The sequence below is a fragment of the Nesoenas mayeri genome, assembly GCF_963082525.1.
Source record: "Nesoenas mayeri genome assembly, chromosome: 1".
In the NCBI taxonomy this organism is placed as follows: domain Eukaryota; kingdom Metazoa; phylum Chordata; class Aves; order Columbiformes; family Columbidae; genus Nesoenas; species Nesoenas mayeri.
This window is the reverse complement of record NC_137541.1, coordinates 152,059,233-152,203,411: the sequence shown is the minus strand read 5'-3', so window position 1 is coordinate 152,203,411 and position 144,179 is coordinate 152,059,233. Positions and strand designations below refer to the sequence as shown.

The following is a 144,179-nucleotide window of genomic DNA, read 5'->3' as shown; positions in this document are numbered from 1 at the left end:
TTGCTTCTCAAGTTATTGTTTAATACACTTCCTAATCCTAAATTAGCACAGGTAGTACTGATTTAGTACTGTTTGTAGAAATTGTAGTACTGATGTAGAAATTGCACGTTTTTTTTTCTGACCGACATACATGATAAGAAGCTTTTCATTTCTGAACTGAACAATTATAGGCTTGTTCTGCTGGTGAACTGAATATGCAAATAATTATGAGAAAAATAGGCAATGCTCCCAGGAAAGCCTCTAGTTTCCAAGTCCAGTCCAATTAGTAAAGAAGGAAGCTTTCTTACACAGCTTTTATCATGGACTGTTTCACTGATCAGATAGCGATTATTAATAGAGATGGGACTGAACACTCTCTAGATTGAAAAGTAACTAGGTATAGAGTAAATTATATCAAGTACTGATTAATGTAATGCAGGTTTATAAATATCATCACATCAAGTTATCACATGTAACATGATGAAAATACATAGACATCTGCAGTGCTTTAAAGGTGCCCTAGATAATCCAAGATAAACACTTAAAAACTTACTTTGCTCAATTTAAAAGGAGATTTTATCTTACCTATGCAGTGTCTTTCCTTTTTTTGTGTAACAGATGTATCTGATCAGGAGCTGGCATATGCCTTCTGGAAACTGGCTGAAAGATGGGGCAGCAATAACTGCTGCAGAGCTGTCTTCAGAATATACTTTACATGAATACAGAAACTCTCCATTGGGAGCATAGAAAACATGGACAAAGAAAAAGGAGACAAAAATTTCAGACAATCTTCAACCCTGGGTTCTTATGATGTTTGATAGTCCAGTTCCTGTGTTTAAAAGAAAGAATATCCCATTACTTTGTGGGAAACATGAGGCTTAACACAAGGCCATGGAGTAACAAAAGCCTGACACTCTCCTTACAATGGGCATGTTTATGCGGGGTAATAACTTAAATAATAAAGAAGGATTTCACCTGAAATGTGCCAGGAGATTATGGCATAGGAGGCCAGACCTTATAGATGGTTTGTTTGCATTGAAAGTGATAATTGCTGCAAACAAGACTATAAAAGCTGAGGAAAAATAGGCAAGACTGGGGTTCTTAAGCACTGGGGGCTTGAAAAGAAAACAGGCAGAGGGCTGAGTCAAATAACCACTGCCATAGTCTGTCTCTGTTGAGTGGCTGCAGTTTTGATCAACAAAAGAGAGAACAGCCAGAGGTGCACAGAGATTCTGGGGCAAAATAAAAGATTTCAGCTGCTGCTGTCTTGGTGTATCCTGTCTGACAGGGCAGTAACAGCACTCGTGCAAACCCTTCATTTAGGGAGGTGAAGCTCCAGTAAGTTAGGTAAGCCTTCAGCAGGGCTTGTGCTGTAAGAGTTAATTTAAGTTTCTTTCAAAAGGAGCACTAAGAGAACATCTTACTGCTCACTGACAGTGTCAGAAGTAAATCTGAAGTGAATCGGTGATGATACAAAGGTCTATAACATAAATGGATATAATATAAATATGGGATCATGGGGGCTAGAAGGGTGAAGATGCTAACTGTAAGGCAGATGGTGACGTTTATCGACTGTAACATTTATTGACTGTAATACTTATTGACGGATCATTAAAAGGCTTCTATTGCCTTGGCACTTCAGTACCTACTGCATAGGAAACACAGTGAGTCAACAAATTGTAGAACTAAAAATAAAAGCTCCATCAACTCATGTGGTCTGATGCAAAAATAGTCCGGAGAGCACTTGAAAGCTTGGTCAAGCCGACAGATGTAATGCTCAGCCTTGACGCTTTAGGCCAAGCTTTGCTGCATTAGGCTGAGCCTTGCTGCATGCCAGGCTGGGGCTCTGGCCGGGTGCCAGAGGGAGCAGGTTCCCAGAAGCCTCCCCTGAGCGTGCCTTGCTGTCAGTACTGGCCAGTGCAAACCCCGGACCCAAAAAATAGCAAGGATGGCCCAGCAGATGGTAACACTTGCTGTGTCACAGGGACACGGTGATTTCCCATATGAATGGGGACCAATCCAGTTTTATAGTTTTATCAAATGTAGCCAGTATGTTGACTACTCCTACGACTGTGAATGAGAATCCCCTTGTAAACTTCAACAACCAATAAATCCCACCAAATTACCTGCCCAATCCTCTTCCTCTTTACCTGAGCAAAGTGTGGCCACATCATCATAAATACTCATGGGTACATTTTGCTGCTGCTGCTGCTGCTCAATGCATTGACCAAGAGCCTCTAGCCTCTCTGTGTTCTCCTCTCCCATGCCATGTGCTGCCTTTCCATCCTCCTGTACTTCAGAAATGTCTTGAAAACTGTCTGTCTCCTGCCAAAGACTTTGGAATAACGTGGGGGACAGGCTATTCACACCAGCAGCAGGACTCTACTTCCCTCTGGTAAGCACTGCATGTTTAAAACCAAAATGGGCATAGAGCTCTGGCAAACTTTTATAGGACTGAAAAATATGAATAGAAAAGGACTGTACAAAATACACCCAAGGGTCACTCCGTGTAGCTTCCAGCCCAATGGGTCTGTATCTCAGAGAAAAGGATTTTCTTCTATTAACCTAGTTTACTAAGTGAATTTTCCACAAGGCAGTGAACGAGCATCATTAGCATTCACCCTGAGTGAAAGACTGGCTTTGACTGTGGTTCTGCTTATTTGACTTCTCTCACTAAGCCTTATCCATCATGACGAATGCTTGGCCCACTTTGATTCTGGTAGGCATAAGGCAAAGTCTGCTGAGGAACGAAACCTGGGTGAAGTCCAGTCTCTGCTACTGCAGTCAAGTCATATAATCAGTTTAATGCACTCGTTATATTCCTTTCTAAAAATGGTTGGGTTATTTGCCCCACTATTTCTTAGCAGCATTGGAGATTTTTATGGCTAGAAGAATCAAATATATTTTTCTGATTTCCATCACAAATTTAGTCAGGACCTGTTTATTTCCATTTGTTCATGCGCTAGCATTGTCCTTAAGCTTAAATACCTTTTGCCTGTCTGTCTATGATATTTACCCACTGATGTATTTATAGACAGCCCTCCTGCCCCCTTTCTCAGGCTTTGTTTCACCAGGGCAAACAAGCCAAGCTTCCGTAAGATCACTGCCAGTCTTCCAATGACTCTGTTTCAGTGTGATTTAATTTTTCTGGAACACAAGTATCCAAGTCTCTGTGCTATACTCCAAATGAGGTTTTACTAATGACTCTGTAACACTTTTTACCTTTACTCTGCCCAAAATTCTTCATCAAATACATTCTAGAATCCAATTTGCCCTTTTTTATGAATGGTCATGTCGGCCCTCTGTAATCAGAGCTCATTGCAAAAGTTTTAGAGCTCTCTGTTTAAGAAATGTCACAGATTCATCAGCTTCAAGGGAGCTGTGACAACTTCCACCAGCTGGGGATCTCCATCTGATATTTCAGCTTGCAGGACACAGCTTTCTCTGTGGCTGGCCTGAAATAGTGGAGCTCACTGCCAACTCCCCTCCCCCAAGACCTTCCCCAGGGGAACCACTGATTTGCTTCCACCCGGTCTGCAATGTTGAAAAAGCACTTACTCCATCTCATGCTAACAAAATACAGGGAAAAATTTGGCAAATACTACCCATTCAGTACGCCTGTGTTAAAAAAAAATAAATCTGAAAATCTCAGCTCCTTTTTCTTTTTGTTTAAATTCAAAACATTTTCAATCATTTTAGCCATTTTGATTTCTAGCCATTCAATTCTTGCTCTTCATTTCTTTCTCAGTCCTTATTAAACGTCAAAAAAACTTTTGAAATGGCAATTAAAATAGATTTCTTTCTGTGGAGAAAGCCTATGTAACTGCACTACTGCCTATTGTCCTCCTTAATTTCTTCCTTTCTCAGGTCTATCCTTCATCTTCTATCATCTGTGATTTAGACTAAGTCCTTTGTGGCAAGAACCTTCATTTTATAAACGTCTCTGCCTAAAGCAGAGACATTATTTGTTTCTGAAAGTATAAAGAATGTAGCAGATCAATGCCATTATCCTGAACTGCACTTAGAAGACAAAGGCAGTGTGGTTGTGGAATTGATGCTCTCAGAGCATGGAAGCAGAGCTACATTTTGGGCTACCACAAACTTGTGAGAGGACTCTGTGGATATTTCCATCTAAAGATCATAGCCAGAGTAAAAGCTACAAAAGCACTAATATATAAGGATATATACATATAATAATATATATTAATATAAGGATACAGGATATAATATATATTAATATAAGGCTACAGAGGAGGACCATGAAGTTGGTGAAGGGTTTAGAGCGGATGCCGTATGAGGAGCAGCTAAAGTCACTTGATTTGTTCAGCATGGAGAAGAGGAGACTGAGGGGAGACCTCATGGCGGTTACAGCTTCCTTACAAAGGGAGGAGGAGGTGCAGGCACTGATCTCTTCTCTTTAGGGACCAATGACAGAACCCAAGGGAATGTCAGGAAGATGTGCCAGGGGAGGTTTAGGTTGGACTTTAGGAAAAGGTTCTTCACTCAGAGGGTGGTGGAGCACTGGAACAGGCTCCCCAGGGAAGTGTCACAGCCCCAAGCCTGACAGTGTTCAAGAAGAGACTGGACAACACCCTCAGACACATGGTGTGAACTGTGGGGTTGTCCTGTGCAGGGACAGGAGTTGGACTTGATGATCCTTGTGGGTCCCTTCAGACTCAGGACATTCAGTGATTCAGTCATTACTGTGATAAAGCTTGTAACACACAGAATTGTCTTAGTTGCCCCATCAAATGAAGCAGTTGTTAACAAAAATTTTGACTGCTAAGACTAAGATAGCTAAGGATCTGTCAGCAGCCTGGACTCTGAGCTCAGAGAGCATGGCGTCAATAGGCTGCAATGATTTGAAATAAAGATATGGTGACAGTATTTCAGCTTTTGAATAGACCTTAAAGGCATTTGCCCAGGAAGTAGAAGAGCAACTGGGCTAGAGGCTTGAGAGATTTGGAATCCATATCCAGGGCTAAATAAATCAGGGAGTTGAGCTCTGAGGTATCTCTCTCACAGATAAAAGCCCTAACCATCTCAGCATCCATGTTTTCCCTCAGATCCTGTGACAGGTGCCTGCAGCTCCCATGGAAGAAAAAGGTTTAGAAACACCTTTTTCTTTGCTTTTTCTTTTTAGGACTGGTTTGGACATTTCTGCATTCAGGACACTGCATACTGTGAACCCTGTCTGAGAGGCCCAAGCCTGCCTGGCCAACCAACACAGAATCATTTTGGTTGGAAAAGATCTTTAACATAATCAAGATCAACCATCACACTGCCCTGGAGCTGAGCAGCTTGATTGACAGGCTTCTCAGGACCAGAAATTTTGCATCTGCCTATTAAAAACTTGCAAGATAACGAAATAATTCGTTCTCTGTTGGTGTTTTTTCTCCATTGCCACCTGTGCCAGTACCATGCAGCTCATGGATCTGCCTTCCAGAGTTCAGCAACACCATCTTTGGCGTATAGATTTTAACTGACACCTTCAGCTGACAGGTAGTCAATCAATAGCAAAGAGAACTGGTGATATTGAACTTGTGATAGCTGGTTTCAGTAACTGCAAAAGACTAGCTCCCCTGCAAGCTTCCAGATACTTTTGAAAGGTAGGTTTAACTAGACATGGAAATATATCTCTGAGTTTAATTCAGAAGTGTTGCTTTGTTGGGGTGAGGATTTTTACTCAGAGGGATGTAAACCTCCCTGGGCTAAAACTACAGTGATAGTTACATACAGCACGTGAATCCCAGCACAGTGATTGATCCAGTATGACCCTTACATAGCTAATTACAGACTGTCAAGGCAATTTCTGTTCAAGCCAGACCAATATTTAATTAGCCTCTTCCCCATTGGAATCCTGACCTTGGTTTGGCACCAGGAAAACAAAGAGTCGTGTATCCGGCCAAAGCATCTCGTTGCTGCTCCAGGGGAAGGCAGATGAGATAGTAACAGCTGAAAATGAAAAATGTCAAATGAAAGTCCAAAATGAAGCAGCAGCTTTCTCTACCTCCTATTTCCTTCTTCTCCTGCTCTCCCTCTTCTAAAACCTGTTGCTCAGGCTAAAAGACTAAATAAAACCTGCAGAAGTACAATTGCTATTTAGTGATTTTCAGTTAATTTATGGCATAAAATATAGGAGATATCTCTACTGGCAACTTTTTGGTCAAATTGAAAACTGGCAATTTATTCCTGCTGTTTTGTCTTTCAACTGCTCGCTAATCCATGGCAGAAATTTACCTTCTACCTCATGCCTACCTGGTTTCCTTAGTAACTTCTCATAAGAATATGATAAAAGCTTGGGAAAGGCCGAAGAAGCTGTCAACTGTTTAATATTTATTTACTGAAAACGATGCACTGTTAAATCTACTAGGTCTCTGCCAAAGATGGCTGACATATTTCTTTCTCTCTTGTTCAAAGTAGTGTCCAGATATGATTAAACCAAAAAAAAAAAAAAAAAATCAAAATATAAAAATCTCTTTACTTGCATAAAGAGATTTAAGACCTGGAAGTTACCTGAACATACAAACATGCTCCATATCTATCCTTTATTTATGAGAATCTGTACCAAAGTGACTTTTCCAGCTTTGCATATATTTAAAATGTTTTGCAGAAAAAAGTGGTTAAAATCATGCCTTTTGATGCCTTCAGAAAGAGTTTGGGTTGCTTAAACATTATCATAAAGAGTGCTTAAATAAATATATTATTAGTTTATGATTTAGAAGCAAAAGTGGAAGCAGAGTCAGTACAGAAGAGAATCAGCGCAGTTTAATTGTGAAACAAAGGAGTGCGGATTGGCAATAATCATGTTTCATTGTTTCTCTTGCTTCAAAACTCCCACCATGGCATGGGTTCCTCTTGCTGGATAGTGCAGATGCAAAATATCCGCCTGTCCTGTGAGCTTGTGTTATAAATGGTCAGTACTAAGGCACACAGGAGGAATGGATAAAACAAGGAAGCAGTGCAGAGAGTTTGGATGGTTTGCAGTAAATACATTGCAAGGGAAAGTCTGACAAGGAGGGAAGCCAGGAAGGGACTGGCATACTCCTAAATCTTTTGGGCACTTCCACTTTTTTCCTCTGAAGATTTGAAAATGGTTCCCCCACCTGTGATAAGTGTTTTTCAAAGCTCTCCAGGTAGGTCATCCACATGACTTTCCAATGGCAAAAAACAGCCATGTTTGTGTTCTTTGTAGCTAACCAGCTATTGGGTAGGAAGCTGTTGCTCAAAATATATATGGAAGGGGCAAAAGGAAAGACAAAGTTTCAAATAGCTAATGATAACTAATCTTGGAAGAGGTAGCACACCTCAGGCATCAGAGTTTAAGAAATCTGCTTCTATTATGGATTAGAAGGAGATAAAATGTTGGAGTTACATTATCTCATACCCAAACGGACCTCTGTCTTTCTGAGAAGCATGTGGGTCCAGGAGAGCACTCTGGACCAGGAAAAGAACCCAACAAAGATGCAGCTCTTGGGCTGTGGTGGATGTGGCAAGCTGGGCTGGAAGCAGAAACTGAGAGATGAGCTCAGTGTTGGCAATGACCCCCCTAACACTGCTGAAGGCAGTTTTGCCCCTCAAAGGGGTTTGGTGAGCTACAAGGGGATGGAGGCAGAGTGTGGGCCATGGCAGCATCGCCTCTCCAGCATGTGTGCCGCATCAGAGAGGCTGATGGCGATAGGGGGCCCTGGAAAGCCCACACCAGGTCTTAACAAAAAAACTACAGATTGCACACTGAGTGCAGTCCAAGCCAAGTCTTGAGACATGAGTTTTGCCAGAATAAAAAGCACAGCAATGCTTTCACCACTTTATTTCAGATTAGCCTTCCCCATCCTTTGGAGTATTTACACTGGCTTCACAACTAGTGCCACAGACGGCAGGGGTGGGAGCTGGAGGGAGGAGCACCAGGGAGGCACATGGCAAGCTTCAGGTGTGATGCCCTTGTGGCCAAGAAGGCCAACAGTATGGTGGGGTGAATTAGGAAGAGTGTGACCAGCAGGTCGAGGGACGTTCTCCTCCCCCTCTGCCCTGGTGAGGCCACATCTGGAGAACTGCATCCAGTTCTGGGCTTCCCAGTTCAAGAAGGACACGGAATTACTGGAGAAAGTCCAGCGAAGAGCTGCAAAGATGATTAGGAGTCTGGAGCATCTTTCTTGTAAGAAAAGGCTGAGAGAGCTGGGTCTGTTCAGCCAGGAGAACAGAAGGCTGAGAGGGGATCTCTTCAATGTTTATCAATATCTCAAGGATGGATGTCAAGAGGAAGGGACCAGACTCTTTTCAGTGGTGCCCAACAATAGGATGAGGGGCAACGGGCACAGACTGAAGCACAGGAGTTTCCATCTAAACATGAGGAGAAACTTCTTTACTTTGAGGGTGCCAGAGCACTGGAACAGGCTGCCCTGAGAGGCTGTGGAGTCTCCTTCTCTGGAGACATTCAAAACCTGCCTGGACACATTCCTGTGTGATCTGCTCTGGGTGAACCTGCTTTAGCAGGTGGGTTGGACTAGGTGATCTCCCTTCCAAACCCAACCATTCTGCGATTCTGTGACGGAGCACACCGAGGTGAGCCAGCGATCCGGCCGCCGGGCTGAGGCTCCCTAACGGGCTTGTTAGGGAGCATAACGCAAAAATCGCGTCAGCCGGGCCGAGAACCCGCTGCCGGTGCTCCCAGAGGGAGCCGGTACCACATCGGTCTCCCACAGCCTCGCAGTAAAGGCCCGTGGGGGCTTGTTCCCAGCGCGACGGCGCTGGCCGAGGAGATGAGGGGCCGGCGGATCCGGTAACTTTTCCTCGCCCCTAAGGAAGCCACCGGCTGCTCCTTCCCTGCGGCGCGGCCGCCCCGCTGCGCGCCCGCGGACGCGCCGTCCGCTCGCTAGGGGGCAGCCGCCGCCCGCCCCTCGGGGCGCGGTGGGCGCGGGTCGGCGCGGTTGGGGTGCGGAGCGGTGCGCGCCTCTTCCGCGGGCGCGCTGCCCCCCCTGCGCGGCGGGGCCGCCTGCCGCCGCTGCCAGTGATGTCATGGGGCGGCGGCGGCGGCGGCGGCGGCGGCGCGGGGGCGGGGAGGGGGCGGCACTGCAGCTGCATGTGTCTGTAGCGGCGGCGGCGGGGCCGCGGCGTCGTCATCTGCATTCACATGGGGGCGGCGCCGGCCTCCGCCTGAAGCCCCCGCCCGGGGAGACACAAAACCCACGCGAGGCGCGGGGTGCCGCGACCCCCGCCCCGCCGCTGCCGCCGCCATGAATTCGGCGGAGCAGACCGTTACGTGGCTGATTGCCCTGGGCGTGCTGGAGTCGCCCAAAAAGACCATCTCCGACCCCGAAGGGTTCCTCCAGTCCTCCCTGAAGGACGGGGTGGTGCTCTGCCGCCTGCTCGACCGCCTGCTCCCGGGCACCATAGACAAAGTAAGTGCCCGGGTCCCCCCGCTCCGCCGCCCTTTGTGCAGCCGGGCCCGCCGCCCCCGGACCCGGCCTCGTCTGCCGCCGGTCCCCTCGTGTCGCCTGCGCCCGTGCGGGAGGGAGGGGGTCCCCGCGGCCACGACGGGGTGAAGGGCGCGGTGGGGCGGGGGGAGTCAGCCCCGGTCGGGCGTGCGCCCCGGGGGGGCCGGGAAGAGAGCGGGGAGCGGCAATGGGCAGCCTGGCTGAAAAGGGCTTCCCCATTTAGGGCCAGGATTCTGCAAGAGTGTTTTACAGGAAAAAGAGCAAAATAGTGCCTTACTCTCTCAAGTGCTGGATGTACATTGGAGAAGCTTTTTTTTTTTGGGGGGGGGGGGGGCGCGAGGGGAGCGTGTTATGGACCTTTTCTGGCGTGCTATGAGCCGGCCGCAAACTTGTCTACGCAACTGCTGGAATAGTCGGTGTCTCACCTCGCTTGGGAGGTGATTCAGCTCATCCCTTCCAGCTTCTGAAGGACATCTTAATGTTTGATGCTTAGTTCTCTTGAAAGCTGTTTTAGCGTTATTTGGCGTTTTTAACTGCTTGGTAGCCTGTGGGAAAAAAATCCCGTTCTTTTTGGGTTGAAAAAAAATGTGCTACAGCTCTATTCGGTGTTGCGTTTGAAGAAAATGTACTCTGTCAGGTAACTTTCATGTGTTATGTGTGTGTACGTAATTCCTGTCGTAGTTCAGCTAGAGGGAAGGATTTTGATTTTTGATAGTGTGCCTCAAGACTTGGGACGATGCTGTTGTTTCCACCTGGCGTTCAACAACATCGCGCACGTAGCGACCAGCGTATTGACAAAACTTCCTTGTGAGCTGATACAAGGTGGTGAAGAGAAGATTGATGAAGGTCATTGCTATGCTGGTGGGACAACTCTTTGCTTGAAAGTAACACCATGTTTTTCACGTTTTGCAGTTGTCAGACCACTGCATGCATTGGAGCCTGCTGGTAGTGGGCTTTTGTTACCTTCTGTGGCTCTTTTTCAAGTAGTCCACTGTCGCACAAAGCTGCAAACTGGTACCTTGAGCTCAGTAAGGCACTGGGCTGGGCTGTCTCCCTTCAGTTCTTCAGTTCCCTACTGACTGGGGCTGTTACTGGTTTGTGTGGTGCTGTAGCATGAAGGTTATGCCTCTGCTCTGGAGTTCCTCTCTACTGGATGTAGGTAGTTCCTGCCACCCTGAATTCACAAGCAAAACAGGAGGTAGCGCGGGGCTGTGGAAACCCTACAAAGAGTCCCAGGTGCCATTGATGGGCGATGGAAGCAATGAGGGTGGGGGCAGTGTGTTGGTGGTGGTGTGAGCTTGGGTAAACTTGGGGTCTACCATGGTGTCTGTTGGAGCTAGCTGGCACAGCTGAAGCCACTGCTGCCACCACCAGCTTTCCCTGCCGCTGTTTTGCTAGAAGGGGTAATAGAGCTGAAGAGTCTGTGTCTGCTCCTGGGGCGCTGCGGCTTTGTGGCACTGGTACGTGAGGTGCAAACTGCTGTCCAGTGCACTGGGCTGTAAACAGTGGCTCTGGAGCGGGTGAATGCCCTGCTCCACCGTCCGGGGTGATGCATGTGATGTGGGGCTGAGGGCAGAGACCCCCTCAATGTGAGGATCCCCTGCCTGGCTGCCCATCTTCTCAGGCAGGCTCTGCCTTTGCTTTCTTGCTCCCAGGCTCTCTTGTCTGGTGCCACCAAGCCCAAGGAGGGTTTTGGCAGCCCATCCCACTGTGCCACTCCAGGCACCCCTTCTGAGCACCTCTCCAAAATCTTGGACTTTGGGGCAGAAAAGATCTTTCCCCTTGTGCTGATGTCAGGCTTAGTACTATGGGGTCCTGAATTCGGTTTGAGGAATGGGCTTTACCAAAAGATGAAATAAATAAAAAGACATGACAAAAATAAGTTTTAGAAAAGTGTTTCCCTACTTAACATACTTTCCTGCGTATAGTGTAACTAGGGACAGCTCAGTTAGTGCGAACGAGAGGCTCTCTTTTCACGTCAAAAGGAGCAATACCTCTGATGTCCAGGCAAGGGGTCCCCACACCCAGAGGAGGGTGTGCAGAGGGGCGCAGCTCCCCACAGCCTACCCCACCACCAGCCTGGCACACAAGGAGCTGTCAGGGGGGCTTCTCATGGACATCGTGGTGCGGAGGTGTGGGCTTTGCTGCGGGCTGGGATGGCTGCCAGGGCCGGAAGAGGGCTGGAGGTTTTCAGCATCCCACCTCCCGAGCTTGCCCTGCGTTGAATGTGGTGCTGGGACGGGTGGCTGCTGGAGGTCCCTGCCAACCTCACATGTCTCCTCTGGCTTTGGCTTAGGTAAAGTTTGGGGAGAAACAACATTTTATTTTATTTTTTATTCATTTATTTTTTTAAACTTTTTTTTAAGAGAATCTTTATTTTTGTAAGGAGAACTGCGCTTATTTCTGTGGGCCTTTTATGTTGCACTTTCTAACTCATAGATGCATCTGAGAGACTCATGAACTCATTTCACATCCAACATTGTGAATAGTCGTTTTCTATAGAATCAGAGTATATACTACATACTTCTTTCATGCTCTCAGCTACCATTATAAGTCAGAGCTATTTCCACGATACTTTCTTTTTGTTTGTTTGCTAATAAAAACATGACGTCTTCACTGTATTATGCTATTTTTTTCAATGTCTTTTTTGCTACTATTCATTAAGTAATTTCTTTTTATACCGTGTGCACTTTAAATGAGTCTTTTTATTCCTTGTTTGTCCTGAAAGCCTCCAGTTCAAACTGGACTTTTTTGAAGTCTGAAAGATACAAGATTTGTCCCACAGATGTAGACTGATAGAGTTCTTAAGATCATTTGAGATTATAACTTTCTATAACTATCTGACATCAGCAGACACTTTGAAGACTCACAGAGCTCATTTTCTTGTAAATGCAAAGTAGTAACTAAAACCACAGAGAACATAAAAAAATACAAATTATAAATAAGAAGAAATGTTTATCAGTTTGATTTTTTTAATGTTTTCTAGAAAATAGTACAAATGTATTTCTTTCGAAAAATGTTTAGAAAGGGACTTCAATACGTGCAGGAATGCAATAATAAATTTTGTTTGCATTTGGTGCTTTTTAAAGCCTCTGGGTACCTTCAGAGTAATTAGTGGAAGATTTTTCATAAATAAAGGTTGTGTGACCATGAAAGGAATGAAACACTTGAAGGTCAAAAATCACATTTTTCTGAAGTCAATAAAAGAAATTAGTGGGTTTCAAGGCTGGTTAGAATGTTCTTCCTTTAGATTGCTGTGTATTTGTATACCATCCTTGCACAGAATAACATACAGAGCTGCTTGTCAGGAAGTTTTGGCTAAATTTGTTTACATTACAGTCATTTTCTATCTTGAACATCAGTAAATAGCAAATATTAAATTCATCAGATTCCAAGAACTCTGGATTAAAATATGTTGGAAAGTAATGTTATTATAGACTGTTTCTCTCAATTTTGAGCTCCTATTTAATGTCATTATGATTCCTTTGCATTTTGAGAGAAATCATGACAGGGTAAAACAAAATAGTTGGGTTAGGCAGTGTGATGGGACTGCTCAATAACCTTGTCCTAAACACGAGAAATTAACAAAAAGGGAGAGCAGTTATTTTAAAAACAAAACAAAACACAAATCTGATTAAAAACCACAACAGCTTCCCCCACCCTGACCAAACCCAGCCATGTCTTAATTTTATTTAGGATCAGAGATCTGTATTGAAACACACTGATGGGTTGATCTGCTCTAAAGGACGGGGAATTGCTGAATTCAAGGCTGTTTGAATGAAAAGCCGCGGTTTCAGGTTACAGGATTTCAACCCCGCGCTGTAAAATTGAGTGACTTTGATGGCAGGGGAGAGGGTCCCCGTGGAACATTGCAGTGCGCTTGTCTGCCGCTTAGATGTTTTTCCTCGCAGAGATCATTTTCCAAACAGATTCCTCCATCACAGACCAGTTTGACCCACTTTTGACGTTGTAAACAGAGATCAGAACTGGAGCGGGAATTTTCCTTGTCATATGAGGCTTCGCGCTCCATTAAGTTTTGTTTGTACTTTCATTTTTGGTCAGCTGTTCGACAGAAAGCATCGTTTTGAGGACAGCTTTGTGCCACTCAGGGAAAATAAGGGAAGACACATTGGGGGATGCGACGCAGCAGCCGTTTGGCACTTTGTGGTGTCCCCCCGCCCCGCCTTGTGTCAGGGGCTCCTGAAGGGGATAAGAGCAGCTGGGTCAGCGCTTTCAAGCCAGGGGACGGGGATGCGTGCCGGCTGTACGGCTGGGGCTCCCACGCTTTGCCCCCCCTCCATCAAACAGACCGTCCCCAGCCCTTGCACTGAGCATGGGACTGAAGAGCCGCAGAAGCTGCTCTGCTGGCTGTGGGGGGCTGATCCGAACTGCAGCCGCCGCCTCATGCTGCTCCCGCATTGCCGGGATGTGAGGGGAGCCGGCGTGAGGCCGGCCCTGGGGAAATAAATCAGTTCTCTTTCACTGGCTGAAGCTCAGTGTGTGGCTGGAAGAAAACTTTATTCTCTGTGTGGAGGATTGGGCACCTCGACATTAATTTGGCTGTTGATTGGGATAGTATCAGGACTGATGGCAGCAAAGATAAAGATCTTTCTATAAATACCTTGTATACCAGTATTCTCTTTTTAGTGATGGAGGTCTTTGGCTGAACAAGGCATTCTGAATTGTAGTTTAGGAAGAAATTAACTCTCTGCGACTCACAGGGCAAATGAATTGCTGTGTATGAGCTCAAGCACTGAAGAAGAGTCAGAGTCCCCAAAAGGAGGGTTCAGGCTGCCTCGTGTGACACCTGTCTTGCCAGCCTTGTTGGTGCGATGCCTGTGAGCAACCGTGGCTCTGGCAAAGTGAGATTTATGTTCTGTCCTCTGATTTCACATGGATGTATCAGGGCTAAATACTTTTGTCCTGCTGTGATGAGGTGTGACCTGAATGTGGTGTTTCAAGCATTGCGAAGGGAGAAAAAAGGGAAGGTGTTGGGGAGCCAGAGGTAATAACAAGTGGTGATTTTTATAGCCCAGTATCTTTGTAGAGGGTGCAGTGCTGGCCTTGAGCTGGCTGTGGAGCCCAGGCAGAGCTTGGGAACCGTGGTGAGCTTCCTACCAGTGGTGTGTAGAGGTTGCTGCTAAGGTAGCAGTGGCCAGGTGCTGGTTGCCCCTGAGCAATGTGAATTTGGGATATTCCTCTAGGATGATGGCTCTGCCCCTGCAGCCTCTGTGAGGGGCTGAACCGAAGGACTGTCCTGCCTTTGCTTGCTGAAATCCATTGGGAAGGTATTGCAGATGCTGGTATTACAGCAGCAGCAGAAGGTCATTGTAGGACTAGACCTGGGAGGCAGGAAGCAAAATCTGCATTTTAATGTGCACATGCTCTCTCTCTCTCCCCCCTGGCAATAGCCCTTAGGTAGAGCCTCCCAAGGAGATTATTGTGTTTCTGGCAAGAATAATCCATGCTGGGCAGCTGTGCCTGCCATGGCTGCGTGCTTGGGGAGCGCTGGCGTCTGCGCGGATGCTGTTGCTCCGGGGTGGAAGCACCGCAAGGATGAGCCAAGTGCTGGGGGAAAGTTATCCCAAGCAAAGTTGTTAGTGTGCCTTTTTCCTGAATAGATGCTGCGCTCATAAGTGTTACTGGGAGCTTCTTCATGGCATCGTTTTCTGTTATGGAGTTGTCTTTGGCCAGGTTGCCATTTACCACATTACTCCTATTGCCTTGTGGGAGCAATGGTGCATGCGTGCACTGAAGGAGAACACCCTTGCTTTTTCCATCAATGCGCTGGCTGTGTAATTCTGATGGCAGGGATGTTATCTAGAGAAACATGGTGTGCCTGTGTGTGCTGAGGAAGCAGAGGGCTTGCATCTGTCAGATCCTGTTAATGTGGAAAGGTCTAGACTGAATAAAATAAGGGCATGCCAGACCCTGAGAAGAGGGGGAAATTAAGAAACCGGTTGGTGATTAAATTGTTTCTGTGAGAAAACACAGAAAGATAATGTAGTTTTGCTTGTCTTACTCTCATTAATGTTCTTTCCACAGTTTCTGGATACATTCTTTCTATGTCTGTGCTTAACATGGACAACAAAAAAAGCAATTCTTTAGCCTTCATGTGCCCAGCTCCTACCAAGAGCATTCTCCGAATGCTGTGTTTGTGTGGGGAAAGGAAGAGCTGTGGGGATGCCACCAGCATGTTCCCTCTGGTTACTACTGCATGCTTGTGGCTGAGGGCACCACCTTGTTCAGCTGAAAATGTTTAAGATTATAGTTCAAGCCTTAGAAAAACCGAGAGTCTGGCTTCAGCATTGAAGTTTGCAGATTATGTATGTGTATAAGCATATTTATACAAATACACTTTTAAAATCTGGCTTTGAACCACTGAGGGGAATTCAATACACATCTTTCTTAAATAACAATTTTAATTAGTTGTTACCCAGTGGCTGTGATTTGAAGAGCTGGAACCTTAAAGCATTCCAAGTGTGACAGGTCTTGCAAAAAATACTGTGAGCTGGCAGCGTGGAAGCGATGTCGGTCTTGCACCTTGGTTGGCTGCGCTTTGCTGCCTGATCCTCAGCCAGTGTGACACTCCCGCGCCCTCCTCGGCTTCGTTGCCTGGAGCAAAGCCACCTTCTCTGCACATCTCTCGGGATGATATGGTTGCCACCGTCACCCACCGCTGGCACTGCGGAGTCGAGGAGGGATCACTGGCCTCGCCTGCGAGACACTCCTGTCACTTGGCTGGTCACCGCGGGACCTTTGGCACCCGGTGGGCAGAGTTCCCTGTCCAGCTGCAAAATGCTGCTCTGGTCTAAGAGTGTTTCGTTCAGGTCTCCATTTTCCTGCTCTGCAGTGAGCGCCGTCGAACGATGTTGGCAGCTTGCCCGGGAGAGAGAGTCTCCACGATAGGGCTTTGGTGGTCCTATGGAATATTTTCATACACAGAGAGGGAGGGGGAAAAGCAGTAAAAATTGTGCACCCCCCCTGCCGGTGCAGCTGTGCTGACAGACAAGTGCTTTTGTTGGCTTCCTTAAAGTCATTGGGGGAAGCGGTACCGTTAGACTGGCAGAGGATTTCCCTCTCTGGCATATGTTACATCCACACTGAGGAGCGATGCCAGCATATCTAGCAGCAGAGCTCTCCCAGTGTAAACAAACCCTGAGTGATTGGACTCCTGAAGCCTGAGCTCGTGCCGCATCAAAACAGCGACGCTGTGTGGGAAGCGCTGCAGACTTTATATGGGAAAGGATGCAGAATCCCTACCCACCAGCCTCCCTTCACTGGGGAACCTCCTCAGGTAGGGTCTCCCCAAGTGCTGCCTGCATCTGGAGCAGCACTTCATCAGGCTTTTTCCACTCATTGACTTCAGGGAAGTACACATTTTCCTGCAGGCACTTAATGCTGGTCCCCCTGGAGCTCTGCAGCGTCAGGCTGGTAACACTGCATGGACTTGGTGACAGTGGCATGCTAGCTGATTTCCTCTTTGTCTTTAAAATAGCAAGAAAGTAATCAAAAACATGGGAATTGGGGGTAATACAGGGTGTTTCAAAAGATGGTCTCAATTTCAAAGCAGTGTATTTCACGATGACAACACGTTGCATTTACACAAAAATTTACAAATGGTTTAATGAGTTACCGAGTTTCAGTAACCTTTTTGAAAATGCTCTATGTTCCCTCCACCAATAGTGGAGTGACATCCCTCCAGATGATAGTTGAGTTCACCCCAAACACCTCTCAGAATGTGTTCTTCCACTGAGATCACCGCTGCCATGATTCTGTTCTTGAGGTCATCCAGGTTAGTCACTAATGGTGGCACAAAACCAGAGTCTTTGGTGTATCCCCAGAAGAACAAGTCACAGGGTGCAGAGATACAGTGGTTTCAAATTTGGTCCATATATTTGAAATACTCTGTAGTTCACAGCATTTAGGAAGCACTGGAAAGAAGATTACTCCTGCAGCTACAACTAGTGCTCTCATGCATATATATTAAGTTCTTCATGTGCACTCCTGTGCATGTGTTTCAGTAGGACTCCTGCCTGGTTCAGGTCACAAGTTGGGTGTGCAAGTGGACTGTCATTGCCATTAAAAAGGCAGCTGTCTGTCTTGTTTGCTAAATTTTACATGTTTGGAATTCTCAGTTTCTTAATGCTGTCTAATGTAGGGGTGGTTTTTTTTGGTTTTGTTTTTTTTGTGGGATTTTTTGGTGAAAAATATAAATATATTGGAAACTTGAGAAAACAAAATACCATCTGGAATGTCCCAGCGCCCTTAACTTACCATGTTTGTGTCTTAGGGCTTGGTTGAATACCTGTCTCCTGGGAGTCAGTTTGTAGCCTTTGATGAGAATTTGATCAGTGTCCAAGGGAAATAACAAAAGTACTGTACTTTGACTGCAAAGAGCGGACTGTTTCCTTGAACATTGTGTAATACAGGTGCATATCTGAAAGGATGAGCTGAAACAGCTATATCAGTTTTAGAGTATCATTTTCACGGGGAAGATTAAAGAAAAATGTGGCTGTAATTGTTGTGTAAGACTCAAAGAACCAGTTTATTGAGGCTGCCACAGAGCTGGCTGGCGTTTTAAGCAAAATGCACATTTCCTTTACAAACTTGGCAGAACTTAGTTTTTGAGGGCTATTTCCAATAGGTGACTGAGGCAGCTAAACCAGAACATCAGTGTGTTTGAATGTAGGTCACTGTTAATGAAGGCTGGTCAAGCAGACAAGCATTTCTGAATACATGCAGGCGAAGAACTCGAAGAGCTGGAAGAGTCTTCATTCAAAGTGCTCCTGGTTTGTATTGGGTTTGCATGGCGAGGTTTTGGTAGCGGGAGGCTGCAGAAGTGGCTTCTATGAGAAGGTGCTAGAAGCTTCTCCTGTGTCTGACAGAGTCAATGCCAAGGCCAGAGCTGAGCTCATCAGTGGTGGTGGTAGCACCTCTGGGATAACATATTCAAGAAGGAGAAAAAAAAACCTGCTGTGCAACAGCAGACTGAGAGAGGAGTGAGAAAATGTGAGACACAGCCCTGAAGACACCAATATCAGTGAAGAAGGACAGGAGGTGCTCCAGGCACCGGAGCAGAGATTCCCCTGCAGACTGTGGTGCAGACCATGATGGGACCAGCTGTTCTCCTGCAGCCCATGAATGTCCACAGTGGAGCAGAGATCCACCTACAGCTCATGGAGGACCCCACACAGTAGCAGGTGGATGCCCAAAGGAGGCTGTGACCCTGTGGGAAGCCCAAGCTGGATCAGGCTCCTGGCAGGACCTGTGACTCTGTGGAGAGAGTAGCCCAGGCTGGAGCAGGTTTGCTGGCAGCACTTGTGACCCCATGGGAAACCCATGGTGGAGCGGTCTGTTCCTGAAGGACCTCACCCTATGGAAGGGACCCACGCTGGAGCAGTCAGTGAAGAACTGCAGCCCATGGGAAGGACCCATGCTAGAGAAGTTCATGAAGAACTGTCTTCCATGGGAGAGACCCCACGCTGGAGCAGGGGAAGAGTGTGAGGAGTCCTTCCCCTGAGGAGGAAGGAGCAACAGAGACAACATGTGATGAACTGACTGCAGCCCCCATTCCCCTGTGCCACTGGGAGGGAGGAGGTACAGAAATTAGAAGTAAAGTTAAGCCTGGGAAGAAAGGAGTGGTGGGGGACAGGTGTTTGAAGATTTGGTTTTATTTCTGATGACTCTACTCTTTGATTGGTAATAAATTAATTTAATTTCTCCAACTTGAGTTTGTTTTGCCCACCACAGTAACTGGTGAGTGATCTCTCCCTGTCCTTATCTTGGCCCATGAGCCTTTCATCATATTTTCTCTCCTCTGTCCAGCTGAAAATGGGTAGCGATAATGCAGCTTGGTGGGCACCTGACATCCAGCCAAGGTCAACCCACCACATGGTTCCAGGTGCCATAGCAAGGTGGAAGTCGAAGGAGCATGGAGCTGTGGCTGATGAGTCAGTATGGCCTGTAAGGCAGCAAAGGAAGGGTGGTGGGATAAGGTTGTGTGGTAGAAAAGTAGGTCTAAATGTGGGATTGGAGTTGCTGATTGGGAAGATGATGTTGTGTGGTATGAGGTGGGATAGAAGGAAGGATGGAGTACAGGCGCTGGTGTGGTGAGGTAGGATGTGCACCAGAGGAGTGTCAGATGTGGGTTTAGCTATGCTGATAGCTGTGGAGCAAGGCAGTGGGATCTAAGAGCTGGTGCTGCAGGTGTCATTAATAGTGGTGTCCAAGGCCAAGAGGTTTGGGAATTTCCATGTGAAGTTACTTAATAAGAACTGGACACCTGTCACTTCTCAGAGAGAATGCACTGTTGAGTTCTTCCAGAGGACACTCAAAAGACTCTCCTAAGTCTAGGAGGTGACTGGAGTTTGGGATGCTGAGTAGAGGGAGGCACACTGTGTTAAAGTCCTGGATGGGGCCATGAGCATAGATGCACTTTTGCTTTTGCCTGCTGCATTGTCTTAGCTCTAGGTTAACTTCAAGGCCAGGTATCCTTCTCACTATGTAAGAATTTTAGGGTGTATGTTAAGGTACCTACTTTGCCCTTTGTGTCATGCACAGAGCCTGGGTGAATTCTTGCGTAAACCCTGCGAATTTAAAATTTGGGCACTGTAGTTCATGGCTTGTAAGAGCTTCAGTCTGTTACTGAATCTAGCTCTTACTATCTATGCTGACTGCCTGCTGCTGCATTCTCAGAGCATGGGTTTCCTTATGCCAAAATACATGTATCTAACACACAGTAACTGCTGCGGGGGTTATTATTGAAAAGTTTGTGAGGAGCAGGTTTTATAGATTGGGAAAAGTCAGTACTGAAGAGCTAATGTACCACAGAAACAGTAGCATGGTAAGATCTGGTGTTCCATCAAGGCACCTAATTTTAAAACAAAACTGTGCCTTGCTGAGCATCCTGATCTGTGTTTTTAGTTTAAATATAGCATGCTGCTAATGTCACCTAATGCTGCCAGCAAAATGTGCAATCCATGAAGTGGCTGGCTCAAACTGCAGAGTGCCCCTCACTTGGAGACGTGGAAGATGCAATTCTTTGAAGTGCAGCTGTGGCTCCTGCTGTCCTGGGAGAAGCTCCATGCACAGTCCTCTGAGCCCACCTCTGTTCGCTGATTGCAGAGGGGGCACTGCACCTGTCATCAGCCCGTAGCAATGGATGCTTCCTCAAGAAGCAGATGTTGTCCTCCTGTGTAGCTATGGAGGCTGCCACTGTGATGCTGCTCTCTCTTTTTCATCCCTGCCAGGTGCAGTTTATGATGGCAGGTGCTCTGGGATGGAGGATGGAGTGAGAAACCCGAATGCCTCAAAGGATGGGTCCTGCTGGGTGTGGGTGCAGGAGCAGGCAGGAGGTAACGCAGCTCGAGTGGTGGTGAGGGAAGGAAGCTGCAGGAGTTGCTGGGCAGTGAATCACCCGCAGCTTCACAGTCCAAGTTAGAGTGAAAATGGCCTGACTTCCTGCTCATGGTTTGTTTTTTTTTTTTAATCTCATTTTTTATCCCTGGACACAAACTGTGGCGACAAACCCCAGGCTGCAGTGTCTGTGCAGGAGGTATTGGCCTCTGTGCCACCATGCTCCATCAGAAGATCATTTGCCCTTGATGTTGTTGTGCCTCAGCCACCCAAAGGGGCTGGATGCAAAACACAGCTGCTGTGGGACTGCGTGTGGTCAATAGGACCCTTTCACTAGCTTTGCTGCATTGTTCATTTATAGTATTTTTACTGATCAGAGTGTGGTAATGCTTGGTGTATGCAAGGTGTTTTGAAACATTGAGAGAAAACTCTTTCTGGCTGTGAGGTCGATACACTGTAAAAGACTCCAGGGAGAATAAGCAGGGTGCAGGAAAGATGATCTGGTACATTGTGACAGAGGACAGCACCCTTGTTCACCCTGTCCCTACAACAACTCCCTTTGGGATTGCATCCTTTTGCAATGCTCTTCACAGTGCAGGGCTGCCTCTTTAGGGGGTTTTCCCCTCCTTCAAGGCTGAGTCTTTGTACTGCAGACGCTGGCAGCTGTGCTCCTAAAAGGGACGTATTTTAAGTGTCTCTGGACATGCTTACTAGTTTGCAGTTGCTTTTTATGTTCTCTATTAGTTTCTGCTTTCTAGTAATGGAGATATTCTTCTTACATAGTAAACCATGTTGTACGTATTATATGTCATGCTAGATAAATGATTTTTTTTTTTTTTTTAACTTATGTGTTGTAATTCTACTGTAATTCAGTTTCTTGCTGTTGCCCTCCTGGTAGATTCCAGTTTATATTTAAAGACGTCATACACCTCTCTTCCTTTAACTCATTTTGTCAACTTGTTCAGCAGATAAATGCAAGTGAACAGCTAGTTTCCTGTACATATAGCTGAAGTTGTCTCCTACTTTTTATTGATTTCTTGTGCTTACTCATTGCAATCAAAGTTGTTGTTGTTGTTTCTTTTTTAATTTTATTTTATTTTTCTTTTAAACTCATTATTTTACACATTCTTTGCTTGTTTTCTTCATATACTTTCCCGGTCCAAATGAACTAATGGTAGCCTTTTTCATTTTTTTCTAAGACTATCCCTGTTAAACTTTGATACTGCCTGTCTCTGCATTGCCTTTTTTATGCAGTTGTTTATTAAAATCATAGATTTAAACTGGTCAAAATTAATCTAACATTTAGCTCGGTACCATCTATTTGTGTCGCACATTGTTCTCCGTCTTCTCTGGATGCTGGAAAATGTGCTCTGCTCCTTGATAGCTGCAGTGTATCATGCAAGCGTCCTCATTGAACTAGCTGTGATTTCTAGAACTACTCCCTGAGAGATTAAATCTTAATCAGAACCTGTCCCTGAACTATGAAGAAGTGGTTTAAACTGTTGCCGCTCTGTGTATTACCTTCCACTTGTCTCTTTGGATTCTGCTGTGAAGCCCTGGTCCCTAATTAAGAATCTGTCAGATCCCTCTGGAATCCTTATGTTTTCTAATTACTGTTAACCTTTTTTATTTGTATTACTACAGCACATAGAGGTTCCAGTTGGACATTGAGGCCTCTTTGTAATAGGAGTTGCATAGACATCTAAGAAGCAGACATTTCCTATTTATGAACTAACGGTGTTGGTCTATGAAAGGAAGAGGATGAAGCAAATACTGGAGAGGAAGATACATAACCTCTTTATTTCACTGGCTTTATGTACGTGCAATCTGTTTTTTATTAAGCTAAGTAATTTTGAAGTATGACACTATTTAAATTTTATTTTGTTTATCCTTTCTCTCTGATTGTATTTGCCATTTTTCAGGAAGTCTAGTACTGTGGTCTGCTTGTGTTATGTTGTGTTATATTTTGAATAGTCAGTGAGTCTATGAACGGGACCCATGAGAGAAACATCACCCTCCAGAGCTCCTTTTAACTATGTGTAAAGGATGTCATAGACCATAGGTGTGATTTTCACACTGGCTTGGCCCACGTAATTGAGCTTTAAGATTCTGTCAGAGCTTCCAAGTTTGTTACTCAGGTCACTGTGTTTCGCAACCATCTGTAGGAGAAGGTTACCAGAATCACGTTAAGATTTCCCAGGTAAGTAACTTAATGGGTTTGCTTCTTTTTAAGGGATCGTTAACACTTTACATTTCTAGCAGGATACAAATGCTAAGATATTTTTAGATTTGTTACCCATATGCTTCTGTTTCCTGTTGGATAAAAATGCCACAATAGCCACAGAGCTGAGAAAGCGTAGTCTGCTTCTAGCATTGCTGCTAAAATCTGTTCCCTTTTTTTGTGCAAGAGGATTTCTAAAGATTTACTGTAACTTATATTATTCTTTCGGGGGAAGATGATTTTTAACTGGAAACATGCGTTATAGTGCTGGTAGGGCTGAGGTCTCACCGATTTATACTTGGCATGTAGACTTCCAGACCTGACAGAGGACAGTTTGCAGGGTTTGGTTTTTCTTTGCTTGTTGTTTCTTTAATCTCTAAGTGGAAGCTTTTGCCCTCGTCTAATCAGATGTTCCTTCTTACCTATTTTTTATTGTCTGTTTCCAGGTATAAGGTACATGCAGTCTCTTAGGAGGTAGTAGCAGCTGTGTCTGGGTTTTTTACAATTACTGAGTTATGTGCTTAACATGTGGGAACTTTGGGAATAAGGAGTGTTAACATGGATTATGTTATGAGACAAGTAATTTGCTTCTTTTGAGCGATATCTAGATTTACCGTCATTTCTTGTTAGAGGTTAGTCTTGTTTGGGGAGTAGAAGTCATTTTAAGGTTTCTCAGAATGAAAAGAGGTCTTGATGAAGTAGGAGCAACAAAAAAATCACTGGTGCAAAAAAGAGATGAGGAAGTCTGATCCATAAAGGGAGATCGAATCCGGTTATTATGCAAATAATTTAAAGAAAAAAGTTGCAAGCTGCAACTCTGAAATTATTGTGTAAATATTAGGAATATGGAGATGGGAGCATCCTAGAAGCATCAGCTTTCATGTAAATACTAATGGGATTCTTAGGAACCCTTTGTAACAAGGGATGCTGACATGATTGACTATGCTTGAGATTTCTTACTGAATTAAGAAGTAAATTACTCAGAGTAATCAAAAAGTATAACAAGCAATTAATGTGAAACCAGCAAAAACAATGCAAGAAGGATGAAGCTCTTGGTGTTTCCAGGAGGGTTCTCTCACCACTTGTATTCTTTCTGAATTTGTTGAGATCCTCTTTTGGACTGTTGTACTCATGTAGGACTTCTTTGGTGTTCCCTTTATGGTTTTGTGTAGTAAGAGGGTTTTTCTTAACCCACAGCAGTTTACCAAACTATTTGAGGCGGTTTGGGGGAGTGGGAGGGTGGTGCTTGCTTGAGGAATAGAAAATCGTTCAACCCATATGGCTGCCAAACTCCTTGTATTATGAAATAGTGGCTTTCATTTAAAACTCAATTGAATTTTGTGCTTAGAAAGCTATAGTGACCTGTGTTTAAATTTGTTTGTACCAGGCTCACCCTGTCATGCTGTTGTATTTGTTAATTTTTGTGGTGTCATAGGGACAGAAATAACTTTTATGCTGTATAAACATAGGGAAAGGCACTACACTGTTTTCAGCTTGATACAACTTTTGAACATTATGTGACATTCCCAATGCCATGGAGATGGATTATGCTTGTGAGCTTGTGCAGCCTTCACATCCGTGTGTAGTCAACCAGACTTCCAAGTGTAATGCCAAATCAAAGGACATGACGCCGCCTGTTGCCGCCTCAGCTTCCAGCGACTTGCAATGCACTTGTGTGCTGGGCTGTCCCCTTCCAGCAGAACGAGGTGGCCAGGGCTGCGGGTCTGCTTACCTCTTGGGTTTGGGAAATGCTTTGTTTGTTAAACTACTTCATAGAAATCAATGAGCTTATTGGGAAATGATGCTTGTGTACGCACAGAATTCAAGTTAAGCTTTGTTAAGTTAAGCTGCAACCCCGAAGCCCATGGAGCTGGCTGCTTTTCAGTGGAAGGTCTACACTTGACGGTGGAGGTTGAAGTGAAGGCAGCATGAATGTGGCTGCAGAAAGCTGCGTTGCCAAACGCTCTTTTCACTTCAGTCAAGGTTTCCTCTTTGTGAAGCTGCTTCTTTTCTGGGGTAGGAGGAGACTGCAGCTGTTTAATAAGCTACAGATAAGCGAAGCTCGTTAACATCGGACCCTGCAATGGGTAGATCATTAACTCTGGGTGCCGGTATTTCTCCACCGAGGTCTTTGGGGCATTTCTGATCTATTTCCTTGTTGCAAAACCTGATTCCTAAGGGTGAAGGCAAAACAAGAGGGGCGCTGGCAGCCCCACGAACGACACGGGTGTTTAACCCCGGGCACCGCCGCGGCTCAGTGTCAGCCCGGGCCCGAGGGGCCGCCCCTGCTGCCCAAACCCTTCGCGGCACGGGGGGCAGGGGGTGTGTGTGTGTTATTATCTAAAGAAGAAATAACAAACGCCGAAGCGGCAAGGCCGGGAGCGCTCTCAGCGGAGCTCTCCGCCTTCCCCCCTGCGGCTGCGGGCGGGCCGGGGCGGGGCCGCGCCTCCCTGCCCGCCCTCCCGTCACCGCCCGCCCCGCGGCGGAGCGGAGCGGAGCCGAGCTCAGCCGAGCCGAGCCGCCCAGGGCCGCGCCTGGCCCGGGACACCCCTGCCTGCGCTCCTGCCCGCCGCCCACTGCCCTCGCACGCCATTTCCTGTGCTCCGTGTTTACTTCCCGGTTCAACCCCTTCAGTGGGAGAGATCGGTGCCGCCGCCGCCGTTTGCGGAGGGAGCGGGAGGTGAGGAGAGCAGAGCGGCGGGGGACGGCCGTGCCGTGCCGTGCCGGCCCCCGCGCTGAGCCGTCCGCCTCTTCTCTTGCAGGTGTATCCGGAGCCGCGGACGGAGGGTGAGTGCCTGAGCAACATCCGCGAGTTCCTGCGGGGCTGCGGTGCCTCCCTCCGCCTGGAGGTGAGTCGGGGCGGGGGCGAGCGGGGAGATTTCTGGTTCGATCCCCGGGTGTAGATGGAGGGAGGGTGGGGGGAGTGTTTCTCTGCCCGGTCGGGGACGCGGTGCTGCCCACCCTTTGTGCCCGGGGGCGGCCGGCGGCGGGCGGCTGACAAGATGGTGGCGGCCGCCCCTCCCCTGGCTGCGGGCCCGGGGGGCGGCGGGGGAAGAAGCCGGAGGAGCCGCCGCTGCCCGCACCGGGGCTGCCTCCGCTGGGTCGCGGTGGCGGCTGTGCCACGGCTGGGCCCTCCGTGGCCGCGGGAGGGCTTGGCTGAGGGGCGGTGAAGCGGAAAACGTGCTGTACCGCGGGGAAGGGGCAGGGACGGGCCTCGCTTCTCCTCCGCGGGCGCCGAGGCGGGGGGAGCCCCGTCCTTCTGATGCTGGGAGCGGGGATGTGCTGCCGGGTCTCTGTGTGCCGGTGGGGTTCGTCCGGCTCCATTGCGGGTGAAACCTTTGCTTTGCTGTTAAAACGGCTTCTTGGTTTAGAAAAGAAAAAAAAAAAGGGTATAAATTGTGTCCGATTTATTTGTGGAACTGTTTCTGAGGCGCTGGAGTTGGCTTGTGGAAACGCGGTTGGTAACAGCCGAATGAGATGCTAATTTAGGAAAATGGTAGGTGGTGTTTCTTCTGTTTTAAATTTACGTTACATAAAAGCCCAGCAAACTGCCATATTTTCCAAACATGCGTTCGCAGGGTTGCAAATTAGGTAGTTATATGTTACCAGTATATTTAGCTATAGCAAGTACACGCTGCTGTCGAGTTTACTTGATACGTGTGGGGGAAGGAACCGGTGAGATTACAAACAAGTTGCAACTTCACTGCATTGGAAAGTGAGCGGTATTGTAATTTCAGTTCTTAGAGGCATCTTTTGGGTGGAAGAAATGGTTTCTAGTGCTTCTGAAATAAAATTAATGAAGTCTTGCCTTAAGTAGTTCTCAGTTTCTTACAGTACCTCTGGTCCTGCCTGTGATTTTTTTTCGAGGAAGGAACAGAATATCATTAAAAAGACTCTGATTGCTTTCCTGAGGCCTCTAAACAGTGAAGTATCATTAGTGAAATTAATGATACTTACAGGACTTGCATTTAAGCTGAGGTTTCGTCACAGGGAAAGATGGAAATTAAGACAGCGTTTAGCACTGTTCCTTGTGAAATAAGACCTTGCATTTCTTACCTGCCTTTCTTTACCTCCCTGCCCCCAATTAAGAGACAGTCTTATAAGATTTGTTGGGAGAGAAAAACCAAATTAAGTTCTAAAATTTTCAGAAACCAGCTTCTGGGGCAGACTTTGTATTGACTCAAGCATTCTGTTTTGCCTTAAAGCAGCTGGTTGTCAATTTGTCTTTCTAAGGCTGCATTAAGTTTTTCATATTTTGGACATTCATCTGTGAGAGCTGATTGAAATTCCAAGTAGTAGGCATGCATGAGCTAGAGAGAGTTAGGTTAGGGAGGCACTCCAGATTTCATTTTGGAAATAAACTGAGTATTGCAAATGTTGAAGCAAAAGGGGAAAAAAGAATACTGTTAATATTTCTCCCCCCTTACTTCCTAAACTAGGTCTGTCACTAAGCTTGGGTTTTTTTTCAATTGTGACAGGCTGGGAAGAGTCACAGCATTGCAACTTGGTCTCTCTTTTGTAGTTGTGGGAAGCTTTTGTCAGCTCTTTTCCTTGGAGTGACAAGAAAGTGATGAAAAATGACTAAAAGAAAAGATAAATTTCACCTTTCTCTCAGAGCTTGAATATCTTTGGGCATAGTCAGATTGTTAAACTGGCCTCAGGGGCTTCTCAGCAAGACTGCCGGAAACTCTTTTCTTATGTGGAGGTAACTGGCTGTGTTAGCTTCCAGCTCAGCATGTTGGAACAGGAGTTACTCCCAAGCAACCAGAAGAGTTAAGAGGCTGGCAGGAAAGAGCACAAATGCTCGGGCTTATGGAGCCTCTCTTGTGTGTATATTTACAGCTTGTACGTTGGCTGTTCCCTGTTGTTTTCTCATTAATTTTTCCAACCCCCTGGCTGCGGCCAAAGATGAGAGAGGGATGGCAGTTTGGGTTCAGCCAGTGAGTAGCTGGCAGGAGCCTCTTGGCCATCCGCTGATCCTGGGCTCTTTGTCATGTCTCCTTTAGCAAGGTGTGAGTCAGCCCTCCTGTATCTCCGCCTTCCTCACTGTGGGAACTCACAGCTCCTCTATGTAGCGTCTGTGTAATTCTTCCTTAGTTGCAATCAGGTTTAGAGATTGTGTTGAGCGAAGGGTGCGAAGAGGATCTCTGGAAGAGGTGAAGGGGGTATTTTCAGCGTGGGCAAATTAGCTAATTGAAAGTTAATTGTGAGTATAAATATTTGACAAAGTGGTGGATGTGTACGTGATACCTTACATAGTAGGAACATTTGGATAATAGAGGTATTAGAGGAAGCTCTGGAATGGTGTGGGTAGGTGTAACCTTGTTCTGTGCACTGACACTTTTCCTAACAAGTATTCCGCAATGCGTAGCTTTGCATGGCTCTACAAGGGGTGCGCTTGAGCCTGGCATTGAATCTGAGTTTTATGTAGCTGGATCAGGTGATTGTGTATAATTTTGTGAGTGTGGTGAAAACATGGTACTGGTTTGGTTAGCCTAGGTTCAGCATTGTACAAGCGTGTTTTTTGTTTTATTCCCAGATCTGAACTCATCTTGGAAGCAGTAGGATTGTATTTTTATGAAACTGCATCAGAGCTCCTTGCCTTGCTGGAGCTCTGCACGGTTTCAGCTTTGGAGACTTTGTTATGGCATGTTTGAGAACTTGATAAACTGCTGCAGTTAATGGAAAGCTGTACAGTAGTAGGTAGCTTCTTTGAGGTGCTTTAATCTGTGGCGTCCTCTTATTAGAGGACATGATGACTATTTTCTTCCTACCCTAAAAATAAGGGGTGGAGATGAGAAACTTTGTTGGTTTGGAAATGTTCTGGTGTCTGAAAGGTACTATTCTCTTTTCTTCCTCTTACTTCCCAGTAAGTTTGGGCTGTTAGAAAGATAATAGGATATTCAGGAAGAATATTTCAAATTCTAATGAGAAGGATTGCTATTCCTCAAAGGAAGCCTGTGGCTCCCTTCCCACACCTCCTAGTATTTTTTTGATGTTTAAGTGTTCCAGAGCAAAAAGAGTACTTAATCTGGAGCTTGCAGCAGTCCCTTGTAAGATGAAATATGGGTGGATAAAGGAGAGTGTGTTTGAAGAAATAACCAGAAGAATGTTCTGCAAGTATTGCTTTTTTATTTGTATGCAGATACAAAGAACTGAGACCTATTAATGAAATAAAAATGTTCTTAAGACCTCAACCGAGGACTGAATTTGCAATTCTATGTTATTTTTCCCTTCTGGAAATGGTTAGTGTTTGCTTAGAATAATTGTAGTGTTGAGCAGCTTATTCTGCTTCGAAGCTTTGCTGTCTTTGAGTGTAGATAGAAGGGACTGTGGAATAGTGATCCACATTGTCACTTCACAACTTACTGTGCACTTTTTTTCCTTAGGCAGAGGATTTTTGCTATATACTGCCCTTGCCATTTTTGCTTTAAAGGCTGTTTTCCCCTCCAGTTTTTATTTGGGGTGGGAAGACATTTAAGTGTACTCCCTTCTGAGAAGAATGACCCACTTTTCAGAATAAAGTCCTAGACAGTTGTTGCACATGCTGGATTCTCTTCTAGAAGAATATGGGTTGATATGTATAGTTGATATGGAACTCACTGCAGGTATGCAGTGTCTTCCACAGAAATCTGGCAGAAGAGGCAAAAATGAAAAGGTGGGGGTCACAGAGCATTTGTTCCTATCTGAGCCCTAATAAGTTTTACTGTAGTTATTATCTTGTACCTGTGTTGTGTTACTACAGTTTGGTTCCCTTTCAAATGAGTTTCAGCTTCCTGAATATAACAGTCTTTCCTCTTTTTTCGACCAGAGCTGCTTGACAGCTTGCAGGGCTGAAAAGAGGCCCTGGAGAAATCACTGAAAGCAGAGAGGTTTGCTTGGGGAGCAGTTAAATGTAGAATAATAAGCAAAAATAGTTTAATAGAAAACCGTGTTAGTGTATGTTGTTTAAAAGGCAGAATGCTTGATACATCCTGTGAACAATACAAAGCTCTATGTGATCAAATTTCATGATTAGTGTCTTGCAGCATTTTTCTGTTGGCTTTCATCAAATGAAAGATTAATGCCTGCTTATCTGCAAGTATCTAGTGTTAACAGGTTTCTTAAGCTCAAAAATGATTTGTATTTCTGACTTTTATACTGATGGGAATGATGGAAACTGGCAAATGGAAAAAAGGTAGACAAGCCATGGATCTGAGAGACTTTTCTGTACCTGTCAAGAGACATTCTTGCCTTTGGGATTCAGAATGGTCATTTTATTACAGAGGCAGCGTTGCCAAAACCAGGATTTTGTTTCTACAGTAAACCAACCAAAGAAGAAATAAAGCAAACCTGGCAGTATCATACAGTCTAAGAAAATCCTTTGTTAGTTTATTATTAAATCTCTTGTATAAGAAGGATTTGCCCTTAAGGTTCAGAACACGGCATGCAAATTTGGGATATTAAAGCTCGTGAGCTATGAATTATACCAAGATATACAAATGCCTGTAAATGTCTGTAATACAGCTCTAGCCCTGGGGGGAAGTTTGCAAAGGGTGCCAATGTCATTCTGTTATAGACAAACTCATCTTTTGGGAGCAAGCTCGCAAGCTCACACCCACCATAGCAGTTCATCCCTCAGGTGATGCTCATTTTCTGAGCATAGTTCTTTAGATCTTATGGTAACAGTTCTACTGCCATTGTGGCCTTTAAAAGGCATTCTGCTAGTTGGCTTTCAGAGACCTATAAGGAAGGTGTAGAGCTAAGCTGCTAGCATGGCACCTCTATTAGTGAATTAGGAATGACTAGGATTCTAGTACTGAAGAGCATTAGGCCAGTCTTATGATGAAGATCTAGAAATTCAATGACCCACCTACTCCTTTCAGTCCTTGTTTAGGCTGTCTTTTATTTTTTTTTTTTTTTGTCAAGAACAATATTTTCTTTAGAATTTATCTTCGTTTTATTCCAACAGAATGTCTTTCTGACCCAGAAGGTGTGCTGCCAAATGCCTTCATGATTCTTTGTTATAAACATTTCCAGAATTTTGATCTTTTGAAGTTACCATTCTGTGCCTACAGACCACACATTTGAAAGTTTTATTTGGAGGCTGACGTCTTACTGGTAGATTTTTTTCAAAAGGGAAAAATAGTACATATAAATTGTATCTCTTATTACCGATATGTCTACTGTATTCCCTCTCTTCCCCCACTATTTTTAATAATTCACAAAACTACTCTGAACAGATCTACACTAGTTAATACTTACGAAGTGCCGTGTGTCACTGCAACTCACTTTGTACATATTGACCTCCAAGACGCAACTGCTGCTTCCCTGATTTCTATCCTTTTTCCCATGTGTTAATATGACAATTCTGAAAAATCAGTATTTCACAATGTTTGTCCTCACATGTTTTCTTTTTGGTCTGTTTCGTCCATCACTTATAATAGAGAAGCACAGGCTGACTTGCATGATTAGAAGGCCATGTTAGTACATCCCAAGATGTGCTCAGACAAGAAGATACTGTTAATTGGCTATTTATGTTACTTTTATAGAATGACTTCTTTTTATGATGTGAGTGTTTCTTATGATGCACAAAGAAGTAGTCTGGGACTGTGACCATGTTTCATGTGTTTACCAAATCTTTGTATTCCCGTTGAGGAGAAGGCTTTGAATACTACTTTTAGGGTGTCTTACAGATTAATGTTGGAAAAATAGCCTTCTTTTTTTTAAGGTCAAACCAGTTCCTCATCATCCACTGTAGCTGAGGAGGTGACACAGAGGCAGGAACATATGAGGTTGAACAGGGAGGAACGGTAGTATCAGCAGCTGTTACAGTTTTATCCAGTAAAACACAGTCTAAAACATGAATGTGCATGGTAGCCTTTCGGATCCTCACACTGTTCCCTGCTCACTTAAACCTTCCTTCTCTTCCCATGAGAATTTATTTCTTGTAGCTCTGCCAAGCTTGTTGCATCATCACGAGTGTGGTATCGTGCTATCGCTTCTTGACTAAAGTGACTCCAATGGCTTTCATTAAATAGGAAGAATGCCTCTCCTTATTGGAGTATGACATTTTGAATTGGCCTATAAATACGTTCATTCCTGCCACTTCTTTTGCACACTGGCATGATACTTTGAATGCAAAATTATAAGTGACTGTGCATGTAGAGAGTCTGTGTGACACGATGGATCTGCCATGGGTGCAGATCCATTTGTCTTCACTGCATGGACGATACATGAGGATGAGTCTGGCCTGTCAAAATACATCCACAATGTTTCCATCATATCTTGGAGGTCAGTACATACAAGGCAAGTTGCAGTGACACACTGTTTTGCTGTAAATGTTATCTAGTGTAGATCTGTTTGGAGCAGTTTTGCAAATGAGTTACTCTGTGGTTTGACAGAGGCTTCTGTGTAACTCCTTCATTTATGGCATTCATTTGGATCTTAAAAATAAAATGAGCCTTCATCTGGCAATTAAAATGTATTGCACTATTAATCTAGAATGCACAGATGATTTAATCATTCTATTCTTATGCTTTAATATAACAAACTGTTTTCACAAAAGGGTTTCAGTGCTGCTTTGATAGAAGAGGAGTTAATAATATGAGGGCAAAGCGTGGAAATAGGAAAACTGGGAGAAAACAGTGGGTAGAGAGGGTTGGAGGGGAGGAGGGTTTTGGGCAGAGCTTCTGAGTCCCTGAGGGGGAAAAAAGGGAGAAGCTGCTTGCTGGCTTACCCTGTTCTCCTGACTTGTCAGAGGAGTTCTTGCTCTGATTTGTTTAGCCCTTTCCTGCCTTCCAGCTCTTTGGTGTGAAGTGCGGCGAGGAAGGGCTCATCTGCTGGCTTTCTGAAGTGTGAGAGCTGCTGGAGGAGGGACTTCTGATGAGCCCTGAGCAAGAAGCAAGCTGTGCAGTGGTGAGGATGCCAGGTGTGAAGGCAGCTCTTGGGAGGGGAGTAGGTGAGCTGCTCCGTCCTTCCCAGCAAGGGAGCGACAGCAGGTACAGCAGGTTGGGTGGTGAGAAAGGAGAATGGAGGTGGCATCAGGGCAGCGTTTCCATCTGCTGTGAGGTGAGTGCTGAGCAGTGAAGTGTGTTTCAGAAGGCAGGTCTGTGTACATGTCAGGGCCTGCCTGCCTTTCTCCTTCACAGAGGATGGCTATGGTTTTGTTAGTTGCTGTTGTGTTTTTTATGAATGACTTGTGAAGTTGGATGTCAGAAGTCTCGGGCTCCCTCCCCACACACATGCTTCTCTTGACTAGTTTGAAGACTTGTAAGAGATTTTTTTTTTTTTTTTAATCTGGCAAGCATACTGAAAATACAAATATAGATAAAACTTGGACTCTGCAACCACACTTGTGTATACTCAACGCAATTACCTTGTTATTAAGTGGCAGCTGAATTTCTCAGGCCTGTGTGTGACAGAGGGAGAACAAAAGATTTACCTCTATACATAATGTGGTATAGGTGGTGATATTCTGTGTGAAGAAAACGTGAGTACCTGTAGATCAAATGATGTAGCATTTTATGTTTTTAACCTATGCTTTTGAACTAAAAGTGTCCTTGTAGCTGAAGTGCATCTTGCAATATGGGAGATGGCAGTGCTTGGTCTCTGCAGGAACTTGGAAAACTCCCTCTTCCTGTGACAATGACCATGTTGCATCTCTTTGGCAAGGGAGGAATTCTAGCAGAAGGGTTGCTTTGAAGATTACCCAAGATGAGCACTATGCAGAAGACAGTCCAGCTCTGCAAAACAGGCTGCTGCTTTTCTTTACTGTGACCTCTGCAGAATCTTCTTTTGATTTTACTTGGTACTTAAGAGTCAACATAAATCATTTCACCTATGTGAAAATGATGCAGTATCAAATCTAGCTCTTCTGTGACTTGCTTTGATTTATTAAATGCTTCCAGCTTTGCAGTTGTTTCTGACTTCTGCTTGCATATAGATGTCTTGGCATGTGTGGGAAAGGGTGATATGTGCTCTGCTGTGGAGAGGAGGTTTCACAGGCTTGATTTTGCAAGATTTGTGTTGATGAGAGAAGAAAAGTGTCTTGCTCACTTCCTCTAATTGAAAGGAAAAGGCATATTTTAATATGGTGATTTTTCCTTTTCCTTAAGGGGAATTAATCTTATCTTACTGTGTTCAGCTGAATATCCAGACAGGTCTAGCTCTCGCATGTTTCAGCTTGAACTCTCTATTTTGCTGTAGTTAACTGTGTTCAGGTGTTTCATCAGATGCTGGGCTGGTCCTGTCAGTATTACTGAGAGCTGGAGTCTGCCTGTGTAGGAAGAATCATGTTTTTTTTGATGCTGCTTACTTTTTCCAGGTATTTACATTTGCAGGAAATACTGAAAAATCCAAGGTAAAAGAGAAAATTGTAGTGCTGAGAAGCTCAGACTTGTTACTGAAAATAAGCTGTCTTCAGCTGTGCTGCCTCAGTTCATTGCCTACCTGTCTGATGGAGCCAGCAGGATCTGTTGTATCTGGGTGGGTAATGGAAGGGCAGGTGGGGAGGGAAAGCCAGCTGTGTGGGAAGCCGATGTGATGGTTTCAGTAGGTGACAGTCCTTCTCTGTGTCCGTCTGTCCGGAGCCAGTGGAGGGAGCAAAGCCTTTCTGTCAGTGCCATCTTGTGGGCCAAGCACAAACACACGAGCCTGAGCACTGGTGGCTTGGCAAGAACAGGGGTGTCCCTTGTGGCATAGGGTGGACTGCCTTGGTGGTGTCTGGAGGTGGCTCGGGCAGCCTTTGCTTGGGGGAGCCTGTGTGGGCAGCGCGGCAGCTGCTGGCTTCACCTTTGGGGCCAGTGGGGAAGGGGGTGAGGTGTTCTCAGAGCACCCTGTGCTTCCTGAAGGGCTGCGGATAGAGGCTCATATTTAGCAGATTAAATATCCTGATTGCTGCTTCTCCCCCCTAAACTTCAGTTGAAGTCAAAAGACTCATAACTTTCTTTTTTTTTTTTTGACTGGCGTGTATTTTGCACAGTGTAGAGTGTTGCTCTGTTTCATCATCCAGTTGGCTGCATTTCTTTGAATGAAGTATTTAGAAACTATTAAGTAGCAGTTGCTTTTGAGTCCAATTTAGAAACAAAACATTAAAAACTGAGCCAAGCCCCTGCTCCAGTACAAATCCTCAATGCTACTTGCTTCACCAGCCTGATGAAACCTAGAGTTTAGTAGTGCAATTGCCTTAGGTGGTGAACTAATAAAGGAAAAAACAGATGGTGGGAAGGGAAAACCAGCAACAAATGTATGCCATTACTAGCCTTCTTGATTGTGAAGGACACTTTCACAGGTCCCCTCCTGGTAGTGCTGAATAATTTTAAATACATATACAAAGTTTTATTCCTCTGCCCGTCACTGTCTTATTTTCTACTCCCTACCCCTGACTTGTTTTCCTTAAAGAGGAGAGTGTTAGAGTGGTTATCAGAGAAGGGACTAGTGATGGTTAGTAAGAATGTGGTGATGACATGCTTCATAGCTTTTTCTGGAGATATTTGTATTTGCTAGATATCTTGTGAAATTCCTGCCTGATCAAGTCTTCTCCCTATGATGTCCACTCTTGCTTCACAAGAACTCCTAGGATGTTTTGCATGATGATTTCGGGGGCTTATTAGCTGGAGGTGCCAGCAAAAACAGTAGCTCTTGTCCTCTTAGATTGATACTGCTGACAAACGAACCACTGCCTTAGCTTTAATTAAATTGTTCAAATTATCCCTCCCTTTTTTCTTCTCCCATGTCGCCAAAAAGGGGCCTTAACTGGTTTGGTTCCTTCACGCAGATCACTCAGCAGATGAATGGAAGCGGGGTGTGTGAGGAGCATTTTTGTTTTAATGGCATTTGCACTATTGGAACAAATTAAATAGTCCTCCATTTTTTAGGGTGACTTGAGTGTGTTGCTATTTGTCTAAATAGGGCTCTGGTCTCCGTGCTGAAAGCACTTTGTTCTTTTTTTTTTTTTTTTTTGTATTGAGTTTCCTTCTGAAAAATTTTAAGAATGGGGACTCTGGGTGTCCCAGGGCAGGATGTGAGTGCTGGTTAAAATGCTTTCCCCTTGCCCACCTGCCCAGCAGCGACTGAGCAGAACTTGTGATGAGTGGCTCTGTGCATTGCTGTGCTGTGGGCTCCTTTCTCTGAAGCCAGGGGAATGAAGTGGAATTGAAATAGCACAAAGGTATTTGATGGTGGAATTGTTGGTGGTTCAGTGTGACAGTAACTGGTGGTGGAATTTATGTGTAACAACAGGAACCAATTTAACTGGTCCCTGCTGCCAAAAAAGGGGGGTCTGCTGCCCGCGTTTGTCTTCTCTTGCCCTCTGTGCCATGGCCATTTCATCTTATGCTGGTTCTCACATGTGCCAGCTGCCTTCAGGAGCCACCTGGCTAAGTAAATCTGTAAAAATCCAACCTTCCTCTCCCTACTCCCCAAAGAAGAAACCCCACCAACCCAAGAGCAACAGGAAATGGTGCTTTCCCCAGTGCCTTTGCTGATGGGGTGGTGATCCAGGCTGCCTCAGTGTGGGGTCCCAGTGCCTTGCTTGGTGCAAGGGTGGCATTAGGGACACCTGTGAGGAGCCAGACTGTGTCTTTCAGCAGATGTCTGGGTGGAATTTGAAATCCTGCTCTCGTTTTCAAACAAAATAAGTAATCTTTTTGAGAATCCCGTTGATGGGCAATTGCTCAAGCATCTGTCTGTGTAGAGGGCAGGGGATGATTTGATTGGTTGGGGAGTGGGATGGAGTGTTGGGCTGTTTAGATTAATGTGAGCTGCAGTGGAAACACCCCTAGCCAGGCATCCACCAATTCTGCGTTTGGCTTTCCTTACAACTCTGGCAGCAAGCACATACTGCCCGAGTATTATTTTACTTCATCTGGATGGGTTCATGCTGTGTTTCATGTTTATTTCTAGTGAAATATGAGCAGAAACACCCCTTGCTTTATTTTTAGATGAAGTGCCAGATTCCCAGTTGATTTTTGCTTCCCTGAGGGTCTCTGGTGGGTTTGAATTTTTCCTTTTTTTTTCTTTTGTTCTGCCAGTGTAACTGCCCACCCTGAACTGGATCAGAGTGGATCAGTTGAGTGACTGTGGCACAAAGGACACAGCGGAGAAAGGAGGGGACTGACCTCTTCTTTGGGCAGCAGCAACCCAACCTAAAATAAATAGACCTTTACTTAATTTTCAGCTGGTTTGGTCTATTCTCCAAACGTTTGACTTCATTCAGTCAGTACAAAGCAGAGGTACTGGGAGAAGGAGTGAAATTTATCATGCCCCACACCACCCCACTTATTCACTTAATGAATAAAAATGAGGTTTAAGAAAAAGACAATTCATAATTGTAATATCTGCCAGCAGAAAGTGCCTAGAAGCAGTTTGTTTTAAATCAGCAGGCGCAAACACTTATTATTTGTTAAATTAACTGGTTTTCCTTGCAGAACATGTTGAAACACTTTTTTCTTGCATGTTCTGTATGTTTATTAGCTACATAGAGTGCCTTCAAAATGTACACTTTAACTGATTACCATATTTTTTCTAAAGGTAGCTTCAGTGCAGAAATCACAACATAGTTAATAATTTTTTGACATTTGATCAAATTCTTTGTTCTCATACATGTTCAAGTATTTAAGTGTGTGAAAATAGGATAATCTCCCATTTTTTTTTTTTCTTTTTCCTTAAAGATTGATACCCAATGTTTAGGAAAGTTCTTGGACTACAAATATGGATGCTCATCTATACCATTGTAATCATTATTCAAATAGGCCATTTAAACCCATCCACCCTGCAGGCTTTTGAGCAGCGTAAATTACAAGAAAATGCATTTTCACACCCTTTGCCTTAGGCTAGTTCTTCACCCTGGTGTCACGTGAATGTTTTGCCAAAGATAACTTTCATGTATTAATACAGGTGAAGTATTTTCTGTACTTGGCAGTGAAACTGAAAGAGCGATTCTTCATTGTTAAGATACAAAGTTGTTGTAATTAGCTAACTTTGATATTGTAAACTGCTGATAGTTAAATTGACTGCATCTAGGTATTATTTTTGGCCTGAGTTAATTAGATGGCTTGGAGGGCTTTGCAGTTTCGAAGATGCCTGTCAGCTTGTTTATTTCTTTCCTACCTGTACTTGCTTGTTAAGGTGGCTTATCTTTTAGTTTTTGTTAATGCTGCTTGCTAGAAGTATCTCGTTTTCCAGTGCCAATATATCATTCCTAATTAAGTGAATGATTGTGATTTTATTTATAGCTGTTGTCAGCAAATGCAGAAGAAAATGTAACTGTGCCTTTCGAGCAGTCCAAAAATCTCACATCTCAGGGAAGTATTCTTGGAGATAGAAATGAGAGTGTATTGTAATTTAAAATGCTGCAGGCTGTTTTTCCTAACTTACACATTCAAGAGAATGTAATTTGGGCTTGTTGTGCATAGATGTAAATAAATCAGGTGTTTTATTAGTACAGCTGATAAGTAGGTAAGTGGGGTACTTATCTTTGTCTATATTGTAAAAGCTTTTTGGGTCTAGAACAACCGTAGACTAACTTTCTGCGTATCACACTTTCCTCAAATCCATTTTTGTTGTGGATGCTACTAGGGCTTTGACCAAAGAAAAATTGTTACACCAAAATGAATAAACTTTATTGGGCCCGCTCTGTGTGTTCATTGTGATGACAGGTAGCTGCTTGGTTTCCTGTATGAACCTTGCTTGGTTTCAGCTGGAAGGCTGTTCAGTGCTCCTCCTGTGTTCATTGGGTGGTCTCAGGCTTTTCTTGGATATAAGTCTTAGTTTAGGGACAGAATTATTAGCTTCTGCATGGATGTTCTGTGTTACTTTCCACAACAGTGTCAGATATTTACACTTTTTTATTTTGGTATGGTTTTAAGACTGTTGATGAAGGAGTAGTATTATGCCTGTCTCACAGTGCTTGAGCTGCAGGCTGAGGTGCCTGTAGTTGGACACAGCTCCCGCGGACTCAGTTGTAGCTGCAAGTGCTGAATGTGCCGCAGAGTGGACTGAAGCCAGGCTGTGGCCCTAGGGTAGCTTAAACCCAGGTCACACTTGTGCCAAGAAAGCCTGGACCAAATGATCCTTGTGGTCCATTCCTACCCGGTACACTACAAAACCTGTTGCAGCAGTGCAGCAGCAGCGACTCATGCTATTGAATGCGTATTCCTTGCCTTTCACTCTTCTAGCACAAGTGCTTGGTGAGCTCCAAGGTGAGATGGGCTGGTAGAGGTAACCTGCACTAACCTGCTTTTTCCCACTGAATTGGCTCACTGTGGGGTCAGGAGGGAGCTGGGGCTGGCACAAAGTGAGGGGATGCATGCAGTGCTGCCTCAGGTTCTTGGGATCTTGCACCTGGGACACGACAACCCTGACTGTACATGCAGACTCAGGGACGAGATGCTGGAGAGCAGCTCCGCAGAGAGGGATCTGGAGGTTCTGGTCGACGGCAAGTTGAACATGAGCCAGCAGTGTGCCCCGGCAGCCAAGAGGGCCACCTGTGTCCTGGGTGCATCCAGCACAGCATGGCCAGCCGGGCGAGGGAGGTGATTGTCCCGCTCTGCTGTGCACTGGTGCGGCCTCACCTGGAGCCCTGTGTGCAGTTCTGGGCAACACAGGATAAAAAGGATATAAAGCTACTGGAGAGTGTCCAGAAGAGGGCTATGAAGCTGGTGAAGGGTTTGGAGAGGACACTGTATGAGGAGCAGCTAAAGTCACTTGGTTTGTTCAGACTGGAGAAGAGGAGACTGAGGGGAGACCTCATGGCAGCTACAGCTTCCTCACAAGGGGAGGAGGGGCAGGTGCTGATCTCTTCTCTCTGGTGACCAGTGATAGGACCCAAGGGAATGTCAGGAAGATGTGCCAGGGGAGGTTTAGGTTGGACATTAGGAAAAGGTTCTTCACCCAGAGGGTGGTGGAGCACTGGAACAGGCTCCCCAGGGAGGTGTCACGGCCCCAAGTCTGACAGTGTTCAAGAAGAGACTGGACAGCACCCTCAGACACATGGTGTGAACTGTGGGGTTGTCCTGTGCAGGGACAGGAGTGGACTCTGATCCTTGTGGGTCCCTTCAGACTCAGGACGTTCTATGATTCTAAATTAATTTAAACTCTTGTTTAATTCAAAGCCCTGGTTTCTGAGCAGCTGATATAAGCAACAAATCAACTTGAATGAAGTGATGACTTTTTTGTAGTGATATAGCAGTGTTGTTGCAGATAGAAGGAATTAATTTCTCTGCTGTAGCTGTCAGCTGGCTTCACTATGAGACATGCGCTTTGCTGGTGTCATACCATGCCTTCTGATTTCTGTGGTAAATGACATGGGCACCTGAAGGCGTAGGTTTTGGGAGCTTCTGGCTCAGTGGCAATAGCACTGCACACTATTGCACCAGCCTCCTTGTTTTACAAGCTCAACTAATTTTGGAGCTAGATTTCAAACTGGGACCCATTTTGTGAAGTTTCAGGTAAGTGAAATTATTTGCTTGAGTAATGTATAGAACGTGGTAGGTAGGAGAACATCTCGTATGGGAGGGATTTGAGGCCTGGGAAAATGTCCTTACAGGCAAATCCTTTTTTAAGGCTTCCTCATCCATCTTTTGACCAGCCTTGCCCTACATACTGAATGGGGACAGAGATGTTGAGGGACATGGTAATAGTGGGTTTTGTACCTTGAATATGCAGATCATCTTTAGGTGATTCTAGATTTAAAAAAAAGGGAGAGGGAAAAACTAATAAGAAAAATCTCAGTGTGGGAGCGGAGCTGCTGTTTACTCTGCTCAGCCTCCGTACCTGGGCAGTCAGCACACTTACTAATGGTGGTAGACTCATGCTGCTTATTTCTGCCAAGCTGGGAAGAGATGGGCTCATTCTCAACTGCATTTTCTAAGTATTTGTTGATAGCAGAGGGATGATGTGTCTTGGCTTCTACACCAAGCTCTCGACAACTGTTTCTGTTTCTCCTCTCCTGTTCTCTCTTTCTTGTTGGCTTTGTTTTCCCACTTGGGTTTTTAGTCTTGATCTTCACTTCTGCACATTTTCACAAGTGATCTGCCTCGCTTTTTTCACTCTCTTGCCATTCATTCCTAGCTTAGCATAAGCCATTTAGCCCTAGTCTCCCAGGTCTCCATGACAAGTAAGTCAGTGTCATCTCTGCTCAAAGAGAAAAGTGTTTTTTCTGTTCATGCTACTTACTGTAGACCAGCTCTGGTGCTGGTCAGGCTTCTGAAGCAGCAGAGAACTATCCTAGCAAAAAAGTCCATTGGTGTCTTTAGACTTGGTTTGTTACTGTGAAGGGTGTGATGGTCTCAAAAACTGATGGGAAAGGGAGGGTGCAGCTCTGTAGCTCAGAGTGTAGTTAGGGAGGAGTAGGATTTCCAAAGACTGCAGTTCTCTCTAACGTTGTCGTTCCCTTCCCTTGCTTTCAGCCCTGTCTCCTGGAATGAAGCTAAACTTAGTTCTGGAGGCTTCATTTTTATAGTCAACAACAGAAGCCTCTCCAGAGGATGACCTATAGTGGATGGGATGCATGTTCCTCTGGGGATACAAAAGGAAAGCCAGTTTCCTAAAATTAGGTTAAACTTAGTCTTGGTGTTGTCATTCTTCCACCCCCAGCTACTCAGTTCTGGATGTAGCTTTTGTTTCATGGCATTTGAACTGGGCAGTTGCTTTCTCTTGGCAGCTCCTTCTTTTAGTGTTACCATCTGAATTGTGTTGAATCTGACATGCTCAGTCTGTACTAAGCATGCGTATAGACTAGTTTAAAGAAGAAATGAACAGAACAAACCTAAAGGCTTTTCAAAAAGCTTTTCAAAATTGGGTGGATTTTAATTTTTTTTTTTTCTATGGGACAATTTATGGTGCATTTTGAAAAGAATTTTTCTGGTGCTTTTTGATGCATTTTTGAAAGAAATGTTGATAGAAAGGGCAGAGAGCCTTTAAAAATTCTTTTCCAAAGCAAAAGGAGCTGAATTATTTCAAGGTGTGGATTTCCCAAAGTTGAATTCTGGCAAACATTGTTTTCTTGGTGTCATTTCTGGTAATGACAGAATAGGGAAGTTCTGTACAAAATACTGATAATGATGAAGTGAAGCATGAGGTACATGCACTATGTGAAAAATACTAGTCCAAATGTTTACAGTTTAGGAAAGCTTAAGAGAAAATACAAGATCTGATAATGGAAAATATTAGTGTTGACAGGGCTACCAGGTCCTGGTCCTGCAGGCTTCTGATGTGCAGTAAAGCCTGTCAGATATCTATTGGTGTCTCCTGAGGAGACTTTAACTGTTGGGGTGATGTTGTACTGCAGTGCTCAGTGCTTCAAATAGGGCCTTGGTGGTTTTGCTTTGCTCCTGGAAGTCCTGAAGCTGGTTTGAATTCCACCTAATTGCTGCCTGTAATTACTCTGAAGTTTGAGTCTGTTCTTGGTAGTAAAGGCAGGTCTCATTAAGGAGTGTCCTCCCTCCCTACTGAATACTAATAGTTTCAGTAGATAAGTTACCCAAGTGAAATAATTATATTTTCATTGCAGCGTCTACCCTCAGGTAACTGTAGCAATGCTTTAAGTGAGGTACGTTGAGGTTTGGTTAAAATAATCCTTATTTTAATATTAAAACAACTTTTTTCATCTTTGTGCGTTTCTTTTTCATCTGTAGAATATGAAGGCTTTGTAGTCTCAAAGAAGCAGCCTCAGGTGCCCTTCATGTGAGTTAATGAAGGGCATGAAATTCCCCTCACAACATGGAACTCTCTCCTCCTTTGTTTTCCTGCCATTTTCAAACAGTCTCTCCAAGGGAATTTATGCGAGCAGACGCATTCTGCCTTTTGAGGCACCGAGCTGTGGAGTGTGTGACAGTCGGAGAACTTCTTACTCGAGCAGCTTGCAAAGGGCTCAGCTGGTCACCTGCTGTCTTGACTTGACAGAGGTTTGGACAGAAAACCTTGGCCAGTAGTGGGGGTGACAGGGTGACACTGTGAAGGGGACGTCCTTGTGTTGAAAGCCACAGCTGCTTTGCATAGGTGTGTGTAGGTTAAATTGTTGGGAAAGTACAAGGCTCGTGGAGTTTAGGGTGGTGAGTTGCCGTGGAGAAAAACTTGATTGCTTTGGTATGATCCAGATGCTACATCATGGCTTTATTTGAAGTGTGTTGTAGTAACTCCATTTCAAAAGATGGTATGATGTTAGAGATTATGGTGCAAATGTCTGTCTGGAAGGAGCTGCTTTTATAGGTGATAAAAGGTGTTGTGGAAGCTACTGCTGCATGCTCTTAAGAAAAATCTTCATAGCTGGATTTATTGCCTAGGTACCCTAAAACTGATTATGTTGCAGGGCACTAAATATGAGGAGTATGTACTGTACATGTGGGATTGTGCACCATGCCAATCTTTGTACAAAATAAAGCAGACTTTTCTAGAAGCTTTGCAGAGGCTTGTGTAAACAAATTTGGCTTGACAGACTGATTGTACAAAATAAGCATTTATCATCTTTTCTTAAAAACAAACAAGAAATGCTTTTTAATAGTTACTGTATGGGTCAGATTTGTCTATAAGTTGTATGTTTGCTTTCAGAGTTACTGTTGTTACTTCCTAATAGTTTAAAAAGTGTATTCACTTGGAATTGTTTGCTAGGAACTGTGATCTGTTGGAAAACTGCAATATTGTTCTAATTTGTTATCTTTGTGTGATGTTTATTGCAATGTATCTGAAAGGGTTTCTCACCTGTAGGAAAACTTATTTTTTTTCATTCTGGATGTCGAGAGTTTAGATTGCGGGGTGACAATAGAACCATGGCAGATGTATTGTTAACCCCCTCTCCCCTGCCCCTTTCTCTCTTTTGCCCCTCCCTCTCCCTCCTTCCCACTAAGGATAGGTGATCGGGAGGGAAAGAAGGGCAGAGAGAAGAAAGTTGGAAAAATTAAGTGTTTTACTAATGCTACTAATAAGAATAGAGAAAATAATACAAAATATACAAAACCAATCTTGAAAGTCCCAGCAACTGCAGAGCCGGCACCCAAAGTCCTGGACTGGACTCTGCAGCCAACCGGAGCTGGATTCAGTCTGTCACTAGGCCTCAGTTCTCAGGGATGACTAGCAAGGCCCTCTCCTAATGTCGGCCATAAGCAAAAGGGAAAAAAGGGACAAGATCCTTATGATCTCCCACTTTTATATGAAGTATTCATGTGAATGCGATATTATACTTCGTTGGTCAGTTTCTTGGTCACCTGTTTCTCGTTGCCCCTCTCACAAGAGCTCTATTCATTCCTTATCAATAAGTTTGCATTCCATTGCTGTGTTTACCAAAACATGTATCTGGTTCTCCAGGAAAATGCAGCTAATATGAAAGCTTCAGCTGACAGGCAAAATTCACTAAAAGAGAAACTTGTTTTTTAACAAAACCAGGACACTGGAACACAAGTCACCTTCTTGATGTTGTCTTCCATAAAGATGGTGCTTGTGGCACCAGCTTTGTGAGAGGACATTGCTGGAGACTTCTGAGCAATTCTGCTGTATTAGAACCACATCTTTATTTCCTGAAGTGCTTCTGGAGCATTCTATTGGAAAGATTTGCTTAATGTTTTGACCTACTTCTGGAACAGCACATTCCACTCCATTATATTTTCTTTTAATTTCATTTTTTCCCTGCTCGTAGCATCTAGTGTCACTTGTTTTTTTCATGAGAGGAAACGGAGGAACTTTGGAAAGCAGTCAGTTTGCAAGGATTTGCAGTCATTTGTTGATTGAGAAAGAGGAAAGATACACCTTCCAGGAGAGATTTGAATTAGCCAGGGATGTGTAAGATGCAGTACAGACAACAAGCATTGTCATCACTGTTCAGATACAGGGAACAAACCTGGTATTGCACATGGAAGTTGTGCTTCTGAACAGGTATCGATAGTTTTTTAGCTACTGTGTTTCCTAAGAACAAAGTCTTGCTGTAATTGCTTTGTATGTCATGTTGCTCTGTGTTGTTCCAGTCCTGGCTTGGATAAAACTGTGGCAGCTGTCCTCTGCTCCAACAGCAATCCCACCGTGCACGAACAGCTCTCTGTGACAGCCTGGTGGCTTTGGAGCACTTCCACTGTTTCTCATTCACAGGCAAGGGAGAGGCCTTTGCTTTTAGCAGTTCAAGAAACTATCTGTACTAGGTTTTTAGGTGCTTGGTAGAGTGTGGTACCTGGTAACCTCTTACCCTTAGGTCACAGGCTGCACTTTGTGGTTGGACACAGGAAAGCTTTCGCCTCTTTTGCTAGCCAGGTTAGGTATAAGGGGCCATTATGTGCCTTTACTTTAAGAAGCAAGTGAAATCAGAGGGCGTCACTTTGGGAATTGCTTCATGGGATACCTGCTTTATTGTCTGCAGAGCACCTTGGTGGGTTTCTTTGCATGTATTGAACTCCACTGAGGCTGGATCTTTACGATCACTGCCCTAGTTACCACTTTTAATGCGTGACCTCTTATTTTTCTGTTTATTTGGTTCAGTTGGGAGCTTTACACTGCATTAGCATTTTCTGTGTTAATATAGTGGTAAATTTTGCAGACTTCATCTCTTGTAGAATTAGTGTTTCCAGTGTGGTATTACTCTGGTAATAACAGGATATCTACTCTGATCTCACAGCTAAAAGGTTGAAGTCTTAAGACCCGTGTGAGTCACATCAGTGACCTCAGCAGGAGTTTCACATGTGTTGTAATGGAGATCACAGTCCAAAAAGGGTTTGTATGTGCCCTGACTTCAGCTTGTTCTGAGACTTGTGCTAAGTGACAGAGTGTTATAGCCATTTATTCCTTTACAGTGGTGCCTATTATGAGTTGTGTTTCTGAGGATGCTGTAGCTCCATGTGATTCAGTTGGTATAATTTCTTCTGAAAGTGTTACGTAAATGACAGTTAAAGGTTTTAGCGCTTCCCTGTAGGGGTTTCAGTTGTGCTTGAAGCCTCATCCTTAACATATTTAACTCTGATGCATCTGAGAAAATTGTGAGCCTCCTGCAGAAGTTCTATTAGTACCAAATGTGAAGAAGGGTCAGTATAGTAATCCATAACTTGTTCTTCTAGACTGAGGCTGATTTTTGTTCTATTTCAATAGCAAATATTAAGTTGGGGGAGGAAAAAACCTCACGTGTTAATATACCCCATGAAATTTTTATAAGTGTTATTCCTGTTCTGTGCTATAACTTTAACACATTGGTATAGTAATACATGGAGCTGTTTCTTCTTGCTAGTCTCCTTGCTATCATTTAAACCCAGAAATAATTATTAGTTAATTTTGAAGTAGCGTGAAGTTCACGTTAGTGTTTAAGTGGTGCATTTAGTGCTATTAACGTTGCTGTGTTTGCATCTCTTCATGGTGAATGTGGTTTGTTGCACATCTGCTGTAGCTGTGGGCTACCCTTGTGAAGAGAAATCCCAATAGTCCACAGTTCTCCACACAGTCCTGCCACTTCCCGGGTGTCAGATCTACAGGCTGTGCCGTTGCCCAGCGAGTTGTTTCAGTGAGCTGATCTTACAGATCACAGAATGTTTGGGGTTGGAAGGGGCTTCTGGAGATCATCTAGTCCAACCCACCTGCTAAAGCAGGTTCACCTAGAGCAGATCACACAGGAATGTGTCCAGGTGGATCTTTAATGTTTCCAGAGAAGGAAAGCTAAGGCTGAGTCACTTTCTGCAGCTGAGGTGACTCAACCCCTCGATTTCCCTGTGGGCAGATCCCGCGCTGGGGAGGTGTGTGGGGTACGTCTGTGGGAGACGTTGAGTCAGCATTGCCCCTTTGGGTAACAGGATGCAGTTGTACTGGTCTAGGTAAATGTTTTCTCAAATTTTTGAAAGGTAATTCTGTCATTATAATGTTTCTGCATCTTTGCAATGTGACTGTTCAATTGCTTGACTCCACTTTAAAATCCTGCGTTAGTTGTAAAATGAAGTCTGATGCATGGTTTTGAGAATTTGGGGAAAAAAAGCTATTATCATTGCTCAAACAGGGTTTTACTGAGGGGTTTTCTGCAGTGACTAAGTTAGCATAACAAACTTCTTTTGCCTTACTTGGCTTTGGAGTTTAAAAATGTAGGAAATAATCATATAAAGATCAAATAATCATCCTTAGGTCCTTAAAGGCAGTAAACTATGCAGATTCAGATCAAAGGTCTGTTAACCTTCTTATCCTGTGAGATAAGGGGTCTGTAGTAGATGCCTGTGAGAAAAGGTGTAAAAAAACCAGTGAAAATACAGCATGACACCTTCTGTTAAATCTTCCCAGCTTCTGACAGTCCATAGCTGAGGAGCTTTTTGAAGAGTCAGGGTGATACCTGTATCGCTGTGTATTTAGCAGCTCCCTGGTCCTCCTTCTATGGCTGGTATTTTTAAGTAGCTTTCCAAAGCTATTTTGAGATTTCTACCTTCACACTATCCTATGGTTAAGTTTCCAGGGTTAAATTGTACATTTTATAGAAACTTCCTTTTGTTTGTTCAGCTGCTACAGCTGGCGACAGCGGGTGACTTTGTTCTTATGTTATGGATCTTCTCCATGCTATTCATGACTTCATACAGCACTAGTGTACTTTGCTACGTCCCTTATTGTCTTTCCAAGACTAACACTTTGTTTGGTCTTTCCTGTATGAAAACCATTGCATTAATTTAGTTGATTTAAACAACATACATCTCTGTACACTTGCATGTTTTATAGTATCGTGGTGGACCAGAGCTGTATTTGCGTTAGAGAGATACTGTGGAAATAATGAAAGCCATCTGTTTGTTGCTTCTGTCTTTTCTAATTCTCCAGAATTATGTCTCTTGACATGGATGATCTTTGATCTGAAGCTGTTAGCTGATTGTAGTCTTTTACTTGTTAGTGGGAATAGCTAATTTAGAACTCATATTCATGCAAGTATAATGACCAGATTTGGGGTTTTTATTATTTTGACCGAGGGTGTTTTTTGCATTTATTAGCACTAAATTTCACCTGCTGCTTTAACATTTGGGCATTTATGAGATCATATGGTAGCTGTTTGCTGTGAGTTCAAGTTTTGACTACCTTAAATAATTTTGTATCATCAACAAAGAAAGTTCACTTTTCATGCCTTTTGTGAATGCGTGTGTGTGTGTGTGTGTGTGTGTGCTGCAAGTGTGAGTCCTGAGTCAGATCCCTATGGGATGCTTTTTACTCCCTTCATAGTGAAAACCAAACGTTAGTATGCAGCTGTTGTTTTGTACTACTTGAGCACCTCTGAAGCTTCAAGAAGAGTCTCCTAGCTTATATTACCTTTGCTTAAAACAACAAAAAATCCCACATCCCTTGATGAAGTGTCTTTTCAAAGGATGTTCAAATATGGTGTGTTAACTAGACTACCTTATGTTTATATATAATTGCTTCAAGGAGCATGGATGCATTTTTGGAAAGCTTACTTCCTTCTACCACAGCAATGTTAATTCCTTTCTGTTTCCATATTTATGCAAACCCCACCAGTTCTTCTTCATTGTAGCTTTTATCAATTTACTAGGCTTAGGCATTTGCTTTATTGGTCTGTAGTTAGTTTTCTGGATCTCTTCCCTTCTTTCTTTCATTGAACTTTAAAGGCTTGGTTCGTGTTTGCTGCCTTCCATTCCTCTGCTAGTGAGGCTGTGCCAAGTATTATGTTGCACGCTATAGGTAAAATTTCAATTTAGTATCTGAGTTTTTTGAACTGACAGGTATAATGTAGTCCTGGCAAATCACCAAGATACTGTGCTTGGTTGTTCCCTCTGACTATTCTCTGAGTTGTAGCATCGAGGTGATTTATATTTATAGCAATGCCCAAGAGAAATGCTGTATTTAAAGAAAATGGAATAGTTTGCCATTTCAAGACATAACAGACGTTGTTACAAGAAAAGGAAGGAACAGAGTCCATGTGAGTTGCAGATAAATGTATCAGCTCTTTTGTCCACAGAAGAGATGAGTATCTGAGGTTGATAGGGTCTTACTAACGGGTGGCATGGAGAAGATAGGAGGGTTGTTTTCTGTTTCTCCTTGCACAGGAGCTAAGAGCTACTCAGAAAAAGCAAGCAATTGGCAAGGTCATAACAAAGGAAAGCCAATTCTTCACACTGTAACTTAGCAGTGCAAGTGGTTTCTGTGGGTTTTTGTAGAAGTCTAAAAAATCCATTTAAAGCTTTTAAATGCAAGTAGTCCCTGAGACAAAATGTTAGAAGAACATCTTGGTTAAGTATTGCTAGGTAATATTTGCCTTTCTGTATTCTTCCTTATTGGCGACTCTTAGATGCAGATTTTGGGGCTGGATAGGCTGTCATTGATTTGTTTTATTTTCTTTTGTTTTTTTTTTCCTTGAGTGCTCATCATGATTCCGCAGATGGCATCCCTGGGTGCTGCTTGGAGGAGTCCCTCTGCTAGAAATATTTGTTGTCAAGAGGAGCAACTTTAACTCCCGGGTTCTGCTGCATGAGCAGCGGTTACATTGGCAACAGAGATCACAGTGAAACGATCTTTGCCAGTCACTGAACTCTGGGGAAGGCTGGGGTGTGAGCAGTTGTGTTTTAGAGACGGCTTTGGAGTCAGGGTATCTGCAATGGGGAAGGTGGTGGCGTGAGGCCAGAAGGATCCTGGGCTGTGGAGATGAGAATACTTAGGAGAAGAGGAGGAATTGAGATAGGGTGTTAGGCTGTGGATGCTCATCATAACACTTCTGGCTGCCCTTGCCAGCTTTGCTACCCAAGCCCATCATGTAGCCTGTCAGCTGATGAATCTGAACTATAAAATTTCTGCAATAGTGAGTTTATTGGAAAAGTCATCTTTATTTCTTTCAGATTGTGTCCCCAGGCATTACTATGAATAAGCAGAATTGGCGTGGATTTCATTTTTTGTTGTTGCTTCTGATGTGCTGGAGGCCATTTTTTATTAATATTTGGAATGTGGAAATTTTTATAGATATTCCCATAAACCATAAGTTTGAATTTCTTACAGAAACTTATTACTGAAAATCAGCATGATGCTGGATGATTGGGGTGGGGGTGGAGGTGGATTGTAGCTAAGTTGTGTGGGTTCTTTTCTTCTTCTTTTTTTCTGTTGGAAAGTATCTGAACAACTGTGATGTTTCCCAGCACCTGAAGTGAATCTTCTTCCCTTGACAGATGTTTCTCTCCCATGCATTGGCTCGGGCGCTCATCTCATCTGGTACTGAACTGGTTTAGCTTGTGAAACTTGCAGCAAACTTCACGATTCTTGATGGATTAATTTTCTGCCAGTTTGGCTGCTACAACTGGGTTGCTGTGGGGGTTTAGTGTCTGCCCGAGTGTGAGCTCAGACAGCTCCACCAGCCCCAACACAGGAGTGGTGACCAGAGCTGGTGGTGGTGAAGCTTGTCCCTGCTGCCCGGGTAAAGTCCTGTACCTGCTCTTTCAAGATAGGTTTTATAAATGATGGAGGATCCTGGATCATATTATTATTGCAGGTGCCTGGGAAATATGCAGCCTATATCTCCCTTTTAACAGTATTTGTATTGGCTGAAATAAAAATGGTAAGCTGTGAATCAAAAAGTGTTCGCTTGGGAGGAGCTGTAGCTCGGGGAGTGTGCAGTTTTGTGCTCCTCAGGGAATTTTTAAAATGGAAGTAATGAAATGAATTCACTTGGATATAGTTGAAACCTGAAATCTTGCTTTTGGGGGCTTATTCAATTCTCCTAAGTATTTTGAAATTACTTTTTCCAGTTGGTGATTTTAAATCAAAGCTTCAACAAGCTATGTGGAAATTTGCTATACCTTCATTTTTGGCACTTTCCATAGTATATTCAGGAAGCAATTGAGATTTCTGATAAATCCTTTCTTATCAGAAGGGTGTAACAGCCCTTTCTTTTATTTTTTTCTTTCTTATTTCTTGCATTTCTAAGTTTTCTTTTTCCCTTTCTCACTTATTTTTTCCCATCTGTCTAATCATGCTTAGTCAAATTATGACCAATGCCAGAAGTCTCAAAATATCAATTCCCCTTCGGTCTTTTTCCTCCAGCTAATAATACATATTTAATGCTACAAGCATTTTTCTGTCTCTCCTGTTGATACCTTGTTTTAAAAAGTATGTGTGCACAATGAAGTGAGACTCCTAAGCATGCTGATGAGGAGTAGGTAAAATAGTGTTTTTAAGGTCAGTGGGGCTGTTTTTGTGGCTCATGCTTTGTCTGTGGTTCATTCTCCATTGATGCTGAATCTGTGCATCATCTGATTACTCTGGCTGTATGCATTTGTTCCAGATGAAACGTGAGCATGTGATAGTGCTTAAGTTGTGGTTAGAGCACATGGTAATGTAGTAAAACAGCCAGCAGGCTATTTTAAGAGGGCAGATGATAACCTCATGTAGTACAAAATCTTTTGCAATAAGATGACTCCTCCCCCTTGCCCCCAGCTCTTACTCTCTGGTGTGCTCTGGAAATGTGTGTGTCTATGAGCACTGCTGTTTTAAAACAGAAAGTCCATCTCTTACTATGTGTCTGTGATACTTCGATTTGGTCATAATGACTTAAACTGGTATTTAGCTGCTGTTTTCCCTGTTTTGCAAATGGAGAGCTGGATTGCAGGTAATGTTACCTATTTTGGACCCAGAGAAGTTGATTTTCCTACTGTTTTTTTTTTCAAAATTTTTAATGATATAAATTATACTTTTTGCATCATTGTATTGGCTTCTTCTCACTCCCTACCGCATGGCTTTTGAAACTAAGCTGATACTTTAGAAATGAGTTGAGAAATGTTGGCAGAACATGTATCTAGACAGAAGGCATCTGAAATCAGTTGTGGCAAGCCATCCTTCCTGTGTTTTTAGGTAAGAGTATGGAGATGTTCACAGTTTAGTTGATGTACACTTCATTATTTTAGAAAATAAATCTAAAATTCAAGTATTCCAAAAGGAGACATCTCCCTTCTTAATGTTTGTAATCTCGTTGCTAGTCTCCTGAATATATAAACTCTTTCTCCCTTAGGAACTGGTTTATTTGGAGCCTTAAAAAATTCTGTGTGTCACTACTGAGTTCAGCCATTGGCAGTTTGTAAAACCTTGCACAGAGGTGGTTTGATTATGAATGTTTATGTTCAGGATCAGCTTTTAGACCCTGGCCAGGCCAGCTGGGCAGCATGTTTCAGTAGTCTTAAGTGACTGTCATTGATGCTGTCCTGTCATTCTGATTTCTGCTGTGACTACGTGTCATCTGCTTGAGATGGTCTTCATTTTCAGTGCTCTCATTTCAGTTAGCATCAAGAGTTGGTTCGGTGTCTGTGTAGAGCCATTTTTTCTGTTGTTCTTTCATTAAGGCTTTTTCCTGACTTGTTTCTGACTTATTACTGGGGGAAAAAAGAAAAGTCAAGAAGAAAATGTAGATGTATGAAAATTATGAAGCCATAATGCACGCTTATACTTTAAGACGGGAAACAGTTTGCAGATTCCGTTGTAGTAACTTTGCTTGCAAGTATGACATTTATCTATACATTTCACAGGAGAAGGTGGATATCTGCCTGTGAACTTTACCTAGTGCTTCAGGGCATGATAGACGTCCTATAAACGGGAACTCAAGAAGGCTTGTGTTTCCATGCTCCTCTGTCTTGGTGGTGTTGATTGGGGTTAGTGCCAGGATAGGGCCCAGCAGGGTCTGAAGTAGCAGAAGCTGTGGGATGAAGGAGTAGCTTCCCAAAATCAGGATCTACTGCTGTGATTTTAGAAAAAGCCACTCAACTGACCAGTTGTTCACATCACATGCAGTTGTTCACATCTAACAGGGATCTTGTAGGCTTGCAGAATGTGACCAGCTGATACTGTTACAGGCATGAATTTGGAAGACCAAAGTTTGCCTTTTGTTTTGTTTTGTTTTGGAATTGCAAGTTATTGACAAACTAATTCAAACTACCTTTTAGCATCTGTCTCACAGAAAGGCCTAAAAACAGGCTTTGCAGGCTTTCTCCTGCTGCATTGATCTTTAATGAACTATTTGTACAAGAAGAAACTGGTTTCATTAAGTATAGTCATCTGCTCTCAGAGTCCTAACCTTGGAGTAGATACTAACGTTGTTCTGGAGGGGGGAAAAGCAGGACCTAGAAGCTGCATTCCTTCTCTGCAGCCTGTTTTCTTTTGGGAAAGTCTCCTGTTGGCTGTGTTGGTTTTGCTGCTGTTTGCTTTTGTTTCTAAAATTTTGGCCAGCCTTTTTATTAGCTGTGGCACTGTCTCCAATCTCCACAGCAGTTTTGGCTTATAGTCCAATCACACCCTGTAGTCCTGAGGAAGTTTGTCCTCTGTGGCGTCCAAAAGAAACGCTATGAGAACAGGAGTCTTCTTTCTAGCAAAAGGTAACTGGCACATTGCCGCTTTTCTGTAATATCTCTGCTGATAAGCACTGCAAATGTATATGTGTTTTCTCATAACAGGGTCATATGACACAATCATTTCCAGGAAGCAAAATACTTTGTGACAATCTTAAACTTCTTGCTGATTTCTTGCGAGGTACTTTTGTCAACGCAGAGACTTGAGCTTTGGCCTCTGGAACATTGCTAGGATACAGAGGTGGCTTAGTAGAGTGCAGAAGATTAAATAGAACCCATTAATGTAATTTGTAGTTAACTGAGCACCTAGTCTTGATCATCTGAACGTATCATTTTTATTCTGTACAGCAGGCCTTTATCTGAGCAGGTAGACGTACTTCAAGCTGAGTGAAGTGCTTGTGTCTAATTTGTACTTCTTATTAAAATGCCTTTGGTTCTTCCATTCTTAGAAATTGTGATGTTGGGAGAAGGGTAAGGTGGAGTTTTCAGTTCTTATTTTTAGAAGAAAACTAGTTATGGTTCAGTAGGATATCCTTCACCTTTCTCTTGTGGTTTTCCCAAGAACATAGCACTATTTAACCATGTCCTTGTGTATCGGATGTGCTGGTAGTCTGTGCCTTGTGTGCTTAGTAGCAAAAAAACCAAAAAAACCAACTAATTACCATTTTTGTCACTGAGTGCTTGTGCTACTTCATAGCAGAGCTGTCTCTATTTCCTTCCAAGTGTGTGCTTGGTGTTGGTTTTGTGTGAGTGTGTGTTTTGGTGTGTGTGGTGGTTTTTTGTTTGTTTATTTGTTGGTTTTTTTGTTTGTTTGTTGTATGTGGTTTTTTGTTTTCTTTTGGTCCTATGTGTTTTTTTTTACTTGCATATGGTATTCCCCGTGCATTTTGGCCTGGATTTCCACAGCTGTTTCCTAACTTATTTTAGGAGAGTAGTTTACATAGTTCTTGTCTGTGTGTATCAGAAAGAGAGGTGCCTTTTCTGGGCTGAATCTTCCTCAGGGTATGTTTCTGGCCAAGTTTCCCTCTTGAGGTTCCTCTTCGTGGACACTAGAAGGTGCTCCTTATGCAATTGCTTTATTTTGGCTAAACAAGTACGTGTAACCTGTTGCATTGGCAAGTACTGAGGCACATCAGCTTCAGTGTCCTGATCAAATTTTATCCTTGACAATTTAATTCCAACAACTTTTATTTTTGCTGGTGGTTCCAGGAGTGTGAGCTTCCTTGAGCCTTAGTACTTCATCATGTATTAATATGGCATGCCACTGATGTCTCTTTCAGTGACAGCTGAGATTATCACTGTGTGGTATCATATGTAAGATTCAAAACTTACAAAGCAATTTGAAAGTGATTTAGGATGAGGGTGTGATAGATGTTGTTCTTGTTTTGCTGTGCAGGTACAAATTTGGAACAGACTCGAGTTTTCTTATGTGCTTTTACAAATATGCTGGAACACAAGAGGTTCCACTTAAATTTGAGAAGAAACTTCTTCTCAGTGAGGGTGCCAGAGCACTGGAACAGGCTGCCCAGGGGGGTTGTGGAGTCTCCTTCTCTGGAGACATTCAAAACCTGCCTGGACATGTTCCTGTGCGACCTCACCTAGGCGTTCCTGCTCCAGCAGGGGGATTGGACTAGACGATCTTTTGAGGTCTCTTCCAATCCCAAACATATTGTGATACTGTGAAATAAAGGCAGTGCTAACCTTTTTATTTCTATTTTTAAAGTACATCTTAGTTTGCTACTACTAGAAGTTTATGGCTAAAAATACCAAATTCTATGACTTCCTTACTAAAGAATTCATTTGGGGATAGTAACTTGCCGTGTCACATTCTAAAAACAGATTCGGAAAGCTTCAGAAATTGTACAGTTAATTTCCAATATGGAACTTAGTATTTCTTTGTGTAAATTTTCTTTTCAAGCCATTTTTGCTGGAGTTGGTGAAAAGTAAGTTGTATGTGCTTAGTTTTGGCAATGATTAGACTTTGACTTTGAAAGCAGTGGCTTAGGTAAAATGTTATATAGTATTTGAAACTGATACTCTGCGGAATCATTAGTCCTTTGCAGCTGGTTTGGGTAAATTTTTGGAGCTGGAAAACTTTAGTACATCTTCAGGGACTCTAAACCACCTTTTTTAAAAAAATAATCTTTCTGCTTTTCTGATTTGTTATAAATGCATATTTGGATACACACACTAAAAACTTCCATATACATTTTTGGTCCTGGTTGTGCCTGCTTTTGTAGATAACGTGTAGGTCTTAAAAGTATTATGAGTTGTAGGAATTAATTACTGCTTTCTACGTGATGTGGTGTTCTTACACAATTAAGCCTTTTGAGGAACAGATTTTTATAAGCAGCAGAATTTATTCCAGGTCTCTTAAGTTTATATCTTCTTTACTACTGAGTTTTAATTTTTCTTGTGAACTGTTACCAAATCACACAGAAATCCTGCACTGCAGGTCTGTTCTCTCAGTTGCTTTGAAACTTTTCCTCTTGTCTAACTCTTTAATCATTGAAACAGAACCTAATCTTTTTCTTTTTTTTCCCCTCTCGTGCTGTGCATACAGGATTTGGGCAACATTATGCTTCACAGAGATTTCCAGAACATTTGTAATCATCTCTTCTTCCCCCCTTCCCTTCCTTTATCAGTTGTCATAGTTCCCTGCTTTTCTTATCTCTCCTTTTACTGCCGCAGCTTTCAGATGATAATCCACGGCTCAAGGAGCAGCTGCTGCATAATAGCTGAATGAGACTCCGCACGGCTTGCAGCTGACCTAGTCTGAGGACAAATGAAGAAATTTGGGCTTCACATGTAGGCTGACCTACGGGGTTTTTTTTTTCCAGCTTGGGTGCACTAGGTGTCACCACGGCAAGGTGGACCCTGGATAGTCTCTGTAGCTTCCCCTTGCCATCTGCTCTCAGGGTAGAAATACACCGGTGGTGCAACAGAGCGAGGTGTTGGAGGTTCTTAGTAATTTCAAGAAGGTCACCCGTTCCTAACTGTGAGTTGCATGGTTTTTTTTCCTCTTCTTTCTTTCTTTCTTTCCTTCCTTCCCTACCACTTGTTTATTCATGCTCCTGTGGCCAAAAACGCCGCAGCCTGTGCGCTAGGAGCAGGTGGTGCGACACGTTGTATGTGGTCATGCTGTGCTTTGCCAAGCCGCCCTGCTCATTTCCTCTCATTTCCTCTGGGTGAGCGAGCCAGTGTTCTTGTAATCTTTTGCACTACGGGCCCCAGGCCACCAAGCTGAGCCGGAAAGTGTCCTGCCAGTTTAGTACACACAGCCTAGGGGGTTACAGCTTATTTTAGGGCTGGCTGGCGAGGCTAGCAGTGGCAGCCCTATCTGTGCTGCACAGATGCTTGGGCTGCTCCTAAGGCAGCTCCTCAGCTGCTGCAGCTGATGGTGCAGTGCTGGAAAGCAAGTTGTTGTCTATTTTTGTCAGATGCTTAAAACATTAATATTCACTGGGAATGCGGTACCTGTCTAGCAAAGAAATACTTACTAAGGAAAACATTTCTACTTTATTCTTAACCAGTACGTGAAATTTTCTTGCTGTGACTGTTAGATACAGCCTTATTGTTTCTCTGATTGTTTAAGAATATGAGTAAGTTAAGATTGGTAGAAGTGTGTGTCTGGAAGCTTGTCTGAACCAGCCCCACTTTTTTTCCTCTCCCTGGTTAAAGACCTTGCCTTATCAGAAGAAACACCTTATTTTTAAACCTATTTCCTCCATAACTGCCATCTGACTTAATGGGCTAGAAGGGGGCAATAAAATAGTATAAAGGATGCCTGAGGCCTTGGAACTGATTTGAATAAAAGAGTGCTGCTGCATGCTTCCTGTGTGCCTTAGTCTGCTCTCGCCACATATATGCTCAACATTATTTTCTGATTTTTTCTTCACTAATTCCTCAGTTAATGTTTTTCCAATTTCAGTAGGTACTGGTTGTTGCAGGGATATGAGGGATGAAATTGCTATATTAGTTTTATTTCCTTATTGCTATTAGGTCATAAACACCATTTGAGCAGAAGTCTCCATCCACTCAAGGTTAATGTTTTAGATGACTTAAAATGACCTGAATGTATTACTGTAACCACTGGAATGTGATGGAGTTTAAACAGATGCATGCAGGGGTCAGTCTTGTTTTAAAACAAGAGGATGGATTTGGTAGTTGAACAACAAATATGTGGATGAAATGCATCTCTAAGGCATTTCATTTGGTGTTTAAGAAATGTTAGTGGTAGAAAAATAAGTATGGTTCATATGAAATGAATGAAAAAACTTGCTAATTAATAGGCTTTAATACAATCACAAATGTGGAATGACCATCCAATGTACACCTTGCTACAGGGGATTTGCTGCCGTTGGTACTCAGCCATGTTATTTAACAATTCATTAATGACCTGGAAGGGTTCATAGCATTGTTATCAATAGAGTTTGCATCCAATTGAAAACCTAAGGGTAAAAAATGACAGGGTAGTTATGGAAAGCCGAGCTTGTATATAGGGACTTGGTGGGGGTTATGGAAAGGGAAGCCAGAATCTGTGGGTCAGGGCAGGCAATCAGTGGGGCTTTGGAGTGTCCTGTGACCAAAAGGGCCAGGGTGCTCTTGGGTGTATGTGTAGTGCTATAGATCACATAAGACCCCTTGTTACTGGACAGTTTGGTCTGGTCTGCTTCTGGAATACAGCATCTGCCTGGTATATGGATGTGTCCTTGGCGTATTGATGTTGGATGTTGAAATCCAGGAGAGAAGAATGTGAGGGAGATGCTGAAAGAACAGTAAGATCATAAGAGGCATATGAAGATGAGTCTCCTAAGATGGAATTTTTGTCTTGGTAGGTTAGATTATTCTTAAACATTTGTTAAATTAGGAAAAAAGAGTCTCTCTGAAGGGTGTCATGTTGCCCTCCTCCTCTATCAAACGCTACTAATGAACATACTGACCATAAATGGCTTCCTGTCGGAATTGCTTTTTCTAAAATCGCAAGGAAGCAAATGTTTCTCGTATCCTCCCATTGTGTTATTTCCCGTGGAGTGGCAGACTGGATGCATGTCCTGGATACAGGCTTTTTTTATGGCACTATAGGTGTTGGGATGGTCCAATCAAATCATTCCTGGTATCCCCTATAGTGTCCGTGTAGCAGGAAACGAGGCTTCCTTGCATCCTGTTGTTCTCCAGTTAGCCTGACTTTGGAGGGCGCTTGGCTGTGGCAGGATCCAGAATGAAGGTGAGCTTAAGGTGGATTTAGGATTCTGTTTATAGTTTTCGTTTGCTTGTTTGAAAGGTACCACAATAAGCATATAGCTAGCAATGAAAATTTTACACTCCTGATGCTTCCTTATTCCATAACAGGGCTTTTTTGTTGTTGTTGTTCGGTTGCTTTTTTTTCCTCCCCAATTTGAGCAGTGGTTAAGCTATCTCCAGTCTGGTTTTGCTTTTATGTATCCTGCTGTCACCTTATTGGTATATTTTATCACTGCTATAAATGATGCTGTTAATAAAACGTAACGTATCTCTAGTCTGTGTCAAATCGGATAACTTCTTATTTGCTTAATGTCTTTTATTGTGTACATAGTTTTTAAATATTTACTCATGTTTCAGGAAGAACCCTACAAAATACACATCTGGGCAATTCCCTGGTCCCTCTCCTTACTCTTTACAATTTCAAATAAATAAGAGTAGTTATTTAAATGTTCTGTAGCCCAGTGTAACTTGGTGAAATACTTATATGACTTAGGTGAGTGCTAACTGCTTGGAGTATATTAGTGTTTGCTTGAATTTTGTATCTGTTTTGTGGCTTTGCTCTTCTGAGCTGCTTATGAACTACCTGAGCTTGAGAGATGTACAGCCAAGGTGGAGCTGCTGCTCACTGGGACCAGAGATGACCCTCAGTCTGAGGGGAAAAAAATGTGGATGTCAAAATATGCAAGTATCTTAGATATTGTAAATGCTTTGGAAGATTTTTTGTTTTCCCTTACTGAATAACACTGTCATTAAACGTCTCCCAAATCTGCTGTGCCTTTGGCAGTATATCACATAACTGGTCACAACTCTACGTGGCTTTCATGAAAATTTTCACTTCTCTTGGGTTTAACTAGTGTTTCTTTGTCCCTTTCTCTCTTCTCCCCTGGGAATGTGTGGGGGGGTGGTGGTGGTGTTTTGTTGTGTTTTTTAACCCTGCTCCTGCCTCTGAAGGCTGATTTCTGGGGTACAGACTTTCTGCTAGTGCCTGTGGGATGTGTCTTTTATCAAAAGAATAAACAGGTTTTTGTTTACTTTTTAGGTAAAAGCTGCTACGCTGCAGGAAACTGAATCTCTTTCTGTTTCTTAAATCAGTTGGAACAACTACAATAGTTGTCTTTTATTGTCCTCCTTCTATTCTTGCACAAGGGAATACTGCGACTCCTTTCAACCTATGCAGAGTCTATTGTGAGAGCTGTTTTCGTGAGGCTTTGGACAAGTGTTTCCATTACCTCAGGCAAATATTATGGGTCTCTTTCTTTAATCTCTTCTTTCCCCCATGAAAATCCAGATGTTTAATGTCATCACTCAGAGCTTGAAAGTCACTGGAGTGTTTTCTACATGATAGTTTGAGGTTTGGATCTCTTTCCCACAGTTTAGAAAATAAAATAACCCTCAGCCTTCATCTCTCCCCTTCCCAAACTTCATTCTCATCTAATCTACCCAGTAACTTCACTCTTCGTAAAATTTATGTATTTTCAGGAACGTTGCTTTCCTCTGTCTTGTAGAACGAAGACATAGCATGCACATTGTGGTAGTACTTTTAAATAAGCTATTTCTAGTAATTTTGAAAATGTTTTGTGAACAATCGGGTACAGTGCCTGTGAACTGCTACCAAAAAAGAAGAGTATGCCAATAGTACTGGTACCCAGTAACTTTTTGGGCCAAACTGCCTAAGGAAAGCTGCTCTCTTTTGATAACATGTTTCATTCAACTTCCCTGTAACTTAAATAACACTTGGTGTTCTTCATATGTTCTTCATTTTTTTTTTTCTCAGATGGAGCTGTTTCTGTATTCTCTATTTAAAAATGAGTTGGTTTTTGGTTGTTTTTGTTTTTTAAGGGCGAGGGGGAAAAACTCCACAGTTTTTTACTGATCCGTGACAGCCGCTGTAAGTCTGACACGTTGGTCATGCCAGTAGCTTCTGTAGTCATGGTTTACGTGATAGCACAGAAATGCTTAGTTTAAAGGCTTGTTTTTACAACTTATTGTATGTTCTTTTGTTTTCAGACTTTTGATGCAAATGACCTGTATCAGGGACAGAATTTCAGCAAAGTTCTCAGCTCTCTTGTGGCTTTAAATAAGGTGACTGCAGGTAAGTAGACTCTTCTCTGTCCTGGTGCTTGGTTACCTTACTTTCAACTCGCATTAATGTGTATTTATACCTGTTGCTATAATTATGATGTGGGAAACTGCAGCGAGTCTGTGAAATCCTTGACAGAAAATATGGGAGTAGAGATCAGCCTTGAGATATTAAGATTTACCCTTGAGAAGAATGGGAGTAAAGGAGTATCCGGAGAGAGGAGAGATGTACCCGTGAGAGAGAAGGGGATAGAAGAATAACATGGATGATAGAAAAATTAACCAATGAGATGTTAGTGCTGTAACTTGTAACCAATAGTGACAAGACACATGAACTGGTAGAATTGTATAAAAATGTACTTGTAGCAATAAATGGCACCTATTAATTTCATCTTGAAAGAATTTGATCCATGTCGTTTGTCTGTCTCAACCACGACATTATGATAAAATGAACATGCACAGTGTTTCAGAAGAGCTTATTTGTTGTAGTTTGTTGTTAGGATTTTGGCAGTGGCTTCTCTGGGTTCTCTTGTCTCTTCTTGAAGAAGGATGCTTTGCAGTAGAGCTAAGGGTGAGTGAGCCTTTAAAGCTGACAAGAATTCTTAGAAAAAGGCTCTACTTTTTATTTTTTTTCCCCTCAGTGTGAAGAACTAAAAGTTGACTTTTGCCCCACTATCATTTTCCATGTTTGAACACTTTTGTCAATGTTTTTATTGTTCCTGTGTCCCCCCCATTCCCCACCACCATCCTTTCTTGACAGTAAGAAGATGATGGCCAACATCTCTGATCCGTTAATCCACATGTGTTTCATTTAGTCAGTAGCTAGAAGTCACAAACTATCTACCTCAAGTTCTTTGGGGGAGAGAGCTGTAGAAATAGCGCACAGGTGTGAGGTGTCTGTGCTTTGTTGTAGGGCAAGGCTGTACTGCATGGTGTCACCTGGGCCTCGGGAGAAAGAAGAAACATTAACATTGGTGGCTCTTTGCTGCTGCATGCTGGGATTTTACATTGTCAGCAGCAAGTTCCAATAATGGTGGTCAGGTTGGAGTCTGGTGAGAGAAGTTATTAAAAAATAGACAGTGCTTGTCAGTTTTTATGTGGGGAGGAAAAGGAAGCTGATGGAAAATTTCAGTGGTGAATCATTGTAATTTTGTTAAATAGTAATACGGTAACTAGCTTTTCACTTTTCTAATACTCCTGTGGTCCATTACAAAAGGGATTATTTTTTTTTTAGTGGATTTTTTCTCTCCTTGTATCAGAAAACACCCTGTAGGAATGAGTTTTACAACCAAATCCTTAGTTCTAGTGAATGGGCATGGGGTAACACCATTGATGACTTTGGTGCTACTTATACAAGTTGAAGATCCTGCCTTTCATCCTAACTGCAAGTACAAATGTAAATTGTTTCAGTACATCTTTAAAGCTTATTGTAGGCTGACTATAGCTGTGTTGAAAGGGGAAAAAAAAGTGTGGCTGTTTGGTCCAGATGTCAGTAGATTAATACCCACATCAAAAAGCCACAATTGTAGTTGGCCTCAGAAAGGACACAGGCTGATCCCTTTCACGGGGGGAGTGGTGGTGACATGGAAACCAAAAATCAAAACCAGATGCGAACTGTGGTGTTGCCTCATTGCTAGGAATAAGCAGAACTACCTGTTATTAATAAATATTCCTGACCAACTGTTCTTCCAAACAATTTTCTTTAAATGGGTGACTGTGTAGGAGGCATTTTGGGCTCTATCGCCATACACTAGGACTGGGAGATAGCTTTCAGATCCCCATCTGCTTCTGCAAGAATTTCAGGTATACACGTGTTCTTCTGAGATGGGTCTTACTGCAGTGGAAGGAGTGTGAGTAATGAGTTTGAGAACTGGCAAAAGGCTCCTATGGATAGAAACTCCAACAAATTCTTGACGTTCAGAAGGGATAGAATCGAGGTACCAGTTGCTATTTGTAGACAGGTAAGAAGAGAGGAACTGGGATAGGGAAGCTGAGATGATGGTGGAGAAGGAAAAAGGCTGTTACAAACCCTGGAAGTCTTTGGATGAATGGATGTGTGAAGCTTCTGTAAAATCTACCAAATTAATATTTGTCAAACATGCATGTTCTGTTACCATTCAAGATTTTTGAGCTTTTAGCAGCAGAGCTGAATTATTTTCTCACAATGACCCCATTGAGAAATTCATTGAACATGTTTATTTGGTATTTTAGTGGAAACTTTAATGGACACATGGGGTCTGCAAACCATTTAAGTCTATAAAAAGTTCAAATTAATTTTAAAGTATTCAGATATTGGTAAAAATACTTGCAATTTGCATGTGGTTTGTTTGTAAGAATTTTCCTTCTTTTCATCTCAGACACATGCAGTTTCTAATTCAAGCCTCAAAAAGGGCACCTGTGTTGTGTCTTAGCTCTGCTGTTGTGAACTAGGAAACTTTGTGAATCAGACCCTGCTAAAAGAATTCCTAGGTAGGTTTTTTTAGGGTTGCCCAGAGGCTGGAACACACTGCCATGAATAAATCTGATCCTGCTTTTCTTGGTGAACTGTGTCAAGGTATAATGCTGCTGGATTATGTGATGCATCTGTTCTTCTACTCAACTGCAGATAGGAAACATGGACATGGGAATGCTTTAGGATACTTATAACCCTTAAGTTCCATTAGTAACTGATGGTTATGGCAACTTTATAGTTTTTGGGTGCATTAGAATTAACTGCGATCTAGTCCTTTTTCTCTCCCAGCAGTCTGTGAAAACAAAGATGTACGTTCTTTCTGTAATTGGACAGTAATCATCAGTGTTTATACGATGGACTTCAAGTACTTTTACAAAAGCAGGTTTACCAAGCATGAGGTCTTTTGTGACTTCAGTGTGTACTGATACTGTCCATACAAAATATGCAACTTAATATGGATCGTTCTAATATTGCACTACTTGAGTCTATAGGTTTTTTTGAAGGATGACAAGGACTTGTGTAAAAAAGTTGCACTCAAGGAAGTTGTTTTTTGCTCAGTCTCTGAAGACTTGGAACAGAATTAAGACAATTAAATTAAACAGTATTCCCTGAAAATAAAACAAAGTTTTAGAACAAATATGACGCCTTGGTACTTATTTTTAAAATCTTTTTTAAGCTTCAATGATTGTTTGCTGCTATCCTTTGCCAACCCTTCCATGCTCATTGTCCATCTAAAACCCTTGTTCTCCTCCTGTGTCTTGGCTGCTGTTAGGTGCCATGCTGAAGTTGAAAATCTTTCAAATCAATCAAGTTGTCCCTTCAGGTTTGACGTGGAACACCACAAAATGCTTTGTTCACTAGTCTCCTCATAGAACTGCACCTGTTTGTGTATTTCCCTTGGACCAAAAATAACTTGGATTTGCATAATCATGGTCTACTTTAGTCTGACAGTGACTAGTATGAGACTGCAGTTGTGTGTGTGTGTACCCCTGATGTGGAGGTCAAGTGTTGGAGGCAAAACAAATTCCTAGGAAAGAGAATAACAGGGGCATAAAAACCAGGAGAGAAGTTGGGTTAGTCTAGTAAGAATGTCTAAGTTTGGGACAGAAAATACTGCATTGCCTTCAGCGCTCCTTGAAGCTCAGATGGTATTCTTGCATGTGGGAAAATGTGAGGAAAAGGAGTGACTTGCCATACTCATGCAAAATAGAGTGTGAGGAAGATGTGCTGGGGAGATTCACGTTGGACTTTAAGAAAAGGTTCTTCCCCCAGAGGGTGGTGGAGCACTGGAACAGGCTCCCCAGGGAGGTGTCACGGCCCCAAGCCTGACAGTGTTCAAGAAGAGACTGGACAGCACCCTCAGACACATGGTGTGAACTGTGGGGGTGTCCTGTGCAGGGATAGGAGTTGGACTCGATGATCCCTGTGGGTCTTTTCCAACTTGGGACATTCTGTGATTCTATGAAAAGAACAATTTTTGTCTGCTATTAACATGTCACTGAGCAAGGGCTCTGGGAGCATCCGCCTGCTGGCTGTGAGGGCTGGGGGAGCTGGTGCAACCAGCAGCACCCTGTCCCATCACACCGTAACTCTGGGGAGGCCATGCATGGCCAGCACTGACCACGGCCCTTAGGAGCCAATTTTTGGTGCAGCACAGACCTGGCTGTAACTTGCTAATCTGCACCAGGACGTCCCACCCACAGGTGGGCTGACACCTCATCCCCAGGGAGGTGCCCCACATCTGGGGCTGCCCAGGTGCCTCTGCTGCCCCTCTCCTGACTGGAGTGGTGGGATGAACCCTGCCCAGCTGCCCCATTGGTGACTCCAGGACCACAGGGACCCCAGCAGCACGCCGACAGCACCTAACGCTGCCCTTCAGGTGAACATCTCGCAAATGGGTGTGCTTCTCAGAGCAGAGGCAAAGGAAAGAGGGAAGAGGTTTTGGGGGGATGTTGTTTTTTTTGAGCAAGCAGCTTTCTTCCTTTCTACTCCTCCTATCCCTCCCCCTCCCTCCAAAGAAGAAGAAATAGCTTAGTTGGCAAAAAGGGATGAGACAAAGAAACGTAGGAAAAAAGACAGTGGAAGGAATGCTTTAATTGAGAAGGAGATGGGGGGGGGTGTGTGAGGGAGAGAGAGCTAAGAAACAGATGTGGCTGGCTTTACTTCAAGCAAGTTCTATGCATTCAAAATTCTTGGCCACTATCTAAAGTGATGCTGCTTAATTACCTTCAAATAGACTGGTAGTGAGTAGGAATGGAGAAATGCAACCCTAACCCTTCTCTTCCTAAACAGCTCAAATTGTTTCCCTGTCTGTGTGGGGAAGAAACTGCTAGTGTCTCATGATTTCAGATCATTTATTACTACGATTTTTTAAAAATCTTGAGTTATTGAGCAGTTTACAGATACATCAAATCTGCTTTAAGCATGTGAGTTTTGCAGAAGTAAGCAGAAGTTTTATGCAGATTTCTCAAATTTTAATACTTTTTTTTTTTCTTTTTCCCTCCCACAGACATAGGGCTGGGCAGTGACTCTGTATGTGCTCGTCCCTCATCTCATCGGATAAAATCTTTTGATTCTCTGGGATCGCAGTCTTTACACAGTAGAACTTCAAAACTCTTTCAGGGACAGTATCGGAGTTTGGTAAGTTCTTGAAGAAATGAAACATGCTGTGCTGTGATTTTTTTTTTTCTCTTTTGACAAGATTTATAAGAAAACAATAGTATTGCAAAGTAACTGTTTCTTCTCTTTCACCTCTGTATTTCAAGCCTGTGACATTCTATTTTTGCAGTGTTTCTTGTGAAGTTCTAAAATACACACAGCTTTCTGTGAACTTCCAACTATTTTTTTTTTCCTCACCATTCCATGCTATGTATACATATGCAGCATTTTTCTGGGCTTGCTTTTTCAAAGGCAAAAATCACATTTTCTCTGTGCCTATGAGTTTAGGGATGATGGTTGAAGGATATTCAAACCTCAGCAGAGGTGGTACTTTTAATGTTGGCAGTGTCAGTAATTATTCCTTCAGCTAGCCTTCAGGTAACTAAATGGTGTGGGCAGTTGTTTTACAGTTAAGCCAAAATCAGGCTGGGGATTTGTATTGAAGCTGTGCTGAAAGGTACTTTTAGTGACTAAAAGGTTTGTGAGGACGGTTCATATCCCTACTGTGAGCCACTTTTTCCATGCTTGAAGGAGGCTGTTTTGAACTGTGTGATGATTGTGATGTGAAACTTAAACACAGTGCTCTGCTTAAGCTTTCTTAGGTGTGGTTTATGTTTTCTCTGGTAGCAGAGCCCTTGTAAGTTCTTGCCCTGGGCTGCTAATTCCAGCTCCCACTCTGCGGTTCACCACCCACTCGCTTTTGCTGATGCAACTGTTTGTGGGACTGGCTGTTAGCTGGATTACTGAAGTAAACAGAGTCTTAAGTATTTCTATCACTTTGAGCTGGGCAGCTCTGCGGGAAGTTGCAAAGGGTCAGAGAAGCGCAAGGAAGGAAAGAGAGCTAGTGGCCAGACCTGGGAAATTCTAAGCTTGGTTTTGCTGCTGTAGATGATCAGTGTGGAACTGTTCTCACCAAATTTGTACTGTTTCCTCTACTGGAGACCCTTCCTGTCAGAGTGAAGAGACTGTTATTGATGTCACTGTACAGTGTTGCTGCTTATTTTGTGTCTTTTTACTGTTTACCAAGGCAAAAATTGTATTGAGTAGCCATAGCAGGTGAAAGCTCATGATGTACAAGCAGAGGGCTCAGGCAGACACACTTGTTTGAAAATGGTCTGATCTAGTTGTTGAACATTGTGTCTTTCAGCATCTTGGGGCTTTCTGCGTGTTTTCAAAGTTGTGTTTGCCCTCGTTTTCCTCCAGTTAGTCAGTCACTAGAAGTCTGATTATTGAGTTGTGATAAAATAAGGTGATTGCTGTGGATAGGAATTAAGCTGACATGTTATATGATCCCAGTGACATTATGTAATACATCTTTTAACAATCTCAACTATATAGACAACATGTATGTGAAATTCTGCTACCTGGAGAGCTGACTGGGATTGCTCACAGAGTCATTTCCTCGCTAAGTTACTTTTTTAGTAATAGAGGTATTTATCCTTTATGATAGAGAGAGACATGATTTATAGTCCTGCTCTATCAGCTCCAATGCAGTGGATTATTTGGGTTATTTAAAACTGTGCAATTATTTAGCATTTTTTTAGCATAATAGTTTGTCCTAACTCTTGTGAAAATGGTTATGTGATGCAGATATTAAAAATGGACATCCAAGAACAAAATGGAGAATTTGAATATGAAAGACTCCTTAGAAGTAGCTATTAACATTTAGTTGCTACAATAGAGTGGTAATCTGCCTTCACATCTGTGATAGGGGATGAGTGTAGATAGATATATATACATAGACAGCTGGAAGTCTGACATTGCAGACTTGCAGCTTTGCTGACCTTGAGGAAAACGATTTGTGAGTACTTATTCAAGGTAAACTGCATAACTGTGTTGTAGGTTTTGTGGAATAGCATTGTCTTTCTCTATTGGCAGGCCATGGAGACTTGCACATTCAAGTGTGGAACCTTCCAACCTGATCTGTTACAGGAGGGGAAAAAAAAAGTTTAAGCTGCAAACTATTTATATCCACAATTAAATTAAATCCACTCAGTTCTGCCTTCTTTGCAGCCTGAAAAGTTTTAGAAACAAAGCAAAACAAAACAACTCTCTTTGTAGCTACCAAAGGCAGTTCCAATTTATACTGTATATATAAAATAGAACTTGAGTTTTTGGGGGGAGTAAGACTTATTCTAATTTTAGCTCTGTTAACTCCTTCTGATTTGAAAGAGCTACAGTAAGACAATATGCTCCCCGGACTGATACAAATCCATAGATTAAAAATGACAGAAAAGGGGAAGTAATCCCCTACAAAAGCTTACAGTAAAAACGTGTGAGAAGGTTGTGTGTGGAGGAGAGGCTATTTCCATTTTACGGATACTTCTGTTTTGTTCGTGGATTAATTGTTCACATCTCTAATGTGATCTTTTTGTCCTTTGTATTCTCACTTCCTAGGACATGACAGATAACAGCAACCATCAGTTGGTGGTGAGAGCAAAATTTAATTTTCAGCAGACAAATGAAGATGAACTTTCTTTTTCAAAAGGAGATATTATTCACGTTACAAGAGTGGAAGAAGGAGGCTGGTGGGAAGGAACTCTAAATGGCAAAACAGGGTGGTTTCCAAGTAACTACGTACGAGAAATAAAATCAAATGGTGAGTTTGGAAGGAGAGCGTATTTGCACAAATTTTTGCTTTGGGTAGAGGTTGATAGTTGGTTGATTCATTACAAATCGTAATGCTTTTTGTTTAAGCTTGTCTGTATTTACTGAACTTCATTCACAGCAATGATTGCTCAGAAACTCATACTCTCCCACCCCACTTTGCTATATAGAGTGCTCTAAGACTTGAATTAAGAGTAAATATGCAGAAAACTCCTGCATTCTGCTTGCTTCTCTGTCTGTCCTGTCATGGTTGGGCTGCTCTGGCTTCCTTGGTCCTATTTCCTAGAATGCTGGATTCTGGCTCTGGTGCCGACATACTTTGAATTGGTGCTCTGGGTTTGCGTAGTGAGAGATTTCCTACAGATCTCTTGAAAAACAACAAAACCAAACTAAAACAATCCTCCCCAACCCAACCAAAAAACTACACCAAAAAATCTCTAAACATGTCCCATTACTTAGCAGCAAACAACGGCAGGAAAAATCCCCAACTCTACCAAATACACTAAGTTAGAGGCAGTTTTTGAAAGATAATGTATTTGTGTGTGGTTTTTTTCTTTATTGTTCCTGTGCCTTCAACTTTTCTTCATTCAGACTTTACTAAATAAATAAAATACTAAATAAATAAAAATAAAGTTTTATTTTTAACTTCATACAGGGAAAGCGCCTTCTGTAAATGTCATCTTCATGACTGAATGCTAGAACTAACATTGCTTTTTAATCCACTAGAACCTTGATGTGGGTGACTTTTTAATTTCTTTCCTGTCTCTGCTTACTTCCAGAGATTAGTGATAAACCTGGTAGGATAAAACTACCCAGGGACACTCTGAGAGGCTTGACCACTCTTTCCCTTGTCACAGCTCCAGTGGCAATGTTGTCTAGGCTGCGTTAAAATCATTGGCATTACCTTTTTTTTTTTTTTTTTTTTAGGCAGTCACAGAGATTTATGATTGAAAAGTGAAGTTGTGAGGGTAAAAATGCATTTCTAAGCATGTTCTTTCTCCTCCAATTACGTTCTGTTTTCTTTCCCCCCTTCTTTTTCTATCTACAGTCTATTTTTGCAGACTACTACGAGAATCTCAGATCTTTAACTTTGTTATTTTCAACTAGATCCTCTTAGGCATAGTCACGATATAAGAATTAACTTTAATGTTCTTCAGACATCTCTCAGATGCAGCTTATCCTGAAAAGCAACTCCTGAAGCCTGTTTTTTCTCATCTGTAGTGTTGTAGCAGTCTCTTTCAGTCACGGTGACTGTCCTGTCCCATTGTTATTCATCTAAAACATTGCTGCAGAGGTCTTGTTTGGATTTCATCAGTTTCGATCTCTTCTAGCTCCTGAGACTGGAACCTGGGTCAGCAGTTACACTCTAGAATGGAAGTAGCTTTTAATAGTGAACATGTGAGCACCAGGAGTTACCAGCAACTAAAATTAAGGTTGTTCTTCTATTTTAAGAATAATTCACTTTGAGTGAACTAACTCCCCTAAATAAGAAAAACAACAAGCTGTGGGGCTGAGATTGGTACCAAGTGCTGTTTGATTCATGCCAGTCCTCACAACCCCATCTGATTCCTGGAGGCTGAGATGAGCTGCTTCCAGTTCCTGCCTTAACATTCACTTACCATCAGAAAAGTTTTCTGCTGAGCTCTTCTTTCCCCCCTTGCTGTATGGGAGGGTTCCCTGTGCTACAAGGACTTGTTTCTTCTGGCTTCTGTGAGACTTCTTGAGTTCTTGGAGCGCTCGCTCAGGTGCTTCTTTGGAAGGAAGTGTGTGCCTGCACTTTTCTCTTTCTCAGCAAGCTGAGGCCACTGCTTTGTTTTCTGTTCATTTGCAAAGTTAAAATGACCTGTAGCTCTCTCCGTTCTCCTCTTGAAGATGGTTACTGTGTTTGGCTGGCCCTTTCCAGTGCTTTATGGAACTTCACTTGTCCTCTGTGGTTTCAAACATGGATATAGTTAGGCCTCTTACTGACAAATGAGCACAGCAGGTACTGTTTAATTTATCCAAATACTACTCTTAACCTGCTTTTATGCCTTTCTGGTATGTGTTTGACTTATCTGAAGTTGACCTTTTTATAATGAGCATGGAGGCGTGGTAGAAGGAAGTGTGACATACTAAGAGCTGCTTGATGTCAATAACTTTTCTTAAGTTGCAGATTGGCTTCCCTCTGATGCATGTACGCTATGGAATGTTTTGTTGCTACTGCCTTTTTGTCTGTGTTCATTGTATTTCAACTGGTGACCTGAATTTTTCTGGTTACATTTGCTTCTTTTTGTATGTTTGAGGTCACTGTAGTAGTTGTGACATTTGATCATGTCATTTTGCATCTACTTTTCCTGTTCTTCCTTTGAGATGCCAGATTTTTAAGGGACTTGTCATTCTCATAAGCTTTTTCCCCTTACATTGTCACTAGTGGAAATCTTTTTTTTACCTGTATTTTTAAGTTTACTTATTTCTTAGTTTAAGTTCATTATTCTCATTTTGCTAGTCTCTTTTTTCCCGTTTCTTAGTTGCTTCCATGGAATTTGTTACCAACATTTTTATTCTCAACTGATTTCTGCTTTGTGGGTATTTTTGGAGGTGCTAGAGAGGACTTTTCTATCATTCTTCTCCTTTCTGTATCAAAGTGCATGGCCACTGCATCCTGAGGTTGGACCTCCTTTGTTCTGCTGTCCTTGTTGAAACAAGAATTTAGTGCCATTTAGCACAGAGCTCTGAAGCTACATGGATGGCTCTGGTGGGTGTTCATGAGAAGTTTCATCTAGGTTATACACATGGGTTGATAATCTCTGTTGCACTCCCGTGCCCCTGTTCTTTTTGCTAGTCTTCATTAGGCTTGCTTACATTTCTTGAGTTGATAGTGTTTCACTGCCCATTTTTCTTGGATTCCTGGCAACTATATGTACCCCACTTTAATATTTTCCTAATTCAAAAATATTTTAAGTGCCCTCATGCTTTAAACATGAGGCTGAAACACAAAAGTGCTTTTTTTTTCCTGATGTATTTTAAAACAAATTAGTAGAACTTGCTTTCTTGCAAGCTCAAATTCAAAATGTGTTTTCTGTCAGTGTCACAATGAAGTTTTTTTAAAAAAGAAGAAAATACTTGCTTTTGATTAACGTCTCTTTATGAACAAAATGTTCATCCTGGACACCTAATTGGTTTTCAGAATAGTGTGTAAAATGTTCTGTCATTGACAGTATGACTCCACCTTTCTTCACTCAAATGTGGCTGTGAAAAATACTGCAACTAGTTAGAAATTCTGTACAGGCAACACTGTTTGTTATCATTTTTGATGATGATGGAGAGCTCCTGGGAATGGTGGGTTTGATTAAATAAATCCCTTCAATCTGCTGGAACCTGACTTCAGCAAACTGGGTAACAGAAGAAAGGAAAATAGTTCTTTATGCATGTGTGTTTTAATTCTCACAAAATTCCTTGGCATTAGATGTTTCGATAAATGGATTTTTGTTCTAAATTAAAATCCTCTAATGTCAGATAACTGTAGATTTGTAATCTTAGCTTGTACAGGTGCTTTGAAGTTAGATAGTCAAGGAAAGGAATAAATAGCTGCTCAGTAATGGGAGCTGCCTTTACTCACTTTGCTTTCTTAAAGACTGGAAGAAAAGTAAACTACATTACGTATATTGCACGAGCACAGCATGTTACATGATAAGGTATCTCAGAGCAGCTAAAGCATCGCAAAGCTGTGCTCACGTTTACTACCTTGTAACTTGTTTGCTAAGCTACTCCAGAATCATTAGTGTTCACACAGATTGCTAATACATGTATGAGTTGTGAATTGATTGTAGGACAGATATTGAGACTATTGAGCAAGGCACAGCCTTTAGTTTCCTTAGGCCAGACAATGACTCTGTGATTTGGGAGAAGGAAATTCGGCTGAGTGTGTTTTTTGAGTGTGTTTTCATTCCTGCTGCCCCACCAAGGGGAAAAGGAGGATTTGTTTGAAATTCTGGTGCTTGTGATAAAACTTGCCATTAAAAAATGGAGTCGTTTATTTTCAGGTATATGCCAACACTGTAAGGATCAAAAGGATGGTCCATTTCTGTTTCCCTCCTTCCCTGCATGTGTGTTTTCATTTCCCTTTTTAAACCCTGTAACATCTTGCCTTTTTTTTTAATGTTCTTTGATCACTAGTCAAGAAGTACTTTGAAATGAGAGGACTTTATTTCATCCTGCTGTACTGTTATACATGACAGAGGGTAAAAGATTTATACTGTGTAAGCTTGTTAGATATTTGACAGCATGGCCTTATTGAGGTTTGGTTTTTTTTTTTTTTCTTACATAAAACAAAGCAGGAGGGGTGAAGGTTTAAGAGACAAGATTCCACCTACAGTCTTGCACACCAGAGAGATTCTATGATTCTATGATTTGGAGACTTAGTTCTGAGAATTCTCTTGTGATGAAGAGAATATGGGTTAGCCAGAATAGGATGTGCTTGCTTAGCTGCTTTCGGATGTTAATCACATGGTCACTTGCTGGGTTTTATCAAAGTGTAATCCATTTAAATGGCATGAGATTATGCGGAAGAGACTGTAACTTTGAAAAATAATATTTGCTATGTCACAAACTTTGTTCTAATTCTTCACAGAAATTAATGTGTCATTTATTGCTGTCCTAGCCTCTCTTCTGTTATGCTTTCTTGACAGTTATGTTAGTATCAGGCCTAGCACAAATTGCAGTGTTAATGGTTCTTCTAGTTAGAAGTTAAAATAATAATAAAAAATAATAAATCAGAGTATGGAAAAAGGCCAGTGTATAGTGGGAGGGTAGAGTAGAGTATCTCCTATTCCCATCCTGTGGTGCATGAGGGAAGGAGAGAGACACTTTTAGCTTTGCAGGGGAAGGGAAAAAAGAAAATAAAATTAAAAAAAAAAATAAGCCTACCAAGCTTTCCTCTGCCCAGTTATGTACAATTTGGGGGCTATTTTGTTCTCTTGTTGAGTGTTAGTCTACAGGCATAAATAGAATAGAGTTTGGGACAAGTGAATACTACTAGGGAAGAATTGTTTGTAGTGTCGATGTTGCAGAGTAGAGTTACAGTGATGGTAAACCAGCTTGAGAACTGGGAACAAATTTAGGTCTACCTTCCTGGTGTTGGACTTGGAACCGAGTAGTCCTGAGAGATGGAACTTGCTTGTGGCACTTCACTAATAGCAACCACATAGCTTTTGGTGTCCCAGTTGGCATGTTATTTTCTCACATTCTGCAGGGTGAAATAGCCCAGGTCAGATATTTACATCTAGATTACACACACCACAGCCTAGTAATAGAAACGTATGATGGTGATCTTGCCAGCAGTACAGTTGAGATGCTTCAGTAAAGTATGTCCTGGAGGAATGTTCTGTGGAGCAGCGTGAGGTAGACTGTTGCATGAAAATGAATATGACATAAACTGGAGACATGACAGCAGAGAGATAGGAACAGATGTGAGAATGACAAGTAATTTGGAGGCAAGTAAAAGAAATACTTGCATATTAATGAAAACAGAATGAAACAAAACATTGGGAAAGATTGGTTAAATTGTCCTTTTACAATCACTTAGGTACATGTTTGTAAAGGATAACTTCATTTTAGACAGTTTGTGGAATCATAAGTACTGCTTAGGGAAAGGTTACAGAAGCAGCTGCTCCAAGTTGTTTTGGTTCCACTGAGAAGAATTATTTACTGTAAGAATATTGTTAACAAACCTGTGCCAACTTCATTCTCCACCCAAAGATGATCTGTTAAGTGAATTCTATCTGATTTATCACTAGACACTAGACACTTCAAAGCATTATCAAGTGTAACTGGATGCAACTGAATGTAATACTTTAGTTAGGAAAGAAATTGAAAGAGGTAACTTACCGCTTGGTTTCAATTATCAGGTGGATACGGTCTCGTCCAGTACTTGAGCTGGACCTTTATGTGTTCCCAGTATGCTGAACTGGGGTGCCACCTGCTTGAAATGTTTAATGAATTATGCTATATGTTTGCAAAAGTACTCTGATATTCTCTCATGAAGGATAATAACACTTATCTTTGTTTATGCTAAGAAATTGATTTCTTATGTGCCAGATCAAGATTTTCTTCTGTGTAATGCATTGTGCAATAAGCTAATTGCAACAAGACTGTTTCTTATTCCTCCTTATGAAGCAAGGCAGTGCTTGAAGGCAGAATATCAGACGTGATAGACAGCTGGACCAATTTGCTGTGTCTAATTCTGTGTTTCTACAATAGAAATGGCCTTTGCATTCTAAAAGCTGAATGCTGATTATAGCTGCTCAGGCAAAATGATTTGAATGTGTGATTCTTTTTTGTGTCCTGTGTTTAAATCTGAATCTGTTCTTGTGTCTCTGATGGATAACTGAATCAGCTGAACAGCTGGTAATATAAGTGACTGTATAATTCAGCAAAAAATCTCCCACTTTCTACAGCAGCTTAGGAGAAGAAAAAGTCAGAAGAAATGTATTTTTACACCCTTTAAGATAAAAAAATAGCTGGAAGAAGAGCCCCATTTCTATGGCCAGCCAACTTTCTCCAGATTGACAAGGGTCAGACATCTGTATTATGATAAAATTAGTAACAAATATTTACCTTTTTCTTTAACTCTCATTTCTCCTTTCATGCTTTTTGGTGCGTGATTAATAAACCTTCAGGTATTTGGTGAACCTGAAGGTCACTGGATATTTTAGGATAAGTCAAGAGTTTCCACAGAAAATGAAAGCAGTTTGCCAAGTTTATATGAACTGTCATTTTTTTGTCATTCAATACAAAGAAACAAGTTCTAATGAGTGTCAATATATATAAATACATATAGATATATATATATAAATGAGTAGCTGTACATACAACATGACTTTAAGTTCTTTTTCCACATTCGGTGTTTAATGACAAATCTGCTTGGGTTTATGGTTTTGGTTGAAAGAGATGGGAGGAGCCCTGTCATTTGGAATTACTTGGCTGTATAGCAGAGCACGTACATACTGCAGGGCTGGTGGCTGAGAGCATCAGTGTTCCCAGCTGGATAACTGCTGGGGCTAATGGTTTGTGTGCTGTCTGTCAGCTTATAGCTGGCTTGCAGGGATGGGCGGGGGATATTAACCAAGAGAGTTTTAATGTAATCTCTGAACATGGTAAGGAGAAATGTTTTGCCCATGTTTGGCAGTTTTAAGACCATATTTTATTTTTAGAATAGCTTATTTGAGGAGAATCCCAATGCAATACAGAGAAAATCCCATTAAGGATAATACCACTTGTGTGCTCTTGGGGCCTGAGCTGCTCCTTGGGGGCTGTTGGCTAAAGCTTCAGGTCCTGCTGATCTGCCTGGTGCTCCTGGCACTGGAGACAAAGAGGTGGCGTGTAGCTCTAGTCAGCTTGCCTGAGATAGCAGCATCTGTGGGGCTGCAACTGGGCAGCCTGAAGAGTCATACAATCATTTTGGTTTGAAAAGACCGTTAAGATCATCATGTCCAACCATTAACCAAACACTACCAAGTCTACCTCTAAACCATGTCCCTAAGAACCTAATCTACATGCCTTTTAAACACCTCCAGGGATGGTGACTCCACCACTTCCCTGGCCAGTCTGTTCCCATGCCTGACAACCCTTTCTGTGAATGAATTTTTCCTAATATCCAATCTGAACCTCCCCTGGTGCAACTTGAGGCCATTTCCTCTCATCCCATCACTTCTGACTTGAGAGAAGAGACCAACCCCCTCCATGCTACAACCTCCTTTCAGGTGGTTGCAGAGAGCGATAAGGTCTCCCCTCAGCCTCCTTTTCTCCAGGCTGAACAGCCCCAGTTCCCTCAGCCGCTCCTCATCAGACTTGTGCTCCAGACCCCTCACCAGCTTTGTTGCCCTTCTCTGAACTCGCTCCAGCACCTCAGTGTCTTTCCTGTAGTGAGGGGCCCAGAGCTGAACACAGAATTTGAGGTGGGGCCTCACCAGCACCAAGTACAGGGGGATGACCACTGCCCTAGTCCTGCTGGCCACACCATCTCTGATACAAGCCAGGATGCTGTTGGCCTTCTTGGCCACCTGAGCACACTGCTGGCTCGTATCCAGCTGTTGTCCATTAACAGCCCCAGATCCTTTTTCACCAAGCAACTTTCCAGCCAGTTGTCCCTGAGCCTGTAGCGCTGCCTGGGGTTGTTGTGACCCAAGTGCAGGACCCGGCACTTGGCCTTGTTAAACCTCATAAAAATGGTCTCAGCCCAACAATCCAGCCGGTCCAGATCCCTCTCTGTGGCCTTTCTACCCTCCAGCTGATCAACTCTCCCACCCAACTTGGTGTTGCCTGCAAACTTGCTGAGGGTGAAGCCTTAAATTACCCAGGATACAATCTAGCAAAGGCTAGGACTGTGTGGGCTGTTCCACTTCAGGCAGTGTTTCCCTGGTCAGCTTTACTGTCCATGGCAATTTCCCATAGCTGGCCCTTAGCGTGGCTGACTGGGCTTTTCCTGGCAAGACAAGTCTGCATTTGAGTCTTGCATAATTTATTCTTAGTGGCCTGAGGTATCAGGTAAACTAGAGTTAAATTATTCATATATCTTCATTAAAATGTGATTGGAGCAGGAGCTTGCTGTTAAAATAAAGGTAAAACTTCCAGTGGGTACGTTTTGATGATGCCTTTTTTTGGCAATCTGCCATTTTACTGTTTGGATACAAATGACTCAAATACTTACTTGAAATGTTCATATTAGACAAGCCTGCTTATTACAAACCAAAACACCATCATGTCTTTAATGTTTTGATAAATACAGTCTCACAAGCATTCTTGGTTGTGTGCAGAGTCAAGTGTGAGAGGTCAAAAAGGCTATAAATCTTACTTGCCCTTTCTTCAGCATGTAGCGTGATGCTTTTGGTTGTCTTTTCCCTCATCTTCACTCCTCTGTGATTGATTTAGAGGAATGGTAGAGGTGGGAGGCTTTAGGAGTGTTTTCTGTGCCTCTCCGTTCTGGGAGTTAGCACTCAAATTAACTCTCAGGACTGTCGTTTTGATCTTGCAGACTTATGTTGTCTTTCCAGGAAGAACATGCATTACTGAGGGGTAAATTCACCATGGGATGCTAGGAAGGACTGCATTTATTGTTACAATGGACTCTGTTCTTAAGTGCATAAGCATGTTTATTTTTACTTCATTAAGAATAAAGATAATTTGTTTTAAAAGAGCTTATTCTGGGATAGGCATCTGGTAAGTAACTCTGTTATTTGTATAGTGTTTTGATTCTCAGTTTCAACCAGACTGTGTGTAATGTCCCACCTCTGGTATGTTCAGCCTTTGATTGCTCATTTGCTTTTACCGAGTTCATTAAATTGACATTAAAACTTAATACTACTTTTGTTTGAAAGTGTGTGTAGTGTTTGGAAATGCCTGTTGTGGTGCGTGGCTTTTTTTTTTTTGTTTGGTTGTTGTTTGATTATTTTTAAATTCCAGTCTGTGATAATATTTTGGTTTTAAAACATAATTTTGGAAAAGCTAAGTTTGTTAACTGACTTTCTGGTTTCAGGAGAGAGAATGGGAATTTTTCTACTTGCCTTCACTGAGAGCAGAGTTTTATTCATTGTAAACATATGAACCATTTTGATCCTTTACCAGTAATTTCGAGCACAAGCATGCACATTTGCCAGTGAAGCAGTGTTTTCACTCTATCTTATGATTAATATTTTAAAGCAGTTTGTTTGACCTCTAGTGTTGAGCTATGAAATTGCACCCCATTGACACACGAATATCTTGCATTTCAGAAAAACCGGTCTCCCCCAAATCAGGTACATTGAAGAGTCCACCTAAAGGCTTTGATACGTCTGCAATTAACAAAAGCTATTACAATGTGGTGAGTGATCCTTTTTCCTCCATGTGAGCTGTTATGTACAGTAGAACGTCATTTAACTAAATGCTCTGTCCACGCAAATTTTGGCAGTCTTGCCAGAGCCTTAGTGCCTAAACTAGATAGGGGGTTTAGTGAATTCTCATATAAACAAGATCATTATTAGTTTAATAGAATATCACACATACGGATTCTTAAGCATGATGCAAAATTATAGTCTAAACTAAATTAATAATAGGCATTGATGTAATATATCATGCTCATTTTATATGCTTTGCTAGTTTTTTATTTTCCTTCTCTCCCCTATCCCCCAAATACGCAATCATTCTTCCCCAGTCTCTATGAATTAATGAAATTCTGCTGTGTTAAAATGAGTATTTTTGTCCTTTTTGTTTAACAAGAGATTGAACATTTTTGATGAATTTGCCTCCTCTATATTTATGCTTATAAATCAGCTTAATTATTAACTTTGGGAATGTCTCCCTTGCACTGGTGAATAGATTTCATAGCAAAAGCACTATAGCCAGGCATTCCCAGGAATTCTTAACCTAGTATTCAGAATTCTGTAGTAGATTTAGTAGATGTAGGGAACATCTTTAGTAGATGTATGGAACATAGCAAACTCTGTCTTTGAAAGTGTTGTTGTAACCATTTTGAGAATCCTTTATTTACTAACATTGTATATATTGGGAAGTGAAAAGCATCTTACTGTTTTTGTTAACCACTGCTCCCTGCTGGTGTAAAACCAAACCACAAGGTTTCTTTCCCTTTTCTTTGAAGCAGCCGTCATTGTTGTCACTTTTTACCAGGGATCATAAAGCATCGTTTTATGCTTTCATCTCTTGAGGCTGTGGCATGAATAACACCAGCCACCTGGAAGAACGGAACAATTTTGCCTAAAGTCCCCTACCCCTAATTGAGCAGCCTCATACTCCTTCCCCTGGCTTACGTGTTGCTGTGGTAAAGAGAGGGATGCAGTTCTTTGGCTACTGTATCCCACACTTGGTAGCCACAGTGGAAAGTACCCCTGCAGGCACAGGTACTGCAAACTGCAGGAAGTAATGATCTTACTGAGGTACATCCAGCAACAAAATATCAGATAGTTTTCCTTTTTATTTTTGATTTTCACTATAACCCTTTAGTATTTTTTTTTTCGAAGTTACTGGAGTGTGTAGTAGCAAAATATGTCTTCTCTATTGTTGTTTTCCTGTTAAAACCTGTGTTTTTCAATAGAAGTACACTGAAGTGAATGCAGCGAAGAAAATATTTAGTTCCTTCGCTAGGCAGAAGACTGCTCATACTGTTTAATCTATGTTTATATCTATTGAATTTTTAATCAAAATAAATTGGCAGCTCTCTTGAATGCCAACCCTTTAGATTTGGGTTTGGTGGGTTGTGGATTTTTTTTGTTTGTTTGTTTGTTTGTTTTCTTAGTCAATGGTAAATACATGCCTCATATATAATCTTGTGTTATCTTTTCCCTGGTAGATCATAATGTGGTGAAAAGTACAGGTTGCAGCTGCTTAATTTGGGCTTACCTAAATCACCAGTTTGACTGTGTCCAAACTGAAATCAATCTTGTGTTTGCATATTTTACTTTGGAAGAGTAATACAGGCTGTTTCGGGGGATGGTAGTGTATTTCAGTGAAAATTATAGGAAGTAAATGTTTGAATTTGGCTAAAACCATAGGTAAAGTGGCTAAGTTATAAAAGGCTATGCAATTTTGAATTGTCACATTTGGCTTGTGTGCTTTTTATACTTTTTTCCTGGATAACGTACTATCATAATCATGGAGACTCAAGCTACTATATACTTTGGGAAACAGCCATAGCTGGCTTTTAAAGTAGATTAATTAAAAAAAAAAAAAAAAAAGGCAACCAAATTGTGAAACTGGTAACTATCCTGCCTGCTCTTGGCATTAGATTATTTTTAATCTTGCTCAGATGTAACTTCTTGGTGCACTAAACTGATGTAATAAGATTTCCACTGTTGTGACTGCTTGCATGTATTAACTGTTTATGATACATTGTGGGCAGCAGAAATGACCAGTTAATAATCTATAGTAAATCAAAGCACTGGCCCTAGAGTGCTGTTCTTCAGTCTGCCCGCAGTGACTTGGATAATTGTTTTATTTTCACTTTATTCCACAGTGTGGTAACCTCCCTCACTTTTTTTTTAAGCTCATTGTTTTATTCTTTTTGTTTGAAGAATGAGAGGCTGTGCTGTAGCATGCCCTTTGTTTCAGAGAAGTAAGACTTTACTGCTGTGCCTAAATCCTAGATTAGACTGGCTAGCATCTATGTTTTATTGAAAAATACAGTGCTTTATGGCAATATAATATTTTAAATAATTATTAAATATATAATGATTTTTACATGTAGATAAGACAGATAGCAAACCTATTCACTGAAGAGTAAGCAGTTTAATCTGTGAGTTGAGTTTTTGTTGTATTTTAATTCATAAGCTGCAGACATGGGACTTCCCTGTGCTAGAAGTCTTGTCATCAGCCTGCACTGATAACAAAGTTGAGCTCATACTAAGGGAAAACCAGATCAGCTCCAAATAAACATTTGACTACTGGTAGCTAAAAGGATGTAGCCCAGGTTAAAGAGTGAGCATTAAAATCTGTGTTAAAGGCTCTCTTGACTAGCAAGCATCACTTGAGGCTGGTACTGTGGGACAGCTTGCTATTTTTAAAGCTATGGCTATCTTCAACCATATCGGTATGTACTGAGACCCTGTAAACCTCGTGATATTTTACTGCTGTTTTTCCTAGGGAAGGATTTGTGCCGGCAGCACCTGTGGGTGCCTTTGTCAGACTGAGAGCAAAATCAAAGGGCAACTAAGAGGAGGTTCAGCAAATGGTGGGAGGGACTCTGCTGATCTATCTCCCTTTCTGGAAGAAGGGCTGGGACAGGCTGAGGGAAGGGTGCTTAATATACAGCTGAGACTGCTTTCAACACTTTCCTCCATTCTTCACCCCCTTATAAATGCGTTCTTTATTTTTATGGATTCACAGAACTCCATCTGAAGTTCATAACACAAATCACATACCTTCTGGTCTCAGTGTGCTTCATTAGCTGCACTTTGCATTAGGTGTTGCTGAGAAGACAGAGCACATTTCGTGTACAGAATCATAGAATCATTTGGGTTGGAAGAGACCCTCAGAATCACTGAGTCCAACCATAACCCAACCTAACTCTGGCAATAAATCATGTCCCTGAGAACCTTGTCTAAACGCCTTTTAAACACCTCCAAGGATTGTGACTCCACCACAGCCCTGGGCAGCCTGTTCCAATGCCTGACAACCGTTTCTGTGACGAATTTTTTCCTAATATCTAATCTAAACCTCCCCTGGTGCAACTTGAGGCCAAATATGGTTATATTTTGCCTGGCTCAGGAATGCAGGTTAGTAGAGAATGACTAGTGCTGCAAGGTCCTGTCCTCCGTAAAATGGTGATGGTCTTACAGCAGTGTCTAATATGAACCAGATTTGTGGTCAGGCATGAAGCATTTTGCATGTAGAAGTAATTTAGTAACTTGTTACTGAAGAAGTGTTAATATTATTGCAGGTTATTCCCTGAAGACTGAGCAGGCATTATTCTGAGTTTTGTTTTCACTTGAGATCCATTGAGAATTTAAAACTTTGTGCCACAAAATAAAATTAGGTTATCTCCACTTACAAGACAATTGTCTGGAGATTAAGTAGCTACTCTAAAAGCAGGTAAAGGAATTGGCAAATTTCTCCGTAGTATGAGTGTTTGTATGACCTCATTTTTCATTTAAGTGTTTGAGAACTGATAGAAAATAAGTACTCCTTTTGAGGCCACACTTCAGAAGCTGGACCAAGAGTTTTTGTTTACTGAAGTTCATGAAAGTTTTTGAGGATCCTTGAAATATGGTATACTTGTATGGTGCCTTACATTGCCCCTCTTGAGGGCCTGTTTTAAGGGGTTCATCTCTCAGTTTCTCATGATCTAGGAAAATTAGACACGGATCACCATTTTGCTGGAGTACATGATGTTTCAGTTGAGTGCCATTCTACTCCCATGAAACAGTAGTGTGCTACAGGATCATGCTCAGGTGTAGAAGAGAAGGACTTGAGACTTCTGGTTGACTAAAGGTTGGCCATGAGTCAACAATGTCCCTTGTGGCCATGAAGGCCAATGGTGTCTTGGAGTGCATTAAGAAAAGTGTGACCAGCCAGTCAAGGGAGGTTCTCCTCCTCCTCTGCTCTGCCCTGGTGAGGCTGCATCTGGAGAACTGCATCCAGTTCTAGGCTCCCCAGTTCAAGAAGGACAAGGAATTAGTGGAGGGAGTCCAGTGGCGGGCTACAAAAATGATTAGGGGCCTAGAGCACCTTTCTTATGGGAGACTGAGAGAGCTGGGTCTGTTCAGCCTGGCAAAGGCTGAGAGGGGATCTCATCAGTTTCTAAATATCTCAAGGATGAGTGTCAAGAGGATGGGACCAGACTCCTTTCAGTGGTGCCCAATGATAGGATGAGGGGCAATGGGCACAGACTGAAGCACAGGAGGTTCCATCTAAACATGAGGAGAAACTTCTTTACTTTGAAGGTGCCAGAGCACTGGAACAGGCTGCCCAGAGAGGCTGTGGAGTCTCCTTCTCTGGAGACATTCAAAACCCGCCTGGACACATTCCTATGTGATCTGCTCTGGGTGAACCTGCTTTAGCAGGTCGGTTGGACTAGATGATCTCCAGAGGTCCCTTCCAGCCCCAACCATTCTGTGATTCTGTAGCTGTGAAACCTGCCTTTTCTCCCTCTGATTTGGAAGGCAATCAGCTTCATGTAGGTCATTTTTAAAATCCATTTTCGGGTGGTAGTTTTTTGCCTTAGGGAGGCGGCTGGCGTTTTGTGTGACGGAATTGTTAACCGTGCTTGAATTCTCCACGCCGTGTGATTGAGGGAGCTCGTGCTGTATGAGCTCAGTTGTCTGTGCCTGCCATTCATCAGCGCTACGGGTTGCAAAAGCTGCCACTTCAATGCTGCTCTTTGGGTACCCGCTGTCATCTGTACAAATGTTGTGGTGCCGTTGTGGAAACAAGGTCTTCGAGGTCTCATGGGGTCTTGCAGCAGCCAGAACGCACAGAAAGCAGGGAAGGGAAGAAAGGTGATTATTAGAGCGTGCGGGCGAGACGTGGATGTGAGGAACGTAAGGGTGCTCTGGTGCCAAAATAGTGAGTTGTGATACTGACTACTTAGCACTTCAAGGGACAGTCCAAGCGTTTAATCCTCGTAGCTTCTTGGTGAGGTGGGTGAGTCAAGCTGTGGAAGGATGTGAGATTTCACAGCACTCATGTTTTAGAGCTATATTATCAAGATTATTTTTTTAAAGAGATATTCAAAGCAAAAGAATGCTGTATACAGTGGAAGAAAAAAAAGAAATAGATTTAATGTATTTTGGGAGGTGTTTAAAACTGTGTATATCTAAAGTATTGTGTAACGCTGAACTACAATAACATAAAGCACTATAAAGTGTATCTAGTACTCGGCATAGGCTTTGTAGCATAATTTTATTTATAGTTGCATTTCTTTTCTTTTTCCAGTAATTTACCAGGTCGGTAATTCTAGTTTTTAAGCTTTCCTGATTTTGTTTTGTTTTTCCCTCTCCTTTAAGTCTTTTTTCTCCAATCCCGTATTCTCTGTATTGCGAAGAGGATCCTCAAAAATCCAAACTAGCAGAGAAAAATAATGGAATTGTGTCCAATATGAAACTATTTTTTTTTTTCCAAGCTTTTCAGACTGATGTTTATAGCAAAAAATGGAAATACTCTTCAAGAAAAGGGAGCAGTGGTGCAACTTTTCAAGATCTCTAGGAAATCTGTTGATTTTTATCTTTGAATGTCTTTTAATGCTGTTCAGTGTTTCATGAGGACGCTGCGATTATGTTCTCAGCTTTCAATCTCCTTTTTTCTACTAATGGCTGTGTAATGACTTTGAGCTGGGAGATTTTTGTAGGAAAAGCCATATTAGAAAAGATTGGTCTTGCATTCAGTTTTGAATGTCAAGGATCCTAAAGTACTCTTACATTTTCATTTCAACCAGTGACTTTTCTTGGTTTATATATATGTAGGAGAGTATGGGGTTTAATTAGTGCTGTGATCCGTGGAATTTTTTTCTCCCCTGCCTTGGTCTAGGTGGTCAAGAAAACCGTGGCTTTTCTAAAATCTGTGTGCCTATATAGTACTTCATGCTGTAGTTTCCTAGTTAGAAGCCATAACTTTCCCTGCGACATTCTTCTGTCACAGTGTTTAGCAGAGAATGGAGACATTTTAATCTTCAGTTCAGGATTCAGATTTCCAACAAAAGAATGAACTCAAAAGTGGTCTCTCTCCCTCTCTCCAAATGAATAGCAGCATTCAAGGAGTAAGCAGAATCAATGACACCAATGAAAGGAACAGTGAATTCTTCATTGACATACTGAACTATTTAAAGTTATTTCATCAGGTTTGCATTTAGGAATGAATGGTTTTTTTTATTTCCTAAGAAAGAGTATTGACTACAACAGTGCATAATGGACTCGATTACAGTCGTTACTATAAATGCTGAAATGAGATATTACTGTAGGCTTAACAAATATGGCATGTAGCAAAATGAGGAGGTTTGTGGTGTGGCTTACGACCAGTGAACAGCAAAAAGTTTTCAAAGCTCAGCTACATTAGTTGAACTACATTTAATTCTGATGATTCTCTTGCTAAATCGTTAACTTTTTGGAGGCAAAAAAAATATGTTGCTGGCTTAGAAGCACAGTAGAACTTGATGTGAATATGTTGGAGGATATCTTAAAGTGGGCTCCTTGGGACAGGACCCAGTAAAATGTTTTGTTGTACATATTTGGGGGTATTCCAGTTGTTTCATTTATATTCAGTGAAAAAAACGAACAAACAAAGACAAAACCAAAAAAACCAAAGTGTGTGCTATATTTTATGAATTCTTGGCTTTGTATCAGTCTGCAGTTTTCTCCTGGTAGTGTATATTGCACTCCCAGTGGAAGGTTAGGCAGCCCCATTTAAAAAGAATGCAATAATGCTAATCATATTGCCAAATAAAGTTGGCAGTGACTTGATACTTATAAATCTGTTAATTTTCAGACCTTCTAGATAGAACGGCTTATCTGAATAAGGAAACGCTTTGCTAGCGAGATTAGTTGTAATGTGTTGTAATTGAGACTAAGACACTAATTTTTCATTTCTCTTACAACTTCTGTTGTGCTTTACCAATCTCTGATCTTTGGCTGTTCTGAAGTACATAGGAGAAATAATTGCCCCTAACTTTAGAAGAACGTTCTTTATAGCTTTCAAATTTTACAGTAAAAGTTGTAAGTGCAGTGAAATCCCTGTTAGCTTACCACTTGTTTTGGTATATGGCTAAAGAATGGCTTATTGTGTGTGGGTGGTGGGGTTTTTCCTGTGAATTTCATGGATGTATAGCATTCAAAGCTTTCTTGCTAATATTTAAACTTTTAATGTAGGAGCGCTCATTTAAGTCTTCCTAGTGCTAAGTAAACTTTAGCATGCTTTAAAACTGGTGTTGATTTGAACATTTTGAAGTGTCTCTTAAAAATACCAATTACCAACTCTCATTTTTTGTAGGTGCTACAAAATATACTAGAAACAGAAAACGAATATGCTAAGGAGCTACAAACAATGCTTTCAAACTACCTGCGATCATTGCAAGCCAGTGAAAAGTGAGTTTGTTTTGAGATTTTGTTGTTGTTGTTTTAAAATGAAGTTTGAGATGTTTCTTGTATTGGGGAGGGTTTACATGGTCAGAATTTCAATGTCAATGTCTCTTTTCTTCTGTGGATTGTGAGATTCTTGAGACAGGGCTTACTTTTTATTCAGTTTGTTTGCTGACTAAAGTAGTCTGGTTCTTGATCTAAGAACCAGTAAGCATTTTCTTTTAAGGTTGTAGGTTTTATTAGAGCACAATTAGTCAATAACTGCAAACCTAAACGCCTTTTATTTACTTTGGCTCCAGGTTAAACTCAACGAATACTTCATATTTAATGGGAAACCTGGAAGAAATAAGTTCTTTCCAGCAAATGCTTGTACAGTCTTTAGAAGAATGCACCAAGTAAGTACTATGCATACCAGATAATGTAAAATTATAACAAGCAAATATTTTACTATTTTACTTGTCATGTGTGTTGTTTGACATAATTTTTGTTCCTCTCACTTAAAGGATATTTGCTACAGCAGTGCAGTAATAGATTTTTGGATAATGCATCGACTGCTTGCACAGATAGGTATTGGCTCTAAGATGCAATTGCAGATGTAGGAATTTTAATGTAGTTTGAAAACAACTTTCTGAATTTCCCAGGTGCAATTGCATACCACTGGGAAAGTTGTAGTAAAGTGGTGGTTTTTTGTTTTAGAAGCATGAATTTCAATTATTTTCTTAGAGAAAGAATGAAGGGACCTTATGTTGTAGTGGAACAGTGGAGGAGGGGCTGACTTGGATGAAGGATGGTGTATTGAGAATGCTTGAACTTAGTATTCGTCTGTCTTGAACAATGGTGGGCATCCAAATGTGCTGGGAGTGGCATGCAGGATAGTCAGAAAGAGCAATCCGAATAAAAAAATAGCCTTGATGCCTATATTGTACCATATAGGAAGCATGAAGCACAGAATGGGGGGGATAAAGACACCCATCCTCCTTCCATAGGTTAAGCTGAAGTGGTACCTGGATATTTTTCAGCTTATACCTCAGCACTTGGGAGTCTAAGTAAGAAGGTGACCATACCATGTTTGAGTTGTCGTAACAGTTACCTAGTGTTTAAACTCCACTGAAAGTGGAGTTCCCGTTCTTGAACTCAGTTGCATCCTTTCCCTTGCCTGTGTTCTGGTTTTGTCTGACCACATGGTGAGCTAAGGCAACTTGCTAATCCAAATTTGCTTGTGTTCTGCCAAGTTAGTAATTTGAATTACTATGGAGGATTTAGATGAGATTCAGTCTGCTGGGAGTATGTGGCTGTGAGAGGGAATGAATGTCTTGGGTGGAGGAGAAAATACCTCTTTTGGCACCAGTGGATTTTGGATCAGCTCAGTGTGTCTTATTTTGACTTCTCCCTCCTCTTTTCCTCTGAGCTGCTCTGTGTGAAGAGGAAGCTTTGTCATGACAAAGTACGAGCTGCGTCTTTACTGAGGCAGCAATGTGTGCCTGGGTCTGTAGCTGAATTTGGATCCTGTGTCCTCCTGCCACCTGGCTTCTCACTCTTTCTTCTGCCTGTAGACAACTTGGACTGGAGAGAATGGGAAGGAGGGCAGTGTAGTTTAGATGAATATTCAGCAGTGGAATGGAAGTGTTCTTGAAATGGCCTTTCTTCCACACCATTTGAGAAGGAAGGATATTCTTTCTGGCAAATTAGACTTGATCAGTTAGGTGTCTGAATCCCTGAGAATGACCATTCATTCACATGGTTAGAAGTTTCCCTTCTTCTCTTTTCACTGCATTTTATTGTCTCACTGTCTTCTTACCATTATTTCGTTCTTGTGAATCAGAAGTTTGGGAAATGAAGTAAGTACCTATTATCTTTAAAAAATTTTGATTAAGGTGATCTTAAAAACAAGAGTGGAAGAGTGTATGCCTTCAAACAAATATTAATGCAAGCTTTTTAATTTGGGATGTAGATTAATGTGATACCATAATGTAGCTTCAAGCTCAGAAAGCTTATTTAGAATTTTTTCCTTGATGTAAACTGTATTAGAGCACCTCATCATCATGTCCTTTATTTCTTCTTCCTGGCAAGTGGAATATTGCTGTGTAATACTTTAGGAACATAATGGATGCTAGTAGGTGGGCAGAGGAAGTGATGCCCCAGGGTTATTGAAGTGTTGCTGCAAATGTTTTGTGTTATTTTCTTTTTATAAATATGCTAGTCATGCCAAGTTGTATTTTCAGTTTAATTTTCATCATAGCATATTGAACTGATTGTCCACCTTCCTCCTGTTCTGAATCTAATGCATCATAATTCCCATCATGTAGAAGAATGCTTGCCCTGATGCCTTATTTTTTGTCATTTTGCCATGTTTTTTTGGCTGCTGAACCTGTTCTGTAAACTCAGAGTAGCACCCAGGCTGCGAATAGATTTATCATTTTATTTTATTTTTGGCAGAGGGCTTATAGTTCCATCATTCAGCACTTCATACTGCAGCAGCCAATGTGCTATTTTTTTCTAACCTGACGTGTCAGGATGACCAAATGCCACTTGTGGTGCTGCCAGCTGATGCTGCTTGACGAATTTCTCTTCTTGAGCGTGAGACTTGAATGTTTTTTGAATTCCACACCCCACTCGAGTCAGTTTGTCAATTGATTTTTCTCTTGATAGATGTACAAGTTAAGAGGCATGTACTTCATTGACAGAAACTTTTTATGCTGTGTTGGCTTGTTTAATCCTCGTGATGTCAAATGTTGTGGGGTTTTTGTTTTGTTTTCAGAACACATAATGCTGTAGTGGGCTTTTTGTATGTTTTAGGGGAAGGAATTGTTTGGGGATGTGGTTTGGTTTTGATGGCGTGCTGCCCTCCCACCGCATCCCCAGCCTTAAAACTCTCCTGGTGCATTGCTGAAGGTTTGTCTGCTGTGAACGTGTCAGGGTTGGCCTCAATCGCGTTGTCCCTGTGGTGCTCCTGTGGGCTGCTCCATCTGTCACAGCCCTGGGATGACACTTCTCTGCCTGCCTGGATGCCAGGCATGACCCCACGGGTTTGCTTGGGGTTAACTGCTGCCTTTGTGACTTCTTTATTCACCAAACAGAAGTGGCATATGAAAGGAGTCTAACTAGCAGTGAGTGAGAATCTTCTGCTGGTCTGCCTCAAAATTGTGGCTTTTGACTGATCAAATGTGCTTTGATGCATGGGGAAAAGCTGTAAGTGACAAGGCAGAGGGATGCTGCTGGCGTCTTCAGTTGCAAAAGGGTGGATTTCTGAGAGTAAACAGAGCAAGAGCGCTCCATGCTCTGGTCTCTCAAAGACAGGAAGTGACCTGGTGCTCTAGGTCTCTTTCCAGATCTGTGATCCAGTGCCAAAGCTCAGCTCTCCCATGGTACACGCAGCAGAGGAATCTCTGAACCAACAAAGTCAGTGTCCGTCAGGTCATCTCTGGGCTACTCTAGATGATGTCTGTTGGAAATATTGCTCTTTAGGTATTATTGTATAATAGTAGGAGATTGAACAGATGTCTCCTGCTCCAAGAAAAAATTCTTCTGTTCACCTGGGAATAGAAGCTGCCAGTCAATGGCAGTGCTCCTCAGTAAGGGGACACACATACAACACAGGCTGGCTGGTGACACCAGCCTGCATGAACTGCTTGGGTATCATCCCCTCTATGGCAAACTGGGGGCACTGGCTGTCTTTTAGGGAGTATCACAGACTTCCTTCTGTGCCGTAACAGCCATAGCTGGGTTTTGCGCTCTCTTTCCCTCATGTCTCTGCTCTTGCAGTCACAATAACTGTGTTGTTTTTCTTTTGTGTTTGAGTGCAAGCAGATGCTTCATGTTCTAGGATGATCCTGGAGTGGAATGGGAATTTAAAAAGAGAAAAGCTGGGGAGGAGGTCAGGGTGTGAGACAGAGATTGCTTAAATGTCATCCAAAACTAATCGGTGTTTCAGATTTGGTTTTGGAGTGCAGATACTAGTTAAGTCTTTTAAGGTTTTATCTTGATATTACCTGGTTTTGGTTATTGTATCAACAGAAATGAGGCTATCAGCATAAGTGAATTTGAACATAGTATCTTCGGATTGCCTGAAACAAGCGCACGTATTAACTGTTGTCTGAGAGGGAAGGCAAACAGACAAATACTGAAAGGTATGGCTGTGAATAGAGAACTGAAAATTAGAGCGGTGGATTGTGAATAAGTTGCACAGTGCCTCCATTTGTGCAGAGTTGTTAATCACAGTTATCCCTTTATAATTTTTCAGACCTTCACTTGTTCTGGGTCTTCTCTGCCATCAGCTTTTACGTTCGAGCCATTTCTCTGTACTGACCTCCTGCAAACGTAGTAAATTTGTCATTGATGCTCCAGCTCCTTCAGGAGGCTGAGAGGGGCAGGAGATTCTGTTTTCTCTGGGAGGAGATGGGGAAGAGCAGAAAATGCCACCCAGATAACAGAAAGTTTCCAGTTTGTGGCAGGTTCTGCAGGTGTGTGTTTATATATACACAAATATATACAGGGACATATGTTGCTGCATGACACTCTTGTGGTAACCTCACAGTCAAGTGAAATTTATGGACACCTGATCTTTTCCTTAAAAAACAAAACATCCAATGCTGATTACATTTTGTTATCTAGTTTTCTTTTAAAATTGCCTCTGTTAGTCTGTGTTTAAATTTGTCTGGATTCATCACATTTTCCACAGCCCTTCTCAGGATATTATAATGTCCACTGATACCAAAACTAAGGCACATTTCTTTAGAACTTGCAGGACGTAAATAGATATTCTGTAATGTCATTATTTCTCTGTCAACTGCTAGTCTAGCTTTAGTTCAGTTCTGATCGATGGTTTTGATTAGAATCTTAAAGTAAGCATGATTGAGCAACAAGTTTTTTTTCTTCTTTTCACAAATTGTCATACAGTGAGAACTTGTTTTAAGTCTGGAGAAACAGGACTGATAGCTATTGGATGTAGCTCCAACAAGCAGATAATGTTAGGTAGTTGAGATGCAGTTGTGTGATGATGCCTCTAGCATGCGTACAACAGCAGAGGCTTTGTTATGGTTCTCTAATTCTTTAAATGGAATCAAAACATGGCTTTGGCCTTGTTGTTACTGAAGTTATTATCATTTATATGAGTATAAATATAATACTAATGTGCAATTCCTTTTTAATTAAAGTATCAAATATGAAAGCAATACTGGGATGACAGCTTCAGAATAAATTGTAGAATAACTATGCTCTTTACAGAACACGTTAACTACTGAAAGGTTTATGCAGTGTGGTGATAGACTTTAAATTGTTTTGTTTGGTGTGTGTGTGTTTTTTTTTCCAACAGTTAAAAGGAAGTAGATAATTTATTAATTCCTCCTCTAAAAATAGTATAACACTTGCAACTAATGCATGGATTAGAAAAGTCAAAGGGGATGAGTTGCCACCCCCTCATGAAGTCTTTTAATCATCTTAATTCAACAAAGAATGTGCAGTATAAAGTTGAAATGAGTGTGCAACATGTAAAAGAGAATAATGTCAGTCTTTCATTCTGCTAAAAGAACAGCAGACTGAGAAGACACAGATGTCTGCTTGGTGCAAACAGCCAAAATTCACTCTCAGCACTACAGCATGAAAACACAATTTAACCATTTTCAGCAACTGCTTACTGGCTTCTCTTATTACTTAATACTGAGTTGTATGCCTTGAGTATGTCTTCCAAGTTCGAGAATTTTGCTGCATCTATTCCTTAAAGAATGTATTATTAGCTCATGCTTAGATTTATTGAAGGGGACCAGCTGCTGGGCAGGAAATACTGCTTGCAAGGCTGTAAGAATCATATGCTGGGTATTGCTCCTGGTTTTCCCCTAAAAACCTGTTAGAGCAGCCACTCTATTGATTTCAGAATTTCAGCTTTTCTGGAAAGAGAAAGAAGGATGCAGACAATAAAATACAGGCCCTAGACTTTAATGTAAGGAGCACTGATAATGTGATCGGAGTGTATCTTGGAACAGGCTGCCCAGGGAAGGGGTGGAGTCACCATCCCTGGAGGGATTTAGAAGATGTTTAGACAAGGATCTTAGGGACGTGTTTTAGTGCTAGAGTTAGGTTATGGTTGGACTCGGTGATCCTGAGGGTCTCTTCCAACCAAAATGATTGTATGATTCTATCTGCCATGATGTGCTAGGTGGGGATTCAGCTGCGGTTTTCCGTGTGTCTGTAATGATTGTTACCTTCAAATATGGAAGCATGTTTCCTCTGACTGGTGTTCTGAACACCTGTATAATCAGTTTTGGCTTTGTACTGGGTAGGTCTTCCCACACTGTACAGGGGGGCTGAGCAGCTTAGTAAGAGACAGATCTATTGTTTTGAAACTTGAAATTAATCCCTGTGAGCAACCAATGGAGTGGGACAAGAGGACTGTGCTTGAGCAAGATGAAAACATCCCCTGCCTGGGGGAGTGGTTGTCCTGGAAAGCTGAACTGTTCTTTCTAATGGGGTTCACTGGAGCATATCTCACTTTTTCAGAGGGAATACAGTGAATATTGATGTTTAGAGACTTTATGCACATGTTCAGGACAATTGCAGAAAATCTTGACTTTTTTAAAAAATATGTATTTTTTTAAATAAAATAATATTCTTCCAGAGAGGATTATTGGAACCAGTGTTAGCATGAAACCCTTTGACTGTGCTGGCAGTATATCTGTTGAGTACTTACTGAGGACTCATCTGGCTTTAGAGCAGTGTGGAATACTGGTTTTAAGAGCATTATCAAATGGGTGATAACAAAACAAAATCCTCAGTTCGTCTTGTTTTGCAAACAGACTGAAGCAAAGACTGGGCATATTTATGTCAGGAGACGCAATCTTTATGCAAGGAGAAGAAATATATGGCGAAATTGAAACATTTCATCTCCTTGCACATTTTGTACAATAGGTTTAGAAAAGGCATCCAAGGACAAGCTTGTATTCTAGGACTGCTGAAAACGGTGTCGCTTCTTCTGGTTAACTTCAGCGTGGGTTATACAGCTGGCAGTTGGCCATATAGTGCTGAAGAGGCTTAGCCCCTCACGTGGGAGTTGCTCTGTAGAAAATAATAGGGTTTCATCCTTTCTGACACCCTTACGATATTGTTTGCTTGATTGTTCAATTTTTTCTTTCTCACATAGGAAGCATTCTGAGTTCTGAGAATGTGCTATGTGGTATGTGCTATGGCAGCAGTAAGAAAGCGTGGCTGCTTAGAGTATGTTCTTCTTTCCATCAGTTTGTGTTTAACTTGAAAATTATTTTAGATCTAAAAAAAGTGAGTGTACTTGTATTTGCATCTGAAGTCTGCAGGTTAAGAAGATACTAAGAATAAGACTGGAAAAGTTGCATTTTTCTTGTTCTCCCTCGCCTCCCCCCCCCCCCCCCACCCCATATAGATGCAAAATCAGAAGTCGGACATTTACTTTTTGCTGATTGTACCAGTTCTAAGCTGGTGCCACGCAACCGATTTCACATATTTATACTCTAAATATTTTCTTACTGCAATTTGAGATGACAGTTCCTGCTACAACCTTTTGAAAAATACACTGCTTTCTTCATACCCCGTCCTCCCTTATTTATGTGAATAAACGTGTGTATATTCTGCTGACAAACCTGATCCAAACTGATTAGGCTCACCAAGACTGTGTGAAAGTAAGCTTTTCTGCTAAATGCTGTTTCTCTTGCTGAGTCACCTTTTTTTTTCTGAAGTCAGTGATACTGCTGTTATTCAAGAACCATTTTACACTAGACAAAATAACCTCTTCTGAACAGAATTGTGAGGTTTTTCCTTCACTACTTAGCAAATTTGTTGCATTTGAGCATGAAAGATGAAGAAAGTATGAGTTACAGGAAGTATTTCTGTACTTATGGTGGTAAAGTAGCAGTCTTGCCTTGGTTATGAACCGACATAAAAATGCTTTATGGTCCTTAAAAAAACAAGATGAGTGACAATTGTCTAAAACCAGCCTGTTACAGCATTGTAACTGGCATCTATTTGTGCTATAAGAACTTAATATGGTACTTAGATCTTTTAATGAATATTTTAAGCCTATCCTCTCTGGTGTATGGTAGAGGAAGAGAATCCTGTTGCTGTTCCATCCAGTTTTTGTCCAAGTGCTGAAATACTGCTTTTAAGATTTGGTATGACATATATAAGTTGATAGTAAACTGTTCAGACAGATCAATAAGTTGATAGAAAACCAAACTCCAATAGAAGTTGCTAATTGCCACTAATTCTTGAAAAAAATTTGCTTAATGACTATCTTATAGATATGTACCTTATGCTGCCGATGCTGTTTTGCATAATCAGGCTTGACTGTTACAGGGTTGTAGCTGTAAAGAACAAAGAGAAAGGTATTGTTGCTGGTCAGTGACAACATAAAGCTATCAGTTGTTTGCTTGTCTTTTAAATACAATCAACACCACCACCAAAACAAAACCAAAACAGCATAGACTGCTTTCCCAGGCTTTATTTCTGTGTCTGTTTGGTATTAGATTAATAGAATTATCACAGTAATTCCATCTCTATTACTCTCTTTCTAGGTTGCCTGAAGCTCAGCAGAGAGTTGGAGGGTGTTTTCTAAATTTGATGCCACAAATGAAAAGCTTATACCTTGCCTACTGTGCCAACCATCCATCAGCAGTAAATGTTCTCACAGAACACAGGTATGTTTACTTTGCCGTCTTTTAAGTCTAATAGAAAAAAACTGCATAAAATACACTTGTTGTAAAGCTGTGATGTCTCTTTTGACGTGTGTTTGGTACGGTTAGAGCTTGTTCAAGAAAAAAATGTATATTTAAAAAAAAACCCCACACACACCAAACAAAACAAAACCAAACAAACAAACCAAACCCCACAACACAACGCTGTTCCACATCACTTTTGGCAGTGTGTTATCAACATATCAATGATTTCAGAGCATTTTCTCATTTAAAGAATACCACATGCTGGACTCTGAGTACAAACTGTACTGACTGGCATCTTTGTTTAAAAAAACCATCAAGATCAAAACAAGTTTGTGGGATTACAGCATAGTTGACATGAATACTAGTAGACAGTTAGTGAACTGTAACTTAGCCCTGTAAAAGCCTGTATGTTTGCATGTACTTAATGTTATAAAGATATACACTTTGCTTTACTTTCAAGTGATATGGAAGGAGTGTGAGCTTTTCAGGTTTACAAAATTTGTATTTCCTGTTTGTAAGAAGTAGAATGCTGATTTAAGATGATGGAAGTTGCTCAGCTTTGGGACTGACCTTGAATTTGCGTGGAAGATGCCTTATATTGCATTGAGTGAAGAGAGTTGAGGCCAGAATTTGATTGAATAACTTTGCTTTCACAGACCTGTTCTATCTATTCTCCTGATGAGTACTTGATGCAGCAACTGTTAATTTGGGGCTGTTTGTGTTTGCTTGTGGCGCAGGATAGAACCACGACCTTTTTGTAAACGTTATACATTGGACAAATGCAGAATATCTGTTCTTTTTGCCTTTTTCCCGTCCTTTTTTTGTCTTGTTGTGATGGACCAAAGTAAATGTATTTTGAGTATTCTTAGGTCTTCCTAAACGAAGAGCAGCGTAATTGAGTTGTTTTCTAAAGTGTTAGCTTCTCCTAAAAGGTCGCATTTGTTTTAACAGCAACAATATGTGACAATTTGTGAACTTTACTCATAACAGCGTAAATAAAAAAATTTCTAGCCACCAAATACTCTGAACTATCGCTTTTGCTAGTAACACATGCAACTGTATTCCAACCCCACTTTGAAAAATCAAGCTGCATATTGATGTTGCAATTTAAGCAGAAGGATTTTTCTTTGTCAGAAGCAATGACAAATTAAAATTAAACAAGACAGTATATGTTTAAAATGCCCTGATGAAACCCCTTAGTGTTTGTTTTCTTTCAGGTGGCCTACTTCTAGTACTGCTTTCTGTAAATGGTAAAATATTTAGGTGATCCATGCCCATGGAGTTTTTAATAATCTTAGACTTGTTTGTGCCTTTATGCTCTTTCTATACAGAGGTCTGGGATTTAATCTATAGATGGAATATGGCAAGTAGTAGCAAAGTGATCATCTACATCTCTTTAGATTTGGAGATATTTGTGTAATATTATCGCAACTTTCAGAACTCTTGGAAAAAAGAGAGAATAGCCATTTCTGAGAAACCCTGATAGAAATGTATGGAAGGAAAGCTATTTGTTCTGCAGATGGTGAAGAGTAAAATTTCTTCTCTTCTGTGTTGCTTTTAGCATGGGTTGTCTTAAAAATATTGGCTTCTGGTCTGTAAAGTTGCCCTGATATCAAATCCTGGTGAAGTTAATAGAAGTATTATATCATAGAGCAGTTAAGTAATACAAATATGGAAGTAGGTTCAAAGCAATTGTATTGTTCGTAAGAGATAGCTCAAGTGGAGTTAAGTTGTGATAAACGGCTTTCTGTTTAATGCTATTGTATTGCCAGGCATGAGTCAACAGAAGTAAATGCTGGGTTTTTTTTAATTACCCCAGCTTTTTGTTCTAAGCACTTCATTTCTGTTGAACACCGTTGCTGTTGGTACCAAGTGGCTTGAGTAAAAATTCTACTTGAGACAGCTACCATGAAGAAATCAGCAGGTGGCTTTAAGCAGTTCTGAACCTTTTCCTCTCAGAATACAAGAAAACTTTTAATTACATTGTTTTAAAGGTAGGAAGAACCAAGACCTCTGTCAAGAATAACAAACCGATTGAAGGCGTAAAGAAAATGGAAATACTAAGAACTATCCCATTGTCTACTTAGTTGAAACACTTTTATTGTGTAAAAGCATCATTAGTAAATGATGTAAAATTTACTGTGAGGGTTGAGGATAGTCATGATTGTAGTAATAATAATGAAACAACTCTACTGCAGTGAATATTAGATTAATATTGAACTGGAAATTTTCAGAGATGTCAGAGACCGAGGTGGAAGAGTTTTAAGAAACAGCAGTGATTCGTTGGCTGGTTTTGCGGTGTAGTTTTACCAGAAGGTCCAAAAGCATTACATGTGTTTTAATACCAGCAAAAATACGGCAGAGAAATAGATGTTTGCTGAATTGTTGGAGTTAAGTATCATGGTTGTAACAGCTGTGCTATTCAGTAGCGTTTTAGAGAGAGGAGAAAAAGGAGCAGTCTGGAGTGGTTTGATTTGAAACGTGAACTCTTACTGTCTACAGCAGATTATTTCTTGCTGTGAACTCTGTGTGCTTCATAAACTCAACAGATAGGCATTAACTGTACTTCTGAAATTATCTGCATAGCAGATAATTTTAAGTCAGATTCTTATGTCACAAAGTCAGCATTTTCTGCGGTTTATTAAGTTCACTTGCTTTTGTTGGGAACTGTACCAACAAAAAAGAAACAAAATATTTCCTATGTAATTGCCTGAGATGAAACTTTATCTCTCTTTTGTTTTTTTTTACATTCTGTAAAACATACTAGTTTTATTGCTGTATTTTTACTGACACTGTCTAAAAGCAACTTAAATGAAAACGGCTATATTTTGAAGCATTAGCTATATTGTTTCTTTAACCAGTTGTATCACTGTAACAGCAATGTTGTAGTGCCTGTTAAAATGTTGTTGACACCAGGTAAAGATGGTGTGTGTATGCATATGTATAGATAAAACCAGTTGATGTGAACTTAGAATTATTTTGGACTTCTAGTCAAAAGCTTCTTTTTTTAATAGCATTTTTCTGAAGTCAATACTAAATGACAGTACTGGGGATTTAAAAGGGGCATTCAATTGGAATGTGACTGTTGTGGGTTTTTTTAAATGCCATTCAGTATGAATGCCAGCTTGTGTCTCCTCTTTTACGTCTTTGTCATTTGCTTCTTGATCAGTTGTTGCAGCAACATGGGACTTTTTAATTCAATTAGTACAAAATAAGGGGATGAGTGCATCTATGTGTTCATACATGTGTGTATTTATACAAATACACAGTTGGAGGTAAAGGGGATTAATTATATTACTTAATGAATAAAATATTTTTCATGTTCCAATCTTCAAAGCTGCAAACATATTTTGTTTCCGTATGTTAATTATTAGTAGTCAAGCTATTGAAATGAATAGCATCAGAGACCTGGGTGTACGTGAATATGCAGAAATGGGAGTAAAACCTAATACAGCCCATACAGGAGTTCACGTTCCAGAACTGCATGTTTCTGAGGTTGTATTTGCCTCTGATAATCACAATAAGAACAACAACAACAAAAAAAATCTAAGTTTGGGAACAGATTCTCTTCTTAGTTCCACTTGTGGCACTGTAAGTTTTATTCGGGTGTAGGAGTTGGTATTCAACATAATTTCTCCAATTTTATACGGTCTTGAAATTTGGTGGGTACTTTTTGTCTTGGGAGTTGTTTCCGAGCCATTGCATTTTTTTACCCCCTCCTCCCCAGAATTAAAATTCTTTCTGTGTAATGAACCAAGAATTTTAAGAACTAAGTCGTTTTTCCTTAGGTCTGTCATCGTGTATTCTAATTGTGTCTTAAGCCACTGGCTAGAGCTGGCGTGTGCCCGGTAGCGCTGGGTGGTGGCTCTGACGGAGCTCAGTCTTTTGCATGTTTCCACTGGCTCATTCTCCTTATTGCTTTCGCTCATAGTTCCTATAGCGCGACTGTACGTGATCCCTATTTTATTTACTTTATTTCATAACAGTCATACCTCTTTACCTCCATTTTATGAACTGTCAGTTTCTAATATCCCATAGTTTTGTTTGAAAATCGCAGTTTGTGTCCAAGGGCAGGTGATCCAATATAATACAGTATTATTTTTTTAGGAGAGAATTTTTCTAGCTGGTGAGAGCAGGACTTCCTTGAGGGCATAGTGTTTATTCAAAATAGCATTGCTTCCTTTGTGTGCTTCTGCTCATAAATATAATGCTTGCCTTCCAGTAAAAGAAATAGGCTCAGCAACTTAAGGCATGAAAAATGAATTTCTCTCCAATTAAAAAACCCAATTGGATACAGAGTCCAGAAATGGGTAGTTGAGTAAGGAGTCACAGGAGTTCCCTACTGTTTGTGGAAGATCACAAGCCACAAAGTTCAGTGCAAGGAGAATCTCAAGCAAAGCAAAAGACAAGACAGGAGCTAGGGCTGGGATTTTATGTGGACTTTGTCCAAAACGACAAGAGGAAAGATATTTGAGTATAGAACTCACTGAAGGGTGGATAACATAATGAAAAAAAAAAAATCTTAATGTGCCCCACTGATCAGTGGCCATAAAACTCTTTGGAGGAAATACGGAGAGTACAGACCCAATGTAATCAGCATAAAGTATGTAATTATTGGGGGGAGGGTTAAGCTTTCTAACTTGGTTTAAACAACACCATTTATTTTTTTGAAACAAAGGGAAGAAAAATGTTTCCAAAAGAAAAATGAATTTCATTAAAACATAGGCATATATTACTGGTTTTTGGCTGCCTTTTTTTTTATTTTAAATTTTTGCGAAGTGGCAAGCATCAAGCCAGTTTTCAGCTGAAAGCAAGCTATTCACAAATCTTTGCTTGCTCAAGCATTAATTTGGCTGGATTCTCCTGTTCTTTGATAACATGTCCCAAGCATATTCTATGCTTGCATCACAGACTGAGCAGTCTCGATAAAATTTGCGGAGCTGAAACATCACAATTACTCCGAGCGTAGAAATAGAGATCGACTCCGATTGGAAACCCCTTTGTGCCTCCCCCGCTTGGGCGCATCCCGGAGGCTGCGAGGGTTGTGGGCTGATGTCAGACACCGAGAACAGTCCCAGGGAGAGGAGCTGGGCTGGGAGGTTGAGCACTGGGAGGTGAAAAGCGGGTTTGAGGGGTTGCTGAGCCGAACGGTGCCACCGTGCTGGCAAAATGCGGTGCCTGTGTGCAGTCCTCAGACCCATCAGCAGCGACAGCTCCTGCTCCATCTATTACAAACAGAGACCTGCTTCGGAAGTGTAAGTTGTAATTTTAAACATAAATGTTTTTAGTTGCCAGGTTAAATGGCTTTTTTTTTTTCTTCTTCTTCTGCTACTGTGTAGGCACATCTGAACTCATTTTCTTCCCTCCCCCTAGTCTGATTTGCAGCTTTTGAGGCAGCTGTACTAAGGAAGATTTGGCTATATTAATAGGGCTCAGAGACACTTTTCATGGTGACCTTTACAATGTTTCAAGCTGGGAACTAACTCTGTCGCAGACTGTGGAGAGAACTCTTCAGCTTGAGATTTTAGGATGAATGAAGCACGGCACTTCTGTGTGCTTCTCTGCATTTTATTCTGTGAAATGGCTCAAGTAGTGAATTCAAATCTCAGCTGCCTCTTTCTGAAAAGCTGCTTATTTAGGCAGTTGAGACTAACTTGATGATTTCACTGTTCAAAAGTTTTTCCTGTTCAGATGAATAATGCTTTAAAAAATAAAAAACTGCTTAGCTCTGGGCCAGAATTTTATTTAGCATATACTGCCTAGGAGAGTGTGGTACTTGCAGGCATCAATTGAAATTATGACATGAAAGAGCCTTTGTCTTTGGCAAAGCAGCTGTGCTCCTAAGCCAACAACATTGGCTTTTAAGCTGCTGTTAATTAAAAAAACCAGTTGTGAACTATTGTCATATTCAAACAGTATTTTTGCCCACCCATCTTTCATTGAAGGTAGACCTTTCCATTATGTTCTGTATTGTATTTGGTTTTTGCCAGTAAGTAAAGGACGCTTGCTTTAAGCTCTGAGCTAAAATAATGTGCATTTTGCCAAATATGTGATGTCTGTGAAACTGTAGAGGTAGCAGGTTGATATAGCCTGAGCAGACTGCTAATGGCGTCTGTGTGATGGAACCACTCGGGCAAAATTTGGGGTACAATTGTATCAAAAGAATCTGTACATGTGTATTTGTACCAGAGTTAAAACAAGCTGGCATGTCAGAACTTGTCAGAAGGAAGCACTGGAGCGTATGAAAGAAAACATTGTCCTCTTGAGAACATTGGGAGGAAAACTACATCATTCAGTTTTAATTACATCTATCAGCGCTGCTCAGTGAAAAAGGCTTCCTGATGATGCCATTGCTAAGCGTGTTTTTCAGGACTTTGTGTCCGTTTCAAGTGAGCTGAGGTTTAAGCTTGCTATATAAGTTCCTATACTGTGAATAAGTAAAAGGGAGGTGATAAAACAGCCGAGTACCTTGTGTCAAGGAGCAATGAATGGCCTGGAAACTGCTGCTACATTGTGTAACCACAGACTGCCTTTACTTAAAGGGATTGCAGAGTAGACAGTGAAAACAAGATAATACCAGGTCTTTATTTCAGGTTTCCAGGTAGTCAATTTTAATTTGGGCTACAGTGAGTGTTCTCCTGTTTTCAGGCACATCTGTTTCATAATGCTTAAATCACCAAGAAATCATAGAATCGTTGGAACAGTGATAATGAAAATTAAAAATGTGAATGTGGGTGAAATGGTAGCCAGTGTTCATTCTACTGTAGAGACATTAAGTTAAAAAAAGGCATTGTGTTAATGGATAGCTCAGCAAATACCATTTATATAGTGCATTTGTATGCACCCAGCAATGTGGAGATGGCCAAAGTAATTAGGAATGAGGATTTTTGTGTCTTTGCAGATCTAAAGGCAAAAATCAGCGCTGTTCAGAACAATGTTCAATTGAATGGCCTATGGTATTCACGATTGGCACATCCAGTAGAACGTGCTGGTTTGTTGGGGAGAAAAGAGAAGCTGCATAAACATGCACGTGGATTGTGCTGCCCGAAATAGGGAAGAGGAGCAGATTGTGTAAAGGGAATAGTTGATCAACTTAGGCAGCAGAGGCTGTGCATCTGGCTGGAGCAAACAAGATGCAAAGAATGAGTTTAAATGTTGACTTGAAGATGCATATCAAGTAGGACAGATATTTGGATGCTGGCATGGTGGAGGTGCTTGCAGAGAGAATTGGTGGATGAAACAAAAGCAGTAGCGTACATGTGATCAGTGTCATATGCACGGTGAGTTGAAATTTAAAAGCCCTGAGTGCCCTAAGACCAATGGGCTTTCTCAAGTGAGCTGTGGTAAAGATTCCTGTGGAAACTGGGTGCCATACCCTTTTTTGTCCACCCCATCACCTTGCTGGAAACAGCTGCTTCCAGGTGAGTCAGGAGAAGAGGAGGTACCACCATTGAGCTTAGTGTTCCAGTGAATTACCCTGAATCCTCAGTGACTAAGTAGCTGGTAAAGCTGTAAAACTGAAACATGAGTCAAAATCCTGAGTCTTGTTTAGGGTGCCACCAAATCAGTTGTCAAGTTCTGAAGTTGGTGTGATTTTTGTGCTGAGTAAGGGCTGTGACTGAGAAAGCATAAGGCAAAGTGGGTCTTCAGGTTCTAGGTATTCAGAGTTGGCCAGCTTCTTAAGTCTAAATTTAAGCTTAGAAAGTATTCACGTTTATCTGTGTTGCATTATTATATTTTTTTCCATGCAAGGTACTGTAGAAGGTTTTCCAGTGGGTTTTAAGTTTGGCTAAAACCTGATCATGTCGCAAGCTGAATTTAGGAGGCCTGGAGTTGCTGACACATCCCTCTTGAGAGGGCTGTAGCAAGGGCTGCCTGGTGGAGCTGTGGGCATTCCCAAGGGTGCCCAGCCCCTCTCTTTGCATCTTTAAAATGCAAAATGGGTGTTGGGAAGTCCCCTCACTTGCTTTCTTGACTCTGCAGTTGAGTACAGCAGGAATTGCAGAAATCTGTGCACTGAGGAGTGCCTGGGCCTGGTCAGAATGGGGGTGAAGTACTCTGAAGGAGGTGGTGTGATGATAATTCAGAAATGGTGCTTAATGTATTTAAGTAGTGTAGTGTAACTAAATACCAGTTAACTAATCTGAAGTCAAGCTGACGTTGAAGTAAACTGTATAGAAAAGTGCCTTCTGTGAACTTGGGGAAGCTTTAGCAGCCGGGAGGAGAGAGGTCTGGGTGGGACGATGGGTAAAGCACCTACATTGGGATGGGTAGGTCATGATTCATGTTCTTATTCTCCTCTCTTCATCTGTTTGGACAAATGATGTTAATAAGCTAAGTGTCACTTCTGACATGGGGGGAAGAAGTGTGTGTGTGTCTTGAGAGGGAGGCAGGGAGGTCTGTTTTGTCTTTGTGTAATGATTTTATATAGCATGACTCACAGATAATTGAGTGTATTATGGCAGTGTCTTATTGGCCCTTTTTTTCCTAGGGAAATTGAGCAGGTCAAGATTTGCTTTTACTTCTGCATGGAAACACTATACCCTAGGTTTGGAGATCCTTGCCCTTCCCTTTTCGTTAATGTGACCATGATGTACAAACATTCCTCCTTTATTGCTGTTTGTTGTTTCGTGCTGTTTTTACACATTCTAAGTACTGAAACTGGTAGCTGGCTAAGGCTTTCTTTGAAAAATGAGACTATGCCAATAACCAAGGAGGGGAAGAAAAGTTCTAAGTAGTAATTCTGACTTACAGGAGTGTAATGCTGTTAGTAGAAAGTAAGTTCTTTCAGGATACCTCAGAGTAGAATTTACAGGACTGTCACATGAGAATAGTCGTTTTATTGTGGGTTTTCTGAAGAACTAGTTAATTTACTGCAACACGGACTTAAAACATGAGCAATTCCATCTGCAGACATCTAGAGTGACACAGCTTGAATGCAAGAAGATGTTATCTTTTTAATGAGCAGCTTTCTGAATTTCCTTTATTTAGATTTTTGTCTTTAGAATCCCAAGTTTTTCTGCAACTTGTGTTTTCTGAAGCCTGGAAATCAGCCCAGATGCTGCCATACCTTAGTTTCCCCACAGAGAGGACTTCTTTTATTTCCAGTAATTAATTCTCAAGAAAAGCTTGTCCCTCACCATAGTTCTCCGAAACCTGTGCTTCATAAGGAAGCAGAAGATGTAGCTATTTTAAGTTTCCTTGTTAGCAAAGTGACTTGAAATTGCCAGAATGAGCTGCTTTTTTAAGTGAGTTAATGTAAAAAGTTGAAGGGCTGGGCCAGTTCTTGAAAATGATTCCAATATGAAAAACTGTGTGGACAGGGGAAGTAGCAGTTCATGGTATTTGGAGAGCATGGATTTTTTACAGCAGCTTTGCTGTCAAAACAAATGTGTTGTGTAAGTACACCCCCAGTGAAACCCGAACTCGTTTTATAATAGATTGCCCAGTAATTATTTCTACTGTGCTGTGCCATTTGTGTGGCTACTGGTTAGTTGGTCATGTTGCAGTCACACCTTGGGTGTGTGAAATGAGCTCATTAAACGTGTACCTGTAGGAGGAAAAAAGATTCAGAAACATTCTGTGTCTTCCTATTAGTGCCTTGACACCTTAAAAATATTGATACTTGGTTAAGTATGAAGCCATAAGCACATTTATGCTTGTGTATTACCTGTGTAAACCACCTCTAAGGTTACGTGTCATTTTACTAGAAGGGCGGGCTCAGTAATACTACATAGCTCAAATGGCTTTATTCTGTAATTGTTGTTTGGAGCTGTCTTTGAGCATCATTTGCCTAGGATGGTAGGTTTGATCCTATGTCTCTTGTTCCCTGGATGGACCCCAAATCTGCAAATGTCTTTGTTCACATATTTTATTTAATGCAGAAACTGCTCACAGTGCTTAATTTGTACTTGAATTACTTTTTGATTTCTTTGGCTTTTTGTTTTGTTGGCAGATTTCATTGTGAATGAAAGACTGAAATGAAATATCCAATGTGGTTTTCATTGTCTTGGTAATTTGATATTAATTTGCTCAAATATCTTGTGTACGCAGTGAGGAGCTAGGAGAATTCATGGAGATGAAAGGTGCCAGCAGCCCTGGGATCCTTGTACTGACCACAGGCCTCAGCAAACCTTTTATGCGTCTGGATAAATACCCCACGTTACTCAAAGAACTTGAAAGGCACATGGAGGTATATCTTATCAGCATTTATGTTCCAGCTTAATGATGATTTGACAACAATTATTTTAAAGGTACATGTCAAACATGATGGGACCCAAAATTACATTTATTTGCTCTTCCGTCAGCCATCAAAAATATGGGCTGCAATGGTTTAAAACTCAGTAAAAATTCCTGTAAAAGCTAAATGTTTAAGGTAAAACTAGCCAGAGGAGCTAATTTTCACTCCTAGAACAGTTGTGCAGGATCTTTTATTTACTTGACATTGAATGTGTCTCCTGCATGCTGCTTGAGGCTACTCTGTCTTCTGGAAGGAGTGCTGCTTCTCAGGACCTCAGTGTGTCAAGCATGTCACCCACACAGTCACTTTGACTTCTACTGAACACCATCCAAAATTATCTTTCCAATACAGGAAGATGTTTGAGGAGCTACTCTTTCCGCCTTGGCATTTTATAGGTTAGATTTTCTTTGGAGTGTGAAGGATGGATAGAAATAGAAAGCTCTTGCGTCTTTTTCTTGTCACACAATTTGGTTTGTCAGTCAGTGATGATGGTGCATACTAGTCTGTAAGGAATCTAATTTCACAAAGCTAACATGCCTAATAAAATTCTTTAAAATAAGCACTTTCCTTTTAGGATTTCAAAGTCTCTTGTCCACTAGGTCTTGTCAAACTTTCTTGGCTCTATTTCGAGCATAAGTAGGAATGTTATAAGTGGCTCTTCAATTTTACTACAAGCCACCAGTATACAAGAGTAAGAAGGCTCTGAAAAGAGAGCAGATAGATCTACATCTTCTATTTTACGGAATTGTTTATTTGTTTTTAGTTAAGCCTCTACAAATTTTTTATTAATATTACTAGAACTGAAGTTTTTGTGTGTTTTCTCTGTTGTTTTTAGGATTATCATCCGGATCGTCCAGATATTCAAAAATCCATGACCGCCTTCAAAAATCTTTCAGTAAGAGTGATAAAATATAGATTATGTATTATAAGTAGAATATTTTCTAATATCATCCCTCTCCTATTGCTTTAAAAAACTTAAGCTTTTTTATAAATGTTTGTATAAGCAATTTTTGAAAGCCTGGAAATTGATGCTGTTTGTGGGTAAAGTAAGGATGGTAATTTGCTGGGGAGTTATGGCAAACAGACTGATTTAAGAGCCACACAAGTGTTCTGCATCTCTTGGTCTGTCCTCTCGCTTGTGCTTTATCTCCCTCTCTACTAGAGTTAGCATAACTGGTGTCACAAGGAAGGGCTTCTTTGCAAAGCTTGAATGTATTTTCTTTGTTTTTTCTCTAGTGGGTTTTGTCTAGGGAATGGTGGAGCTGGGGGAGAGAGGATGAGGGGGAAGGTGCTAGTGAAGTTCAGAAGATACAAAACTTCTAGTAGTAACTGGACCAGGAAGCCTAATTTGGACAGATGAGCTGTCTATTATTGTCTGTAAAAAGCAAACTAACCAAACAACAACAAAAAGACAGAAAAAGCCCCCACGCTGCAGCTACCACAAGTGTGTACTTGATGTGCTCTCAGTTACAATAAACTTAATGTTTTGTGCTTTTTGTTAGGAGTGTGTGCTGGTGGTAAGCTGACATCTGTTTTTTTATTTTTTAAAGCAGAAAATTTGGTGTTATCTGTTCAGAGGAGTTTTGGGGATCCCATTCTTGACAAACAAGAGGAAACAATTCTTTCTGAGAAAAATTCAAATGAATGTGTGTATAGGTAGTAGAGCAGGTTGGAGACATTTAATAAAAATAGGAACACAGGCTTATACACACTCACAGTTTGCACAATTCGCGTGGCTCTTTTTATTGAAGAAAGGTGCTTTGTTGTGTAGTCAAGTGTATTTGTGACAACTGTGTTACTCTTTTCTGCTGAGCCCAGCCCTTTCTGGTTGGAAGTACAGACATCTAAATTGTAAAGGAAGAAGAAATTTGAGAAACGGAGATATCACTATCAATTTGGGTGGTCATTGAAGCCAGTGTATTGAAAGGGAAAGTAATAACGTTGAAGTTAGCAAAACTAGTTTTATAAGAAATATTGGTAATAGTCACCTAAATGAAAATGCTTCAGGTTAGATGCTGTCTTCTCTGTACTACGGTAAATGCAACTGTAGTGGTATTTCTAACCCTAAACTGCTCCAAATTGATGGCTTTGATGGACATGGTGTTTTTCCCTACGTTTGTTAGGCACAATGTCAAGAAGTGCGGAAACGGAAAGAACTTGAACTACAGATACTGACAGAAGCAATCCGTTGTTGGGAGGGAGAGGATATTAAAACACTTGGCAATGTGATTTACATGTCCCAGGTCATGATTCAGTGCGCTGGAAACGAGGTAATGTCCTTTTCATATTTGCTATCTTTCTTTCTGTTTTGTGTATAATACAATTAATTGTAATCATTATACAGCAGAAATAAACAAAATGCTTCAGAGATACTAATCTGGACTAAAATCTTTGCTGATTCAAGGCTTTTATTACAAAGAATGAAATAAATTTTCTTGAAGATGGATGGTCTCATCTGTAAAATTAACTGAAACACAACCAAATATAAGATGATTTTGCAGGACTGTTTTCAAAGTGCATAGTTAAACAGGTTTCTCCATATGAAGTTATGTTACAGGATCATTTTGCATAGCAGTTATTATTGTGTGTTTTAAATAGCAAAAACTTAGAAGTTTCAGTTGTCCGAGGTACACTTTTTCCTTGCTTTATTGGGCATATTTCTCAAGTAGTAAATTTTGAAATACAAGATTGAGAACTAACTGGTTTTGGAAAAATAGAATAAGAACAGACATTAAAAAGTCGAAAGTGACACTTCAAACACAAATAAAATGTTGTCTGACCAGAAATAATGTTAAAATAATCTTAAAAGCAAGTGCTATAGGAAGTGTTACACAGATTGGTGACATTTTTGTTCTGTAAGTTCTTTCCCTGGATAATCAATGAAGCTTTGAACTTGGTGGGGGCTTTTGAATTGCGACCTCATTCAGTCAGTTTCCTCCCTTAGAACAAAGATGTGCATAAATAAGAAGAAAGAGTAAAGTGTTTATGGAACTGAATATCTCAAAATTTGTCACCTGGTATTTTTCTCTCAGATATTTTGTTAGCTGTTAAATAAGATTCAATAGAGCTGGTAGTGCATCTTCTGCAGTCATGTCTCTTCTTGTAGTCTTAAAACCAAAACACCACCCCATCCCCCATTCTCATCAGGAGCTAAAATGTCAAATGCAACGGACTTCTAGAAGTTTTTGCCTAATATTACAACTTTTTTACTAGATACAGAACAGTGTTTGTGTAAAAGCAATTTGTTTGAGTTTTGTCTTTTTAAAAATCACATCTGTATTTGTAAAGGTTTACTGAAAAACAGATAGAAACATTAAAACTTGGGAAGGACTTGCATTGTTTTGCAAAGATACTTGAAGTTGAGATGATGGCTTTGTCAATGGATATACTTGTTTTGTCATTAAAATTAAAACATTATACCTTAATGCTTCTCTCTTTCATTGTTTGTCTATAGCAGTAGATTGAGTAAACCTTTTCTTTCTTCCATAAAAACACTCTCATAAAACAAAGAACAGCTTCATAAGTGAAACCAGCAGTTAAAACCAGAACAAAGTAATGAGTGTTTTTGTTGCAAATATAAGTATTACTACTTTTATCTTAATTTTCTTCTTTGGGGTATAATGTAACATCAAACAAAAAACCTGATCTCTCCAATTTGAGAGACCACAGTCTTGACAGCATAGTCTGTAACAGCATCCATCTAAATAATATTAAGAAATATATACAAGGTGTAATTTTGGTCATGCTGAAATCAGCAAAACATTTGTTATCATGTTAAATAAGGTCAGTATTTCACCCAGACTGTAAAATTTCTGAAGAAGTATAGGCCTGTGCTACTAACACTTCTCAAATAGAAAACCAAATAATTCTGTAGCCAAATATTTGTGGAGTAATTACAGAGTTGTAACATTGATGGTAGTTTTTAGCAATATAAAGCAGAAGAAGAGGGGGAGGGGGCTTGTGATGTTGTATTTACTTTTTCATTTTCTTCTTTTGATAAGGAAAAGAATGAAAGGTATCTTCTTCTCTTCCCTAACATTTTGCTAATGTTGTCTGCCAGCCCGAGAATGAGTGGGTTTATCTATCAGGTAAAGTAATATGTGTGCATATGTGTATAAATGTGTTGGGGGGTGGCTTTCTTCTAAATGGTATTTCACAGAAACTTGGAAAAATTATTAAAATTCTGCATTTATAAAGATAAAAGGTAATTTCTGCAATAAGAACTGGTCCTCAGTTTTATAAAATTCTGGGCTAGAAGCCTGGGTACGATTTTTGTAGCTGTGGCTGTCAGCAAGGTGGTTTTTTTTTCTAGCTTGTTAGTAGCAGCTAATAAGAGGAGGTATCAGTGGCTTTTCAGATCCATGTAGAAGATGATGCTGTTGTGAGGCGGGTTTGTTCGTGCCCTTCCAGTGGCTGCTCCAGTCTTACACAATTACGTAGACTGCGTGTCTTCGTGAGCATTCGATGTTTGAATCAGCAGAGCGCTTTTGAAATGAATCTTCCGGTTTTCGTTGTTGACTGATACGTGTGTCACAGTGTAGAATGAGTCTCAGGTCTCTCAGGCTAGTCTCCCCCTGGGTGAAGCTGAACTGGAAGGTATGGTCCTCAAATACACCTGATCTGCTCCAACTACTGGCACAGATCAAGTCCATGGACTGGCCTCAGCCTAGAGCTTAGCCCAGTGTGGCACCACCAGAAATACATAACAATGTGCCCTTCAGGTCCTTAGCACCATGTTTCACTTCACAAATCCACTGCTTCCTGTTGGTAGACATGGTCTTTGGGCTCTCTAGCAAGTTTCCCAGCTTAATTCTTCTCACCTGTTTCCCCACTACAGAAACAGAGCAGCTCTGCTGTAGTGCGGGAAGGTCAGTGCCAATCAGGTTGGCTCCCCTGTACCTCTAGGACATGTTTTGCAGAAGCATCTGCATTCTGGGTGTGTAGTTTCAAAGAACCCTGAGAGGTGAAGTTAAATGCACAGTCGATGAGTTTCTGGAATCTTTATGTATGTTCTTCAAGTATTGTCATGTGGTTTCCAGGCATTGCAGTAAAACACCAAAAGTTCTAAAAGGAGCCCTGAGATTTTGCCTGCTGTAAGTACTTCTGTCAGTCAGGCTCTTGAGCAGTTTGTTCCTTTCTCCTGAGCAGTGATTCATCTGCCATGAAGGAATGCTGACGAGTAGTCATTTGGGGTTCCTATGTGATTGGCTACATCTAGTCACAAACTTTTTAAAAGCTAAATTTCAAAATTCATGTTTGGATTCATATCTTAACCTGCCATGGTAGGAGCGGGATTTGTCTGAGACTGTGTTGCATTAGGTGGTTGAAATGCACAATAAGTCTTGTCTTAGGTTTGTGCTGCTCTTCAGAAATTTTGGGCACTGCTTTATCCCAACATGGATGGAAAAAAGATATTGGAAAAGGCAGGTGAGCCCTGTATCTCAGGTGACACATCCAGAATTCTGACAAAAGAAGATTCTTTTCTACTGGTTACAAAGACAACCAGCTGGAAATGTAGTGTGTTAACAAAATGTAGTCTGTTAAAGAATGAATCTGTCAGGCTAGAATTTTGCTCTGCTATTGGACATCACTTGGATTTCTTCCTCCTCACTCCCATCGTGTCCCCCAGACACACAGCGTTGTTCATTACGGCCACAGCCCTTTCATAGTGTGTTTCGTCCATCCCTCTGGAATGCAAAACTTGTAACCTCTCACATGATTTTTCCCAACACTGAGAACTTCTCAGATATTAATGATTCATAGCCAGGCAAAATAATTTCATCACTGTTTGTGTCTGACTATTGTTTAAAGTGGGCCACCTCGTCTTCTGGGATTCTTGTCTCAGAAGTGGGATGGATAGGCACAGAAGGTGATGCAGCTCCCTCAGTCATTCCCAGGGAAACGATGCGACTGCTGGCAGCATCCCACAGTACATCCTCCCTGTGTTCCTGAATATTCCATTTATCAGCAGCCTTCAGATGTTCTGGTTTATAGTGCTGGTATCTGCCGCATGAGCTCATTGGAAGAACTTTTAGCAGTGGTAAACCAAAGCCACAAGGTGCACAAACCGTACAAAATGGCTTCACGGTTTTGTTGAAAGCAAGGGAATATAAATGATTCATGAGTTCAGTTCCATTTTCTCTGTGTTACGCTGACTTGGTACTTTTTCCTCTGCATGTGGCTCAGGTGATCTTTGTTTTCTGTCACCAGTCTTTAGCTTGGTGTATCCCTGTATTCCCTCTTCACCTCTGTTAGCAGTCCTTGCACCTCTCTTTCATTGCAGCTGTATGTTGTGTTCTTCACGAACCAGCAAACGCAGGAAACCAGAAGAGACAGTTTTAGGCTGTCTTGTAGCACACGACACCACCATGTTTCCTTCAGCAGGAAGGCTGTTGCAAGAAAACTTGTCTTTTCTCTTTGGCATCTTGGGCTTGAGCATGTTCTGTGCATACAGAATATCAACTTTCCGATATTTTTAGTTTCCAAGCTTCTAAGAAACCTTTGTCTATTCTGCAGTCATTAGGAAAGAAAAAAAAAGTTGTAGGGTTTTTTTTCCCTCTCCATTGGAGCGAAAATTCCACAGTACATAGTATTTGTGCTTTTGCCAGTGTGTGCTGAATAGTGTATCTGTGCAGGAGAATACAGGATCTGTCTTAAATAACTTTATTATTAAAGTTGCGTTTTTGGTAAACCCTTTCATCCTGACAGTATTCAGTCTTATTTATTTTTCTGTGTTTCTAAAGGTTCACAGAGTTAGCCTAAACTGACATTTTTTTCCAGCTTGACTGGGTTTAAAATGAAAGGTTATCTTGTTCAAAATTAATATGTTCTCCTGAAACTTTACAAATTCAAAAGTGGTTTTACGTCTTTTGCTTTCTTTCCCCAAATATTTCTGTGAGTGAATTCAGTTGTGAGGTTTTTAAAGACATAAATCTTCACAAAGTAACTGATGCGTTTGTTTAGTGAAGTCTTCTTTTCTAAATCTACTTGCACCACAAACCTTATTTTGAGAGCTAATCAAACAGTTTGCAAACAAATGTGCTTAAAGATGAGTCACCATTGCCTCTAATCATGTAATATGGATGACCCTGAAGGTCTCGGTTCCAAGAACCTGTGGCAATGATTACTGACTACTGTTAATGTTTGTATGGATTTCATAGCTTGCATAGTCACAGGTGTCATTTGCAAAAGTTTGGCATATTAAAAACTTCCATTATGAGGTGTTTTTGTAGCTTTTTTTAAAAAAGGCCTATCAGTATGCATGTGTTTATGTTTTTGTTCAGTGTTTTGAATGTATATATTCTTTACTTGGTAATATTTTTGTGTATTTTGGATTTAACTTCAGTGTTACTGCTTTTTTTTTGCCTTCTCTTTTATTTAGGGAAAACTGCCAACGACAGGAATGACTATCACAAAGCTAGAAGACAGTGAAAACCATAAAAATGCATTTGAAATATCAGGTATTGACCATAAATATTTTTATGTTTACTGCTTTCTCCAGGATATGCCACTTTGAACATTGAATGCTATATCTGAACAGATGGAAAAACTTTTTCATTGTGAGGGTGACCAAGCTCTGGCTTGAAAGCTGCTTTTTACTGCTTGTCTTAGGCAGTTAACAAATGGTCCTTGTGTGGGATTCTCCCCTGTATTTCTGTATTTTAATGAATGGAGACAGTAGCCTTAGAGAAGGTCCTTTATAATGAAGCAGTTCCAAATACGCTGCTCACTTGAAAAGAAATTCTAGAGACTCTGGAAAGGCTTTAAGCAAGAGATTTCTTTTAGAAATAGTCCACTTCTTTCCTGAGACCTTTAGCATATCTGCTAATGATGGTTGCAGTTGTGCTCACTTTGGGTAATTTCTGTCAAGTCATTTGTTCCAGCTTGTACCTTATTTCCATGGGAGATTTAAAGGACAGTGGGAGCAGGGTCCACACAGTGAAACTTCGTATCTTCATTTGTTTCTTGGATCAATTCTGTCAGCAAGCAAGTTGCATTTAAGTGAAGTAATTTTTGACTCTCTCAAGCAGCAGGCAGTGTCACACGTCAGTGCTGTGAGGCAGAGGAGAAAACGCTGTCGATGGTGCATTTTTTTCTGAGATTATATCTATAGCTGGTTTTACATGAGGAATGTGATGGGTTAAAATGGAGTTAACTGCAGAAATTAAAGTAATTTTTAATTAAGATTGTTTTCCCGAGTGACATTTGTCTGAGCTTTAGTATTAGGTTCAGACCAACCTTATACTTTTTTTTTTCCTGAGAGATTTTATAACTTTTTACATTGTAGCTTATAGACTCCAGAATGACATTTTAGGCTATATGATTGCTTTTCTTGGGAGCATGGAGAACCATAAGGCTGCTAAATCAGCTGGTCTCTTACATTTATTTCTTATCATTAAAGGTTGTGTTTCATTATTAGAGGTGGGGAAAAAAGGTGGAGCTCCTGTGCTTGGCACAGGAACAAATACATGGAGGAAACGTCTATTATTATAATCTGGAAAAGTGAGATGCTGTTGTACTGAAAATACAGGTTAAAATTTTTGCTCAATACCTAGGGGGATATAATGGTTTAGGGAATTAATGTCTTTATAATCATGTCAGATTGACTAAATTGTTTTTCTGTGGTTTCTTACATCTCCTGTTTTCTGTCACCTAGGAAATATGATTGAAAGGATACTAGTGTCTTGTAACAACCAACAAGATTTACATGAATGGGTGGATCACCTGCAGAAGCAAACCAAAGTCACAACTGTCGGGAATCCCACGATTAAACCTCACTCTGTGCCATCTCACACAGTAAGTAATAGCTTCTGGATTGAAGCAAATAAGCAGCATATGCAGAATTAGGTTATCTGGCAAATATACCACTATGTAAAGCATTCTTAAAGCCATTAGTAACAAGAACTGAATGTTATGACTTCAGTTTAGTGGGTCAAAAGATGATTCTGATTTTTAGTTGTGTGAACAAAGAATAAAATGCTTACATCTTCTTATAACAGTTTAACAGCCTAAAAAGAAAACTAATTATCATTACTTTTTCTATTTTGACCAAGTAATATGTCACCATAGTTTATGTATGTATTTGGCAGGCTGTGGAGAAAAAAATTGCCTTAAGTACCTTCTTTTGGGTTCTACACTTGAGTTGTTGGATGTGAACGGATCTAAATTTAGCTCTGTCCTTAGCTGTGAGAGAAGTGGGAGCAGGGCTGCTCATAGCTGTTACTCTTTTAGTGTTTGCTTGTCTGTGGTAGACAATTAAAAATTCCTTTAAGCTCCATTTTTCAAAATAATAATTTAGTGTCGAAATTTTCAAAGGCCAGCTGTAATAAACAGAAGCACTAGCTGGCGAGCAAGATTATTTCACCAATCCTTGATGATATTTTGTCTTTATTATGATAATAACTCCTGTCACCTTTGTGTCTCTTGGCAGCTTCCTTCCCATCCAGTAACACCCTCCAGCAAGCATTCAGACAGCAAGCCGATACCGCTGACTCCTGCGTACCATACTCTCCCTCATCCGTCGCATCATGGGACTCCGCACACTACGATAAACTGGGGACCTCTGGAACCTCCAAAAACCCCCAAGCCTTGGAGTCTGAGCTGCTTACGGCCTGCGCCCCCATTACGGCCTTCAGCAGCTCTTTGCTATAAAGAGGTGAGAGGCAACAGCCAAGAAATGTGACTCTGTAGCAGGCCTATAATGGGGAGTTTAACTTTCTTTTTCACACACCACCGTTTTACAGCTTTGTGTGTGTTTTTATATAAAGATGATTTAACAGCCAATGCTGAACCAGTAGTAATAGGCTAGTGTATGCTCGTTATTTCATGCAGGGATTTAGTCTTGCAGCTAAGAAGGAACTGCCTCCCCCAAGTGCTTCCACTTATTTCCACTCTTTATACAGTTAATAAATAAAACTTTTTCTTTTTTTTTTTTTTTTTCAAACTAGCAATTCGTTTGTTATGTTGTTCATATACGCTTATTGCAAAGTGAGTTATTTGCTAAGCACATTGCAAAGTATGTAGGGTAAGGGTGCTTCAAAGTGCTGCAGCAAATTATTCTAAACAGCTGTGGCGGTATAATTGACTCTTGTTACTATACCAATAGCATATTTAAAAAAAAAAGGTAACTGTCAAGGATACATAATGTTTTTGTACTCAAAAGAATCTGATGGCTAATGTTACTATTAGCAAAAAAAAGAAAAAGCTTAGATTTTAAGATGCCATTGTAGTTTTTAATTAGCGTATGGTATTAAATGGGAATCTGTTCCAAGATAAATAACATATGGTTTTAAACACATGTGGTGGTAGGTTAATTTGGTTCTGCCCCTTCGTTTTATGTGGTTTTGTAAATAGTAAGAAAATGTTAGATTTGCGTTGGAAGTCTGCGTGTGTGCAAGGAGGAGAATATTGAATGCTCTGTGGCTTGATGATATCTCCTGTTTCTGTATCTTTGTCATACATGCTCATGATACTGATTTAGTGTGAAGCAACAAGGCCCAGAAAGAGTCATGCAGTTGTGCCTAAGAATATTTTATTCTGCATGCGTGAGACATTGACAGAAAGATTTTATTTCACACGTGTAAATTGCAGGTTCTTAGAAACTGTAGCCTAAAAACTGTGCCTCAATGTGGCCTGGCTGTGGTTTTTTTTTTGTGGTGGCTGTGTGTGGTGTCTCTTTTTCGTTTTCTTCTATAAATCCCCTAGACAACAGGGAAAAAGTGATAGCTCATTTGCAATTGGAAGGTTAGTATTTAGGCTCAGTTGCTACAAAAGGTTCTGTTTGGCTGTACCCTATGGTCATTTTGTAATTTAAGTTAAATGTGTAGGACACTAAATTCTCCAATGTTTAGCATACAATAATATTCAAAACCTATCTTCATTTTCTTTGGTCAGTCCCGCTCATTCACCTTTTTACTTTCTTGTTCTGTATTTTTATAGAGGATGTCTTATATCCTTAAGGTAAGGGGTAGACCAGTATATTCCTTCTGTTCCTGTAACCTAGCATTGTTCCTGTGAATTAGCATGACCACGTTTTGAGCAGAAATGCTGTATTTGTTGCTGGTTTTTTTTTTTGTTTTTGCTGTAGAGCTTTGTAAGAACAGACCTAAATATTTACAGATTCTGGCTTTGAAGAGTATACCACCTGCCAAGCTTCCTTGTTAGGTCCTTTTTTAACTGCTTCTGAGTACACAAGTAAAATGGGTTGTCCCTTCAAAAGTTAAGGAAAAAAGACCTGTGTTAATATGTGCCTGCCTCTTCCCTTCGCTCTAGCTCCCAAACAGCCTGCATGCTTTTGCAGCAACTTTTCTGTATATTTCTGTTAGTAGAACAGATAAAATATCTGACTTTGTGTATACTCAGAGGAAGTGTACAGAGGAAATCAGCCAGTTCGGGCAAATCAGATGTGCCAACAAATATTAGTAAACTGAATTTTGGTGCTGTAAAAAAGATGTCTAGTTAGTAACTGTGTACATCTCAGAGGTTGAACTTTTGAAATATTGTAGAGAAGCTCTACTCTCTTTATTTTCCCCACACAGGATCTCAGTAAAAGCCCTAAAACCATGAAAAAGCTGCTTCCCAAACGCAAGCCAGAACGGAAGCCATCAGATGAAGAGTTTGCACTGAGAAAAAGTAAGAGAGACTTCACGAATTTCTGCATTATATAAAGGCTGGAATTAACATCAGTTTAAATTCTGTGAAAGTTAAATGTATGGTGTAACCCAGTCATCTGGTTTCCTCTCTCCTGTCAGGGGAGTTGGGGGGACGTATCTGCAGAGGATGGGTTTATTCATATTGGGTGCTTATGTCATGATGGGATTAGTTGCTTTCTAGAGTCTTGCTGTTGACTCCAGTGGATGTTTTTTTCTGAAGGTCCTATGCTAGACAGGGAAGTGAAGTTGACTGTAGAGCCATGTAAAGTTCAGTAAGGTTAATCTGTCTTTTAATACTGTAAAAAAACAATTTGAAGAGAATATCCCATTTTTTCAGAATGCTTAGTGGCTGTGTTCTTAAATTGATCCTGGTAGGAGCTTCAGCTGAGCTGGGCGTTGGGAAGCTGGGTAGTGCTGCTGTTTCTAAGACTAGTTGCTTCCATAGCCACTCTTTCTGAGATCAGTCAGTCTGCTCTAATCTAGAAATAAGGTTACTTGCTAGTGCATGTGTCCAGATAAATTGCAGAGCTGTAGATTGCTTGAAGTCTGAAGAACAACACTGAACTGTGATTGATTAATGTATAAAAAGCACAAGGGTCAAAATCTCGATGTTGGGGTAATTTGGGATGGGCGAATATTAATGTTATCAAGCAAACACAATATTCATTTAGTTGTCATTGTCACGCTAATTCTTCCTTATAACTTTGAATGAATAATCCACTTACTTGGTAAAAGACGGGGTATTTAATATGAAGGCCAGATTATTTTACTGCAAATTTTGCAGTTTCTGTTTCTGTCTTTTGCTCATGGGCTTTTTAAGATAGAGACTGTGCCTTGAGTGTTCAGTGCATGAAGTGTGTTATCATGAGCATTGTCTCTTTACTGGTTTATGTAGTGTTGGAGAGAAAAAGCTTTTCCTCAGGGCACTCTTGGTTTGTCTAAGGTAGAGGTTCTTCTGAGTGTGATGTGAATTTTGTATGGCAAAGCAGTCCTGTGTTCTTGAACTGAAACATCCCCTTGTACATCTGTGATGTTCTGTGTCCTTACAGGATGGTGTATGTTCAAGAAAAATGGAAGTACTGCAATACCGTATCATTTCAGATTTTGGACGATGGAGATTCAGTAGTTGTAATGACAGCGGTAAAGCTGTCAACTTGCAGATTTAGAAATTGTTAAAGAACACCTAGTGAGAAGAGGTGACTTTGTATTTTGGGAAGGAGGGGCTCTTATAGCTTGCAGGTTCATTAGTTTACTCCTCTTAAATTAACACTTTTCAGGATTTTGTATGTAGGAGAGAACTCTTAATAAATGGGATTTTTGGTGGCTGTAAGTCAAAGTGTGTTACTTAACAGAAATACTGATTCTTGGTAGATATCTCTTTATTTTGTTCTCTCTTGTGTCAGTAAGTAGAAGCTTTTGTTATGTGTTAGTGCTCCTTCAGCCTTTTCCATCTTGTGGACCTGTAAAAGCTTTCCACTGAGGAACTTCTGTTGAACATAAAGCTTATTGATAAACAAGTTTTGGGTTTATTATTTGACTTCTCTGGAATGGGGATTTATGGGCTATATTTTGAGAACTGTTATGTCAAAGTAGCATTATAACAGACACACCAAAATAAGGAAGGTATTTCAACTGAGTATTCTCAGGATACTAATTTCAGAAGTTAAATATTTGTGCTGCTTCTGTAATAATACAGTGCTGCATTCTAGCCACAATGAAATCTAATTATTTTTCCTAACTTGAAAGAGAAATAGCCTGTACTTTGGAGTACCTGAATCTCTTAAACTGTGAGGAAAATTTATTGGGTCAAAAGAATTTCTTCAACAGTGAGCTTGTCAGCTGATCCTGACAAATGTTTGGACAGTTGGCTTTGTTCTGGTGATAACAAATCACAAAAACTAACAGGATGCATTGGCTGACAGAGACTACTACTACCTTTTTATGTTGAAGGCAGCTCAGATTCATGAAGCAGAAGATCTTAGAGACTGTTTTTTTTTCTTCAAGGTTTGCAGAGAAAAATGTTAAAAGGGTTAAATCTGATACATATACAAAATCTAAAAGTTTTCAAGATTTGTGTGAATCTTGAAAGGACAGAAGGACAGGGAACTGCTGGAGAGGGTCCAGCATAGGACAAGAAAGATGATTAAGGAATTGGAGCATCTCCCTTATGAAGAAAGGCTGAGGGGGCTGGGTCTCTTTAGTTTGGAGAAAAGGAGATTGAGAGTTGACCCTATTAATGTTTATAAATATATAAAGGATGAGTGTCATGAGGATGGAGCCAGGCTCTTCTCGGTGGCAAACAATGATAGGACAAGGGGTAATGGGATCAAGCTGGAACACAAGAGGTGCACTTAAATTTGAGAAGAAACTTCTTCTCAGTGAGGCTGACAGACACTGGAACAGGCTGCCCAGGAGGGTTGTGGAGTCTCCTTCTCTGGAGACATTCAAAACCCGCCTGGACATGTTCCTGTGCGACCTCACCTAGGCGTTCCTGCTCCAGCAGGGGGATTGGACTAGATGATCTTTTGAGGTCCCTTCCAATCCCAAACATACTGTGATACTGTAATATTCTGTTCCTTGATTTCTTTGATTAAATAATGAAATACTATGTCTATAATAACTAGGGTATACGGGGTGGTTTTTTTAGGTTTAGTGGCGGTTTGGTTTAGAACTGGAGAGATCACGCTTTAAAACATGTTCTTTGCAACTTCAGATGCTCAGAAAATTTCTTGAATGTGTGCGTAATTACTCTGACTTGGAGTTCTCTTCCAAGCATTTTTTCAAGCATTTCAAAGTAGTATTTTTTTCTTTTTAAACTTTTACTTTTGCTCGTCAAAGTTTTCTTTAAAATGGGATGATTAAGATCATTTTTTTTTATTAGAGTGAACTTTGGTCTCCATTGAAACATAGTGATTTACAGAGGCTTTTCTGTGTTAAGAAACATTATGTTTAAAATTCTGTTTTTCCCATTGATTCTAGGTACAGCTGCTTTAGAAGAAGATGCTCAAATTCTTAAAGTCATTGAAGCATATTGCACAAGTGCCAAAACACGTCAAACACTAAATTCAAGTAAGTTAGAAAATACTGATGTGGCTAACTAAAACACAAATTAGATAGTTTGCAAAAAAATGAGAGGTTCTCAGGCGTTTGCAAGTAGCAGGTTGGACCAGGAAGAAGTAATAATGTGCTTCTGGCTTACTATCAGTGCTGAGTGTTTAAGAATTGGACATCAAGGTCCCTGGTTAGAGACAATAATTCTTTCAGTATTTATAAAAACAAAACCAAAACCAACCAACCAAAAACACAACCAAAAAAACCCCACCCCCAAAACAACAACAAAACAAACAAACAAAACCAAAACAAAACACCAAAACTACAGTAACTACTTCTCATGGTTTAAAACCTTCACTGATAAAGGAGAGGTGACTGAACTGAATATGACAGTTGATCACTCTGCTTTTTGATAAAGTTCAAGAAGCTGGTAAGTAATGAGGATGAATGAAGAACAAGTCTTAATTTTGGAGGAGTTTATATGTCTTGTTCTGTTCAACAAAGATTTTTGCTATGAAAAAGTAACCTAGACCTATAAAAACTACTTCTTTTATTGCCACTGGGTGCTTTTAGTATTAATTACAAATTTTCATCCTATCTCATAATTCTAGGAGAAATTGTTCTCAGGTCTGTGTGTTGTTTAAAGCCATTTTTAGCTTCTCAGATCAATATCAAGCATATTGCAAACCTGTAACATGCCTCTGGGGTCCTACTTCATTTAACCCAAATCAAGGTTGCCATGTGGAGGTCCCTCTGTCTTGTAAGTAAAACATTGCGCAAAGCAGGGGAGTCCACCAGCATGTGTTATATTTACACGAGGAAGGAGAAAATGCTGTTGCCTTTGTTCCACTTTGCACAGTTTTGCACTGTTCTTCGATCCTTGGAACACAGTATAATTAATGATCCTGACGTACTTGTCTGGTTTTGCTGTTGTCAGGAACTAGAAGAGTGGACATTATAACTTACTCCTTGTTCACTTAAGCTGTTTAAATTTGCAGCATTAATCACTGTTACTACTACCCACAGTGCCTGTGCCTGTTTTGCTTCCAAGCAAAAGCAATTCAATGCTGACAGTTGAGAAGTCTCAAAATGCAGTTGTGAACTTTTGGTTCACATTGGTTTATGGATTTTTCCAATATGTCTTTACTTACTATTATCACCTTGAAACAAACCCAACTACTTTGTAGTTGTATGTACTTCGAAATGGGAATGTAGCCCTTGTATTAGACTGTAGAAACAGCAAAAACTTCATTTTATTTTTTGTCTTGATGAACTTTACGTCCCCAAGGTGATAATACTATCGATTTCATAAATTAGCCACTATTACATATATTTTAAATAGTATTAATCTATTTTATAGCCCTACAGTCATAACAGTAGTGTATTTAATTGGATAAAAGGAAATGAATTTGTTCCAAATTCTGAAGATATACTGTTGTTCCAAACAAAATTAGATGATTGCTGTTTAAGTGCCTCGACTGTGATCTGTTGATTACTTGCAAGCATAATGTGACAAGAAATGGTTGGGGAAACATTTGCACTTGCACAGTAGTGTGTGTGCAGATATAAAATGGATTTTTTTTTTTTGCTTTTTTGCCTACATTTTCTTTTCTATGTATATTTTAAAAATATACATAGTGCTGTGGGTATCATTGCATACATCAGAAGTCAGCAGCTTTTATTTGCTCTTAATTGCAGCGAGAAACATATTTTTTATTGATTAGGTATGCAGCTGCTCTGTTTGGAAATAATGGCATTGTTATCTAAGACTTCAGGTTTCAGAAGATCCATTTGTAGACTGGATATGGAACTGGGCACGGGGGGAGAAAAGTCACGCTGGAATTGCTTCCGTGGGAGCAGTAGTCAGTGTAGAACAATAGAATGAAAGAGTTCCCTGCCATCCCTGAAGTACACCCCTTTTTTTTACATGCTCCTTTCTTAACTCTGTGTTAATATTCTGCGTGTCCCTCACAGCACTCATTTGGCAATTCTCCTACCTGCACCTCAACCCAAAGCCCAAGGGGTGCTGCTTTTGGCAGTATCAGTTCAGCAGAGCTATGGCACTGGTGCAAACTGGCAGGGAGTGGCATTAGAAGGTAGCAGAGCAACTTTTTCCCCCCCTTTTTTTGTTTTCTTGGATGAGGAAGATGTGGGGTTTAATTTGAGGAGATGAATGCAAATAAAAGAACAGTTTTGCCTTCTTCTGCTTCTTATATACTGAGTTGATTTTGCATTTGTGCTCCAAATGAAGGCTTAAAATCTTTTGCAAACAGTGTGTATGGTGGCTCATAGCATGGTCACCCACATGGGATATTGATATATTCAGTCCTTAGCTATGTTTGACCCACTACCTTAGACATCTTAAAGTATTTAATTGGGGAAGACAGATTTAGATAGATGCATGTAGAAGAGGCCTGTGAGAGGCTGGAGTGGACCAGACTGTGTTGTTGTTAGCCCCTTGGCCCTGTTTTTCAGTGTCTTAATTTACTACATGGTTAATCAAATAGTGAGTACAGACACAAAAAAGCTGTAGTTTGACAGTCTCCTTGAGTGGGTGCAAATTGTTGCTGCTGATTTAGGAAGTCAGCAGCCCTGCTCTGCATGAGAACCTTTGCTTTTTCCCCTGCATTTTCCTCTTTCCAGTGGTGCCACAGACACTTTTGGGGCTGTGTTGTGAGCTGGTGGAGAAATTACCTGCTTGAAAAATAATCTTTTGCAGGGTTAGTTTTCATCTGAAAGTGTTCTCTGACCTGGTTCACCAAGCAGCCGTACAAATGCCTGTGTCATTGCAAGGGAAGGAAGGGATCGAGGTTCAGATGTGTGGTGGGGAAGGAGCTGCTGCTTTTCCCATCAGCACTGGATCACGCTGGCTTACTGTGTTTATTGCTCTGGCCCCAGTCAAATCCCCCCAGACCAGAACTGACTCCATATTTCAAAAGAACCTAACTCCCTCTTCCGAAAAAAAAAAAAATCTACTTGCAAACAAGATTTTGGTTATTCAAAATTCTCAACTGAGGCTGCTTAGAAGCTTAAAAACCACTTCAAAAATTGTGTTGTAACAGTTCAAACGTTATTACATGCTGAGTGTAATTTATACTTAAACCCCAAACAAACTAAAAAAAAAAAAAAAAAAAAAAAGAAAAAGAAAAAAACTTTGGTGCCTTTTTAACAATATTTTCTCTTTTCCTTCTCTTCCCATCACCTTTTTGCTTTTATTTCATGTGTTTGGTTGTGGCTATTCCTTACGTTCTCCTCCTCATCCCACCTCTGCCTATCCACATCCACCATTTCATTTCACCTATACATCCTTAGCATGGCAAGGCACTGACCTGATGCATAATCACGTCTTGGCTGATGATGACCAATCAAGTCTAGACTCCTTGGGTCGTCGCAGTAGTCTTTCTCGTTTGGAGCCTTCAGACCTCTCAGAAGACTCTGACTATGACAGTATATGGACAGCCCATAGTTACAGAATGGGGTCTACATCTCGTAAGAGCTGTTGCTCATATATCTCTCACCAGAACTAATGCACTTCTGAGCTTTTTCTTAACAAATGCTTGTTGTATCACAGCCTGCTTTTCTTAGATGTTTTCTTGCTGTTCCTTGTCTCTTTAATGTGATATTTTAACAACTTCTGAGGGAGCTTCTGAAACTTCAGTTATACCTGGTGGAAGGCTCTATTGCCAATTCAATACTCATACAACAAAAAAGTCATTCTAAAAAGAGTATATCCTGTTAAGGATTATATTTCTTGAGGGTTTTTTTTTAACTGACAGATGTTACTTTGTAGCTCTGAATGGTTTGGTTTTTTTTTTTCTTTTTACTTGATCAGTATAGCAACAGGTCCTTTTTTTTTGATACAGCACGTTTTTGTATTTTGTACTGAAACCATACTGGTTTGTGAGCCAAGTACCAGCAATATGGAAATACCTTAGCAGTAGTGGTTGGATTTTCTACATGTTACTAACAAAACACAAAGCTGGTAGAGTAAGGAAGGTGCAGCTTAAAAATACGCAGTACAAGAGCTCTGAAATCATTCAGATATTCACAGATCTGTCCCATTCGTTTGGAAGAGCATTTGCTAATCCACAGAAATTTCTGGGTTTATACTGCTGTCTTTTCCTCATTGCTTTGATGTTTATATGAAGGACCGCACTGCTCCCCCGCCACCCCAGTCTGGCAGTTGTCATGAAATCCTGGCCGCCCATGCTCATCACATGCAGTGTTTTGATAATCTCATGTTACCTACGGTCATACTGTCACTGTACTGTATGCAGTAGTGTGGCAGAAAGCAAGGGTCTAGATGTTTACTTGCCTGTTAAAATACACAGCTGACAACTCTCAATTGACCATTCTTCTTGAAAAGACGAGATGAAAATGGTTCCCCTGATGGAGGCTGGAGTGTTCAGCATCTGAAACTCTAGGTACAACTGCGATCACGTTGGCTTGTCTGAAGTTCTGAATAATAGAATGCTTGGCTTTTGGGTTGTACTGTTTAGAGCATGTCCATGATGGATTTTATTGTGTCTTGTAACTTCTCTCACGAGCAGATTTGTTTTCAGCATCAGCTTTTCCCTTGCAGCCGCGTTGGCTTTTCAGAGAACTGTGACACGCTGTGCACAGCTCCAACCTGCACCTGGGGCACCGCTGGGTGAAGCGCGTCTGTTCTGTCTTGTGGATAACGTAATTGGCATCAAACAAAACTGACATGCTTTTCCCTAATGCTAAGAAAGATTTAGAAGATGTCATAGGAGGACAGAAATCGTTCTTATTTTCACCAGGGTCCCTAGATGCAATTCCCTTACCCCTTTTCAAGTAAGCATGTTATCCAGTGTTTGGGTATTACTCTGTGAACGAGTTCAGAATAATCATGATGCAATTAACTGCCGGCTGGGATCTTGATCACAGTGTTTAAAAAATAATCAATACCTTTCTGCAGGTTACATGATCAGAAAGTTAGTAGTCACTACACGTGCATGATTCCAGAAGGTGGTCAGCGTGGAGAAGCTATTTCAAAGCGGTTCATATCTGCAGATTTGCATTCAGTCTTGTTTGATCACCCGCTTTATCCTCTCTCACTGTTGCTGGCAATTCGAAAATGTGACTACGCAAAGCAGCAGTGCTTACTGAGGAGGGTTTTCAGGCGTACATTTTACTGCTACTCATCTGTTAACACAATGACCAGGAACTTGTGTATGTTGAACATTTTTCAAAGTGGAGGAGTGTTGCTTAGAGAAATGAGATAATTACATGTGCTCCATACCATTCCACAGCGCATTTGTAACCCGCTTCACTCCCCTATTCCTTTCAGTCAGTTTTTGGGTTGTTTTTTTTTTTAACAAATGGAAAGTATGGATTGTTGGGGTTTTTTTGTTTTGTTTTTGGTTTTTTGTTTTTTTCCTGTTTATTAAGCTGTGGTGTTCTTGTTGAATAATGTTTTCTGCATTGGATAAATTATAATTCCTTTATGTCTGTTTCATGTTGTATAGTGTAAATATGAGTTTGAAATACGGTTGTTGCACTTGAACTTTCCTTATCGCACAGAACGTTTTGTTATCCAGATCTGAAGACTTTATTGACTTTCTATGCACCAAAGCTTTGACAGTTTACCACCATTAATTACTGTAGCATTTAAGTCATTAACTAGTGTCTCATGTTAACATCAACGTACATTCAAAATCATTCCATGTCTTCAGTGTTACAGGCCATAAGCTACTGTGAACTGATCAGGAGTATTAATGCAACGTACTCAACAAAAACAAACAAACAAAAAAAGGCAAATGTGGAAATGGTGGTATTCAGTCCAAAGGTTCAGTGTTTCTATTTTTGTGGAACTTTAGTCATGGTAACACTAGTACCTTATGTTTATGCAATTCTGTAAATTATATGTATACAGTTACAAACACACCGGAAGGATGGAGAATCTGAATTAGAAGGTAGGTTCAAGCCATTGTCGTCCCCTCTTCACATGGCTTATGCAGTGTTTCCATATATTAGTAATTGCCATAAATTGAAACAAACCAATATTAATTGAGTGTTTTGCATAATCTTGCCAAAACACAGTAATGTGTATATAGTGACGTAAAACATAGAAAAAAATATATATTGTGCACTTCATTTGTGAATGGGAGAAGCCATCTTTAGTAGGTGACTGCCTTTTGAAAATACGAAATGGATGTATATCTGAATGTTGCATTGTACTGTACAGTATGCATATTGTTTGTGGTTGCATATATCAATTAAGTGTTTCGTTTTATATAAAAAGGACATCTGTTATGTACAGTTGAAATAAATTTTGCATTTGCTAGACTGTGACTTTAATATTTAATTATTACACGGGGGAAAGGACAGCATAATTTCAGAGTTAACACTTAATTCCCTCTTCCCCCTATGCCTCCTTTCTCTCCCTCCCTTTTTCCCGGAGGAATAAAATGCTGAAGTTAAAGCTTTTTTGACATAAGTGCGTAACTTTTGTTCAGTGTAGTTGACAACCACAGGAAGTTCAATGTAATGTGAAGTATGTATCCTTCTGTATTGTCTTTTTAAAAAATAACTATTCAGAGATGCCACCATCTATAGAATGTTTTTCTGTTGCCACCTTCTCCCTTAATTGATATTATTTTCTTCTTTTTCCTTTTTGAACTGGTGTGTTCTCCATAAAAGCATGGGCTGCGTTGTTGGAACAATCTAAAACCTACTTCTGCAGGCAGGTCCTGTTCCAGAGAGAAATTTTATTAATGTGAAATTGGTTTCTATAACCTTATATATTTTTCAAAGTTTAATATTACAACATTTTTCTCTTTAAAACAAGAGTTATCCTTAGTGTTTCTACTTAAAAGGTGCTTGTATAGGAGTGAATTTAAATAAAATGATAACCTGATGTACATACTGAAATTTTTACATCAGAATAAATTAATTGCCTGCTTTTGTTAAAAGGTCCTAATGTTTTCTGCTTTAGTTGTAGCAACTCTAGTTTTAGCCCTGCAGCTCTTGGTGGAAGTTTTTGTATTGGTTAGTGAAGTATGAGTTTAGTGGGACAGCTCTTTTTAAATGCTATCTTAGAAATATCCCACTTCTGCAGATGGTGTATCTGTCTTTCAGACATATAGAGTTGTGTGTATTTCAGTCCACTTTAATTATTTTCATCTTACTTGTCAAAACATTTTGCTGTAAGCTGTGTAGATCTGTGATCTGAGTCATGTGGGGTTTCTTTTCTATTTGTGTATCACTATTAGTTAAAAACAAGCAAAACAACCCACTTTATGCCAAAATCTTTTCCTTGTTATTCCCAAGAATTTGAAAAAAAAAATGGTGTATTTTATACAGTGAACTTAAGGTGGGCCTGATGTTTGGATTCTGATTTGTCTTTATCAGTAGAAGATAGTAAAGGGCTCCCTTTTGATTTTGGCAGATCTGTAGCATGAAGGATTTGGTTTTTTTCAATGCTTTAATCTCAACACATGCAGAGTCTGAGGGTACGGTCTTTAAGGTTCTTCATACTAGGATCTCATCAAAGATTCACTGAGAAAGAGAAGGTTGATTTGGGAGGTCTCCTCATCCACTTTCACATATTTAATACAACTGATGCAATGAAACACTGATCATTTTAAATGACAAGTAATTCTTATTTTCTGTCTAATGTTTGCTTCTCCAGGAAATTTTACACATCTGTACATACCGGTGGTTAATGGTAGATCTAAACAGTTGTGTATGCATGTACTTGTTTCGCAGTGGCAAGTCAGACTTCTGTCTTTGAAACTAAAGCAAATAATTTTGAAGAGCTTCTTAGCTTATGGAGAACGCCTAGGAAAGTTGGTGAAAACCAGAGTTGTATACTTACAAGTACCGTTTCTAATTTTTGAGCTTTACTGTGCCTCATTCCACTCCTTACTTCTCCCAGTCACCCAATGAAGGTATGAAAAAAATTAACCACCATCACCATGGGTCTAACTTCCATGGCTTAAATTAGGACCCTCACAGTCACTGGAAGAAGGCAAAGTCTTTGTAGAGTGTAACTACGGGGAAGTACCTATGTTGAGTCTTCTCCTCCAGATGCCCAGATGAAGGAAGGAACCCTGTTCTTGACTGACTGGGGAGAGCTGGCATTTAACCGAGGCCCAGAGGTTAGCTAATTTTAAGTAGTAGATGTGAATACCCACCTCCATTTTACTCTTGGCTTAAACGGCTCCTGGACAAGCAAGGTCTTTGAACGCTGGCGGGGAAATAATATCTGGTGAAAGTGAAAAGCCGTCTGAATTGTATCCCCCTGTCTAAACTCTCTAGCCCTGATCTGAATGCCAGCTGGGCTTTATTATTATTTGCTTTACTCTGGAGGCTGAATTTGCTAAACCTATAGTTTAGGGTATGGTATTGGCAAAAAACATTGTAACGCTCCATTCACCACTCTAGGGCTGGGAGATACTGGTATTGAACAGATACCTTTATTTTTTTGACAGCATTTAATTGAAGGAAACTTAGTTGAATTCTGATCTCAGTGATCAGTTGTTTGGGCTTTTCTTCAGTTACGCAACAGATTCCTAAACACTGGAGTATTTCATTCTTCCATGACCCTGAATTTAGGAGTTCCCCATTAAAGAGTTATGGCAGCTTCCTTAACCTTAACATTTGTGCACTAATCTTGAATAAATGTCTGGGTTTGCCAAACATATTTTCTTCTCCCATCCACCTGCTTCCCTGAATACCCCCAAAAAAGGACAAGAAAACAAAACTCTGATTTATAAAGCTTTTGGTAGGGGGTGTTCCAGGTTGTTGTTGTTTTAATTAGTACTTTATATTGTCTCAAGGTGATTTAGGGCCAGAGCTGCTGGAAGTCAATTTAAGTATTGTCTTTCTGCTTGTTTGAATTGGAATGAGACTGAGTAGTGTCTCTTAATAAAATTCAGCATGAAACTTACACATTTAGGATTGAGGAATGGCAGATATGGCAAACCGAAGTAGCTTTTGATTTTTCTACGCTACTTCATGAAAATATGTGGAATATGTCTCAAAGAGGCGCTTAGGTTTACCAAACTTGCAGCAACTTCTTGGACTGTCCTTTTAGCTGAAATACCCACAAAACCCTCTGTTCACGTCCTAAAGCTGTACCTTGTAAACTTCTGGAAAGAAATAGTTACATAAAGAGTAGACACAGAGGACCTGGTGGAGGCACAAGGTGCAGTATAGGGAGTATTGCTGAGTGCCGATAATGAGGTGACTGCTTGAAGTTTCCTCTAGATGTATAATTGCGAGAAAAAATGTATCTTAATAAAAAAAAAGCTTCTGGCATAAATGATGCAGAAAAGCAGCACAGTGATGTAGCTTCGTTTTGCCTTTAGAATTTGACTTATCTAGTCTGATGTTACTGTGCACATACTCATTTGATGATAGGGTCCTTTGCTGAAGGGTAAATGTGCTGTATTTTTGTACCTTAGAGGCTTAGCAAGTGCTTGTGGGGTTTAGGAAAAAAACAAACAAACAAACCTCCACAACAAAGGAAAAAAAACGCACTGAAACTCACAAAAAGCAAACCAAGATAAAGGAAAAAGTAGGGTTTCTTTTTTGTTTTCTTTTTTTGTTGTTTTTTTTTGTGTGTGTAAGTACAAACCACAAGAGCAGCACGGGTTCTGAGATGCAAATTAAAAAGTTGCATGACCGAGGGTATGGGAGCAATGAAGGCGAGGGTGAAACTTGTGATGTCCTGAATGCCACGGTAGTTAATGTGTTTTGTTGCACAGGAAGGTTAATGTTCACAACAACCCTTTTGCATCGTGGATATGTACTGTGTGGTCTCCTTCTGTGTGTTATGTTGGTGAACATTTTTGTTTTTAATGAAACTGCATTCTGTGTCTCAGTAGTATTGTTTACTGTGCTATGCTGTACGTGCATCAAGCTATGTTGACGTAGACATCTGTCTTATATGCATGTGTGTATATGACTGTACAGCCGGGACATTTTTTTATTTAAAGCTGTCTACTCCATGCTATTTCTGCTTTGCGAGGACTCACGTTACTCTGACCATGCAAAGACAATTGGATGCAGCTCTATATAGAGATAAATGTAACATACTGGGAGTCACAGCGTGTGCTGGGCTGAATTGCTCAGTGTGGGTACAGAGACCCGAAATGCTGTGATCTGGCAGCTGCTGCCAACTAATTCCTGAAATAATATTTAGCTCGGTGTTCTGTGTTACTTCCTGAGCCGATAAAGCAGAGCAGTAACTAATTAACTGAACTACACATAAGACAACTTTTTACAATTAGAGACTGACAGCGCAAACAGGGAAATGTCCTTGAGCTTCATACAGAGTGTGGATGTGCTTGTTTTATAGGTTGTTCCTTCCCTGGAAAATAGGCGGGAGTGGAAGAGCATTAACCCTTAAAAGATTTCTTCACTCTGTAAGATGAAGAACTTACAGCTTTCAAGGACAAGATTCTGTTCTCAAATCTGCAGTTATCTTTATTCCAAAAAATTTTGACCATCACATACTGATACATTAGATCTTTACTGTCAGCGTAAGGAAACTGTTTTCTTCATTACGAGATGTTTGTCATTGTTTGCTAAAATAGTTTAAATAGCTGAACATGTGCTGCTGCTAAAGTACAATCCCTACAAACTCATTGTTCAGAACTCAATACCACAGCTGTTAAGGAAGTCATTATTTTTCTGAGCTTGATTTCTTTAATTTTTTTGTGTGTTTAAATTATGTATTTTATCATGAACCATAGAAGAGGAGCACTGTTATCCCAAAGCAGCTGTTCAGCAGGAGCTAACTAATTTCTCCTGACGTCATGCACTCTGTGGTACCCAGTTGAGTTCAAACGTAAGACATTCCTGGCTAATAAAAGTCATGGCAATGAATTGGTAGGCAAGTGTACCTTGTTTGTTAAAACTGATGTCTAGGTTAAAATATGCAGGAACTTTAATGCCTTACCTGCTGGGTTTGAATTCTGAACAAATGCTTAGACAGCAATTTATTCACAGACTTTAAAAAAAAATGCTTGTAATTTGTTGCAGCCTAATTAAATAACATTTCTAGAATACATACATTATGTATGAATGGATGCACATCTCTGAGCTATAGTTTTTTTCTTTCAGAGCTACTTTTTTAGAATCTGTATGTATATCTTGATCTTATAAATTGTAATGATGGTGCAGAATGTTTTGAAGATGTTGGCATGTTTTGAATTTTTATTGTCAAACTGTTAAGTGCTTTTTAAAACATTACATTCAATGTATGTATTTCGTTTGTTAGGAATCTATTATAGGACTAAAAGGCTGTCTGCAACTGTATGTATATGTGTGTGCACACAGTTACATTGTTTATAGTGTTTAAAGGGAGAGTGGTTTTAATTTTTGTTCTTCTATTGCAGTGTCATTTGATACCGCTATTCTGCTCCTTCCTGATGGAGTAATTGGTTTAGAGTGGAATTTTTTCTTGGATTTGTGTCAGTGTGAGATCAGAATCTGTCCTTGAGGCTTAAATCACTGTTACTTAAAGACATCTATCCCTTTCTGAGTCAGCTGTGGTGGATTTGTAGAGCTTTTACTGGTGGTTGACCGGTGTATTGTTCATGGAATGGTGTAGCATCCCCATAGATGACACAGGAGTTACATCAGCAGCAAGATAGGAATGTCAGATGATTTTTTGTTGTTGTTGTAAGGCTGTGGTTTCAGATATAAAAAATGTGTCAGTAACGTGTGTGTGGAGGGAAGGGGGAAATGGAAGGTGATATACCTTGGTCATACAGGTGTATCGTGTAATGAATGAAATAATAATCTTTAAGATGCCCCAGCAGTATCTGTTAATTGCTCACTTTGTAATTTATTTTTACAACAGGTTCCCGTAAAGAATCCGCTCCTCAAGTCCTGCTTCCAGAAGAAGAAAAAATTATTGTAGAAGAAACTAAAAGTAATGGTCAGACTGTTATAGAAGAGAAGTAAGAAAACATTTAATGAATGACGGATTAAGACAGTAAACTTTGCACTCTTCTTCCTTCTCCCGTTAATAGTAGTGCCTGTAGTGGGGAACAGAGCTGTTTGGAGTGTGCTGCCAGTCCTTCAAGTGCAGCTGGCCTTCACTTGAATGCTAATAGCCTGGTTTCTTTATATATGCCATGCAGCTTGTTGCTTCCTTGCCAATATTTTTTCCAAGTGCTGTAGGATTCCAGTATTAAATTGGCATCATCTTTCTAGTCAGTGTGTGGTGTCATTCTATTTTTTTTTGTAAGGTGTATGTTGGAAATGAAATACAGTTCTGTTACGGAACCGTAATATAGAAACTGGTATAGGTCTGTGTGTGCTTGAGAGGTGTATCCTGTGACAGAAACTGGTAACAGGTCCTTGTCTTACTGAATATGAATCTGGATAAGAGACAGGGGTTTTTTTTAACACAAGTTGAAATTAGCTGTTAGCTGTGGGGCTTGGGGTTTTTTTAAATGCATTTCATGTAACAGTTTTGTCTAATAATAGATTTAGACGCGTATTTCTGCAAACTGTTGTAACGGATCGTATTTTTCTTTATTTTAGAAGCCTTGTTGACACAGTATATGCGTTAAAGGATGAAGTACAGGAGTTGAGACAGGTTGGTAACTTGCTACATTTATAGCAACACGGAGAATGGAAAGATGGAAGGCTTATTGTAAAAAAAAAAATAGGGCTTGTAAGTTGATTCACTTTGACAGGATTGAACTTGAATTTTGAACTAGATTGACTTCTAAGAATAAAACATACTGATTTGACAAAAAGCACCCTCTTTTGTGGCTGTCATCAGTCCTTGGAGCACCAGCCTTTGAGAATAGTGTTAAATATCCTCTCTCTGAAGTGACGTGCTAAGCTGTGGTTGATTTCTTTTTGAAAGCATTAAGCAAATTCAGTTCTGCTGTATCACCAGCAAAATAAGCTTATAGAAACTATGAAATAGTATTTGCTCTAGGATGTATAATTTTACTAGTATAAATGTCTGGATCTATTTAGGCCTTTATTGACGCTCTTTCAGTAACCTGAACTTAAAATAACTTCTTAAAACCTCTTATTTCCAGGGATGAGAGTCCTTTTCAGTGTCTGTCACATGGCTTTTTTTTTTTTTAATGAGGGCTTCAGCTTAGCTTAGGGTGCTGGTTTGTCACATGGGGAAATTGTGCAAGATCTCACCTGAGTTGCTGCTGTGGAAGTTGCAGCTGATTTAAGCTTGTTTTAAATATCCAAAATGAGGTGTTTAAGAATATCTTGTCAGGACATGGTCTGTTCAAAACATGTTACTGCTGCTGCACATAGTCATTGCGTAGTGTGGAGATGGAAAAGCATTGGATTATCCTCACTCTCCAGTGTGCGAATTTGTTAACTGGCCTTAACAGTTCTGACTCAGGAAGCTGGATAATATCTCCTGTGTTAATGTAAAACAGATTTGTATTCAAATTACTTTAGGTTTTGGGCTTTAAATGTGAATCAGAATTCCCTGCCCATCTGTCAGTGTGCCCAGTATTTGTAAGGATGTTGTACATGTTCCTTGAAATAGGACAGTTGATGTCTTAAATACTTAAATTCTGCTGTTTTCAACACGTGAAGCACATGCACCCCACGTTTGATGCAAATTTGACGATCTTTTTTAAAACACAGTTTACTTAATACAAGCAGCAATAATAACCCATTAGTATTCCTGTGGCCTGGCTGCTTTTACACAAAGGGTAAACATGCTGCCTCACTGAGGTCCTGCAGATCTCAGTGTGACCCTAAAAAAACCCAAAAAAGGCACCTTCTCCTGAGCTTCAAAGAAAGCCCTCGTTTCTTACGCCTTTCCAAGTAGATGGTCTTTTAAGAATAGCACATTTTCAAAGCCAAGACCTATTAAAGGTCATTTTCTTGTATATCATGAGTCTCAGCGTACAAGCATTTATTGGTCTGCTGCTGTGATGCTGCCAGCTCGAGAAGTGGCAGAACTAATTTTCTGAGCTGGGAAGGTCCCAAGTGACTGAGGGCTTTATGGATGAAGGCTCTCTGGGACCACACGCTGCACTGGCGGGTGTAGACACCAGAATGCCTGATGGTGGGACTTACCACGCAAAGTGGGATCCCTCCCGTAGTAGCTTCCATAGGTTACCCATGGCTGTTGCTCCACAGGTGCTAAACGTGAACAATACAGTCCTGAATTGGCAGGTGATAGAGGAATAAATGAAAAGGAGAAGAAATTAAGTCTGTACCTGAAAGGAAAGAATGAAATTTCTGAGTTTCGCTACAGATGTGAGGAAGGAATGGAGTTAAGGAGATGGCAGCCCTTGATCCCATCCTGTTTCTAGAAATGTCTGTAAATGACGGCCTGTGAGAGTCCGGTGGGACCCCTGGATTGCAGACCTGTGTTTAACACCCCTAGACTTGCTGTCTTGGGACTGTCATACAATGTTCTCTTGTCTTCCAGTTGCTTCCCCACTGTTTCCAGTGTTGCCTTGGCCTGTACTGGATTAAACAATGTGGGCATTACTCTGGTTTGGTCAGTGAGATCCTTATGGTCCTGTCATTCATAGTATTTCAGTATTGCCTGATGGTGCTAAGTATTGAGAACTGAGTCATAATTGTCCATACAGAATGGTGGTGTTCCTTGAAATTCAGACTCCTGTTGGTAGTCATCTGTCTGGTTTAATATTTAGTCACAAAGCACTTTCCAGAGAACACAATGGTTTTCAAGATACTTCTTTTGGCTATTTACTTTCCTAATGAAGCAAGTTAATTTGCATTAAGTTTTAAGCAGCTTTCCTGAGATTGTGAAACTACTTGCAATCACAGGAGGCTCTTGGAGGGGATATTTAACCTACTTACTGCTCCATTTCCCTTCTCCATTAACAACAAATACATTCTCCTGTTCATTGATCAGATTTCAGCAGAAGAATTTGAGATTATTGGCCATCTGTTACTAGCACTTGCATTATAAAGGACCTCTAGGTATAAATAGGAAATAGCTCATTTTCCATTTGATGGGTTTTGTTGCATTGTGTGGAGTAACTGTTTGTAACTTGCTTTTGAGCAGCTAGTAACAGTCTTACTGAGAAGAGACTTCAGATTTTGTAATTGACAGTGTATGTGTGATCAGAAAAGATCTGTTTAAAAAAAGCCCAAAACACACAACCCCCCACAACAACAAAACCAATAATATTTGTGTCTCTGTTAAACAGGATAACAAAAAGATGAAGAAATCCTTAGAAGAAGAACAAAGAGCTCGCAAGGACTTGGAGAAGCTTGTTAGAAAAGTTCTAAAGAACATGAATGATCCATCTTGGGATGAAACCAACTTATAACCTTTTTTTTTTTTCTCCTTTTTCTTTCTATTGAAAGACCAGTTGTAAAACTGAGCTGTGAAGCCTTCTGACATTAGTCAGTGTTGCATCAAGAGCACTACAAAAAACAGGACTTAACTGGATCTGGTGATTTCTTGCTCTGAACATACAGAAAAGTCAAGCCATTTACTGAAGCAATCTGTACTTAAAGTGTGGAGACCATGGATCCTGAACTCTACTAAACTTAATTTGTTTGCATCTAAATTACCTCATTTTGCAGAAAGTGCAGCACCTGACTAAAAGTCCATGTTTTTCAGTGGCTTTTTAATTGAATATGTATTTTTCTTGTAAATATCTGTAATTTTGAATGCATATGTGATTGATGTATCAGGGCCGATGCTATTTTTTTTTCTCTTGTTATTATAATGGTCACAAGTGTTAGAAATGACGGCAGTACTGTCTTACATAAGAAAGGTCAGACTTCTTTCTGGATAATTATGGATTTGTTCCAAGTTACCCGCTCATCACACATGCAAATTTAAAACCATTTTTCCTATTGACCACTGTATTTAAATCCTTTACTGTTATTTATGTCTGTGCATACCTTTTTAAACAGTTTACAATTCTTTAAGAACAGTATTAAAACACGGAAAGCTCTTTATTGGCAGTAGAAACAATTTTTAACAATGCTAATGCCCATGATCTACATTCACGTTCACTTGTTTGGCAGACTAATCTCTTGTGCTTTGGCCACCAAAAGACTGATGTACTTGCCTGCTTTTTATGACTGTGATTTTTAGGTGTTTATGTACTACTTTTTCTATTGTCGTGCTTAAACATACAGCTGGCTGATTCATGGATCGCACCGTTTGTTAAAGCAAAAAAAAAACCCCAATCTAATCCAGAATTTTGTGAATAAATTGTTGCTATTTATATTTTATGGTCACAACAATTACATTTTACCTAACCTGTGTTCGTAAGACACGTGGGCTAGGCCAAACTTCATCCAGAGCTGTGTTTTTATACCACTATGTAAGACTCTGTTTGGAATTCCCAGGCTGTGGAAGCAGAGTCATTCCTTTCCCATCCTATTTTCTCAGCGTGTTGCTGGTTTATGTCCTGCTGGGATTTAAATGGAAACAAATCTGGAAATAAGATTTTGGTTTTTTTTAATTATATTGTGATTCATAACTTGCACTGCTGGCAGATTCGAAAATACATAAATGAAGGTTTATTCCCTAGCCTGATAGGTGCAATTACTACAATCCTTCCTTGTATTTAAAATAGGAGATGCTGCGTCACTGCAAGTGCTGAGCTTCAGTTGGAGCACTTAGAACACTAATCCCGTTAAAGCTCATTTGTGTTTCAATGTCTTCAGCAAATTTTGCATCAGACTCCAGACAGTGCAATTTTCTGAGGGGTTTTTCTTCAGCTGGTGGTCAGAAATGCAGGTGTAACAGCACAGACTGGCTCGCGCCTTCTGTCATCCAGATTTTTTATCACTCCTATTAAATCAAGTGCTCAGGCTTGAGCAAATGTTTATACAAACTTGAATGAGTTGGAGCCAGGATGGTTCGGGTGGTAGGAATTGTCGTGAACATTTTGAATCGAATGAAAAAATCTATTTTTAAAGCCGGCCGCTTTTGTCAGCCAAGAACAGCTTTTTTAAATAGGGAAGAATGACAATGATTACAGAAACAATTCTGTGAGAATAGATACTTAAGAATCTGAATAGACAATTAGCTGTCCAGTGTAAAAAGCTGAATATGTCTGTAGGTATTTTAATTTCTGTTCTTACAGTTTAAAAATATCTTTAAAGGAGCAAGCTGGATAAGAACACTAAAAATATCTGCAATATCAGAGTTACATGTATTCACAGAACTTTCTGATAATTCATGGTACCAAAATCTTTTCCTGTTGTTTGCAGTTGCACAAATATGTGGCCTGACATTTATGATTATCTTGATATTTAGAAAATACTCTTGCTAAAAGCTAAGCGATACTAAACCCTGCAAATTCATAGCATCTTGGCTAAATTTAGATTTGGGAATGCCGATAGAATTTCGCTAACATTTTTACTTTCTGACATCCAGGCTGTTTTTGGATTGAATTTTAATTTTCAATTGAGCATATGTGAAAGGACATTCCAGAGGAAGAAATACAAAAGGAAAACATGGATCTTAGTGGTATTTAGCAAGTTTTAACTCAGGAACAACTTCCATCGTAACAATTTGTTTTACACTATATTGTAAAGAGTAGCACCGCTGTGTAAATTTGCTGGCTCTTAGTACCTGTGATTATTACAATTTCTGACAGTACCCCTATACTGATATCTAATGAACATGCCTTAAACACTGGGATTAAGCAGTTGTTAAATACGACCGGGATTTAGGGGCTGATTTGATTCAAGGTGGATTGGGATGACTAATTTTTACAAAAATAAAAATTAAAAAAGAAGGAAAAGCCCACCTAATATTGTAGGTATCTTTTGTCTCTAGTGTGGAGAGCGAGCTTCAGGCTTTTGGGAACCAAGGAATATCTGAACCTTTTTCTTTGACAATTTGTTATACTGTATATAGACTGTAAATTTCATCATGGACCTTCTGAATTGTTGGAAACTTTATATAAGCATGGATAAATGGGGCACTGTTTATTTAACCTATTAAAAGGTTATTTCTTTGCTCTCATCGTTTAGGGATGAGGAGATGAAGCCATTTCTTATCCTGTAGATGTGAAGCACTTTCAGTTCTGTACTGTCCAAAATGTAGCATAACATTTCTCTGTACTTACTGATGTACGCGTGTTTGTCTCACCGTGTCCTGACACCTTAAAGATTAAACAACTGACCGCCTTTGTATAAACCTTCTGAATGCCAATCATTTAGGGAATTTAGCGTCTGTTTGTGGTATCTGTGGAGAACTCAAGTTTAGTTTAGACATCGCGACAATATCATGGGATCGACTACTGAAGTGTTTATGCTACACTGTTGCAATTAAACCATGATTTTTGTTCCCCTACCCTATGAAGTGTTATTAATACATTTCATCTAATACGTGGGCTATGAGTTTAAGAAGGAAAATTGCTTTAGGGTTTTTTTTCTTTCATATAAATAATGTATTTAACAGTTGATATACTGTATTAAAGGGCCTTTTATTGGTCTTTTATAATAATAAAATTGATGCTTGGAAAATAAAACAAAGCAAGATTTGTTTAGAGGGCTGAGAAGGAGGATTTTAAGTGTCTTGCACTGAGGAATTTTGACTTTGGCAACCTGACCTGCTAGAGAGATGTAAGAGATGCAGGAGGTCAGAGACAAAAGAAAGGGGAGAAAGCAAGAAATATCAGAGAATCAAACTGCAGCATAAATCACGCATGCAGACAAGTATTTATTTATCTGGATAGACCCGAGATTTGTGGTGCGTATTATAGAGACTTGGCTGGTGCCACATAGAATAGCGGGGGGTGATTTTTATGGTAGGAGCATCATCGGTATTGCCTTATGCAGGATGATGGGATGGGTAATGGAAGGCGAAGGGAGTAATTTATTTGGAAAGATGGCTTCAGTCTTTGGACAAGACATTTGAAGGGATTAATAACTGAGCTTAGATATATGATTTTTATTATGTTGGCTTGGGAGGTATACTTACAAAAAACATAACTTTTTATAACTTGAGTCAGAAGAAATCTCATATCTTCCACATTTTCTCTCGGCTCATCATTGTGAAGACAGGTTTTCCCCACAGTTAAAAAATCCTTGTTTGCCATTTGCAGTAAGAAATATTTTGCGGATTTTGTTTCTGTGTGTGTTTTATTGCGGTGGGTTGGCCTTGGCCGGCCGCCAGGTGCCCACCCAGCTGCTCTCTTACTCCTTCCCAACAGGAGGAGGGAAGAGAATAAGATGGAGAAGCCCATGGGTTGAGATACATGGAGATGATTTGTCAGTTACTGTCACAGGCAAGACAGACTTGACTTGGGGAAAATTAACTTCTTGCCAATTAAGAGTTGCAGGGGGAGGACCCAAGACAAAAAATTAACCACCTTTCTAGCTGCTCCTTCTCCAGACTCAACTTCACTCCTCCATTCTCAGCACCCCAAGCAGCAAAGGGAGATGGGGAATGGGGGATTGTGGTCTGTCCATAGCGGTTCACCACTGCTGTTCCTTCCCCCTCATGATTTTTCCTGCTCTAGTGTGGGTCCTGTCCATGGGCTGCAGTCCTGTAGAGTAAACCTGCTCCATTGTGGGTTCCCCATGGGCAGTGGTTCCTGCTCCAGTGTGGGTTCTACAAGGGCTGCAGCTTTCTGCAAGGCACCTGCTCCTGCAGCGTGGGGTCCTCCATGTGCTGTACTGGGGGTATCTGCTCTGGTGTGGTCCTCTATGGGCTGCAGGGGAGCAACCTGCTTCCCCATGTTCTCCATGGGCTGCAAGTATCTGCTCATGGTGGGATGGGTTTCCGAGGAAGCAGTCTGAGTAGATCTTGAGATGCTTTTCTCTGTGTGTGACTGCAGCCACCAGCGTTTCCCATTCAGGGTTATGCCTCTCTGAGCTGCTCCTGCTGCTTGTCTAGGGGGGAACTGATTTACACCCTGTTGGAGCTTCTGCACCTGGTAGGCTGAGAAATCCATGTGCAGAACCCAATCGCAGTGTGCACCTTTGCTTGCTGTGACAGGACAAGAGATGGGAAAGGAGGGGGCGTGTAACAGCCCTTGATTATGGGAATGAGAGGCCTAAAATAGTCAGTGGAGCTGTGGGTAAAATGGGTATGTATCTGTGTATACGCCATGAGTCCCACAGTCCTGTTGCTGAAGGATCCAAGGAAATGTGGAATTTTGCACTTAGAAGAAATGCTGGGGTGGAATTTGAAATGAAATCGCAAGGCATGCTTCATAAACTGGAAAAGTGGTGTAGGCTTGCCGTATTTCACCTGCATACTCTACACTTGAGCTTTGTCTTCATGTGAATCAAATATCAACTTAGAAGGGGAGCTAAGCCTGGGTTTGGAACCAAATTAGCTTCCCTAGCTTTTCCTTCATTGGAGTGGCTGCTCTCAACCCACTGTTCAGGCCCAAATCTAATTCTTGTGTTGTCAGAAGGAAACGAGAGCTACAGTTCAGTGGGTTACTGTGAGCACTCACAACTATGTGGCTCTTAGCCATCCAAAATTCGCTCAGGTGCTCCTCTTAGCTCCTGAATATTCTCACTGATTTCCTTCCCTTCTTCTGTTGGATGTGCACAGGCCCTCCTTTACGCATGGCAGAGCTGACTTCTATGCTTTTACCCCATCATGCAGCCACGCATCTGTCCTGTCCCCCATGTGCCTGACTGTCTCCTGTCCACATCTACTGGCTTTCCAATTGGCATGGACTAGGGTTAATCATAACAAGCCTGGGCAGGTGATGCTCTGGGCAGCTCTCACCCCATCCTTCTGACTTTCCTCCGAGTAAACAGTGAGTCTGATCGTGAGGATGGTTTTAGGCTGACCTCTAAACGGCTAATAGAGCGAGAAAGCTTTTACCTACGGCAATGCACCATTGCCAGGAATGTAGTGCGCTGTATGTAACATCTAGGATGCAATAGGATCATAGAATATCTCGCATTGGAGAGGACTAACGAGGATCATCAAATCCAACTCCTTGTTCCTTGCAGGACTGCCTACAACTAAACCACAGGACTTGAGAGCGTTGTCTAAGATGCTCCTTGAACTGTGACAGGCTTGGTCCCATGGCCACAGCCCTGGTGAGCCTGTTCCAGTAACCATCCACCCTCTCGGTGAAGAACCTTTCCCTAATGTTCAATCTGATGGTATGTGTAGGCCTGGTGAGATTCCCCAAACAATTTTTTTAAGCCAGTGTACCACTCAGGTTTTGTTAGACCTCTCTTGCCTGTCAAACAGCCTATAATAGCTCTGTATTTGCTATAGACATAGAAGAGCGATACAGAAATAGCATGTTTTTACAGTATTTTTCCAGCAGGGGACTGTGTTAGCTTCTGCTTTGTCAGAAACTATTCACCATTTCCCTGAATTTGTTAATGTTTGTACTTTTGTATGCTTTTGTAAGTGCCTGGAGTTAGCTTTTTGTATATTTTTGAGCTGCTTTTCCAGCTCCAGGCAATACAGTCTATTAACCTTTTGTCCTGTAGAACAAAAGTAGGCAGCCACAGTTGGAAGTGTTCACGTAGCATTTAACCTACAGGATTTGTATGGGGGTTTTAGCACTTCCCCGCAGCACACGTGACTTATCCCAGTGTCTGTACATTCAGCATCACAAGGGCTCTTTCAGCACAGCACAATGTGAAGGTAACACAGGATCAGATTTATCGTGAGGCAGAACTAAGCAAGGAATTTGGCTGTGATCACCAGCTCCTTTCATTTCAGGCCTTACACTGAGGCAGGCAGAACTTTCAGAGGAACTGAGAAACATCCACTGCTACAGGACTGATCCTACAAGTTCCCACAAGAAGTCGCCATTCTGAAGTTGAGTTGTGAAAACACTGGGATGATGCAATGCATGTTCCATCCGCTGCACTCTCTCATTACTGTCTACTTTACCACGGGAGATTTCTGCCGAGAATGTAAGATATAGGACTGTTTCACCTGTGCTGGGAATGGGAGAGAGCAATGTGCTCTTTCCTGGTGGCAGAGAGGGAGGATGGTGTTGACCTTGGACTTGAAGTTAAGCATTTGAAAATACAGGTTCAGGAAAGTGACCCTGCTTTGGCCACCAGATCTTCAGAAGGATTTCTGCCTCAGCATTTAAACCTGGTTCCCTGTATCTGCTGACTGTCTCACTTACTTTGCTGCCATTATGAACAGAAAAGCACGTTCTCTAGGCTTTTCAGAGCTGCAGATGGGGAAGGAGATAGAGAAATCAGGAGTAAAGTTAAGCTGGAAAGAAGGGAGGAATGCGGGAAAGGTGTTTCAAGATTTAGTTTTGTTTCTTGTTTACTCTACTCTGATTTGATTGGCAATAAATTAGTTTCTGTGAGTCAAGTCTGTTTTGCTTGTGATGGTAATTAGTGAGTGATCTCTGTCCTTATCTCGACCCATGAGCCTTTTGCTGTATTTTCTGTCCTTTGTCCAACTGAGGAGGGGAGGGATAGAGCAGCTTTGGTGGGCACCTGGCACCAAATCTGGGTCAACCCACCACACCCTTGGACTTATTGCAACTTTGCACTGCCTACTTGAAAAAAACAATAATGGATAATAATTCAAGGGCCGTACCAAGGTGAGAAGTTTTCTTGTAGCATCTTTACCCCAGACCCCAGGGAAGCAGCAGACTTCCCTAAGAAGTATGTCTCGTCAGCATATTTGGCCTTCTGTTCTCCTCATAAGAGCATCTTCTATGACAATAACCTGGCTTTGCTCTTAATGCATGTGGTTTCACTGCAGGGCCAGCTTAACCTTGGCGACATCTCCAACCTAGATGGACCATTGTCCTCATTGTTGTTCGGTTGTCCTTGCAGAGGCTCATGTGTGTTGTACAAGGGCACCTGGGAAGCTGAGGTAGTCATGGAGGACATGCGCCTACTGTCTCATCATCCCATTGCTGCAGTGACCTTGATGCTTGGACTACAGGGCAAGATGTGCTCTTGTGCACGTTCAATGTTAGTGTAAAGGATTCCCCAACTCCCACCTGATAGTGATGTTGGTGCGGGACCACTATCTGGAGGAGGAGATAGTTGATTTGAGGAAAGAAAACAAAATGGGCACCATCCAAATGTGGAGTTCTCTGACATGGGCTGCTGTGTCTCACTTTCCTTCACTCTTCTGTCAAACTCTGTGCAGGAATCTTGCTTCTGAGATATGGCAGTTCACAGGCAACTGGGACAACAAGAATAAGTCCCATCCCGCATCTCATCTGCTGGATCAGAAGGAGGGCTGGATGTCATAATCTTCAGTTTTGTTGTTTGGGGTTTTTTTGACCCCCAAGTAAGTTATGTGGGACTGCTCAGAGAGGGAGGGACTCGTTATTCATCTGTACCAAACTGAGCCTCCTGGGTCTTGGTGCTTGGGTGGGTGTTTCAGGGCTACAGTTCATGGTAGGATTCAGGGCAGAGATGTGAGGAAAGGGTTATAGTTCAGGAGAAAGCAGAGCAGATGTTCATTTTGGTATATCTAGATGAATCCTGGCTCTGGTGCACTGACAGATACGTACATCTGTTTGGTACCTGAGAAGTTACTTTGAAATTTGGGAACTTGTGCGTTCTTCGGATCCTCTGCTAGTTACATACCCACAGGGGGACTTTTTCTTAATCTCACTGAATGCAGTAACAACTAAGGAAAAGAAGGGCTTTGTCCAGCTTGGTCTTGAAAACCCTTCAGGATGGAAAATTAAGCAGAGAAACCCTGCTGATGGACTGCTGATGCTGTTGAAGGAACTTTACTCAAAAGGTAGGCTGGGCAGGTCTCCAAGGCTACCATGGAACTGGTATGGGTCCTAGCTCAAATAACAACATAGTACTCTCTGCAGTCAACTACTTGCCCTATCCTTCATGTGCTTCATGCTGAGCATCAGGGCACGTGCTCCCATACATCCAACAACAGGTTGAGGGGCAACGGGCACAGACTTAAGCATGGGAGTTTCCATCTAAACACAAGGAGAAACTTCTTTATATTGAGGGTGCCAGAGCACTGGAACAGGCTGCTCAGAGAGGCTGTGGAGTCTCCTCTGGAGACATTCAAAACCCTCCTGGGTTTTGAATTCCTGTGTGATCTGCTCTGGGTGAACCTGCTTCAGCAGGTGGGTTGGAGTAGATGATCTCCAGAGGTCCCCTCTAGCCCCAGACATTCTGTGATTCTGTATCATAATCACATTGTGTACTGCAGCATTAAAGTACTCTCAGATGGTGGTACACTATAATGCCTGTACTTCTGTAATTTAGCTATAGTTTTTAAAATGCTATGTAAGACAGGGCTGATGGGAATGTTTGCCGTAGAGTTGTTCTGAAGCTGGTTTTGAGAACTGTGGTGCTGCTGACAGCTGAAATGGGCAATGGGCTTTCCCTTCGCAGTGGCTGAGGGGAGGCAGCTCATGCCTACGGTCCTGGGCCACTGACACCTTCAAAGGTGCAGCTGCCAAAGGGCTTCTGTTGAGACAAAAATCCTTTTAAAATTTTGACTTATTAATGTTTGTGTTCCATTAATATCAGCTCTGCATCTGGGAGATGTATCCTACTGCAGGTTCCGCATGCCCTTTTCTGTCACATGCAGTGTCTTGTGTGAGCCCCTGGATGTGCCTGCATATAGCTTTCTCACTTTCTTTTTTAATTTTTTCTGGTTGTAATAATTTTGTATTTCCATTTCCACTTTATGTTATAAAAAGCTTTCTTGATTAAAATGTTGAACTACTTGTAAATATATTGAAAACGGTCAGTCACAGAATTGGTACTTTTCTTTAATCTTATTCTGTAGTACATATTCATTATCTTTCTCCCTGTCAAAATGGGAGTAAAAATTTCTATTCCATTTCACAGACTTGAAATCCTAACGTCCTCTGAT

At 41.1% G+C, this 144,179-nt stretch overlaps 1 protein-coding gene across 4 annotated transcripts; it reads left to right on the top strand.

The window, feature by feature from the left end:
• Nucleotides 1–25,599: 25,599 nt before the first annotated feature.
• Nucleotides 25,600–135,534, top strand: ARHGEF7 (Rho guanine nucleotide exchange factor 7). Of its 4 annotated transcripts, XM_080364066.1 has the most exons (22): nucleotides 25,600–25,672; nucleotides 25,755–25,841; nucleotides 60,480–60,564; nucleotides 65,513–65,643; nucleotides 68,059–68,260; nucleotides 78,015–78,103; nucleotides 85,711–85,805; nucleotides 86,099–86,194; nucleotides 94,334–94,456; nucleotides 104,531–104,669; nucleotides 105,553–105,612; nucleotides 106,841–106,987; nucleotides 108,719–108,805; nucleotides 112,099–112,177; nucleotides 113,374–113,513; nucleotides 114,148–114,372; nucleotides 116,255–116,348; nucleotides 119,348–119,437; nucleotides 122,732–122,908; nucleotides 131,256–131,355; nucleotides 131,945–131,999; nucleotides 134,581–135,534. In XM_080364066.1, the coding sequence occupies exons 5-22, from the start codon at nucleotides 68,062–68,064 to the stop codon at nucleotides 134,701–134,703; spliced, it is 2,118 nt and encodes a 705-aa protein (XP_080220192.1). In that variant the 5' UTR covers nucleotides 25,600–25,672; nucleotides 25,755–25,841; nucleotides 60,480–60,564; nucleotides 65,513–65,643; nucleotides 68,059–68,061; the 3' UTR covers nucleotides 134,704–135,534. The 4 variants fall into 4 exon arrangements, with proteins under 4 accessions (XP_080220192.1, XP_080220191.1, XP_080220190.1 ...); XM_080364065.1 differs by lacking the exon at nucleotides 122,732–122,908; XM_080364064.1 differs by lacking the exons at nucleotides 25,600–25,672; nucleotides 25,755–25,841; nucleotides 122,732–122,908 and having other exon boundaries at nucleotides 60,013–60,564; nucleotides 134,746–135,534.
• The last annotated feature ends 8,645 nt before the right edge of the window (nucleotides 135,535–144,179 follow it).

Bases quoted from the DNA above. Each gene is read 5' to 3' on its own strand.
- ARHGEF7 (XM_080364063.1), top strand. From the start codon at position 60,462: ATGTTCTTTTGTTTTCAGACTTTTGATGCAAATGACCTGTATCAGGGA. The intron at 60,565-65,512 runs GTAAGTAGACTC...TCCCTCCCACAG, and splicing joins TTTAAATAAGGTGACTGCAG to ACATAGGGCTGGGCAGTGAC. The intron at 132,000-134,580 runs GTTGGTAACTTG...TCTGTTAAACAG, and splicing joins AAGTACAGGAGTTGAGACAG to GATAACAAAAAGATGAAGAA.